This window comes from Ictidomys tridecemlineatus, chromosome 9 (assembly GCF_052094955.1).
Source record: "Ictidomys tridecemlineatus isolate mIctTri1 chromosome 9, mIctTri1.hap1, whole genome shotgun sequence".
In the NCBI taxonomy this organism is placed as follows: Eukaryota; Metazoa; Chordata; class Mammalia; order Rodentia; family Sciuridae; genus Ictidomys; species Ictidomys tridecemlineatus.
In genome coordinates, this window is record NC_135485.1 from 120751635 (window position 1) to 120891566 (window position 139932).

General features: G+C 38.0%; 2 protein-coding genes and 1 long non-coding RNA gene across 16 annotated transcripts; 2 read left to right on the forward strand and 1 right to left on the reverse strand.

The window, feature by feature from the left end:
- Positions 1-15825: 15825 nt before the first annotated feature.
- On the reverse strand, positions 15826-111245 carry LOC144366914 (uncharacterized). 13 transcript variants are annotated; one of them, XR_013426094.1, is made up of 8 exons: positions 110805-111243; positions 103358-103456; positions 93988-94057; positions 90766-90854; positions 87448-88384; positions 86584-86690; positions 17855-17934; positions 15826-16874 (listed from the first exon to the last, which is right to left on the reverse strand). It is a non-coding gene; the product is annotated as an uncharacterized LOC144366914 (long non-coding RNA). The 13 variants fall into 13 exon arrangements; XR_013426093.1 differs by lacking the exon at positions 15826-16874 and adding an exon at positions 16891-17098; XR_013426097.1 differs by lacking the exons at positions 15826-16874; positions 17855-17934 and adding exons at positions 52858-56592; positions 70058-70295 and having other exon boundaries at positions 110805-111245.
- On the forward strand, positions 52787-105649 carry LOC144366913 (uncharacterized). The gene is made up of 4 exons (XM_078021988.1): positions 52787-53174; positions 85973-86084; positions 91638-91768; positions 104720-105649. Exons 1-4 carry the CDS (start codon positions 53138-53140, stop codon positions 104884-104886), a joined length of 447 nt encoding a protein of 148 aa, XP_077878114.1. The 5' UTR covers positions 52787-53137; the 3' UTR covers positions 104887-105649.
- Positions 111246-127254: 16009 nt separating the features above from the next.
- Fgg (fibrinogen gamma chain) lies at positions 127255-136709 on the forward strand. Of its 2 annotated transcripts, XM_005330911.4 has the most exons (10): positions 127255-127408; positions 127509-127553; positions 127739-127922; positions 128037-128130; positions 129819-129949; positions 130546-130679; positions 131510-131694; positions 133120-133397; positions 134818-134987; positions 135538-136709. In XM_005330911.4, the coding sequence occupies exons 1-10, from the start codon at positions 127331-127333 to the stop codon at positions 135550-135552; spliced, it is 1314 nt and encodes a 437-aa protein (XP_005330968.1). In that variant the 5' UTR covers positions 127255-127330; the 3' UTR covers positions 135553-136709. The 2 variants fall into 2 exon arrangements, with proteins under 2 accessions (XP_005330968.1, XP_013216452.1); XM_013360998.4 differs by lacking the exon at positions 135538-136709 and having other exon boundaries at positions 134818-135041.
- The last annotated feature ends 3223 nt before the right edge of the window (positions 136710-139932 follow it).

Consider the following 139932-nt stretch of genomic DNA (forward strand, 5'->3'; position numbering starts at 1 on the left):
CCTTCCAGGGAAAGGTATGACAGGAAAAACATAAAGTCCTTTAGGAGTGGAAAGAAAGATAAAATGCTGGCAGAGGTGGATGCATGTTAGGTAAAGTTGAATTGCTTTAAGTATATCCATGCTAGATCAGGGTTAAGTCCCAAACATACGTGTACCATCCATCCTATTTAAACCCTGGAAACATCAGTGTCCAACTTGCAATAAATAAATAAATAAATAAATTGTGCGCGCAAGAAAGACACAGAGAGAGAGAGAGAGAGAGAGAGAGAGAGAGAGAGAGAGAGAGAGTTATTTAGCTGTAGAGAGAGGAACTGAGTACGGATAATAATTTATTTACAAAAACTCACAACCAAACATCAGACCAGGAAGAATTAAAACACTGAAATTAATACTTAAAAATCATAAAAATATTTTACCAGAGGCTTGACTAACACAATTCCAATATTCTGTTCAACTAGCATCAAACTAAGCTATGATATTTTCACTATTAAAATTTGTAACCCTTTATACTGATCAGTGCTAGATCACAGCAAGCCCCAAACCCATACATAAGACTCATACCATCAATGACTTAAAAGAATTAACATAATACTTTACAAAAGAAATAACACAAGGGGGAGAGCATCACCTACTTGCAGGGAAGGAGATGGTGACAACTATTCCCTTGTTGAGGAAAGGTGATGTAGTGTAGATTTGAGACCATTGACATTGGAGCTGGAGTATCTGGGTTGGAATCCCAGATCAACCACTATAATTGTAGGCAATTATTTCATTGTTGTGTACTGTACTTCCCACCCAGGATCATAAGTATGTTGTGAGGAGGAACCAGTGGATTGTGGGTATATATTTTGTATCTGGTAAGTGGAGTCTCTCTCTGCTTTCTGATCATCATGCCATACTCTTCTGCCATGATGTCCCCTCACCTTAAGGCCTAAGGAATGGAGCCAGCCTCTTAGGGACTGAGACCTCTGAAACCATGAGTCCCTAAATAAATCTTTCCTCTTCCACAGTTGTTCTGGCTGGGTCTTTCAGTTGCAGTGATAAAAAGCTGACTAAAACAATTAACAAGTGAAAAAACAAAACTGAGTCAAATATACCTTCAAAAAATGATATCAGTGGGATGAATTGACGTGTTCAGTATATGCTAAGGTCCTTCTACATGCTGGACATTGTACTTGGGCTTAGATATTACTATCCACAAAGCTCTTTAATAAGGCTGATGTGAAATTACCTGGTAAGTTTTAATAAACTCTGATTCAATGTCTATTTTATTTCCCAATGAACTTATGTCTTATGTGTTCAATTTCACTATTTAATCAATAGTAAATGGAAGTATATTCTCCTGCTATATCCAGTGCTGGTAATACAAGGTGTGAGACTTGACCTGAGGAGATTAAATTGTAGTAGAGGAGATAGGACATAACATATGATGCAAAAGGGTACATGGGTCAAGTAATAATGGCAGGGATAGCAAGTATATTTCTATAGGTGTTGATAAACAAATGAACAATTATTGTTTGTGTCATTCTTTTTTTAGTTAAACATGACTGACAATTATTTTTCCCTGAACTTCTATTGGGTTTTATATTGCTTCTTAATGCTTGGTGTTTAATTGATCCACTCTAGTTCTAATCATAAGTTCAATTTCTCTTATGATTTTGTTTTTTTCATCAGTGTTTTATCTTCCTGCAAAGCTTCAAAGCAACTTGAGTTATGGATTTTTAAAATTTTTTTCTATCTCCATTTCTCTTGCATAATACGTTACATGTATTTAATAAATATGTAGAAAACAAAAGTTAATCTGCATAACAAAGTCTGAAATAGATAAGTCTCTTTCCATTTAAAATATAGTCTATTTAAAGTTCAGTTTACATAGCCACATTGAAAGAAGATGTACACAACTGGTAGAAGGAAAAGAAGAAAGCAGGTAAGAGTGATGAAAGGTTTACAAAATAGATTCTGCGGAAAGCTAAAAAAGGGCTGTGCATGTCTCTTAGTGGTAGAATTCTTGCCTGGCTTGCCAGAAGTCTTGGGTTTGGTCCCCAGCACGGTGGGGGTGGGGAGGGATATTACCTCGATGTTATTTAGCCATAAACAAAGAGTTTAATGAGTGAAATGAGTAAATGTTATTGAAGGGAGATGTCTACAAGGTTATGTCCACTGAAAGGATATAGATCATTGCCCTTGAACTGCAACTAGAATTACTTAAACCAGAGATTAGGAAAATGGAAAAAAAATGTAAAGTGGTGCTACTCAAACAGGGGTCAGTGGGCAGGTGGATCTGTAGAGCTGAGAGCCAGTTTCGACTGCAAATTCACAATCCCCACCATAGAAACACAGAATCAGACTCTCTGGTGGCATTTAATGAGTCCTCCAGGTGACTCTGATGGAAGCTCAAGCTCTTGCACCACTGCCCTAAAGGCTTTTGCCTGCGAAGGAAGAGTGGATGGTCAGTACTTATCAGGGAAGGTTAGGCCTTTATTTCTCCAAGATTAATAACCTGAACAGCAACATAAATGATCAAGTGGTTTTTCTCAGAACCCAAACTAGAGCCATGTGCATATTCCTTGTAAGGAAGTGTTGTTCATTCAACCCACCCACCTTGCACTCATACTACTCACCCCGAGAGTCCACTGCTCTGCAAAGACCATCAGCATTAGGAGAAGTACAACTACTAGAAATATAACGATAGGAAGGAAACAAAAACAAGGACAAAAATGGGGGAACAGATCAGAAAAAAATAAGTATAAGAAGCATGAAAAATGAATATAGAAAAAGAAAGGTACTGTGAGCTTACTTAGTCAAAGTTGGATGGGTACAGCTCATTGGCTCAGCATAAGCTTAGCATGTACCTGCACCGCCTAAATAAATAAAGTCGGAATTGGGTTAAATGAGAAGCAAGGGAAAGAAAGCAAAGAGAATTTGGCATATGTGAGGGGGTGATGGGAGACCTGTTAGTTTATCTCTGTTGGAAGTTAAGTGAGTCACTATGCATAAACTGCAACCATAGGTGGCAGATGAAACGCAGGCGAGTGACTCATCTGAAATGGAAATTCAACCAAGAGAGTTTATTGTGTGTGTGTGGGGGTGCCCGAAGGGGAAGAAAAGGTGAAGAAGAGCAGCAACAGCATGAGCCTGCAAGCTTCAGCTTAAGAAGGGTGGCTTTGGTAATGGGGCGGGTGCTGATTGTCAGGGTGACTCAGGAATGGGTGAGCAGACACTGTGTCCCTCGGGGATTGGTTGAGAAAACTTTTGACCTTGGCACCCTTTGGCGAGGGGTAAGGGATTACCGGATGTTATTCTCAAGAGACAGAAACTTAACTTTGGCTGGGGAGAAACCCGATGGGGGATATAAAACCAAAAGGCAAGGTCTCCCACACACCCAACATTCCTCTCCTTTTGTTCTTGTGTTGGAAGCAGGGCATCAAGATTGTCTGGCTACTTCCTGCTGGAGAGGGATGACCAGTGTGAAGGGAGGGAGGAATGGTCAAGGCAGGAGGACCAGAGAAGCATAGCTATTAAGGCCAGGATGCTGAAGATGGGGATTTCCTTGGGGCTGAAATCGATGAAAGCTCCTCCAAGCTGCAGGTCATGGACAGTCTCCATCCAATCCTTGTCCTTGCAGATGGGGGGAGTCAGCCAGCTGACCTGTTGGAGGGTCTCCACAAACTCCACAAACCAGATGTGCCACATGATGAACCTAAAACCACCAAAGACACCTGAAGGCAAGGAGAAGAAGAGGGAGGAGGAGACATCACATTAGCTTCTGGCCAGAGGTCCCGTGAGAGGGACTGGCTGAGAAGAGACCAGCGGTCAGGAGGAGGCACACGAAAGCGAATGGGCCTAGAAACCCTGGGTGACAGGCTCGTCAAGCTCCCCAGTCCTGTTTCCGTTTTGTAACTCCATATCCATGAGGGTGAAGTTCCTTCAGCCGTCGGTGAGGCCTTCCTGTAAGGGACAGGTGTCCTCCGAGGTAGCAAGGAGCTGGTCATCCCTGAGGAGAAGCTGGTTAAAGATCTGATTAGACATTTTGCCCAGTTGATTCTGAAGGAATTTTATGATTCATGGTAGAAAGGCACAAGAGGAGAAAATTCTAATTCTGGGGGAAATCTGGGATGTCTGAGGAAGCAGACGAAGTCAGTATGAGGGAAGTGGACGCCAGGAGGATGACAGAGGGTGGAACTAGAGTGAGGCCTGTTGGTGTGAGGGTTTCTCGGGTTGAGGAAGGTCCTCCTCGGAGAGGGGGGAAGGAACCCGCAGACGTGAGATGTGGAGCTTTAAGGGATCCTCAGGAGTGGTGGGGCAGACATGTTTGTGGGAGGACGACAGTGGGCAGTCAGCCTGGGCTCCCTGGGTCAGAGGTGGGGCCAGTTTCAGCCTGGCAATGTGAATCCATGAAGTCAGTTTGTCTGGGGATTCCTGTAGGCGGGCAGTGGTGGGAGTGCACAAGGTCACCCTGAGGGGCCCTTCCATTTAGGTGTCAGGGTAGACGTGTCACCAGAAGGAGGAGAGGTAATAGAGTTTCCTGGTGTTTCCAAATCTGGGTTTGGATAAAACTAAGAAGGGGATGACTGAGATGTTCTGGAAGCATGCAGCGAAAAGAAATCACCTCAGGTGGTAGGGGTGGGCGTCCATACATCACCTCAAAAGGAGATGTTTGAGTTGGCCTTTGGGGAGCGCCCGAAGGCGAAACAGGGCGACTGGGAGAAGTTTGACCCAGTTGGGATGAAGTTCAAGGGAGAGCTTGGTGAGGGTCTCCTTCAGGGTGTGGTTAAGGCGTTCTACCTTGCCTGAAGAGGTGGGATGATAGGGGGTGTGTAGATTCCAGGGAATGTGGAAAGCCCCAGCAAGGCACTGTGTGATTTGAGAGGTAAATTCAGGGCCATTGTCTGATGGCAAGGAGGTAGGGACCGGGAATCTTGGGATGATATCCGAGCACAAAACAGAGGTGACCGTGGATGCCCTTTTGTTGGTGGTAGGAAAATCCAAAACCCAAGAAGGTGTCTACAAGGACGAGGAGGTAGAGATACCTCTTGACCCTGGGCATGTGTGTGAAATCCAATTGCCAGTCAGCTCCTGGGAATTGTCCTCAAGCTTGGTGGGTGGGAAAGGAGCCTGGCTTGAGAGGGGTCTTAGGATTGGTTCTTTGACAAATGGTGCTTTCAGTGGTGAGGCCGTGGATGAACCTAGCATCATCTGAGGTGAGTGGGAAGAATGTCTATAAGAAGAGTTTGAGGATCTGAGGGCTAGTGTGGAACAGGGACTGTAAATAGAAGAGGTCCTGTTTAGGCAGGGATGGGGTTAGGACAGCAGTAATGGGGCATGGTAACATGGCTGCCTGCCAAGCAGCTTAGTCTGCTGTAGAATTACCCATAGTATGGGTGAGGAGTCAGACTGATGGGATCAGCAATGAATCCTAATCTCTGAAGGAAGCGTAGATGCCCTGAAAAGATCAGTGATGAATCTTGTATTAGTTATGGAGGCGACTTTGGTGGTCAATAGTCCCCTCTCTTTCCATATGGCTGAATGCGAGAGGAGAATGTGAAGGACACACTTGGAATCAGTATATAGGGTGAGGGAACAACCTGCGGAGAGTTGAAAGGCATGGGTGACCGCCATGAGTTCCGCCTGCTGGTGAGTCCTGTGAGATGGTAGAGGTTTGGCTTCTGTGACTTCTGAGACGGAGACGATGGCACATCCTGCCTGTCTGCCATTCTCTGTCAGGAAAGAACTTATACCTGGTGAACCAGGTGTGGGTGGGGTTTGTTAATGGTCCCTCCTTAATGTGGGAGGGACATGGGAGAAGGTTCTCTATGGATTCAGTCCACTGATGGAATGGCGGGTCCAGCAGAGACAGGGAGGAGAGACACGGGGTGTAAAGAGGAGCAAGCCTGGAAAGAAATGGTAGGTCGTGAATAAAAGATACAAAGAGAGAGAACATGGCAAGGGGAAGAGTTTTTAAGCCCTTATAGATCAGTAATTCCTTCAAGTGGTGGGGTGAAGAGATGGTGATTTCCTCTCTGAAAGTAAGTTTTTTGGCCTCCTGGACTGGGACACAAGTGGCTGCCAGAGCTCTGAGACAGGGAGCCCATCCCCAGACCATAGGGTCCAGTTGTTCGGATGGACAGGCTACTGGAGCAAATGTCAGTCCCTGCTGGTGGCCTAGCACTCCAAGGCTAGGCCCTTGTTTTCATGGACTTGTAGAACAAAGGGTCTATGCATATCAGGTAAGTGGAGTGCAAGCCCCCAGGAGGAGGGCCTGCCGAAGTTTGTGGACTGGGACTCGGATGGCCTTGGGAGTGGTCGTCAGTGATTTTTCTTTGGCTATATTGTATAGTGGGGCAGCTAAAAGGGAAAAATTGGGGATCCAGGCTCAGAAGTATCCCGCCAGCCCCAGGAAAGAGAGAATATCTTCCTTGGTGAGTGGAGTGGGCAGATTTCAAATTAACTGTTTCTGGTCCAGGGTGATGGCCTTTTTTCCCTGGGACACCTGGACTCCTAAGTAGGTAACTACTGGTAGAGAGAGCTACCTTATCAGCTCCTGGAAGACGGATGTTAAAACGCTAGACCTGTTTATTCCCAGGGGGCTGAAAATAAAGCTCCTTTCCTGCCTTCACCAATGCTTGTCTCTTCTTCTGGCTTTTTGGGCCAAGTGGCTAAACCTGGTGTGTTGGGCTTTCATCAGTTTATATTTGTAACTAAGTATTTAGTAATAAAGAGGGGTGTCTTTTCTCAGTAAGAAAATATCTTTGGTCAAGGAAATCATTAAATATAGCCATTTTGGGAGAGAATTTTTGTTCAGGAGCATTTAAAAGTACTTTCAGTTATTAAATTAGATGATGTATGGTCCATTTTCTTTGCATGGAATTAGAATGAATATTAATGGAAAGTACAAGTTTTTGAGGAAAGGTTAGAACCTTTTATTTTTGTGGGAATTACAAGGATTATATTAAGATGTCTTAGTTCCTAAAGGTTTGCTTGTTAAATTATATTTTATGTGGGTGTAAAAATACATTCAACCATTTATAAAGCTAGAATTGTAAGGTAGATATAAGTATTTCATTGTGAAAAGACAGATGGGAAGAAGGGGGAGTTTTTTTGAAATAAATAGATCAGAGACATGGAGTTAGGGAAATTATAATCTGAGAGTAGTAAAGTAGTGTAAAGTCCAGGCTCTAATTTGGCAAACAGGCCTTCCATGTTCTGACCAAGGCACGCTTTCTCAGTCTCATCTGTTCCTATTTTCCCATTTACAAATTATCTGTGTGTCCCCTGACCTTGAGATGCTCTTTCATCCCCTCCTCTCTGAAACATCTTCGTACCTCTGTTGCAGCAAAATGACACCTATTTTTAAAGATTCAATTTAGTATCTCCCACCTTTCCTTCCATCTGCTCCATGATTCCCCTTCTCTCACACATACAGCCAGGTTTGGTATCAAGGTGGCCCTCATCACTCTGTAATAAAGCTGACTGTTCATTATCTATTTCTCTTCCTGGCTTGATTAGTTGTTTTTTCCTAGTCTCATCACAATGCCTAATATATAGTAGGTAAACAATGTCTATTTGTTTAACAGTTAGTAGTACTGTTTGACAAATATTATAAGATATAATTGTATTTCCTGACTCTCTTATGATGGGATGGAGTCATATGATTAGTTCTAAACTGTTTTGAGCAGAAGTGACATGTGTGTGTGCTAGTCCAGTTTCCCACTATGACAAAATACCTGAGATAATCAATTTCTAAGGAAAAAAGATTTACTCCAGCTCATGGTTTCAGTCTAGGGTTAGATAGTCTACTGCTTTGGGAACTGTGGCAGCACAGTACATCATGGCAGAGTATGTGGCAAAGGAAGCTCTTCATTGCATAGAAGCTAGTAAGTGAAAGAGAGAGAGGAAGAGGAGGGACCACAGTCATAATATCCTTTCACAGACATGCCCCCAGTGACCTCGCTTCCTCCTACTAAGTCTTAAAGGTTCCACCATCTCCTGTCAGTTTTATGGTCTTGGGACCAGGCTTTATTTAACACATGTGTCACTTCCTATTAAACATATTTAACTGTCAGTGCAAGATATTCTAGAACTTTCTCTTCAGTCTGGGACGACTCTATTAGCTTGAGTCATTTAATATGAGCAGAGTCTCCCTGCTGACATTTGATGGAACATAATATGAGCAAGAAATAGATACTTGAGGCTCAATTCACTGAGATTTGTAAGTTGTTTGCTAATGCGTCCTTATGTATTGCACCATGCTAAAAAGAATAGACATTTGGAAAGTAAGTTGCTAAAAAATGATTAAAGATTTTCTTTTGCTGGGAGCTGGCAAAGGAATACAAATATAACAGAGCTGAATTTAAGGAAAACAGATTAAGCATTCTTATTAATGACAGATTTAGGGGGGAAAAAAAAGGTTGCTGAAGCTAGGGCAAACAACTCACATGCTATTATAGAGACTAGCTCTAAAATTTCCCAAACTTGATTTCTATGGAACTTTCCTTCAGGATATGTTAACTGATGTAGCATTCCATTGTAAAATAAATTTGGAAAACCTTACATATTATATCTCCTTTTAAAATGACACCTTACAATATATTTTAACTGAAGGTTTGCAGAGGATACTCAGTAAAAGAACTGACCTTAATCTGATTCAGTTTACATGTCTTAATCTTATTTCTCCTGGAGAGGTCTTTATTTTATTTATTTTTTTCTTTAAATATCTTCTTTGAATCTCTGGTGAATTTTTAGTGGGAAGACTTAGTGATGTAAATGAAAATACATATTAGCATGGTCATAGTGAAAATGAAATAGAAGGGGAATATTTAAAGTCTGTGAGGTAGACTTAATAGACACAGAGATTCATTGATTTTTGTGTCCAGGGAAGAATTGGAGAAGAACCAGGTTTGCAACCTGGGTTATTACAAAAATGGTAGTACCACTGACAGTAATAGGGACAAAAACAAGATGCTAGTTTCGAAAGAAAAGAAGACAGATTCACTCAAGAAATACTTGCTGATTGATGCCTATGGTTTGGCCAAGCACTGTGGTAGGCACTGGGCCTCAGTTATGAAAGGCACAGTCTATTTACAAAAGGAATTTCAAATCTTCACTCATTCTCATTTATCCTTCAAGTAACATTTTTAAAGCACTAGGCTAGATGCCAGAGTCAAAAGAATACATAAGAAACCATCCATGTTTTTAAGGAGTTCTCAGCCAGATAGTGGAGACAGTCATGTACAAAAGTGTTCACCAAACTTAAAGTGCTATTAAAAAATATGCCAGGACTCGGGGTGGTGGTGCTTAGTGATAGGGCATGTACTTGCCTGGTAGGCACAAAGCCCTCAGTTCAATTCCCAGTATGGCAAAAGCAAAAAGGAAGAAGGAAAAATACACCAAAAGGCTTTGGATTTCATTTTGTTGAATCAAAGAAATGGCAGCAGGCCATCCAGATGGAAAAATCTGTCATGCAGTTGGCAGTCTGGCTTGAAGTTCAAGACAGGGGTTACGGCTAGCCCAGTTTGTAGATTTGACAAACATTCACTTAGTTGAAATGAAGGCTAAGGCTGGTCAGTGAAGGTCAGCCAACTCCCATATCCAGTACATGGGAAGAGGATGAGAAAAAGGAACTCCATCAATGGAATAACCAGAATGTGGGTATATTCAAATAGGGAAATACTAAACTAGAGGTAGCTAAATGAAGGAGCTTATCCCGAGTAAAATAAAGCAAAGGGACGAGGAATGATGTTTAATGAGGGGGTTAGCAAGGATCTAATTTTGCAGAGAAATTCAAGGAATCTGAAGAGTGACAAAGACTAAGTACTTCTGGTGACTGGTCATTGAAAAGAGCAGAAATAGGGGGTGGAAACCAGATTAGAAGGAATTTGGGGGCTAGTGGATGATGAAAAAACAAATGTTGAGTCCTACGCTGAAGAAATTACAGGGAACATTAATTTGACAGGGTAAGTAGCTGATTTAAGAGGTTTTTTTTTTTTTTTTTGCTTTTATATTTGGGACAGGAGTACTCAAACACTGGCAAAGCATTAAAGATGTGAGAGAGCTGGCGATGGAATGCCATGGTATGATGTGCTAGTCAGCATTCTATTGCTGTGACCAAATACGTGAGATAACAGCTTAAAATAAGGAAAGGATTATTTTGCTTCATGCTTTGGGCCTGTGCTAAAGCTGAACATCAATGACAGAGCACATGGAAGATTAGTTTGCAAAGCAAAGAGAGAGAATGTGGCTGGAATCCCAGCATCCCCTTCAAGAGCACCCCCCACCTCTACAGACTTCCTCCCACTGGTTCTACCTCCTAAAGATTCCACCATTTCTCAGTAGTGCCAGAAGCTGGAAACCTACTTTCACACATAAGACTTGGGGGACGCTGAAGATGCAGAATACAACACATGGGATGGGATGGGATGGGATGAGATGGGATGAGATGGGATGGGATGGATGGGATGGGGTGGAATAGAACTAAAGACTTGGGTGGAGCTGTTGTTATCTTTAGAAAGAAGATGAAGGACTCCTTTTAAAGGGCAGGAAGGAAAATGGTATAGGCAAAAATAAAGATAGTAAGGGAGAGAAGGAGGGAATTTGTTTTTGCTGACTAACATGAAGAATCAGAGGAAGCAAGGATATGATTTGTAGTAACAGTGAATTTGAGAAGAACAGAAACAAGTTTGGCACAGTTACTAATGGAATTACAACTGGGATGTCAAAAACAGATCACCACATGTATTGTCAATCATTCTAGTTCTGGGGGAATCCTGTGAAATTTGGTTGTGCAAGGATCTTGTCCTGTGTATTGTAGGAAGTTCAGCGTCACTGGCTCTTGTCCATTCAATACCAATATTGCTCCTCTGCCACTGTAATAGCCCAAAAGCAAAAGCAAAAACACCTCTCACTAATTTCCAAATTTCCAGGTTGAGAATCACTTAGCTGACATTAGATAGCCTGATAATACAGCAGAATTAAATTACACTTGTATATGGCTTACCCTAGGAATGCTTAGGAACCTAAGATTAGATTTCAGCAGTTTAAAAATCTTTGATAAGGACACAGTAAATGAAATGTTTCTGGATATTTTCCCCAGTGATTGAGAATGTTTATATCAACACCAATCTACCTCCATAGATCTATTTCCAGTAAGAGCAATTCCTAAACACACATTGCATTTTAGAGCCAAATACAATTGCTGATTCTGAGACACCTTTAAAGGCAATGTGCATCTAAACTCTGATAAGAAGTCTGGTATCATAAACCTGACCCTTTGTACAGGATGTTGGGGATAGGGTGGGGCTAGAAGAAAAGTACCACTAAGGAGACTAAAAGGAAATCAGAGCACTTGGCCTCCAAGAGAGTCCCTGCTAAGGTCCCAAGGCTTAACATCTTTATCCAACACAAGAATTAGGGCTTAGGAGTTTGAAAATACAGCTACTGATCTGTCTTAGCAAACACAGTCCTGGAAGTATTGACATAGCAACAGAGCTGTCTAAGGAAAATGTGGAAGACTTAACCTGGCCACCTGTGGGAGGCCAACCTTACGGGTGACTGAGTTACACTCCCCAGCTGGGTGCTGAGGCGCTCAGTCACAGAAATGGGTGTGTCTTGCTACAGCCCTTGGGTGAAGCTATGCTCACCTGTTTCTTTGTAATATAACCCCTTGCCCTGTTTAGGATAGAATCTTCCATGAAAGTGCCTTGTGTGTGTCCCCTCCTCTTACTGTGCCCTTGGGTGTGGCCTACCCAGGTGTCAGTCAACCTGCTGACAGTGGACATCATGAAGATAGACTCAGCCCCCTGAAACCTGACCCCTTGCCTCATCTGAATAGCTTCTCCTCAATAAAAAGGGTCAGCGCGTGCTCTCTCTTTCTGCAGACTCTTAAGGTCAGAGGAGCCGTCACAGCGACCCCAAAGAAAAAGGTATTTGTGTCTCTTGTGTGGTTATTTCGTGCAGCCCAGTTAGCCCAGTTTAACTAGAGTGACTCCTAGTTAAACTGAGTGACTCCTGAGCCTTTGAGAACAGAAACCCGGCAGCCACCCAGAGGAAAGGTCTAAGGTAAACATTGCCTTTTATCAAAATAACTCATGTGGACTGATGCTTGGTACTATTCAGAGCTCGACTTTGTTTTCTGCTTATCTGGTTGTGTTATTTTCCCCAAGAATGTTTCAGTATGCCTTGCTAACTATGTTCTTAGCATTCCCTGAGTCTGTCCTCAGGGAAGGCTAAGCCAATGAACTTCACCCTGTCAATAACTCTGCCCTTTTCAACTCTAGTCTCTTGGATTATGGCCCTCAATTAAGCTTCACCAGTGAATCTTCAGCTGAAATCTCAGCTGACTTCAGACACTTCTTCCACTTAAAACACAGGTGGAATCTGTGTGGTTTTGGACCCTGCCTGTCTTCCCCCAAACTCTTGCACAAACCTAAATACAATGCTCTGTCTTATAACTCTTGTTTATCAAAGTGTAATAGCACTTTTTAGCTCCAATAGCTATTTTAGCGTTGTCTGATATTTCCAAATGTCTAAAGTAGCCAAGGTGTTTCATAAGACCTAGCTTAGTGTGAATATGAGGCTTTCAGTGATTTTATTTTGGAGTGAAAGAGTGCCAAGGATTATGTATAGGCTCACTGTTGCTTTCAGTCAAGCAGAAAACACAAATGAACTAAAAGAAAACTTGGAATGTGTTTAAGTATTCCAAGAGCAAAGACTATAGAAAAGACTGTTTATATAGAAGCAGTAGCATCTATTATATCAACTTGAGCTTTAAATGTTCTTTTGATTCTAGACTGTGAATAAATAATCTAATTTATTTTAATTCTTTGGTCTTAAGTGAAACTGTTGGAATGAACAAATTTCTAAATTTGCCTCTCACAAAAGGAAGTTAGATAATAATGAAATAACAAACCAATTAAAAGAAAAAAATGTGGTGTGTCATTGCAAGTATTAGTGACTGTCTCATAATGTGGGCAAGAGGTGAAAATCCTAGAATTGGAATAAAAATTGTTGATCTGCTAATTCAAAATCAATGCCCACAACTGTCATGATCCATCCATGGGTTACGTGTGGGTCCCCACACATCGAAACCTAGTGGATAGAAACATCTGGTGTCTGGGAATGACCAGTGAACATTTTCTCTGGTCAATTGCCAGTGTGAATTTCTATTGCTCTCTGCTGTGTCCCACCCAGCCCCAGAGATGGGTGTGACCTGCCAAGATGTCAATTAACCTGCTGACTGCAAGACATCATGAAGCAAGACTCTATCCCTGAAACCTTATCCCTGCGTTTGATGTACCCCCTCAAATAAACCACCAGAGCTATCTTTCCTTTGTCTAGTTAAACACCCATGTGGACTAGATCTGCTTTTTGCAAATATATTCCTGGCTCTTTGTGTTTTGAATACCATTCTCCTTGCCTTGACAGTGTCTAGACATTCTCAATTTAGGGTGGCCAAATTTAAGTATGTCTAATTTAAGATAAATCTAAATATTTCTTATGATATCGTTAAAAGTTATTCATTCGCTGGGAAGAAGCTTTTTGGTTTGAATCCATCCCACTTATTGATTCTTGATTTTACTTCTTGTGCTTTAGGAGTCTTCTTAAGGAAGTCAGATCCTAAGCTGACACTGAAGATTTGGGCTTAGTTTTTCTTCTGTTAGGCACAGGGTCTCTGTTCTCATGCCTAAGTCTTTGACCCATTTTGAGATGAATTTCATGCAGGGTGAGAGATAGGGGTTTGATTTCATTTTGTTAACCCAGCACCATTTGTTGAAGAGGCTGTCTTTTCTCCAGTGAATGTTTTTGGCATCTTTGTCTTAGTATGAGATAACTGTATTTCTGTGGGTTTGTCTCTGTGTCTTCTATTCTGTTCCATTGGTCTATGTGTCTTTTTTAGTGCCAGTACTGTGCCATTTTTGTTATTATGTCTCTGTTGTATAGTTTAAGGTCTGGTTTTGTGATGCCTCCTTCTTCACTCTTCTTGCTAAGGATGGCTTTGGCTATTCTAGGTCTGTTATTTTTCCAAATGAATCAATAAATGGGATGGATTCAAGCTAAAAAGCTTCTTCTCAGCAAAGGAAATAATCAATAATGTGCAGAGAGAGCCTACAGAATGGAAGAAATTCTTTACCACATGTTTCTAAGACAGAGCATCAATCTCCAGGATATAAAGAACTCAAAAAACTTAACACTAAAAACTAAATAACCCAATCAATAAATGGGCTAAGAAACTGAACAGACACTTCACAGAAGAAAAAATACAATTGGTCAGCAAAAATATGAAAGAATTTTCAACTTCTCTAGTAATTAGAGAAATGCAAATCAAAACTACTCTAAGATTTTAGCTCACCCCAGTCAGAATGGCAATTATCAAGAATACAAGCAAAAATAAATGTTGTCGAGGATGTGGGGGAAAAGGTACACTCATACATTGCTGGTGGGGCTGCAAATTGGTACAACCATTATGGAAAGCAGTGTGGAGATTCATCAAAAAACATGAAATGGAATCACCATTTGACCTAGCAATCCCACTCCTCGGTTTTTACCCAAAGGACTTAAAGTTAGCAAACTACAATGACGAAGACACATCAGTGTTTATATCAGCTCAACTCACAGTAGCTAAACTATGGAACCAATTTAGTGTCCTTCAACAGATGAATGGATAAAGAAAATGTGGTATGTATACACAATGGAATATTACTCAATCTTAAAGAAGAATGAAATGATGGCATTTGCAGATAAACGGATGAAGCTGGAAATATCATGCTAAGTGAAACAAGCCAATCCCCAAAAAAACCCAAAGGGTGAACATTTTCTCTGATATGCAGATGCTAATTGACAATAAGGTGGGGAGCTAGGGAATAATAGAATTACTTTAGATTGGGTAAAGAGGAGTGAAGGCAAAGGAGGGGGGCTTGAGGGTAGGAAGGATAGTAGAATGAATTAGACATTATTACCCTATGTACATATATGACTACATGACAGGTAGGATTCTACATCATGTACAACCAGAAGAATGGGAAATTGTATTCCATTTATGTATGATGTGTCAAAATGCATTCTACTGTCATGTAAAACTAATTAGAACAAGTAAAAAAAAAAGTTATTTGTTATTTACCTAAAATTTAACTTTATTTATTTACTTATTATTTTACTTAAATTATTTGATTTTAGTTGTAGATGGATATGAGACCTTTATTTTATTTATTTATTTTTATGTGGTGCTGAGGATTGATCAAACCCAGTGCCTCACACCTACTAGGCAAATGCTCTACCACTTAGCTACAATCCCCAGCCCTGAAATTTAAATTTAACAGAAAATTCTATATTTTATCTGGCAACCCTACTCTAATTATCTCAAGGGGTCTTACGAGATTCTAAGAACATTCATTTTCATTCCTTTAGTTTTGAAACTAATTATATACCATGTGACACAAAGAAAGGATACAGACTGACAGAAAATCAAATGAAAAATGTTAGGATATTAACTTCAAAACACTGTAAGTTTCATGAGGACAAGGAGCTTAACTATCATACTCACTGCTGTACCCCCCCAACCCTGACTGGTGTTCTAGAGAATGGGAGGGGCTAGATTTTTTGTTTTGTTTGTTTTGGGGACAGGGTGGTGCCCAGTCTGGTCTTGAATTCTTGACACAAGCCATCCTCCTGCTTCACCCTCCCTAAAGTGTTTTTCATAGTTGTTGTTTTGCTTTTTAGTTAAAAAAAAACAGAATAATTAATAATTATAATTTTTTTGAAAATGCAAATTATTTTATTTTAATAAAAGTGTTGGAAAAATCAATTTCTTTTTTAAAAATTTTTATTGTTGGTTGTTCAAAACATTACATAGTTCTTGACATATCATATTTCACACTTTGATTCAAGTGGGTTATGAACTCCCATTTTTACCCCGTATACAGATTGCAGAATCACATCGGTTACACATGCACTGTTTTACATATTGCCATACCAGTGTCTGTTGTATTCTGCTGCCTTTCCTATCCTCTACTATCCCCCCTCCCCTCCCCTCCCTCCCATCTTCTCTCTCTACCCCATCTACTGTAATTCATTCCTCTCCTTTGTTTTTTTTTCCCTTTTCCCTCTCTTCCTCTTGTATAACAATGAGGGTCTCCTTCCATTTCCATGCAATTTCCCTTCTGTCTCCCTTTCCCTCCCACCTCTCATCCCTGTTTAATGTTAATCTTCTTCTCATGCTCTTCGTCCCTACTCTGTTCTTAGTTACTCTCCTTATATCAAAGAAGACATTTGGCATTTGTTTTTTAGGGATTGGCTAGCTTCACTTAGCATAATCTGCTCTAATGCCATCCATTTCCCTGCAAATTCCATGATTTTGTCATTTTTTAATGCAGAGTAATACTCCATTGTGTATAAATGCCACATTTTTTTTTAATCCATTCGTCTATTGAAGGCCATCTGGGATGGTTCCACAGTCTAGCTATTGTGAATTGTGCTGCTATGAACATCGATGTAGCAGAGTCCCTGTAGTATGCTCTTTTTAGGTCTTTAGGGAATAGACGGAGAAGGGGAATAGCTAGGTCAAATGGTGGTTCCATTCCCAGCTTTCCAAGAAATCTCCATACTGCTTTCCAAATTGGCTGCACCAATTTGCAGTCCCACCAACAATGAACAAGTGTGCCCTTTTCCCCACATCCTCACCAGCACTTGTTGTAAAAATCAATTTCTTCTGGTGAGCTCAGCTCAAGTCACTTGATAGCAAGCAGCTCCTGGTGAAGCTGAAATACACAAACTGCCTGTGGCCATAATCCAGATGGTTAGCCAGACACAGTCAATTGTTTGTAAAAGCCCGAGATGAATGGAGCACACATTTTCATCTCTCTGCATTCTGCTGTCATATAGGCCTAATCAGGAAAAAAAAAAAATCCCAGAGATAGGCACCTTCAAGTAAAAGTCTATACTTACTTTCTTTTCAGTTTGTACTCACCAGAAAATATTTCCGTCCTTTCTGATTGTATATACTATTTTTACTAAAGGACAATGGCTTTTACATTTCACTTAAAGGCATTTGTTAAGAGTTTGATTATTCTTTGGATTTCAGTGAAGAAATGAGTGGCATTCTGAGAGGCTGAAAAGGAGAAAGAACCAAGGAAGTTATTTTAGGGCGTAAGGAAAAGATCTGACAACTTCTGGAAAGGAAAAGGAGAGGAAGGATATTGAGAGTGAGGAGATGTTCTTTAAAAGCACTTAAGCAAGCGCTATGTTGAGGTTGGACCCTGTAATTCCAGGAGGCTGAGGCAAGCAGATGGCAGATTCTGAGCCAGCCTCAGTAATTTAGTGAGGCCCTAAGCAACTTAGAGAGGCCCTGTCTCAAAATAAAACATCAAAAGGGCTAGGGATGTGGCTCAGTGGTCAAGCACTCCTGGGTTCAATCCCTGGTAGCAAAAAAAATAAATAAGTAGTATATAAGTAAAGTACATATTTACGAGTAAGGAAAACTAGAAATGTGGTCATAATAAGGAAATATTATGAACATATTTAGACATATGACCATATGACTATTTAGACAAAAGATTAAAAGGAGACTCTTGACAAAAGGCCAATTCATAAAATAAATTAATTAAACACCACAGAAAAAGGATTTACTGACCCCAAGTATATTTAAAATATTCCCTTTTTTGTCAAAATAATTTATTACATCTACAGCCATGGCTTATTAGAGGTACATATTTCTTCCTTATTTGTTAGGAAGTATTGAACTACTTAATACAGCTAAACCAATAATGAAACAAACATTTTATTTGTTTGAATACAATAAAAACTATTAAATGACTGAAATAAATCTTAGAGATGTAAAAAACGTTCTTAATAAGCAAAAACATACCTATGTTTGCAAAGTTGTCTTTGTTCCTCTTGTAAAGTCCAGACCTTGTAGGTAGCACGTCAGTGAGCTCTTTGGAAAATCTGCAAGTGAAAGAAAATCAAAGAGATAGACACAAAAAATTATATGGTGTTGAGGGCCACAGCCAAGTCGGGATGACACATGGCATTTTTGCCAGAAGTAGTGATTGAGAGGTGACGCTAGCGAGCCATTAAGATGATGACTTTTGAGTTCTGGTGGAGTTCCCATTGAGTTCCGCTTGAGCTCTTGCGGGGATTCCCATTGGTTGGGGAAGTGCTGGAGGAGGGATATTTCTGGTTGCTGGTTCCTGGAGGAGCCGCATGGGATTCGGGGAAGTTCCCTAGAGCATGTGTGGAGTGTGCTAGTGGAGTTCAGAAATAAAGTTTGTTCCTGCTTCAGTGGCTCGTGATTTGTGCCCAGCCAGACTGCGGCAATATGGTAGTCATAGGAATTGGGTATTATAATGTCAAAGTGACAGAGGAATTAGGTTGGTCAAAATTAAATAATCCTTTTTGGAGGAAATCTTTCAGGATAGTAGGTAGAACACATGCTTTTTTTAGACTTTCAAGAACACTTAATATTTCTGAAGCATAAAATATATGTTTGTTCAAGAAAAATGTCCAATTTTTTGTGTAAAACCAATAATAATTTGAGAGTAGGTAAAATGTTAGCTAGGCATTTGTATGATCCTGAGTGATCCTACATAATTGCTAGAAAGAAAAAGACTTCCCTATAACAAAGGGGAAGCAGAAAATTTCAGACATTTTTTTGTGTGAGGACTTTGTGGGAATAAGAAACTTTTGCCTAGATTCCGAATCCAAGTCTTACTTTCATGGTGGCCAAACCTTTCTAGATAATTACTGAGATTAATTTACTTTAATGCAGGGAACCATGCAACACACACTAGCTCACCAAGATAAAGAGTATGTAAGGCCAGCAATTCTTCTTCATTTTGAATTAATAATAAAATCATTCCAAACAAATGGAAACAAAACCCCTCAATTGTAAAAGAGACTCAAAGCAAATTTCACAAGCATACAAAAACTTAAACTAGGCCAAGGAGCACATGGACAGTACCACTATAAGTTCTTTGCATATACAAGCAATCTTCCCTTTGCACAGTTGTGATGTGCATGGATTTCGGTTACTACGATTTATCTGAATAACAATCACCAGGTTTCAGTTTTAGTTACCAGGACATATTAACCAGGTATAAACTGCATAATTATTACTCAGTTCACACACACACACAGCAAAGAGTGCAGCTGTGCTGCTTCCTTGTCTCCTAATGAAAAACTCATATAATTCGGACGCAGTGGTGCTCACTTGTAAGCCCAGTGACTCAGGAGGCTGAGGCAGGAGGATCTTGAGTTCAAAGCCAGCCTCAGAAATTTAGCAAAGCAGTTAGCAATTCATTGAGACTCTGTCTCTATAAAATACAAAAAAGGACTGGGGATGCCCCAGAGTTCAATTCCAAGTTACAAAAAAAAAAAAAAAAAAAAAGAAAAAAAAAGAAAGAAAGAAAAAGAAATACCCACGTGACATTTCACAAAAATGGATCACTGAAAGAGAGAATGACCCAAGAAAAATGACAGTGCAGCAAAGAGACAAAAATTAAAATCCACTGAAAATGAAATAACAAAGGAAAAGAAAGTGGGACTGTGAACACTGACGATGCTCGAGAGACCCCAGAGGTAATGCATGTTTATCCACATCAATCAGGAAAGTGACTGGGATACAAGGATGAAGGTGTCCCAAAGGAAGTGATGCCAGCCCCAAACTAAAACCTCACATTAAAGGAATTCTCAGCAGCATTTCACAAACATAAAGAATAAAATGTTGGGAACTAATCCAGATGTAGAAGAGAGTAGACCTGTGGATTTATCTTAGTTTCTTGAAGTTGACTCCCTAAAAGACTTAGAGCTTTCCAGATCTCTCCCTCTCTTTCTGATTAAAATTTCCTGCTTGTGACTCTTTTCCATAATGACAGTTTCCTTCTGTGTACCCTTCTTACCTTTACCAGACTGGCAGGTCTCCCCCAGCTAGGATAAGATCATTTTACTGAAAGTCTTGACCCTAAATCTAGCCTAAAATCTTACACCTCCACTTGTGTTGGCCTCTCATTGATTTATGCCAGTGTAACTTTTATATGTGCATTTGTCAAGAAGAATTGTAGGCTCATGGTTTTTCTCCATGATTCTTCATTTAGTCACTATCTTTCACTGACTCGACACCCAGCTTGCTCATGTATGCCACACCCAGGCTCTCTCTGTGCCTCGGCCTCTGATAAACCACATTAGTGCTTCTGACAAAGCTGTGTGCATATTTGTCATATCATCTTTATGGGTACCAAAGATGAGCTGGAAGGAAGAATAAGTAAACTCCCTTTTTTTTTTTTTTTGCAGAAAATAGCAGGTAGAGAAGATTCACATCCACTTAAGTCATCATCTATTCTAGGTAATTTTGATAAAACCAATGTCTCCAGTGTGAGACAGTGTGTTGAGGTGAGATCTGTTATTTTTATTCTCTTTTGTTTTTTGAAGGTGAAATCTTTGTGAAAGGTTTCAAGATGCTCTCCATTAATGTGGATATCAAATCAATCAGAAAGAAAACTTTTTTTTTTTAAAGCCAGGAAATAAGGATGAAAGATTTTATGAAAAAGAAGTCTGAACTTTTGTAATTTAGTTTAACTGGAATACTAATCCATCAGTGCTTCACCCCCCCCACTTAGAAGTGATGTTTTTGAAGGTTTATAAAACTACACGGGCAATACTGCTTTGTCATTCACTTGGTGCAATAAAAAAAAATGAAATAAAAAAACATGATTTATTTCCCACTTCTCTACTGCTTCTGGGAAAGCACTCTTCAGGAGTTCCTGTCTCTGCATGCATGCTTGCTGATGGTGAGAAGAGGTGACCTGAACTTTATCTGCTAATCAGGGCAAACTAAGTCAAAGAAGCTCTAGCAAGTGTGGCCTCAAGGCTGGTCTGAAATCAAAGACTCTTTGTTTCTTGTGGATCAGTGACTGTCTGCCTCATCAGTCCAATCCCCTAGAAAAGCGTTTCCAACTTCCTCGCCCTGTCTTCTGAGAATTGGATCAGGTCTGAGGCACACCTTCTCTCCGGAGCCAGGAGCTCATAATGGAGCTTTCTGTGACATAAGCAATTGCAGCTTCATCTTTTTATCAGGGTGTGGTGAACCTGACTCACACACCAACTCCACTTGCATGTACAGTCGAGTCACATGTGACGTGCAATGTACAATAGCATTCTTTGAAAGTGATTTATTCAACTGCACTGGTTTATAGAATTCGACGAAGGTAGAGTCACGTCTTTCTTTTGTGTGTCCTAATACTTAAGACAACCAGTGGCTGCAACGAGTAAAATGTTTTAGTAAATGTTTCACTAAATGTTTCAGTAAATTAGGTGACTTTTATTTGTTATTTTCTTAGACTAGCCCTTGCAATAAACTTTTTTTCCCAGTAGTAAAAAAGAATGAGAGCTTTCTAGAGCTCTCTCCCTCTCTTTCTGTTTAAAATATCCTGTTTGTGACTATTGTCCTTAAAGACAATTTCCTTTTGTGTACCCTTCTTACTTTTACTAGAGTGGCAGGTCTCCCCCAGCTAGGATAAGATAACTGCAGTACCACTGAGCTATAACCACAGTTCCTAGATTTTTCATTTTTTCCAGTACTAGAAATTGAACCCAGGAGCACTCTACTACTGAGCTACATCCCCAGCCCTTTTTATTTTTTATTTTAAGACAGGGTCTGGCTAAGTTGCCCATATTGACTTGAACTTGCCATCCTCCTGCCTCAGTTTCCTGAGTAGCTGGGATGTGAGATGAAGTTAACTTTGATTTTCATGACCAATGCAAGTGCTGTGAGAACTGGAACCACTTTGCACAAAGAAGGCAGACAATAAATACTGGTTCTGATGATTGATTCATTCCTTTTGCTATTCTGTGTATATGCCAGGAGTATTTTTTTTTTATCTCTAAGCTATTCCATTTTCACAAATGGTATCCTCACTACTCTCCTTCCATACTGTCTAACCTTCTTAAAAACTACTGCTTAGTTTTTCTTGCTTATGGTTATTATGGCAAAAGCAGTTGAGCGAACTGTATTGCTGTCATTTTAATATAGAGAGAGTTCACAGCTTGCCCACATTTCTTACCATTGCAAGTTCCGGGAAACCTGACATTCTTGGCATAATAGGTTTCACTCATTTTACAAGGTGACCTGGCAAAAATAGAGGCAGCCATCCAGAAATCTAATACCAGCCACCTATTCACAAGGTCTCATTCAAGATATGCTGTTTCCTATTTGGCCCCAATAGCTTAGGAAATAAAAGCAGAAATTGACAAATAGGATTATATCAAATTAAAAAGCTTCTGAACATTAAAAGAAACAATCATCAGAGGAAAGAGACAATCTATAATATGTGAGAAAATCTTTGCCAGCTATTTATCTGACAGAGGGCTAATATCCAGAAGGCATAAAGAACTAAAAAAAATTTACCAAAAAAATTCATTCAATAAATAGGCAAATGATCTGAACAGACACTTCTCAAAAGAAGTACAAGTGATAAATGTATGAAAAAATTCACATCTTCTTTTATTTGGGGGTGGGGTACTAGGGATTGAATTCAGGGGCACTCAACCACTGAGCCACATCCTCAGCCCTATTTTGTATTTTATTTAGAGACAAAGTTTCACTGAGTAGCTTAGTGCCTCGATATTGCTGAGGCTGGCTTTGAACCCACGATCCTCCTGCCTCAGCCTCCCAAGCTGCTGGGATTACAGGCATGTGCCACCTCCTCACCCAGCCAAAAAAAATTCATATCTTTAGCTATCAGAGAAATGCAGATCAAAATATCACTGAGATTCTATCTCACCCTAGTCATAATGGCTATTATAAAAATAATAATAATAACAAATGCTGGAGAGAATATATATATAAAGGAATTGTACACAGTTGGAATGTAAATTAGTATAGCTACTATGGAAAGCAATATGGAGGGTCATCAAATTACTAAAAGTATCTATCCTGTATGACCCAGCTATACTACTCCTGGGTATATAACCAAAGGAAATGAAGTCAGCATACAAAAAAGATGCCTGCAAACCCGTGCTTATTGCAGCGCTATTCACAATGTCCAAGGTATGAAATCAGCTTTAGTGTCTGTTAACAGATGAATGGATTAAAAAACTGTGGCATTTTATTCAGTCACAAAGAATGAAATCATGTCATCTGAGGGAAAATGGATGGAAATGATCATGTTAAGGAAATTATGAACTTTATCATGTAAAGCAAAATTAGCGAGACACGAAAATGTATTACGTGTTTTCTTTCACATGTGTAAACAAACAAACGAACCAAAAGACTGGAACCAAGAGGATGAACTATTAGGGAAAAGATGGGGGTGAGGGCAGGAGGGGATGGTAGAGACGCTGCTATATGCAAGTATGGGAAGAAAAAGCATGATATAGACATGTATGGAAACATCAAAGCAAAACCCATTAATCTATACAATTAATATGACTGAGTAAAAAAAATACTGTAGAAGAGGCATTCAAATTTTTGCCTGGAGAAATTATCTTTCAAGTATATGCAGATGGAGACACTCAGAAGGTGTGAATATGCCTCTCATTCATTTCCTGTTGTTTGTGATTTCACAGCAGCCTTTGAGGAACACATTAACGTTTCTTGACATAAGTGGGTAAAAAGAAGGCTTTTAAAAGTCAAGTGTTAAAGTTGAGTTGTAAGTCCCTTTAAAAAATTAGCTTTACACCCATGCCATACATTGGTACTCCTAGAAATTGCTTATATTGTAACGGCCTGAATTTCAAGTCACTATATGAAAATGCAGTTGGCATTAATCAGTGGCGTTATCCAATTATTTTCTGTCATGGAACATGAAACATTTTTACAATTTTCCAAGACCAAAGAGATGGAATCCTCTCAAGTTTCAATGGTATTAGCTGCTAGGCACAGTGGCACATGCCTGTAATCTTGGGAATGTGAGGCAGGAGGATTGCACGTTTGAGGCAAGACTGGGTAATTTAGTGAGAAACTGTTTCAAAATAAAATAAAAAGGGCTGGAGATGTAGCTCAGTAGTAAAGCACTTATCTAGGATGCAGGAACTCCTGGATTCAATATCTAATACCACACAATAAACAAACAAACAAATAAATAAATAAATAAAGTTTCAATGATATCACAGATACCCCAAACTTAGCATCCATATTGCTCAGAACCCACTTGACATTAATATCATCAAATAACTCATCAACGTAAAACCTTATATTTTGTTCTTGTATTCTCTTAACTTCAAGAGAATACAAGAACCCAGAAGATACTTCAAGAATATCAGCATTCAGGTGGGTCTTAAGTGAAAAAAATCCCCAAATTCTAATATGAGATGTATTTTCCACAGCTTTTGACAAAGATGTAGTAACACTTGGAAGCTTATTTTTGAAAAGTGTGTCTCAAAAACAGAGAAGAAACAGCTACATGTTTAATCTAGTGATACTGGGGGTGGTACAGTTTTGGGTTTACAGAAAAATAAACAGAAAGTATGAACAGTTTCACTGACCTTTTCTCAACTAAATGTGCAACCTCCCCAAGTATCAATATCTAGCAGTGGTACATTTCTTAAAATTGATGAGCTTATGTTACACATCACTGTCACCCAGAATTCACAGTCTACATTAGACTCAAGTCTTGGTGTTGTACGTTCTCTAGACGAGGAAAAACATGACATATATCAGGCACTGTAGTATCATAAGAGCAGTTTCACTGCCCTAAATATCTTCTGTGTTCTACCTAGTGAACTTTCTTTTCCCTTTGAAACCCTGGCTACTGCTGATCTTTTACTTTCTCTGAGGTTTTTCTTTTTTCAGAATGTCATAGAGTTGCAATTATATGGTATGTAGCCTTTTCAGATTGACTTCTTTGATTAGCAAGTTGAATTTAAATTTCCTCCCTGTCTTTTCATGGCTTGATGACGCATTTCTTTTCAATGCTGAGGATTATTCTGCTGCCTTTATGTCCTACAGTTTACTTATCCATTTACTCACTGAAGCTTCTTGGTTGCTTCCAATTTGGGCAATTATGAATGAAGCCACCATAAACATACATATGCAAGGTTTTTGTGTGGACATAAGTTTTCAACTTCTTTGGGTAAATAGCAAGGAGCATAACTGCTGGATCCTAGGTTAAGAGTATATTTAGTTTTGGAAATAACTGCCAAACTGTCTTTTAAAACTGGCCGTACATTTTTCATTCCCATCATCAGTGACCAAGAGTTCTTGTTCCTCACATTCTCAACGGCACTTGGTATTGCCAGTGTTCTAGATCTGGACTATTCTCATAGATATATAGTGCTATCTTGTTGTTTTAACTAGCATTTTTTCTGAAAACACACCATGTGGAACATTTGCTATTTTCCATCTATATATCTTTTTGGTGACATGTCTCTTAGTTGTTTGGCCCATTTTTAAATTGGGTCGTTAGTTTTCTTTTGTTGGGTTTTAAAAGTTCTTTGTATATTTTGACAGTCCTTTTTCAAGTATTCCTTTGCTCACATTCTATGCCTTGTCTTCTTATTCTTTTGTTATTATTTTTTCCCAAAGTAAAAGTTTTTAGTTGTAATAAAGTCCAGCTTATAAGTTATTTCTTTCATGGGCTTTGCTTTTAGCATCATAGCTAAAACAATCATCACCCAAGATCATCGAGGTTTACTGCTGTGCTATCTTATAGCAATTTTATACTTTTGCATTTAATACTTAGATTTGTGATCTCCTTTATTTTTTATAAACAGCATAATGTTTCTCTAGATTCACTTTGTGTATGTGTCTGTGTGCGTGCACACACGTGGGTAATTGTCCAGTAGTTCTAGCAGCATTTGTTGAAAAGACTATTTTTTTAGTCCGTTGTTACTTCTTCTGCTTTGTCGAAGATTACTTGACTATGTTTGTGTGACTTTATTTCTGGGTTCTGTATTCTGTTTCATTGATATGTATTTTTTGCTAATACTATGCTGTCTTGATCACTCTAGCTTTATGGTAAGTTTTGTAGTAGGTTGCTATTAGCTCTCTGACTTTATCCTTCTCTTTCAATATTGTGTTGGCTAGTCTCGGGCTTTTGTCCTGCATATATACAGACTGTAAATCAGTTTGTTAATGTTCACAAAATAACTTGCTTGAATTTTAATTGGAATTACATTAAATCGATCGATAAAATTGAGAACTGACATCATGACAGTGTTGAATTTTCCTGTCTAACAACATGAAATATTCTTTTCTTTAGCTCTTTTTTGACTTTTTTCATTGAAGGTTTTTAGTTTTTTTTTTCATATAAATCCTGTGCACATTCTTTTAGAGTTACACCTAAGTCTTTCATTTTTACAGTGCTAATGTCAATGGTATTGTGTTTTCAATTTCAAATTCCACTTGTTCTCTGCTGGTGTACGGGGAAGCAATTGACTATTTTGTATTAACCTCCACTACAGCGACTTTGCTGTCATCATTTATTAGTTCCAGGAGTTTTTTGTTGTTTCTGATTCTCTTGGATTTTCTATATTAGACAATTATATCATCTGCAAATGCCAATAGTTTTATTTCTTCCAGATCTCTGTACCTTGTATTTCCCTTTCATGTTTTGTTGCATTGGCTAGTTCTTCTAGTAGGATGTTTAAAGGACATCCATCCATACATGTTCCCATGTATACATTTTGGCAGGAAACTAGTTTCTCATAAACTTACTTTTTGAAAGACAAAAACAGACTGCCATCCACAGACTTTCACCAAAGAAATGTTTTTAAAATGAAAGTTGTCTATTTTCAAAATGAAAGAAATGATAAATTTTTATTTGACATACATCTTTGTTAGGTTTTACTTATCTAACTTTCTTACTAAAATTAATGGTGGGAGCTGAAATACTCCACTATTATTGGTTGCTCACTATGTTCTTCAATTAAAAAAACCAGTACTTTATTGGGGCATAATTTACATGTAAAATGCACAAATACTAAGTATAGTTTAATGACTATACTAATACAATAACATAATTTAAGTAATGCATATAGGTTAATATTGACAAAATATATTTAAGGGTATAAATAATAACAAATTTTTGTTGGGCTAAAATAACTTTGTGACCCAAACCAAGAAAAATTATAGGTCAATCTCCCTAATGAACAGATAAAAATTTTTAAAAAATATTCACAAACTAAATTGCAAAATGTACATTATACTCAAGTTGACTTTATTTCAGGAATGCAAGTTGATTAAGTGTTCTCAAGTTCAGTTCTCTAATAGTACCTTAACAAACTATAAAGAAATACAACATGCAATTGTCTCAATATGTAAGCAATTGTGGAAAAAAATCATAAAATTTTATTGGAAATACATTACAGAATTTCAGGTTGGGCTAAGGACTTAAATGTGAGAGGCAAAACTTTAAAACTTTTAAAAGAAAATCAAGGAGAATAAATAACATCAGAATAAATAAGTATTTCTCTTAAAAAAGGTCTAAAGCAAATCATTTGTAAAAGTTTGATATATTGAACTACATCAAAATTAATATAATAATTCTGTTCATCAATAAACCCAGTAAAATCATATGCTGAGAGGAATTTATTTTTAACATATATATACTTAATAAAGAATTTGTTTCCATAATACCCAGAATTCCAAAGATAATTTTTAAAAATACTAAGAAAAAAAACCCAGATAATCTAATAGAAAAAAAAAATGGGCAAAAGATATAAATGGGCAGGACTGGCAGCAAACATGTAGGAAATTTAAAAAAAACACATATCAATCATACCAACAATAATTAAAAAGTTATATAATACTAAGTGTTGAAGAGATTCTCAAGCACTCTCAGACAGCAAGTGTGATTATCCATTAGAACTCTTGAAAAATAGTTGCCATTTTCTCAAAGTAAAAGATGTGCATGTCTAATGACCCAACAATTCTATTTCAAGGCTAATAATTTTAGGTAAAGAATATATACAAGAACGATGAAGGGAGCCGTGTTTTAAGAGTTAAGCAGACAAACAAATAAATAAAAAACTGTAAAAAGTTTTGTGTTTATCCAAAACAAAAATAAGTTTGTAAATTATAGCATATCCAGAAGATGGTGTAGTTTCTAGTGACAAAAAATGAATATACTATTGTTACATGCCTCAAAACTAAATCTCAAAAGACAATTTTTTAAAATAAATTTTATATATTTTAAGGTATATAAAATGATATTATGGGAGATATATATATATATATATATATATATATATATATATATATATATATATATACACGATGGTAAAATGGTTACTATTGGGAAGCAAACTTACATATTACTTATCTAAAATAGTGAACCGTTTCTTTGTTTTTCTGGCAAAAGCAGCTAAAATCTACCCATTTAGAAGGAATTCCAAAAATAGCAAGCTTTTATTACCCGTACATTCCTCATGTTGTATTAGATCTCTAGACTTGTTCATCCTGTGTATCTGCTACTTTATACCCTTTGACCTACATCTCCTTGCTCCCCAACCCCCGCCCCCCATCCAGTCATCTGTTCTCTCACATGCAAATTGATTCTGTACCTAGGCTATTGTGACTAATACAGTGGTGAACCTGAGAATACAGACACCCTTAAGAGGTGATGATTTCATTTTCTTTGGTTATATGCCCAGAAGAGGGATGGCTGAGTCATATGGTCATTCTATTTTTAATTTCTCTAAAGAATTCTATGCTGTATTCTATAGTGGCTGTCCCAGTCAACATTCCCACCAACAATATGCTAAGGTTCCCTTTTCTCCAAGCTCTTACCAACATTTGTTACCTTTTGACTTTTTGATAACACCTCCTCATCGGTGTGAAGTGATATCCCATAGTGGTTTCACTTTGCCTTTCCCTGATAATTAATGATGTGGAGCACCTTTATATAAACCTGTCAGCAATTTTGGGGATGGGTTCTGGAGACTGAACCCAAGCCTTTGTGCATAATAAGCACCCCCTGTAAGTAATTTTTATGTACTATTTAGATTCTTTGTCCATTTTTATATCAGTTTGATTTTTTTACTGTTAAGTTGTAAATGTTCTTTATAAATTTTGGATATTAATCCCTTGCCAGATGCATGGTCTGCAAATATTTTTCCTCAGCCTATAAGTGACTGTTTTATTTGGTTGTTATCTTTGCTGGGCAGAATAGCTTGACATAGTCCTACTTATTTTTAAATTTTTTGCTTTCATAGCCTGAGCTTTTAATGTCACATGTAAAAATAAAAATTAAAAAAAAAAAACAATTGACACATTGGCACGTTCCAGGTTCGGGAGTTTCCCCCATGTTCTTTTATTCTCCTCTAGAAATTTCATAGTTTCAGTCATACATTTAGGTCTTTTATCTATTTAGAGTTGATTTTCACCTCTGGTGTGATAGGGATCCAATTTCATTCTTTCCAATGTGGAAGCTAGGTTTTCCCAGCACTATTATTGAAAAGACTATCCTTCCCCTATGGGTGCCTTGTCAAAAATTATTTAACTGGATGTGTTTGGATTTATTTCCAACTCTGTTCCACTGGTATATGCGTCAGGTTTTGTGCCAACACCATACTGTTGTTCTCCTTTGTAACAAAATTTAAAACCAGGAAATGTATGGTTCCCACATTTGTTTCCCCAGTAGATAATTTTGAATGTAAGAAATTAGTTAAAAAAGAAAACAACATTATTCCATGTATATAAAGTTCAAAATTACATAAAACTAGTCAGTAGATGTTTAGGGTTACATGGATTAGTGGCGAAACCATACTGAAGAGTAAGAGAACAATAAACTTAAAATTCAGGCACATTTTTAGCAACTTGAGGAGGAAGACACAACTCAGATTTGTTTCTGCCCCCGGCCCCCCACCACCACTACCCTATAGTGTTGCAGGGGCAAGGAACCTTGCAAATTAGATATAGTATTAGAGAAACTGGTTTGTGTCAAATTTCACTGCTTTTTCTTCTATTTCACTCCATGACTTCACAAAACACTTTTTCCTCAGAGAGAGGTGTACTAGAAAGAAAAGATACTCTTTCTTGCTAACAATCCACTTATTTCTTTCTGCCCTAAGGCAGGTCTACAAGCCTTCTAGTTATTCTAGAAACCAAAGGGGCATTAAGAACAGGGCCTTGTAGAAAATTTCAGATGGAAAAAGAGATCATTTGTTTTTCCAAATGACTTGAGACACTACATCTGACAAATCCAGCTCTTAAATTGGATTAAACTGTCTTTGATCATATTCATGATAACTATCAACTTTTGCCAGTGTGCTTCATTCGGTGGATGCGTTTTGAAGTAATACCTGAGTCACGTTTTGAAAAAACCTGTTTTATATGTACCAGAGTTCTTAACTGTGAGTCTGAGATGAAGACTTCTGATTGTAGGTCCTGGTACAGATGACAATCACACTGTAAATTTCCTTTTAGGAAAGGTCATATTTTCCTCATATTTAATCTTCATAGAAACCCACTTTTCATGAACAGTAGGTCTGTAAGAAGAGGAAGCTGATTTTTCAGTAAGAACTGAGGGAATGGCTTTAAAATCCTAAGAAAATAAACAAAACTTAAAATGAGCAAAGCGGAATGGGCTTCTTGTTTGGAACATACTCTTAGTGTTTTCTGCTGATTCGTGTCTGGCAGGTAACAAAATGAAAAAAGAGAAACAGAAACAAGTTCCTCTGAAGCACAGCTCAGTTGGTTTGCCATAAAGTTTAGTAATGCCTAAGAAAACCCCAAACCACGTGTTATTCAAAATTACATAGTTTAGTTTCTTTTTTTGCCACTTTTTCTGTAGAGAGCAGTATTTATCAGCCCTCTGAAACATGCAAATTAATTCCTTTATGTAACCGAATACTTACAGTTAATAATTAATGTAACCATTTATTTTCAAAGCACACCACACCCATTTTTAAATGACCTGGGACAGTTTACCTAGTAACACACACTTCAAAGGCACTCTGTTGTGTTGAAGCACTAAATGAAATGACTCTGGAAAAACAAAAAAGAGTTGATGTTATTAAAGGACCAACTAGATCTGATGTTTTCTTTTTTTTTTTTTAGTTTGTTTCCACATTTTTAAATTGGTGCATTATAGTTATACATCATGATGGGATTTGTTGTTACAAATTCATAAATGCACACAAATATAACAATATAATTTGGTCAATATCACTTTCCAGCACTCCCCTCTCCGTTGCTATTTCCCACCCACTAGTCCTTTTCCTCTATTGTTCTTTTCTATTTTTCCTTCTTAGCTTCCACATATAAGAGAAAACAGAGGCCCCTCAAACTTCTGAGTTTGGCTTATTTTGCTTAATATAATTTTCTCAAGTTCCATCCATTTTCCTGCAAATAACATCACTTCATTTTTCTTTATGGCTGAATAAAACTCCATTGTGTACATTTACTCCATTCTTTATCTAATCATTCAATAATGGACATCTAGGCTGGTTCTACCATTTCTGTGGCTATTGGGAATTGGGCTGCTATAAACATGGGTATGCGTGCATTTCTAAAGTGTGATGACTTTAATTCTTTAGGATAAATGCCGAGGGGTGGTATAGCTGGGTCGAATGGTGGTTGCATGCCTGGTGTTTTGAAGAAGCTCCATACTGATTTCCACTGTGGTTGTAGTCATTTACAGTCCCACCAAAAATGTGAAGTGTTACTTTTTCAATCTATACTTTTCAGCATTTATTATTGTTTGTTTGTTTTTGGTACCAGAGATAGAACCCAGGGGCACTAAACCACTGAGCCACATCCCCAGCTTTTTTTATATTTTATTTAGAGACAAGTTCTTGCTGAGCTGCTTAGTGCCTTGCTAAGTTGCCGAGGCTGGCTTTGAACTCACAATTCTCCTGCCTCAGCCTCCTGAGCCACGCAGGCATGCGCCACCGTGCCCAGCATTTATTATTGTTTGTATTCTTGATGACTGTCATTCAGAATGGAGTGAGATGAAATCTCAGTGTAGTTTTGATTTGCAGTCCTCTAATTGCTAATGATGTTGAACATTTTTTTATATATCTGTTGAGCATTTGTATTTCCTTTTTTTGAGAAGTCTGTTTAATTCATTTTCCCATTTATTAATAGAGTTAGTTTTTTTTTTGGTGTAAAGTTTTTTGAGTTCTTTATATATTTAGATATTAATCCTCTGCCAGAAGATTAGCTAGCAAAGATTTTCTTCCATTTTAGGTTCTCTGATCACATTCCTAGTCATTTTCTTTGCTTACTAACTCTTGGCATTATTCCCTAAACTTTTCGGAGCCTATGGAGAAAGTCATTGCCTTTGGCTATATGCTGGAGTGTTGACCCTATGTTTCTTCTAGGAGTTACATAGTTTCTGGTCTAATAACAAAGTCTTTGATTCATTTTTGAGTTGACTTTTGTGCAGGGTGAGAGATAAATGTCTAGTTTCATTCTTCTACATGCGGCATAACCAGTTTACCCAGCATTGTTTGTTTAAAATGCTATATTTTCTCCAGTGCATGTTTTTAACACCTTTGTCAAGGATTAGATGACTGTAGATGTGTGGATTTTTCTCTGTGTCTTCAATTCTGTACCATTGGTCTGTTTTTATGCCACTACCATGCAGTTTTTGTTACATAGCTCTGTAGTATAATTTAAAGTCAGGTTTGGTAATGCCTCCAGCATTGCTCTTTTGGTTTAGAATTGCTTGACTATTATGGGTCCTTTATTTTGCATTGAGTGAAGACAGGTCCATTTTTGTTTCTTCTTTTGAGCAATATCTGTTTAGAACTTTTGACCATTTGTTGATTGGGTGAGTTTGGGGGTTTTTTTGGGGGGGGCAGGTGGGGATGGGTTAAGGTTTTTGAGTTCTTCATATATTCTGGATATTAATTCCCTGTCAAAAGAATAGTTGGCAAAGATTCTCTCCCATCCTTAGGCTTTCTTTTCATGCTTTTAATTGTTTCCTTTGCTATGCAGAAGCTTTTCAATTTTATGCCATCCCACTTATTGATCCTGAATTTTATTTCTTGAGCTTTAAGAGTCTTATGAAAAAAGTCAGTGCCTGTGTTGACTATGTTTTTTTTTTCTAGAAGTTGTAAGTGTTTTGGGTCTAATTCTGAGGTTTTTGATCCACTTTAAATTGACTTTTGCACATGGTGAGAGTTAGGGTTCTGGTTTCAAGACAAGGATGTCCACTCTCATCACTCCTATTCAATATAGTGCTAGAAATTCGACCCAGAGTAGTAGGTTACAATAAATTCTAGGAAATGTAGTAGGTTACAAAATCAATATATAAAAATCAATAGCTTTCCTATATATCAACAATGAATCTGCTGAGAAAGAAATTGGGGAAACAATTCTATTAACAGTAACTTCAAAAAAAAAAAAAAGAAAAAGAAAAGAAAAGAAAGAAACAAACAAAGAAAAAAGAAAAAAAAATCAACTAAGGTGGTCTTTTTGCTCTTCTCCTGGCAGAAAAAATGGCTTCAGCATCACATTCTGTATACACCAACACTGTAGAATCAGAGAAAGTTTGTTTCTCCCTGTATTTTTTTGTTAAAGAGGCAAAACAAAAAGGTGTGTGTGTGTGTGTGTGTTTTCTAAAACTTTGCTCCCATACCCAACCAGAATTCTCCTCCTCCAATCTCTCAGGCATAGGGGATGGGGCGTTACTTTGTCTTAGATCACTGATGATGTACCTGAGTCACTTGAGGGCAAAGGATACTAAAACAAAAGTAGGGCTCTGTCATGGAGAATGAGGAAGGAAATGACTATTGAGTCCTCCTTTCTCAAACCATTGTCGAAACACTGGAGGCCATGCTTCAAACCAAATAACTCTGATCCCTTTGTGGCACATAGAAACCAAGACCATGGGGACAGCATGAATGTGGTTGGTAAGAGAAAAGAAAATGTGTATATATACACACACACACACACACACACACACACACACACACACACACACAAGATTCCCCTTTATCATTTCCTTTGTTCTTCCAAGTTACCTTTAAAATTGGATTAGGATGATTGTAATTCCCATTTATCTCAGGGGTCCACATGGATTTCTGGAGAAAAACTTCTCCCAGATAACATAGATCATGCCAAGTTATTTTTCTTTTGTTGACACTAAAAATTTTAGTAAAGTGTTGTACTTCTCCTGTGGAAAATCTGCACTTGGAAACTAAGGCTTCTCATATAATTTTATACTAGAGGAAATCCTGGGTCCACAGTTTTGCACCCGGGTCCATCATGACTTCCTGCATCACTAGCTCAAATTTGCTCTTCCTGATCATGTTGATTCTAACAGACTACTGTGTTTCATAACTGATCATTTGCTTTTCTTCTCACAGTCAGGATTCTTTTTCTTGGCTTGCTGTCCACAGTCTCTATCATAATCACTGGGAAAAAAAAAAAAACCCTGATTATCAAATATACATCTACAAGTGCAGTCTATGTGGAAAGGAAAATTTGAAATAATAGGTTAATTCATTTGGCCTCAGAATCAGAGAGGACCTTAAATACGATGATATGTTGAGATAAACTTCTATTATGCAGTGTGTTATTATGCAAAACGTCTTTTTCATATTGTAAATATAATCACTGAAGTGTGATCAAAGGGGGTAATGTGATTTCAGGCCACAAATTTTCCTGTACAAACATGCATATTCTTTTACCTGGAAGTAATCTCCACATAATCATATTAAAGAGAATTATATCAAGTAACTTTGAATAACAAAGCAAATATATGCACGAGGTGAAGCGTGGAGCTCAGGCTTTTGTCCTCTAGTGATCTTCCTGGAAAAGTGCAGGCCTTAGGTAGCCCCTGCCCATGGAGCTAGGGTAAAAAATATGGAGGCCACCTGAACCCAACCCAAAATTTAGAGGCAAGCCCAGCCAACTCACAACTTAGAGCAGAACTGCCCAGCCCAGCTGAAGTCAACCGAGTATGAGAAAAAGTGCTTTTGTTGTGAGCCAAAGTTGTGGGGAATTTTGCCAAGATGGCGGCAATAATTGCTTTTATAGCTATCTTAAGTATAAAGGTCAGATCATTATCAGTCCTATTAACAGTACTGAACTTGCTCCATTTACCTCATTCTGCATTTGTTTTATGAAACCCAAGAATCAAATTTCAAGACATTTTTAGAGCAAATTCTGAATACTCAGGCAACCCTTATCAGATCCCTCTAGTTGAAGAAAGGGAAGGGTAGGAGGTGGAGATTGATATCCGTGGGGCTAGTCGAGAGAAGTGGGGATCAGTCCAGTGTTTCTTGGGCGAAAGCTACACTTGGAAAAATGGCAGAAGAGACTACACCTGCCTTTGAGTCAGCAGGTGTGCTGTTCTGAGTTTACACAGAAAGAGGAGATACTGTACAGGGGAGGAAGTTATACACAGAATTTGGGCAAAGTTATGTTTTTAACAGCCAACTGGTGACGTCAGGAAGGCTATAACCTAGGACAAATGTAAATTTAAAAGGTAAAACATGCATATGTATGGAGAAATGGTAAATTTCATATACTGTTGGTGTAAGTGAAAATTAGTCTAAACACCAGGGTGAACTTTGGAGCAACTGGGGGTTATTTTGAAGAACAAGTACATATCCAGTACAGTTGAAGATGCTCATAACTTAAGACCCAATAGTTTTGCTGCTGGGTATACAACAGGTCATGGGTCTCCACAGGACCATCACTGTAACCGACGGGGCACTTGTGCTTATAATAGTGATGCGGTGGGGAAGGTGCTACTGCCATTTAGTAGATAAGGGTCAGGTGTCCTGTATGTTCTGAAATTTAGAGGATGGTCTCATTAAAGAAAGAATTGTCCTGTATCCTTTGTGACTTTAGAAGTTCTAGTAGAACATTCATGTGGGTGACAAACCTATTTATAATTATCTAAGAGTGTACCAAGTACTTTTAGTTTTCATTGTATCCCAAATACTTCAGGGATGTAACGACTGGAAAATACTGAATTTTGTTTTGTTCAAAGCCTTTTTAAGAGTTGCTCACATCACCAATAGCAACATCCTTTGTCATGTTTGAGATAGCAGTGTCACAAACTTTTATCAGTCTGTATTTGTAAACCACTTCATCATGTCTTATAATGTATGTTGTATATCTATGGTCACCGATATATTGAAATGCCCATATTTTGTTAAAATCGCTTTTCTTATATTTCTACTTAATTTTATAGTAACAGCATCATAGAGATTTTTTTTTACAATGTGTGCAGATAAGTTATTTGTGAATTGAATTTCAAGATAGTAAATAGGAAGATACAAATTATTGGTTATAAAAAGTGTATACCAGCTCAGACGAGTCTGCCCAAGATAAAGTCACACATACACCCAAAGACAAACATTGTTTAGAATTGCACTCTCCAATACACTAACCACATTAGTTCTGATGAGACAAATTAAAATTTCAAGCTTTCAGTTGAACAACACATTTCAAATGCTCAGGAGTTATATGTGACTGGTGCTTTGCAGAGTGCAGGTATAAACACTGACATCATTGTGGAAAGTTCCATTGGGCAGCCTTTTCAATAATATTCATAACACCAAAAAACTGGAAACAACCTATATGTCCAGGGAATGGACAAGTGGCATATTATACTGCAGTGAAAATGTTTATGTATATCCATGCAGATGAATCTCACAAATAATATCTAAAGAATAAAGCAAAAAGTGGAATTTGACACCACTTAAGTAAGTAAAATAATACTATTTGTGCTTTAGGGGTCCATATGCAGCAAATTTTAAAAATGTATGAGAATGATAAACACCAAGCTAGGTGAGTAGATGCAAATGAATGTACCTGCATTAAATAATGCTTTATTTCCTCAGGTCTAAGAAAGCATACAAGAATTCATTATTCCTTATATGTTAATACAAGTCTTTTTGTTGTTGTGGGTTTGTTGTTGTTGTTTTTGGTACTGGAGATTGATCCCAGGGGCAGTTAACTACTGAGTCATATCCTCAGGCCTTTTTATATTTTATTTAGCAACATGGTCTAGCTAAGTTGCTTAGGGCCTTGCTAAGTTGCTGAAGCTGAATTTGAACTCATGGTCCTCCTGCCTCAACCTCTCCAGCCACTGGGATTATAGGCATGCACCATCATGTCCAGCTATAATGAACAATAAAAATTTAAATGGAAAGAGTTCCATGAGCTTCTAAAAGTGCAGTGATATGGTTTGCACACCTCTCGATTCTTAGTGTCAAGCAAAGTGCCTGGCTCTGAGTAGATGCTCAGTTATAGTTTGCTAAATAGTCAACCAAACATACAAAAGTTCACGAGACTAGTTTTGACTCCTAGACAAGTATAGAATGCTCCTTCGTACACCTTGGGATGTCCAGAAATGCAAACATTTTAAAAACCATGCATTCATTTTACAAATATCTACGAAGAGCTAACTATGTAGCAGGACCTCTTCCAGTGTTCAGGGTTACAAAAACAAATGTGAGAAAAAGTTTTCTGCCCTCAAGGTACTACATCTGAGTGTATGTGTGTGTGTATGGGGGAGGTCAGATAATAAAGAAAATTTAAAAGTGTAATAATTAGTAGGTCATGTGAGGATAAATACAGAAATTCAAGCAGGGTAGGGTTTGGAAGCATTGGAAGATATTAGTCAATATTAAATAAAGTAGTCAAGTTGTTCTTTTTAAGGAAGTGACCTTTAAGACCTGTCGTGAGAGCACAACATGCATGTGAGTCAGAGGGAAGAACATTCCTAAGGCCCTGGAGGTAGTAGCATAGAGGGTTGAGACATACTGGGCACCTGGAGAGGAGGTCAGTGTTAGGGAGGAGCTGCTAGACCATTTTAAGGATGCTGGCTTTCCCTCCAGCTGAGGTGGAGGATTTGGAACAAAGAAGTAACATCATCTGGTTTATGTGTTTAAACAATAGTTCCCTTCTTCCTCTTTTCCTCCCTACTACTAGGGATTGACCCCCAAGGGTCCTTAACCATGTGCTACAGCCCATCCCTTTTTATTTTTTTATTTTTTGACACAGAATCTAAGTTTCCATACTGTCCTGGAACTTGCAATCCTCCTGCCTCAGCCTCCCCATAGTTTTGGATTATAGGCACGCACCACCACAACCGGGCCTCATTGGAGAACAGAAGATAGTGGGGAAGTAGAAACAGGGATGCCAGTTAGTTTTATCTGACTTGCAATATTTTGGCTCAGAGATGCTGGCAGTTGGAAGCTGAATGGCAGCAGTACAGGTGATAAGATGTGGCCAGACCTTTGACCTATTTTGAAGATACTAGCACAGCTCACTCATATGGATTGGATATGGGGCATGAAACAAAGAAAACAGCCAGGGATGACAGGAAAGTTTTTATTTGGAGTTGCCATTCACTGAGAAGAGGGGGAGCCAGTGGGTTAGGGTTGGGTGGGGTCATGTTAAGTTTGAGATGCTCACTGGGCATTCCAATGGAGTGGTTCCGCAGATCTTGTGGGGTTAAAGGGAAACATGGAAGCTGGAGAAATAAATTGAAGAGCCTCTGACATACAAATGGTGTTTCAAGGCAAAAGATGAACCGAGAACATGGAGGAAGTAAATGTAACGATAAAAGAAGAGAGCTCCAAGGGCCATGTATTGAGACATGGCCATGCTTAGAAGTCAGGAAGGGAGAGGAGACCCAGCAGAGGAGAGGGAGGAGGATCAGGCAGTGAGGTAGAAGACATCTGTGCTTCCGCCAGGTTAAGAAACTATTTAAAGGAGGGACAAGGTGACTAAACATGTGAAGTTGTGCTCAGGATCCAAGTAAGATGATAATGGACCACGGTATTAAGCAAGATGAAGGTCATGGGAGACCTTATCAAGGGCAGTTCCTAGGAGAGGTGGGGGTGAAACCTTTGTACAAGGCTCAGGAGATAAAAGAATAACCAGGACAGAAAGCTCTTTCGAGGCCCTTTCTGTTTTATCTGACTTAAACAGAAAAAAGAGTCCATGCATTCCTGATTAACTGACACCATTACATACTGGCATCCGGAAATCTAAACATACCGTTATGTTATCTCAACCCAAAAGAATAGGACACAAGGCAGCTAAAAAATCCCACTAAAGTACAAGAATGTGTTCTACTTTCTACGAATGGAAAGATCTATCCAGTGAAACTGTGCAAACAAGGGATCCTGGTAGAAGTACTCACCTGCACAAGGTGGCCAACTTCCTCTAATTTGTTATGCGACACCCAAAAAGTCCCCTTTGTCGATGAATTGAGTTTTCTCCTTTGTAAATTATTGGTTGGAAAAATTGACTTGCTCCTCCCTACTATGCTCTTTGCTGGAACAGTCGCTTATCACATCAGAACTTTACCCTCAATTCACCCACCAGTTCACCCAGGATCAGCTCAGGTGATTCTCCGATAAGGCAAGCTTACTGGTAAGAAATACTGGTAAAGCTCCCAGTGACGCGCAGGAGAGAGTGAGTGAGAGGTCCAAGGAGGATAGGCCTCTGCTCTCTCTCTGTTTCTCTGTGTTCACCCTTATCCAGCACACAATGCTGAGAGAAACAATATATAAAAGAATGACTTTAGCTTATCACAAAACACAGTTTTGGACGCCCTCCAACCATTGTGTTTAGACCAGGTACTCAAGAAAAACAAAGATATAAAACGATTTCTTCTTACCATAAAAGAGTTTGTTAAATTATTATAACTCCAGGGTGGTGCATTACAATGGATTACTTTTTTAGTATAAGACACTCTTAGCTCTTCAGAAAACACTCGTTAATACATTTTCCATGGTTAATAAGAAGGCAAAGGAAGGGATAATTTGACAGTAAAAATTCTCATGGAAAGGGGCAAATTATTTTACAACTGAGAAAGCTAAAGAGCTGAGAAGGCAATTCTTGTCATATTTACAGATTCAAATAATATTTGGTAAATTCTTTCTAATAAAATATTCTATTTGTAGAATTAACTATTTTGAGAGTAAACAGAAACCAAAAAAAGAACAGATCATACTTTTTTTTTAGTTGTAATCAGACACAATACTTTTATTTTTATTTATTTATTTTTTATGTGGTGCTGAGGATTGAACCCAGTGCCTTGCACGTGCTAGGCAAGTGCTCTACCACTGAGCCACAGCCCCAGCCCCCAGAATGTACTTTTTTGATTATTATTCTTTGATGTGAATTTCCTCTTTCCCCCAAGTCAAAAATATAATCAGAAATGTTAAGTCTTCTTAAACAGAACCTTCTTACTTGAGCTATAGAGTAGAAAATGAACTAAGTTTTCTTTCTCTCTGTCCATTCACACCCTCTAGTGGATTCTATGGTTTAATTAAGAAAAGAAGAATGACCTATATGATCTAATAACTCAGATGACAAACTCTGGATTAAAAAAAAAGAATGCTTTATAAGGGTAGAGTGCAGTGGTAGAGTGCTTACCTAGCATGCATGAGAACCCTAGGTTCAACACTCAGGAACACACACACAGAGGGCAAGGAAACAACCACAAGAAAACAATTAGGGTTTGATATTCAAATATTTGATTTCCAATATTCCATTTATATATTAGGGAATAATCATGCAATTGATGTCTTAAGTCTCAAAAACTGCTTCTTCCACCCTAGACTAATAAGCAGTGCTATATGGAGTAGATATTATCTAAAATCCAGACAAGTAAATATATGATTTAATTTTCTTATGACAGAGTCTTTCTTATGACAGAGACAAGGGAACCTAATTGGAGTTTTCTCTGCAGAAGTCACTGATGAAGAAAGGCTTCATTTACACTGATGTGTAAAGAAAATAAGCATATTTGCAGCAGGAAGAAGATTAAACAAAGGTGTGTATACTTTCTCACTGCTTAGGAGAAAAAGAGAAACTGGAAGTGGGGCTGGAGTTGGGGGACAAAAGCATAGGCCCCAAATGTTCTGGGCAGACACAGGCCAGCCTAGACACAGGGTTGTGTAAGCATGGACTGGATTTTAAACTACATGCAAAGAAATGTACAGAGGATGCAGAGGGGACGTAGGTCCATATTTTGACTCTTTAAAAGAATTTTTTTCTCCAGCATTTGTAAATGACATATACATAACAAATTCAATAAAAGACTTTATGTTAAGCCAGACACAGTGGTGCATGCCTGTCATCCCAGATGTTCAGGAGACTGAAGCAGGCAGATCATCTGAACCCAGGAGTGTGAGGCCCAACTAGGCAACACAGTGAGACCCATCTCAAAATAAAACATAAAAAAAACCAACAATAAAAGAGTAGACATTAAGAGTATCCATTCTGCCCCATCCTACCACCACCCAGTTCTCTATCTCAGACCAAGAAATGTAGATCTCCATGAGTAGGGAACTGGTGCACCCACATGTAACATTCTCTGAAGAATATTCAAATATTTGATTTCAAATATACCATTTATATATTAGGGAATAATCATGCAATTGATGTCTTAAGTCTCAAAAACTGCACCTGAGAGGAATGATGTCTTTGACCTACTCAGTTACGAAGCCAAGGTGTAGGCTTGCAGGCCACGTGGGTGAAAATGAGGCATTGTAGAGAATGCTACTGTTGGTGTAAAACAGGGAAGGGTTGTATAAAAGGCTTGTTCATGCCAGAGTATCTCTGGAAGGATTTATAAGAAAGTATTGTTGACGTTCTGGAGGGGTGCTGGGGACTGGGATTTGGGGTGGGAAGCTGACCTTACTGTCATTCAATTTTCTCTTACAGTGTTTGAACTCTGTACCATGCACACACACACACACACATACACACACACACTAGAAAATCAGAAAGTCAATGAGGAAAACCATTCATCTCAGCTTGTTCCACATATGCCGCCGCCCTCCTCTTCTCACACCTGCCTGCTCAAAACTAGTGTCACTTGTTCTCTGCTGTGCAGCCCCCAGCCTCAGATCTGCACCCCACTCCTTGACTGCATGACCCTAGCCAACCTCTGCTTTTCTGAATTAATTCTTCTCTAATTGATGCTAATGCCTTTCAGAAATGTTACAAGCCTCATGGGAAAAGCTTCTGCTTGAACTCTGTCCTGCTGATAACCTTACTTTATTCCGCCTAATAACAAACTATATCATTCTGACTTTTGTTTATCACTGTAGCTTCCTATCCTTAAGACGCAGCTATCCCAAGTTTCCTTTGTCCACTCACTGAAAAGGGCACAAAGGACTCAAAAAGAACTCGCTTATAATGTTTATGGTGAAAAGTCACTTTCAAAAATAAAGCTGAGATCATTTTAAAGAATCCAGGCTTGATGGTAGCTATGCCTTTTGCAGTACTGTGAGCCCAGGGTGCAGGAGACTCACCTTGCCCGGACATGTTCTGCTGTAGAAGGGGAAGTGGCAAAAACCCATGTTAGTGACGCACTTTCTATATAACTATTACTCCTGAGATGGCAGGAGTTTAATTTGGAGAAGTATCTGTCACATCACCAAACTACAGTAATCTAAATCTTAGGGTTGTGCACCAAGTGGCAATTTACATTCACAATTCAATCTTGGGTCTCTTAAGTTCAACTACATGTTTTTAATTATTCTATTTCCTATAAAAATCCAGAAGATAAAAACATTTTTTTTTTGCATGTGATATTTCCCTTCAACCAAAAGGGGAGAATGTAGCAAACTGTTAAACCAAGGACCTTTCTTAAACCGTCTTCCAACACACTTATGAGATCAGTCATAATATTTATATGTACTCAAGCACTTTGAAATCTCAAGCTGTTTTAACCAGCTGTCATTTTGGTGTCAAACTCCGGTCATTTTAATGTGAAACAAAGGTCAACAGAGGGTTTGTCTTATTCTTTTCCTATTAGTGAAATCATTTGTAGCCATTGAACTCTACTTAAACCCCCAATAGTAAATCTCCATTGCATATTCCTGTTATCTAGATTACCTGGAATTATACAATTTTTAACAAAAAAAAATTAGTAGAAGTGTCAAATTAATATTCAAAGCATTATCAACAACCAAATATATACACAATCTAGTACTGTCTATACATGTTTGGCATTATTGAGGCACATTTATTTCTAAGACTGATCTCTAATATGTACATAATACTATTTCAATTCTCTCTACATAACTGAATTAAGATGACAGCTTTTTTCTATTATTCATTCTAGAAATGATATAGTAAAGCTTGTTTAAATGTTTTGCTAAATTGCACTTTAAAGTAAGGCTAGATTATTTATTTTTAAAGTGAACTCTCAGTTTACTTTATTTATTTATTTGTTTATTTTGGTACCAGGGACTGAACAAAGGGGCCCTTAACCATTCAGTCATATCTCCAGCCCCCTGCTTTTGAACTTTTTTTAAATTTTGAGACAAGGTCTCTCCAAGTTGCTGAGCCTGGCTTTGAGCTCTTCATCCTCCTGCCTCAGCCTCCAGAGCTGCTTGGGTTATAGGCAATGCTACCATATTCAGCTCTCAGCTTATTTGACTTATTTATTTATTTTAATTTTTTTTTAGGTTGTTGATAGACCTTTACTTTATTTGTTATTTATTTATATGTGGTGCTGAGCATCAAACCCAGAGCCTCACATATGCCAGGCAAGTGCGCTAATGCTGAGCCCCAGCCCCAGCCCTCTTGGTTTATTTTTAACCTGTAAATAATAATTGTTTTCTTTCAATATGTATCTCTGGCTTCCTTGAGATCCTTTCCATAACTTTTGGTTATTAACTTGAGAAAAATTTACACACCTGAAAATCAGGATACTGAATTGAACAGAATTACTTTATAATAAGAGTTAGCCAATGTATTAAAGAGTAAGGGCTTAGAATTATGTATACAAATCATGACAAATGAGGAACAGTATTCAAAGTCCATTAAGTTCCCTTTAAAGTGAACTTTAGCCCTTCTGTATGATACATTCTCAGTTAATATTTTTTCTGTCATTGGCATCTGGTTCATTCATCTAACCCTGAAATATCAATGTACTGAGTACCTACTGGTACTATTAGTGCTGGGGAATTGGTAGCAATGGAAACAAAAATTCCTGCACTCAGAGATCTTATATTTTAGAAGGCAGAGACAGACAATAAGCATAAGAATATATAAATAATATCACATGGTTTTATGACTAAAAGAAGAGGGCTAACAGGCTAGAGAGTGAGTGGAGAGGATCATTTTAGTTGTAACATTGGAAGCAGGTCTCTCTTTCCATTTGAGCTGATGCCCAAATCATGAGCTGATACCAAAGCTGCCAGGGAGAAGAAACCACCAGTATAAGAAGCCTAGCCTTGGCATGTTCAAAGGCCAGAAGAATGTCTATAACTGAGGGGTGAGAGGTAGGAGGGGAGTCCAGTGAGATGGGCAGGTCTCTCAGGTGAGACTCTAACCATGGAAGGAGTTTGCAAAACTCTGCTCTAATGCAGTGGGAAACCACCAACAGACCACCCGAAGCTGTATTGAGACAAGTGACAGGTATTGTCAAAGTACTGACTCTAGAAGCTAAAAGGCTTTGCAACTATCCAGGCAAGAGAGGAGAGTGGATTAAATCTGAGTTTAGCGTAGCTATAGAAAGAAGTGATTGGTGCTGAAGCTAGCACAGGTAGGGCTCTCCTGAAAACCCAAGACAAAGGGCTTAATATTTTTTATACGTTAGCAATTTTCTGTACTTTAGCAAAATGATGTCATAAGAACTAACAAAGAACTACACACTGCTTATTATAAATGTAAACAATCCTGTTTTTCCAAATCACATTGATCACTGACACCATTTAATCACAGAATATTAGAAATGACAGGACCATCGAGTGACAGTCTAATTATCTGCTTTCCCTCTAGTGCGAATGGGTGGAATCACAGCAAACCTGAAATAAAAAGAATATCAATGCCTCCTGCTATGATTTTAGTAAAAATACTAGTACGTCAAAATAACAAATGAGTTTTAGGTTTACAAAAAAAAATTGACAATGAATGTAATCTTCGAGCAGCCTAGACTTCTAAAATAACAACAGAATGACTGTATCTATACTTTTTCCTTCAATTTTAAGCTTTTAGAGGATATTCTGAACTTGAAATTTGATTATCTTATCAGGATGCCAGTATTAATTTACTCAGTGTTCTAAAACTTTTCATAATGAGACTCAAAACAAGGTCCTGTATAAGAGCTTTAATCATTAGAAAAATAGTTGGTATGAAAAAATAAATATTGGATATGGAAATGCTATACTGAATATAGAGTTTAGTAAGATATAGCTTCTAAAGTATGTTTGCACTTACAATTTATTTCTCTAAAAAAGACATTCCAATTTTCATCTCCTAAAGATATTAAAAAAATCTGTGAGGAATAGAATAAATTATTCACTCAAAAGGTATTTATTGGCACTCAAGGTACCAGGCATTGAAGATACAGCAGTGATCTAAAGAGACAAAAAAAAAAAAAAAAATATATATATATATATATATATATATACACACACATACATACATATGTACAGAATTATGTCTTCCAGGAAAATGAAATTACATTCATTGTAATTTTGTTGTAAATCTAAAAAATGATTTGATATTTTGGCATATTAGTATTTATACTATAATCATAATAGGAAGCAATCCCACTTACTTTTAAAAAATATATTTTAGTTGTAGATGAACACAATATCTTTATTTTATTTATTTATATTTATGTGGTGCTGAGGATCAAACCCAGTGCCTCACGTATGCTAGGCAAGCACTCTACCATGAGCCACAACCCCAGCCCCACTACTCACTTTTGATATGTCCACATGTCTGTGGATGGATACATGTATGCATATATAAGTATATATATGCTTTCAGAAGATGTTTCTCTCCCCTTCCCCTTCTCTTTCTCTCTCCTGAAGGGAACTTACATGCTAATGGTGGAGAGGGGCAATAAAATGTAATTAATTAGCCAAATGTCAAGTTGTGATAAGTGCAATGGGGAAAAGGCATGGAGAAGGTGATGAGTACCGTGGAAGGGTGGAAAGTGCATAAGGGCGCAAGCTTCTTAGAAAAAGAGCAATCTATCCAGAAGAGGGAACAGCAAGGACAAAGCCCTTGAGATGTGACCATGCTTCATGGATGAGAGGAAGAGCAGGAAAGAGTTGGGGTGGAACAAGGGCCATGTCATGATCCTTCAGTCATAGAAATGCATAGGGGACAAATCATGGAGGCTTATGGGCCTTGGAAAGACTCTTGGCCTTTACTCTGATTTGGGAAGCTACTGGAAAGTTCAAGGAGAATAACATTAACGTATATTTTTTATCAGGATCACTCTGGCTGTTGTTTTGATAAGTGTGTGTGTATGTGTTTTGGGGGTGAGATGGGAAGTGGTAGAAGCAGTGAGACAATCACAAAATTGAGCCTGGATGAATGGTGTGCAACTGGTGAGAAGAGGTCAGATCCTACACATGGAAGATGGAGTCAAGGAATCACCACTAGATCAGAGGTGGCTTATGAAAACATCAGGGAGAAAATTCTCTTCCGTTGCTTCCATTTTCTCAGTGAAGCAGGAAGTAAAACCACTAATTGTGAATGAGTGGACTGGGGACAGAGGGAAAGTAAATGGGCCTGAAAGCCACAGCCAGACCTATCAGGCCCTCAGGCCATTGATCATGAATTAAGTAAGGCCCCATAAAAGAGTCATGATTTTCTTCAGCCAGGTTTGGCTCCTCAGGTGCAGGCCTCAGTTGGCAGACAGCTTAGAATCCACTGGGAGTTAATGTGAGTGCATCTATCAGCAAAGGGAGATGAGACACCCCCCCCTTTTTTTTTCAGTGTAGTTTTACGTCTGTAATGTTTCTAATTAGAAATAATTCAAACACTGAAACCAATCACTCCACTTGGACAACTGGAGCTCAGTGTCGTGACTGGGGCCATCTTGGTGAAATTGTGCATCTTGGGTCCCTGCAGCTGATGCTGTCAAGAATAGGTATAATTAGAGAAATTTCAGTTTTAAACCTGGGAAGCTGCAGGAGCCCAAGGTTGTGCCAGTCCACTACAACACACCAGACAGCAGTGCTTTCGCAAGAATAAACAGCACAGCATCTGACAACCATGTACTTTCGTATGATTGTGAAAATGCTCATAAAATTATTAAAATCGCTGGGCAGGGAGGTGCATGCTTGTAACCAGTGGCTCAGGAGGCTGAGACAGGAGGATACTGAATTCAAAGCCAGCCTCAGCAAAAGCGAGGTGCTAAACAAGTCAGTGAGACCCTGTCTCTAAATAAAGGCTGGGGATGTGGCTCAGTGGTCGAATGCCTCTGAGTTCAATCCCTGGTACCAAAAAAAAAAAAAAAATTATTAAAATCACAATCACCCTATTTTTTTATTAGCAGATTAAATCAGTTTGAAAATTAAAGGAGGCAATATAATCTTCAAGAAACTTGCTCCTGTTCGAATAGTCTTAATCCTAGTCCTGCATTTGGCAAATAACCTCATTGTGCATCTGTTTCTTTATCTGGTCTTGTATTTACATGTCCCTTTTCAGTGTTGTTTTAGAATTCCAGCTCCTTGATAAGGGGTTATGTTTGTATTTAGGACACCCAGTGTTTCCTACAGTATCCTCCATCCAGGACACATTAATCACTAACATTTTTAACTCATCTAAACTTCATTTCTTTATGAAATACCTTCAACTCAATTGCTGGGTTATATTTTATTATTAAACAATTACAATATACCCATAAAATAGCTACTTTATTTACTTGGGCAAATATTGTCACATTTATGATTTAAACAATGAAAGTAATAGCTTATTTTAAAAATTCAAATATAGACTTTAACTGGTTTGTTGAATAGATAATGTAGATAACCATATATCTACCGCACGATACTCATTCATAGTCAAAAACCTTCCCAGGATGAAAAGGTTGATTCTCAACTTGGGAAAGATGAGTATGTAGCTAAAGATAAAGGCCAATGCAAATACACACACACACACACACACACACATACATATAAGATACTATACATTGTTGTTCACATCTAAAACAAAAATCCAGAAAAACGGGAAAAGCCCTGATGAAGGGCAAATTTCAACCTATTGCTAAGGGCATTGGGTAATCTGTAAAATTAATTTAAAAAAATAAATTGTTTTCAAGTAATTTCCTCAGACTCTTGGATTGAAAGATGGGAGATAAATGAAAAACTTTAAACATGCTAAACATTAGAAATGATGTCAATTCTTTGAAGTACAATTATGGTGTTATGATTACATGGGATAATGCTTCCATTTGTAGGAGTTGCATCCTGAAATATTTAGGGCAGGAGTATGTTACTGTCTACACCTTAAAGTTTTAGATGGTTAGGAAAAAAAGTCTTTGTGGAGTGTGTGTGTGTATGTGTGTGTGTGTGTATGTCGGTATTGTGTAAAATAGACAACACAGAGACTCAGAGAGAGGAGACAGAGAAAAAAGGCAAAAAATAGGAAAGTGTGAATGTAAGTTAATAGCATGGGGGTATTCATTGTATTTTTTTTTTTAGTTTTTCTATAAATTTGAATTTTTTCCAAATACAAGCTATGGGAAAATCTATATAAAAATATGTATAAATTTCCCACAACTTCAGAATGTAAATCTCTAAGAGACATACCTAGAAAATGAGTAATGATTATTTTAGCAAAAACAAAAAATTTTAAAGAATAACATAAATTTCATTTAAGCAGAATTGAAAGTCAAAAGCATTAAATAGGAAATGACTTTATAGTCATAAAAAGTATAATGTAAATTGAAGAATAAGATTGTTACTGCCCAATGGTTACTCTTTGAGAATTCACATAAACCTGTATGCATGTGCCCTATTCATTTCTTATTTTTTATTTAATCTAACTGTTGAAATCAGTTTTATCAGTTCCCAGTTTTTCAAATTCTCAAATTCCTATTTTACCACTCTCAATTGTTCTGTGCCTCATTTCACATATGATCTCCTTTCTAATGTCAGAGAAAACAAAATCTCCAATAGGAAATTGGAGGCTATAAACTTAGATATTACTATCTGCCTTTGCAAAGAGACAGATGCTACCATTTAAGTGATCTAATTGCATTCCCAGGACTTGTCTCCTTTGACTTCTTCCACCATGAGGATGAAAATGCTTTTCCAGTCTCCCTTAAAGTCAGGGTTGTCTATATGATACAGAACTGGGCCAATGAGGTGCAAGCAGAAGTCTCCTGGAGGAGCCAAGCACGTGGTGGCACACACCTGAAACCCCAGGGACTCAGGAGGATTCCAAGTTTGAAACTAGTGCTCAGCAACTAAGTAAGACCCTGTCTCAAAAAAAAAAAAAAAAAAAAAAAAAGAAAGAAAAAAGAAAAAAAAAGAAAGAAAAGAAAAAGGGTTGGGGATATAACTCAGTAGCAGAGCACCCCTGATTTTCCCCAATATCACAAAAGAAAAACGAGTCTACTGGAGTACTCTGAACACATTTTCCTGATTTCCTGATCAAAGCACCAAGGTTCGACAGCAACATCGCATCCCCTTTCTTGCCTTGATCCCAGCCCAAGAAGGAAAGGCCAAGATAAATGCAGAGACGTCAACCCTTGCACTGACAGAATTAACCTGCAGAAGCAATGCCTGCAACTGTCCAAGTTAATTTCTTATGCTGTGAGAAAAATGAGAGTCTGCTTGAATGAGGCACTCTTAGTAGCTGGGTTTCTGTCATTTGCAATTGAAAGCACTCCTGTCTCCCTTTGCTCTCCCCTAGTTATTTCACATCATCAGTGTTATATACACTCAAGCCTTTCCCTTGGTAAAGAACACAAGGAACTGTCCCTCAACTGCCCATCTTTGTCCAGCTACTCCCTTATCATTATCCTTCCTATTACTAACATTTTTTTCTTAAAAGAACTGTCCACATTCACTATCTCCAATTCCTTATTTCCTATTTATTCCTCAACCCACTGTATCTGGATTCAGCCCTGATCACTTGACTGGAAGCATTTTTTTTTTTCCCTGCAAGGTCACCAGCAACATCCTTATTGCAAAATTCAATGGGAAGTCTTCTGTTTTTATCTTATTTGACTTCTTTGTAGCATTTGACACCACGACCATTCAATCCTCTGAAATTCTTTCCTTGCATTTTTAAAAGCATTCTGTCCTATTTTTTCTTCTCCTTTCTGACAAATCTTTGAAGGGTCTTTTTCTTTTGCAAATCTTTTGCAAGCTGGTATGAAATGAGTATCTATATATTGGATGTATCAACATTTTAAATTATTGACATTTAAACATCTCTAGTGCTTTATTTTTACATTTTCATCTCCAAAGCAGCTCTCTACTGGACATCTGGAAATGTCCCCCCAGTCCCCTCACCCCTGCTCCTTCTCCCACATTGTCTTTGTCCATGGGTGGCACCACATCTACCAAGGTGTCCAAGACTCCCAGAATGATCCTTGATGCCTCTTTCTCCCTTGTTTCCCAAATCCAACTACTCAGAAAGACCTGTGAATTTTACCTCTTCAATGTCTCTTAAATCTGCCCCTTTTGCTTCATCTCACTAATCTTTTCCTCGGTTGACCTCTTCTGACATTAGCTGCCTAACATTTCTCCCTCAAATTAACTCCATCTATCTGCAGCAACTAAAGGGAATCTCTTTCCAAAGCTACTAGCCTCTCTCTAACCTCTGGGCATTTATGCATACTATTTCCTCTAACTAGAATTAGTGTCTACCTGTTGAATACATCAACATTTTTACTTCTTTATATTGAAGCATCTCTAGCTTTTTATCTTTATATACTTATAGCCACAGCAGCTTTCTACTGGACATCTTGAAATGTCCCACGACCTCCTCCAACCCTGTTTTCTCATGTTTTCACAAGACTAAGTATCACTGTAATTTTTCTATTCTTTGTTTAGGTGGGAATGGAACCCTGAGGCCAGGCTGGGTGTTCTCTCTGTGTGTTGCTACAATATCCTCTATCCCCACTATCAGTGCCTTTGTTTTATTGGGTACATGAGGACATATTTCACCTCCAACAATTGGTTTGTCTGAACAGATTTCTCAGTTATATTATAATGTCAGAGTTTTAATTTTATTTGCACCGAGCCAGCAATTTTCCATAAAGCTGAACTTTTATGAAAGGCATTTATGAAAGGTTGTGGATCAAATCTCTGGAATATGAAATATTTTCATTTAGCTTTAATAACCATAGAAAAAGAACATGAATGCTGGATAGAATGGTACTTAAAATACCTTTGGTCCTATTAAAAGGTAAGACCAAAGTGAATACTTATATTCCACTTATTGGAATTAATAAATCCTACTGTTAAAAACAAAGAGTGATCCTCTATTATCCATGAAGTATAAATATTGGTTATTGTCTATTGCAACAGAAATTCTTAGAATAATTGGACAGAATATGTATAAAATGCTAATTAGATCTACAGGTATGTTCAAATGGAAAGGATACAGAATGCACTGGTTAGAGTCTTGACATGACATGTAAGTATAACATCTAATTAAATTATATGATTATTAGTAATTATCAGAGAAACAGAGGCCAAAAAATCTTTAAAAAATCTAAAATAAAACTCTTATGTAACAGTGTTACAAGAAAATTCAGAAATAACAATGTGACATTATTGAAACATTCAGATTATTGCCAGGATTTATTGCAATTAGTTTTCTCTACTTAAAATGCATGTGCTTCAGATTATAAAACCAAAAAGCACATTTGTATGATGAACCAAAAGCTGAAACATTGATCGGCTGAAACTTCTCACACATTTTCAACAACCTAATCACCTAGAAAATATGATTTCATATGCAAAATGCTATCTACAGTCCAGATAAATTTTAGAGTGAGCTATGTGTTTTTGATTCCAAGGAGAAAACAGATATTTTTTTCCTGTTGTACAAGCTGTGTTCATAAAACATGAGACCAAAGGACCTTTTGTTATATTTATTGCCTTGGGCAAAATATATTTCAATACAATAATGTAACCTTCCAAAGGAAAAGGCTGTCTAAATATCAACCTAGTCAACATACAGAAAAAGAAAAAAGTATGTGCTCACACATATCAGCAAAAAGTTCAAGCAAATCAGATCAGCTTTACATATTACCAATGATCTTTCAAACCAAATATGATTTGTCTTGGGAATATGCTTTGGAGGGAAATGTACAGTAAACACTGTTAAGACAATCTATTTCTTCAAGTTCCATTTTCTACTGCTTTGGGATTCTGATCTTTCCCCCAAGACTATTCTATAGTTTGGTTTCACCTGAGACTTGATACTTCTGTAATTGCTTATATCTCTAGAAATAAATTTCAAGCTCCCCACATCAAAGGTCATCACAATGTTTTTGTCTCCCACTACATACAGCACAATCAAAGTCTGAAAAACACATGACTAAATCCCACATCACAAACTGGCATGCTAGATTTTAGATCTGCTTTTGTCACAGATTGGGGTGGCCGACTACCTCAAAACTATTCCCTGGTAGCCTGTGTGTGTGTGACACCCTTTCTCTGGTTAGAGATTACTCCCCTGTCATGGAAGTAACCAAGCCTGGCTGATAAGAGTCCTTCTGGGCCTTCGAAACTGATTCTGAGAAGAAGGAGCTCTTCTCTCCTAAGATCAGAGCTCTCTGGACATGATACTTGGTGTTATAAGGGGCTGCTTCCTGGTCTGAGGGAGCAGCTGCTTTCTATAGTTAATATAGAGAGAAAGCAGAGTGGGGAGACAGTGAGAGACCAGATGAGCCAGCCACCTCTTCAAGCCTGCTTCACCCCTGCTCCTCCCACAGTTAGCCTATGAAAGCTGATAAATTCCATCTACTTCCTCTCACAAGTTCATGTAAGGATTCCACCACCAGAAGCCAGAATTGTTAACTAGCACAGACACATAATTGTTTGACTGTAAGGACTCTTAGTATTCATAGGGCCCAAAATCCTCATGTTAGGTATTAGGAATATGGATTAGTTAAGGAGGTTAAGAATCTAGCCCAATTTTCCTCCATGAATTTGGAAGCAGAATGCCGTGGCAGAGTCTGTAGGCTGGCTTACCCTGCACTCATTCTAATTCCTCTCTTGCTTGTCTTACTGTACTACCACGACTGGAAACTAAAAATATTTCCCAGCTTCCTGCAGCTAGGGTGCAGGCATGTGGCCTAAATTCCTGGCAAGCAGAAGCGTCTTCCTGGGACTTGGATGGAAAATAAGCAAGGAGAAGGAGTTTGCATCTTCTGGGAGCGTGCGGTGTTACCATGTGGTTCCTCTGAGACAAATGAGGTGACCTCTCTGGTGTCCCTGCTGTCAAAGGCAGGCAGAGGCTCTCCCACTGATTTTTGTTTGTTTCTTTTGTTTTAACTGATTAATGTACAAAACCGATTCGATGATGCTCCCCAAATTCTGTGAGTTACATATCAATTGTCAAAAAATTATTTTATGCTTAAACTAAAGTGCTGTTTTAGACCAAGAACTTTCATTTATATAGGATTTGGTACCTATAAGTGTGTTTATATGAAGCATGATTCTTTATTAATTGAATTCTGCCTCTATTTTCTATTTGAGATTTCTCTGTGTTAATGAATTATTTGTTTCTGATGTTGTCTGAAAATTTGTTACAGTTTACTTCTTCATAAAAGAATAGCTATTGGTTTCATCTGGAAATATAGAAAAAAATAATTTCATCTTGGACTGTCATTATAATTGTATGTGCTTCATTGTCCAGTAGATTCCTAACAGGAGAGGACTTCTTATTTTGATTAGTTTACAATAAGAATTGAAACTTCTGTTGACATGCCCAAATAACGTTATCACTTAATGAATTTTACATGCCTAATGATTGGGAGAATTTTCCAGATTGCTGACTCTGGCCCCGTACCTTTGAAACTTCATTTCTCCTCTGCTGCCCACATTTCTAGCTCTGGGAGCTAAGGATCATTCATGGAGGAACTAAACCTCTGGATCCAGTTTCAGTGTCATGGAGAGTGAGTAAATTGGGGTACCTGGGGATAGGGATAACTCTGTGAGAGCAGAGGCTACACTGCGAACATATACATAATACCCTGGAGCAGGGAGAAGTTTGACAAAAGGGTAGTCACACTGGAAAGTAAGAGTCGTCTTAAGAAACTGCAGATAAAATATCTTATTCTTAAAAATAGTCAATATGTTTACAAAACCACAAGCACAATTGGAGAGTCCTGGAGGAGACCTGTGTGACAGAGGGGCCCTGGAGCTTATGCTTCATGGGTTTGCAGTGAACATGTCTCTGGTCTTCCCTGACATGGTCCCTGTTCCCTCTTCATTTTTAATTGTTGGTAGAGGAAGTGGGAAGAAGAAGAAATAGAACAGAAAATTTCTCCCTCATATTAATACTTCCGAAAATTTCTACTTCTCTTCCTGGACACCAATGAAGAATTTAGAAGAGAATGGATCAATTCTCCCATTTTCCCACTTCACCTCTGTAAGCCTCAATTTCTCCATATGTAAATGTGGAAACTCAAAGTACACCAAATGGCTTAGTGGAAAACAGATAGTCCATAAGATTAGCTAACGTGAAATTTTGAGAAGCCTGGTACTTCAGTGATTGGATCCTGCAGGTCCACTTCAGTTGTGGGGTTAAAGCAAAAGCACTGTAGGAAGGGCCTCATGTGCTTGGGAGCTGCACGGGGCAGGACATCATGAAACTTTTTTAGAAGGTACAAAGAAGGAAGAGACTTTGTCACCTCAAATCCCCTATTTGGCATACATAGAATATGCAAATGTATACTACCATATTACTGCATATTATTACCCATTTGGTAAACTTGAAATAAACATTATGAAGAGTGTTATATTCTTAACAAATGTTTAAAGGTATTAAAATGCTCAAAGGCAGAGTATTTTGAACAGTGCACGACCCCTGTAGCTTATCAAACATTACCAAGGTCAGAAGGACTAACTAATGAATATTATAATTGTTAATAATGATAAGAAAATAGGGATTTTTTTAGGGTTGTAACTATAAAAACGTGTATAGGGCTGGGGATGTGGCTCAAGTGGTAGCACGCTCGCCTGGCATGTGTGCGGCCCGGGTTCGATCCTCAGCACCACATACAAACAAAGATGTGGTGTCCGTCAAAAAATAAAAAATAAATATTAAAAAAATTCTCTCTCTCTTAAAAAAAAAGTATATAGTTATCCATTATAGTAACTATATTAAAGGAACTAGTATAATTTCTCTAGGAAAAAAAACAAAACCCTCCATTGCTGCCTTCTGTTTAAGATGGACTGAAAGCCAAAGTTGAATTCTCAAGGACTCTATTCACAAAGCATAGAAGTTAACAAGTACACACCTCAGAATAAGGATCAGCTCTGTATTTGCATATTTTGAAAGAACATTAAATTCTAGGTCTTCTAAATATCTCTGGTTTGCATGATTACTACAAGAAGGTTTTTATTATAAATTTTCTAATTTTGTCATCTATATACAAACAAAATAAAAAACTTATTAGAAATAGATGATAACCCTTTTAGTTCCACAAAAATTAACAATTTTATCTTAGGAATATAATATGACACATAGTTATGAAAGCATGGGAAGATTGCTGAAATTATATTGGTCAAATTCCTTTTTCCTCCATTTTTTTTCTGTTTTATACAATTATTACCCATTGTTTTGTTTCCTATGGCTGTGATTTTAAATTTTATGTGTATAATTGAGGGGGCTCAATTTCTTCTCAAGAAAATCTCTAATATAGATAGTATGTAGTCAATGAAGAATTTAGAAGAGAATGAATCAATTCTTCTAATTTGAAACAATTGTAACCATGCAAATTAAAATGTAATATTTGGAGATAATAAGAATTCCTCACCTTTGAAACATGTGGCCACTAGAAAGGAGAGGAAGTCTAAGGTGTATTCACTTATTCTGAATACCTGCTTGTCCTTAATTAACTCAGCCCATTTCTTCATAACTTAATTTTCCTTTTCAGTAAAGTACAGATGATATCAGCTTCCTAAATGCTTTTTAGAGTTATTATGATGAAAAAAAAATGTGGCATCAGATGTGAAAGACTTCTTCAAGTACAAATATGAGACATAATTATTTTAATAAGTCCAATAATTAAAGTCAATTTCTACCTTTCCCATCATGTTTACTGTCGGTCTCTCTCAAAAGTCAACTTAATGAATCTAATTGACAATTTAATTATGTGACTAAATTGGAGTTCATGGTCACCCTATGAAAAACAGGCAGAGGTACGGTTTTCAAGCATCTTTTAAGAAATAACACCTTCTAAAAAACAGATTATAAATTGCTTTTGCCAAAACCTTTCATTTGAAGTTCCACATGCACTAATTGCAATTCAGTGAGTTAAAATATTGCAATTATACCACCTGGCAACTAACAGAGAGCATGTTTCTATGGGTAGTGAAATATCTGCACTTTGACACCTGGTTCCTGTTTCTGGGTTTCATCAAGCATCTAAAATTTTCCATATAATTCTGAATAGCTCCTAAGTTATATAACTTGACCTCACACACACTGGTCTACAAAATAAAACAAAAAGTTCTTGTCACTTTCAAAGTTTTATAAAATTAAATAAATAGCAGACTGCAAAAATAATGAAAGCAAGAATTCTTTCTCCAAAAAGTGTTTCAAAATACAGTATTTAACAAATACCTAGTTGAGCTTATGCTTTTACATAGAAGAGAAAATTTACTTTGTAGAAAAGAGTCTTCCTTTTCAGCCGGGTACAGTAGCACACACATCTGATTTCAGCAACTGGGGATATAGAGGCAGAAGGATCACAAGTTCAAGGCCAGTCTGGGCAACATAGTGGGACCCTGTTTCAAAAAAAAAAAAAAAGGGCTGGGGGTTGGCTCAGTGGTAGAGTGTTCCCTATCATGCGCAAGGCCCTGGGTTCAATCCTCAGCACCACATAAAAGTAAATAAGCAAAATAAATGCATTGTGTACAAATAAAAAATAAATATTAAAAAAAAAGTGGGAGGTAGCTAGAGGTGTAGCTCAGAGTATCCCTGGGCTCAGTCCTGAGTACCAGAAAAAAAGAATCATGAAAAGTAGAAATGTTGAAACTAGACTGAAGGGGATTGAAAATCTGGCCCTGCCCCTCATTAGCTGTGCAGCCTAGGAAAACTACTCAACCTCTCTATGCCTCACTTTCATTGTCTTTAAAATAACCTTCTAGAGGGTCATCATGACCACTAAATGACTTAACAGAAGCAAAGCACTTAGCAATTCCTGCCACATATTAATCCCTCAATTACTGTTGTTGCTACTATTGTCACCATTATTTTCCAACTTAGACTAAAACTTACTGAGTGAAAGAATCACTATTGACCAAAATATCTACAAATAACTCAAAATAAATAAAATGGCAAATATTTGTGAATAAAATTACTGGGGCTAAAAATAATCTAAAAAGTATTCAAAAAGATTAAAAATGTGAATAGAATGCTTATAAACAACACTAGACATACCTGCAATAATGCTTCTAAGAATAAATTAATGCATAAAGAAAAATACTACCTAGACAAATTGAATGAATTATCCATCATTTAATAAGACATTGGTCATACTTTATTAAGTTTCACCATTCATATTTTCAAAAAAAAAATCTAAAATACCTTGGACTTAATTAAATTAATTAAATTATTTTTAAATGGATAGTCACAAAGGATTTAGACATGCTTTGTTGAATTTTTAAAAAAAGTACGTGAAAATCTTCATTCTGAATTTATGATCCTTTTTCTAGTGATTAACTGGGCAGCTTTCAGCAAGAATAGAGAAATATTACTTCTGTTTTTACTGTTGAAGAATAATACATAGGGCTGGGATGGAGCTCAGTGATGGAGAAATGTAGTTAACATGAACAAAGCTGTGGATTCAATTCTTAGTACCCTCCCCCAAATTATTAACATATGTAACTACTTCTCAGTAACAGTAAAGTTGAAAATTTCTTTTTTTAATATTTATTTTTTGTAGTTGTAGTTGGACACAATAACTTCATTGTACTTATTTATTTATTTTTATGTGGTGCTGAGGATTGAACCCAGGGACTTGCACGTGTGAGGCGAGCACTCTACCTCTGAGCCATAACCCTGGCCCCAAAGTTGAAAATTTAAATATTCACTACTATCTAAGAACTTTTTTAAAAAATATATACTTCTTAGAATCAAAATTAATCAAATATTGAAATTGGGTAAGAAAATTAGGGGTATTTTGGAACATGGAAAAAGAAATTCAAACTGAATAATAAACCTGTCACAGAACTGTGTTTTTGGAAAATACATATTGTAAAATAGGAATCCAAAATTCATTACTCACTATAATCTTCCAAATAAGTTTTTTCTAACATAAGACCAGTTATGTAGCAAAGTATACGTAATAAAATATCTTCATGGAATTGGATATAACTTTCCTATGTTCATATATGAATATATGACCAGTGTAACTCCACTTCATGTACAACCATAAGAATGGGAAGTTATACTCCATTTATGTATAATATGTCAAAATACATTCTACTGTCATGTATAATTAAAAAGACCAAATGAAAAATTTTAAAAAATATATCTTCATGGATTTATGGTATATCAGTTTTAACATTCCCTTAGGTTTAACCATATTGGATCTGAATCAGTTAAATCAACAGGACAAGTCTAGGTTCATTAAGGACATTAAGTCACTCCTGAATCCAGGTTCAGCCTCAAACCACTTTTGGATGGTTATAGTCTTGATGTTCTTATTTTGTAATTGATCTAAACTTGCACATTTCCCTTTTGATCCAATAATGACATTTGCAACTCTTCATATTTCTAAGGGGAAAAAGATAATTTTTAGAGAGTGGTTATTGTTATTGTTGTTTAGTTCTATTATTAATCTGTCATACTGTATATGGTCAAAGAAAGTGGTCTATAAAATCTCTACTTTCTGAAATTAATTAAAGAAGTTTTAAGAACACTTGGAAACAAAGCACATGCTTGACTTGAAGAGTAAAAGTCTCCATCTCCAGCTACTAATTTAATACTATTATATTATTCTAACATACTGTGTCCTTTTAAAACAACTTGATAAGAAATAAGACCTGTAAAGTCTTCCACAGTAATTGTATTTCTCTCTATTTCTCTTTGGGTAGCTAATATTCTGACCCAAACAAATGTCTCAATGCTGTGATATTTAGCACATGAAAGTATAGGAACACATTATCTTTACTGTCAATGATCTATTTTACGCTACTTGACTACCGCTTTGCTATCAATACAACCTTCATCTCCCCCTATTTTTTTCCCTCTCGGCCTCTCCTTCCTCCTCTTTCCCCTTATCTACCTTTTTCTTCTTTATTGTGGTATTTCTGATTTTCCTGCATTGTTGTTTCAGTGTGAATCACAGGGCTTAGTTGGTCTTTGATTTTAATCCATTCCAAGAGAGTTTATCTTTCAACTAGGCAGTTACTGACATTTGTGTTATTTACACAATTGTGTTTTTATTTAATTTGAGAGATCTTGTTATAGGCTGTTTTAATGTTTGCATTGCCCCTCCCCCATCTCTCTTACTTTGGTACAAGGGACCTCACACCTGCTAAGTAGTCATTCACTCATTCCATCACTGAGCTAAACCCTAGACTGTTTTCTCACATTTTGGAATTGCATATTATTTCATTCATTCAACAATATTTACTAAAGGAAGTGCATCAGTTATTAGAACATATGACTATATTTTCATTGCTTTTATTTTACTTAAGTGCTTTAGAAGGTGACTCATACTCATCTTTCAGTCCTTTTATTAAAAAAAATCACATCCATAAAGCCTTCTCCAACTGCTAAATTTATGGTCCTCTATCATTCTTTTTTATAAAATCCTTTAACTTTTTCTTTCAAAATATTTTTGCAATAGTTTACTTGTACAGTTATTAATATGATGTCTATTTACTCACTAACCTCCAAGAAGATAGATACCTCTGTGTCCTGCTCACAGCTATAAACTCAGGCCCAGAAGTGATTGCCATGTTGTAAGGGACTCAGTTATTAGTTGGCAGAATAAATGACAGAAAGTAAAAATATGTAATGGAAATCATATTAAAAATTCAACTTATGGTTACCTTTAACTTTAAGGCACCTTCATTTATACTGAGTGATGAGATCATAGACTATCTTCATGTTTATATATTTTGTCTTTTTAAATGTCTTTATCATCATTGTCATTTTTGAGAAGGAATGAAATGTTTTGATACGAGTTTTCCCTCTATTAAGGAAAAACAGCATTAATTAATTTTTTTGAATCTATCATGAACACTTATTAATTAGGCTAGAATTTTTAAATCCAAATTTCCTTGATTCACTCAATAACATAAATAAAACACAACATAGTAGGGAGTCTTACTACTGAGGATGGGATAGAAGTGACTTGGTTTGAGCATCAGAGATTTTATACAAGTTGTTCAAATAATTCAATTTGGTTACAGAATATTATGAAATTTTTTGAGTAAGTTATTTTTATGAAAAAAAAAAAAAAGGATTTTCCAGGACAAATGAAGTGCTCTCCAGACACCAAACAGTTAAAATATACCATATAACCTACCAAAAGCTCTGTTCTGGTTCTACTGCCTATGTATATTATGTGGCCTTTCTGAACATAATCTTTAGGCCAAGAGAAAAAAAATGCACAGGTTTGCAATAGAATTTAATATCATAAATTTTTTTTCAATTCTTACTTGTTTCTAAGTGTCTGTGCATTATTAAACTGTAAAACTGTTGGTAGAGGGTTCACTTGAATTACCAACACTCTTGCTTAATATAATTTGCTGAGTGAATATATAAATACCTTGAGAGAAAATGTTAAGTAAGTGTAATAATGATTTTCATTAAATAATTTGATCACCAACATGTGTTAAATTTAGACTGGAAAACCTATCTTTTTGTTTTTATATGCAAATTTTTTTAAAATATATTTTTAGTGGTAGATGGAAACAATACCTTTATTTTATTTCTTTTTATGTGGTGCTGAGGATCGAACCCAGTGCGTCACACATTCCAGGCAAGCGCTTTACCACTGAGCCACAACCCCAGCCCCTGCAAAACTTTTAAAAGCACTTTCAGCTGCTCTTAGCTGTCTAGTTGTTCTGGGCCCTCTTTTCAGGCAGACTTCTCTTGCTCTGAAACCATAATGGCAAAAATTGATCTGATGACACAAAGTTACAAATATAAACACTGCGATTCCATGGGAAAGCATGTCTTAGAATGACTTGCATGACTACAGATTAGAATCTTAAAAAAAAAAAAAACACTTATTCTTAATACATAAAGTTATTTTTCTTAAATAACAAAATAATAATGATTTTATAAGGATTAAATAGAGGCTTTAAAAAATAAATTGGAGGGCCAGGTGGTGGTACAAGCCTGTAATTTCAGCTAATTCCAGAGGAGGTTTGTGAGTTTCATAAGAACTTGGGTAACTTAGAGAGACCTTGTCTCAGATAAAATTTTTAAAAAAGGGGTGGGATATAGTTCAGTGCACATACAAGTCCCTGGGTTTAAGCACTGGTAATAATAATAACAATATAAATTAAAGGGAGATTGTAATAGAAACATAATCCCATTGTAGAAAATTGAAAGAACAAATAAAAATAAAAGTTGTTTTAGTCCCAGGTGTGGTTTTATTTTTCAATAGACATATGGTAGAGAATAGGCCAATCACACAGTTACAGTAGCTGAAGGCTCCAAAAGTTCTGGTGTGCACCGAAGGATAGCTGTAGTTTACAACCATCTATGATATATTTCCAAACAAATAGAAAGGAAGACTCCAAAGTTTCCAAGAACCAGAAATGGTTAACGTTTGAAGAGTTAGAAATGCTAATTACTCAGATTTGATCAATATATCAAATTATTACACTATATCCTATAAATATATACAAATACTAAGCTACAATAAAAAGGTTTTTTTTAAGCGTAATTTTAGTGTTGTTCTTATGAGTAGTGGTTTAAAATATAGGCAGAAATTTTGGCAAGGATTGTTCAATTGCAAACTGACAAAAGCCAGAACCAAACAAACAAAAGATCAGCAACTCAAAAGTAAACTGAGACTTAAAGATTATTATAAGAAATGTGTTCTTGAAAAACTATTTTTGGGTAGATACTGAATTTTATAAACAAAACTTTTCAACAGCTAAATAAGTAAATAACTAATTCCACCAACATTTGACCTTATTTCTGAAATTAGAGGAAAATTTTGTGTCTTTAAATTTCAGTGCTGATTGTGTTGCCAATCAAACCTTTTCTTTTACTTGAGCAGAAGTGGAATGATTAAATATATTAGTATATATTAGGTAATGAATGCCCTTGTATGAAGTACTTTTAAAAAAAAGTTGAAGAGATTTAATAATGAAGATTCACCAAATGTTAAAATTTTTAAAGATGCAAAAATACGATCAAATATAGGTGTTCATGTTTGCATGCAACTATTATCCTTGTGTTTATTTTGGTTTAAGTTAGTATTATTGGAAACCAAGAAAGTCCTAAGTGATATACTTGTAGATTATTAATGGGAAATTAATTTTTTAAAATCTATGTTAAAATTATTTTAACAGTTTGGCTTTTTTGACTAACACTTTATTATTAGAAACTGTATCTCTTTGAAACCTTCATAAGTCTCCATTAAAGCAATAAGACCAAACAAACAAACAAACAAAAAAAAAACCAACAACATAAACTTGTACAATAGCATTAAAAAAACGCAAAGGCCTAAATTTAATGTTTTTTTAAAAAACCATTTCTGTATTATGTCTGAAAAAATTCATTATTTTTAAGTACAGTATAGAGATATTTCAAAATCCATCCTATAATTCTATGATGTTTACAAGTTGTGGTGTCAAGAAAACATACTTGTAGTTCAAGATAAAAAATGATTACCTCACATTTATGGAATTGCCATCTTGTAAATGTAAGAATGGAATTTATATATGCCAAATTAATCTTAATTAATGTCAAGAAATCAAAGATGGTCTGTAGGCTTATCCCCTCCCACCAAGGTTTTTGCCTACTTTCTACAGGAAATTAATGCTTTACCCCCTAGTAAATTCCCCTGTCTACTGTATGAAGGGAAGTTTACATGGTATTCCTACCCTGGCCTTGAACTCTAAACAGGTAACAAAATTACACCAGATTATAGACCTTATAAAAGGAAAAGGGGAGAGAACTCTGATCCTTGAAGCTCCCCTACCTTCAATACTTGAACAGTAGAGAGAAAAATAGCATGACTAATTTTAATATGAATTCTTTTCCTTGATTTAAATCAAAAAGAAAAAAAAAACTTCTTAAAAACTGTCTTAAGGGGCTAGGATTGTGGTTCAGCGGTAGAGCACTCCTCTAGCACATGCGAGGCCCTGGGTTCAATCCTCAGCACCACATAAAAATAAAATAAAGATATTGCATCCAACCATAACTAAAAGATAAATATTTTTTTTAAAAAAAAACCGTCTTAAGGAAGGATGTAGGTGTGGCTCAGTGGTATGGCACTTGTTTGGTCTCCCCAAGACCCAAAGTTCGATCCCTAGCGTCACAAACAAAACAAAACAAAAACTTAAGGGCAAGAGCTGTGAGTATACCTCTGTCATAGAGCACTTGCTTAACATACACAAAACCCTGGGCTTGATCTAGCACCAGGTAAATAAAATAATAAATATGAACTTAAATGTTAAAGAATAGACATTATTAGAAAGGCCCTTAAAACAAGTTACTTAATTTACCTCCATTTAAACGACATCACTGACAAGATCACAACAGGTCTTTTAAGCTTCTGAGCACACCCTTGTGTAATGGAAAGATCTCCATCTGCCTCACCAATGACATTGTTATTACTACGTCAAATGTCAGGAAACCTGGACTAATTACAGCTTAACACAGCTCACGGTCTGATCTTAAAAACGCAGTTGTGTGCCATTTCACACTTGTCTATATCCATTAAGTATAATCTCTGCCTCAACTAAATAACATCCAAACCATTACTCAGAATGAATAAATTACGGTCTGAGAATAAAGTGGGTGTTAAGAATTGATTCTAAAGAAGCAGATTCGTATCAGTAGATAAGCAGGATACATGGCCACATTATTTGGTAAGTGTAATAAATGTGTAGTTTTCTTTTTTTTCTTTGCAAACAACATGAAATTGTCAAGAGAAGCAGACATCTTAGTTACATCTTCATATCACTGAGAACTTTCTGAAATAATTTTTCCAATCTAAGTAATTTGATGACATTGTACAAAAAAATACAAAGAAATAAAGTTTTCGGGGGTCAGAGGTGCTAAACATCAAACCCGGGGCCTCATGTGTGCTAAGCACATGCTGTACTACTGAGCTAAACCCCCAGTCCCAGAAATAAACTCCTTACATTCTCCAGATTACAAAAGTACTATAGTTCTATCACATTTTGATCTTTAACAGTAATTTGACTGAAACAATTTTTTTGGGTCTGTTTTTGTTTCTGGGAGCATGAATTTGTTGAAAGAGACAGGCTTTGTGAATCTGGGAGACCTAGATTTGAATCTCAGGCTAGCTGTATCTTCTTGGGAAAATTGCTAAATCTCTGTCTCTCTCTCCACTTCTGTAAAATGAGCGTGAGAACCACATTGGAAGAGAGCTGTAAAGATGAAATAATTCTATGGAGCCTGTCTTCCACCACAACATAGTTGTATGATAGCTCCTGCACAGTTAGCTTTCCTCTTCCTTTCCCAGTTGACCTTGAAGAAACCACATGTCTTTGACTAGATCCCTAGCTGCAAACTACACAAAGCAATAGCCAATTCCTATTCCAAAACCTGAAAAGAATCTTTTTAAAAAAAAAAAAAAAAAAAACCTCCAGTATTTAAATAATTTTAAACAATATTATTTCAAGAGGTCCAATGAAGTTCTCTTAGAATTTGTTCTATTTTATGGCCCAATTAGTTTAGTTTTAAGTGCCTATACAAGAACTGGTTTAAAAGAAAGATCCTGGTTGAACAAAAATATAGCCAAATCTCTATGCCTGCATAGAATGTAATGAAACGGCCATCAGTACAATAAAGACACAAAGTAAACATTGGGGAGAGATAGCTGGCCTTGTTGTCTCTGTTGAACATGTCAAAGTACTGCATCGAGAAATATTTGAAAAATCTGCCTATTTTCCATCTGTTATATTTCTCACCACATAACTGTAAGTTCATGTGAAAGTTCATTGTAAGTTCAAATGTGTCATATCAGGTCATTTACAGGGTAAAAGTTCACTGGGAGTTTATTATTATTTTTTTAAAGGCTGAAGTGGAAAAAGAATAAATATACTAATTGAAGCTATTTTACATTATTACCACCACATTTTTAAGCATCATAAATAAAATTTATAAATTTAAAGGGCCATCTGCAATGCATAATGGTAACAATAATTATTTTAGGAAGATGCCTAAGATACTGCTCCTTGGGATTGTCCTTAGAGAGGACACAGATAGATCTTGGTTGTTCTAGCTATTATTTAAAATCAAACAGTTGTCATATTTTATGCTGTATCCTATATTTTCTCTAAACTACTTATTTAAAAATTGTCATACAGAGGCTTAGGGAAAAGTAAGAACATCAGAAATAGCAAATGAATGTCATTTTATTACTTAACTGTATGAAATGACTTTTAATTTATGATTGCCAAAAATGCAATTTTTAAGTATGCTCTTTGTGGGAAGCTATAGCAAAAGGAGGAACTTGAAGCAAAAAAACCTAAATCAGATAGCACAAAAAACCTAAATCAGATAGCACTAGCTAATATTACTTGAATCACAGAGGCAAAAATTAAATTAAATTCTTTTGAGTAAAACCTCCATATTAAAAAAAATATTTAAATATTTTTAAAAAAAATATTTAAAAAAATATTTATATTAAAAAAAATATTTAAATAATTTCCAAGGAATATAATGGAAAACACATATCTCAGTCTGTTTGGTATTGCTATAACAGAATACCTGATGCTCATTAACATATAAATTAAAGAGGTTAATTTGGCTCACAGTACTGAGGGGTGGAAGTTCTCAACAGCACATCAGTATCCTTCTAAGAGTCTCCTGGATATATCACAACAGGGCAGAGAAGCCAAAACGTGTGCAAGAATCTGGGGTTCTTGAAGACAGAAATGTTGTACAATTAATTTTTATGTTTTTTTTATCATTTTAGCACAGCACTTTGCAAATATACATACTTAATAAACATTTATGGAGTGAATGAATACATAAATGTTACAGTTTATTGAAGTCAACTGGTAGTATATCATGAAAAGAATATAGAAATGCTACAGAGAAACAAATATGATTTTCAATTCAAGGATCAAATTCAATCATCAGAACCAAAAAAGAAAAAAGAATCCTAATTCTGCTGCAGAAACATGAACTAACAATAATATAAGAACAAATAAATAACACAAAGTCAAAATCATTTAGTGCCAGGTTAGAGATACAGGTAAAATGATATGGAAGTTTATAAGAGGAAACATGATTCCCAGCTAGCAACCATTCTTGGAGTTAATTATTAGTTGAATACATAATTAAGATGCCATTTTTCTTTTTCCCCCCAAATTGTTAAATATGAATTAGAAATGTGAGGAAACCTCTTTGGCACTTATTTCAACAACCCATCATATGTCATTGATCACATCACAACTCCCACATTTTACTTAGAAAAGATAGTATTACCGATGGAAAAATATTGCAATTTTATATGTTAACAACTGAAGTTTGTGTGCGTATGTGTGCGTGTGTAAATGTAGCAGGTAAAAATAAAAACGTGTTGGTCACTGACCTGGAATCTAAGTCAGAGAGAATTGATAAAAGTCACAAGTTATTAGCTAAGAGGATATACTGAGGATCAGCAATTTCATATAAAACCTGTCCAGTTGCTGTGCCAAAGGGGACCCATTTCCCTACACCATGGTCAAAGATAATGAACTGTCCATCAGGAGTCCAGTATGGGAAATCACATGTTGTGCCTGGGTGAAAAACAAGGAAAACTGGTTGAGAACAGCCAGGAGGAAAACCCAAGGAAAAGAGGTCACATCAAACCAAACAATAAATATGGTCAATAACAAACTTCCAGAACTGTATACTTTTCATATTTTACTTACATATTTAATATTATATCTTTTAAAAATCACATGATTCCACCAGACACAGAGGCACACACCCAAAATCCTAGTGACTCCAGAGGCTGAAGCAGGTTTGAAACGAGCCTTAGCAACTTAGTGAGGCTGATCTGTCTCAAATAAATAAATAAATAAATAAAAAGGGCTGAGGATGTAGCTTTGTGGTAAAGTACCCCTGGGTTCAATCCCTAGTACCTAGAAAGAAAAAAAAAATCACATGATAACATATCAATGTGTGATAGGCACTCAATAGAGATGATGCCTGGGAGATAAAGAGCCATATTGAAAGATATGGATGAATAGTTAGTGGAGAAATACAGATACTGATTTTCAAAAGGTTTGGAAATGTTCTCTAGCTCCTCTTGATAGAAGAGTGATGAGAATCCCAGGTGGATAGAGCAGTAATTCAATGAAAGAGATCAGGAGGACTGAGAATATAGGAGCTGTAAGGCTAGTGGGGGCTACACATCCTCAGGTGCTGGTCCAGTCAGATTTCGTCTGGACGCTGGTGTCCCTGGAGTGAGTCCATGGCTTACTGCAGTGGTTGCCCAGCTTGATTCCCCACTGCTTGCAGTAGTAACCTAAGCTGCTGAAACTTTCAAGGAACCTAAACTTATAAAGTCGTTCTTTGGTTCACTAAGAAATATGGTAGTTCACAAATTGAATAAAAATAGAAATATAGAATAATTTGGAGATGTAGCCAGTGATTCCACTTTGGTCCTGAAATGGTCATATAACAATATTTAAACTAAACAGAACCATTTTGAATATTGAAGAAAAGACTCCTTTGATTCTGGTTGAAGTGAACCGTCCAGTTCCTCATGACTAAAGCACTCAGGGTCACTCCAGGTGAACTGGGCTGCGCGAAATAATCACACAAGAGTCAGAGATACCTTTCCCTTTGGGATCCTGTGACAGCTCCTCTGACCTTATGGGACCCCAGAAAGAGGGAGAGAGCACCATGCTTAACCCTTTTATTGAGGCGAAGCCATTCAAATGAGGCAAGGGGTCAGGTTTCAGGGGGTTGAGTCTAGCTTGGGATGTCTGCTGTCAGCAGGTTGACTGACAACTAGGAAGGCCATGTCCAAAAGCAGAGCAAGAGAAGGGGATACACAAAGGGCGTTTCCATGGAACATTCTATCCCAAACAGCACAAAGGGATAGTGTTACAAGGGAATAGGTGAGTGTAGCTCAACCCCATGGGAGACACGCCTATGTCTGAAGACACACCCTCAACTTCCAGATCCAGGACAACGCCCAAGTCACCTCAAAATATAGTGATTGGTCAGAGCCTTTCCCTTCAGGACGGAAGCTGTGGGTCATTCAGAGCGGCTCCCCAAAGAGAAAATTTCATTTTGGTAGAACATAATATAACTTTAAAAGTCAAAGTGACAAGGTCAAAGACTTTTTAAAAAGCTAATATATTTATTTCAGTATTTTGAAAATATATTAAAGGATAATAAAACAAGACCTTTAAAAATAGAATGAGAAACCATTTTTTCTTACATGGAAAACATTATAATAAAGAAATCAATTCTACAAAATTGAGTATACAAACAAATCAAACAAATCCAATTAGAATTCTCTCCTTTAGAAAAAAAAATGATCATATAGCCCATGGAGAAGAATCAATGCAAGAACAGAATACATAAGTATGTGTTTGAAATAGTTCCCTACATAGTCTAAAGTACAATTCAGGATTACTACATGGACTTAAATAGAAAAAAAATCATATGGAGGAAAACAGTAGGAACAGAACTACCATATGACCCCGCTATCCCAATTCTTGGTATTTATCCCAAAGAACTAAAATCAGCATATGACAGTGATACAAAGTCACGTCAATGTTTATAGCAGCACAACCCAAACTAGCCAGGACATGGAACTAGCCCAGGTGCATATCAATAGACGAATGGAGATATCACTACATACACAATGGAGTTTTATTCAGCCATAAAGAATAAAATTGTGACATTTGCCAGTAAATGTATGGAACTGGAGAATTCATGCTAAGTAAAATAAGACAGACTCAGAAAATCAAGGGTTGAATTTTCCCTCTCATATAGAAAATCAGGAGGATAATGAGGTCAAAGCCAGCCTCAGCAACTTAGCAAGTCCCTAAGCAACTCAGTGAAGCCCCTAGGTTCAATCCCCCTTCACATATATATATTAATGTGTATATAAATATATATATATATACACACACATACATATACATATATAAAAATATATATGGAAGGTACACCAATAGAGTAGAAGAAAAGGAATAGGGGGAGGGAGGAGAGAAGGAAAAATGGGTCATTGGGAACTGAAATGGTATAAATTAAATTCCATTTATGTATGATCATATCAAAATGAACCCAACTGTTAATTATGACTATAACGCCCAAATAAAAGTGAAAAAAAAAAAGAAAAAAAGAAAGAAAAGGAACAAAGAAAGAAGAGGAGAAACTAATGAAAACCTCTTACAGGAACTTAAAAGTAGAAACTTCATTCTGGAAAAGATGGAATAACATGGCCAAATTTATACTTCTGATTAAAACAACAGTTTTCAAGACAGTGGACATCAGGCAAATAAAAACAATGATCCCTTGGAGATATAAAACAAATAACGTGAGCTTACAATTGGGTTTCTGTATCAGGAGTGGGGAGGGGAACTCGGAGAGAACTTGGAAGCCTCCCTAATTTGGGAATCTCAGAGTGCAGGAGGATCAAAGGCAGATTTCCCCGGAGCCCAGGGAATCCACAGTACAGATCACCATACAGAAGAGAGCTGTGCACACACAACACTGGAGATCTGCAGAGGGTCCCTCTTAAGACCTCAGCAGAGAACTAGGCAGCATGCAGGTGTGAAGCAGCTACTCAAGACTGACAGTAGTACCTGTCTCAATTGCTAAACTAAGATGGGAAATTATCATAATTCATAGGGAAATGGATAGAGTGCTTAGAAGGCCCTTGCTTTAATAGTTTAAAAAATAGGAAAATATCCAGCAACCAACAGAGTAATTGTGATGATTAATCTGAATTGCCCACTTGATGGGAATAAGAGATGCCTAGGATTCAGAGGCTTCTGGGTGTGTCAATGAGGGTGTTCCTAGGAATGATTGGCTTGTGGGACAACAAACTGAGGGGGGGAGACTCACCTTAAATGTGGGCAGCACAGTCCGGTAAGTTGAGAGCCTGGCTAGAAGAAAAAGATGGAAGAGCAAGGAAGCTTTAATGCAGATGTAGCCCCATTCTTCTGGAGCAGTGCTTCAGTTGCTGCTGCAATCACCAGAGGACCTCGGGCTCCTGCTCCTTCACTTTGCAGGGAGTTTCCAGGACTTCTATCCTGGCCTGGGGAGGCATCTTTGGTCCTTCTTTCTCAGAAGTTCCAAATTCCTGGAGTGAGCATTCCAGATTTCTGGAGTGAGCAACTATTGGTTCCTTCAGCTCTCTCATCTGCAGACAATCATTGTGGACTATCCAGTTTCTGGTTGTGTAAGCCATCTAATAAATTATTTATAATCATATACATATGGTTCTGTTTTCTAGAGAATGCTAATACAATAATATTCACAACATATGGCATCCAATCCAAAATTATCAGAAATGCACAAGGGCAGAACATTATGACATTTTTTTGAGGAAAAACAAATATGTCAATTGAAACACACTCATATCTGACATAAATGTTAGAATTAATAGATGAAGACATTAAAGCCATTTTCATACTTGTGCTCCTTATGTTGACAAAAATAATAAACAGATTCAAAACAAAACCAAAAAAATTAAAGGCTTCCAAATTTGAACTTCTAAAGATGAAGATTATAAGTCTGAAATGAAAAAACACTGATTGTGGTAATACCAAATTAGACCTTGAAGGAAAAAGTATCAGTTAGCTTGAATACAGTAATAAAAAAAAATAACCAAAAGCAAACATGGAAAAAAATAATAATTGAAAAAAAATAAAGAGAACCTATCAGTGAGTCCTTGGACAATTTTATTTTATTTTTTATTTTATGTTAAGAGAGAGAGACAGAGAGAAAGAGACAGAGAGAGAGAGAGAGAATTTTTTTTTAAAGAGAGAGTGAGAGAGGAGAGAGAGGAGAGAGAGAATTTTTTTAATATTTTATTTTTTAGCGGACATAACATCTTTGTTGGTATGTGGTGCTGAGGATCGAACCCAGGCCTCACGCATGCCAGGCGAGCGCGCTACCGCTTGAGCCACATCCCCAGCCCCAGAGAGAGAATTTTTTAATATTTATTTTTTAGTTTTCAGCAGACACAACATCTTTGTTTGTATGTGGTGCTGAGGATCGAACCCAGGCCGCATGCATGCCAGGCGAGCATGCTACTACTTGAGCCACATCCCCAGTCCCCTTGGACAATTTTAAACGATTAATATATGTGTAATCAGAGTCCCAGAAAAGGGAAAGGGACAGAAAAAATATGAAGAAATAAAGGCTAATATTTTTTCAAATTTGATGACAACCATAAATTCACAGGTCCAAAGAGATTCATAAACACCAAGAAGCAGAAACATAAAGAAAAGGCAAACGTAATAAGATTGTCAAAATCAGTGATAAGGAGAAAATCCTAAAAAGAAGCCTCCCCCCACATGAATTTTACATATAGAGGTACAAAGATAAGGGTGATAGCAGATATTTTCATCAGAGGCAATGCTGGTAAGGAGACAGGAGACTACAATTAAAAACAAAACAAAACATAAAACCATGCCAACTGTCAATCTAGAATTCTATACCTGAGTGAAATTCTTTCAAAAACAACTATGAAATAAAGACTTTTCCAGACATACAAAAGCCAAAATAATTCACCATCCGCAGACTTGTACTATAAAACTATAAATTTTAAAAGAAGTTCTTCAGGCAGAAAGGGAAAATGAATGAATGGCAATACTGATTTACACAAAAGATCGAAGAACATGGGAAACGTCAACCACCAGTAAATGTACAAGATATTTTCCTTAGCATTTAAGTCATTTTTAAAAGATCATTCATTATCTTCTAATATAAATAAAATATAATAATAATTAACAAATATAAAATAATAAATAATAATTAAAATAAATAGAATAATAAATATAAATAATAATAGCAACAACAAAATTAACATATTGTTGGGTTTATAATATACATAGAAATTAAATGTGTGAAAACAAAAGTTTAAAAGATAAGAAAGGAGAAATATAAGTGTATGATTATAAAATTCTTATACTGTATGTGAAAGCAGTATAATATCCCTCGACTGTTAAGCTCGAGATATATATATATATAAAACAAATTCCAAAGCTACCACTAAATTAACAAAGAGTTACAGTTAATAAGCCAACAATGGAGACAAAATGGAACCATTAAAAAAAATTCTCAAACAAGGCAGAGAACAAGTCAAGGGGAACAAAGAATAGATGAGACAAATAAGAAATAAAGAGCAGGAGGAGAGATTTAAATCTAACTACACATAAGCCACAGTCGAGTCAATAGTCTTAAATTCCCCAATTAAAAGGCTGAGATTTTCAGATTAGATAAAAAAGCAAAACTAGGAGAAAGTTGGCTTCACTACATTAATATCAGACAAAGGAGATTTCAGAGCAAAGACAAGAAATAAAAAAGGTAATTTCATAATGAGAAAGAGGTTATCTCATTGGAGAGAAGATAATTGTAAACCTAATTACAAGGAAAGACTGACAAACCTAAAACTATAATCAGAGATTTTAACACTCTCTTTCCCAAAAAACAATAAAGTAGACAGAAAAATCAGTAAGGATATAGAAAATAAAAATAATGTAATTCAATCAACTTGACCTAATTGACAAGTGTAGAATAGTCCACTCAAAAATACCAAAATATACATTCTTTTCAAGTGTATTTGTTACTTACCCCAAATAAATTATAGTCTGGGCTATAAAACAAATCTTGATAAACTTAAAAAGATTCAAATCATACAAATTTGTTCCCTGACCACAATGGAATGGTCTAGTAATCAATAACAGAAATCTGTCTGAAAACATCCAGCATTTGTTTTTTGGGGATTGGCTGACTTCACTTAGCATTATCTTCTCCATATCCATCCATTTACCTGCAAATGCCATGATTTTATTCTCTTTTATTGATGAGTAATATTCCATTGTGTATATATGCCACATTTTTTTAATCCATTCATCTACTGAAGGTCATCTAGGTTGGGTCCACAGTTTAGCTACTGTGAATTTTGCTGCTATAAATATTAATGTGGCTGTGTTCCTGTAGTATGCTCTTTTTAAGTCCTTTGGCTCCATTCCCAGTTTTCCAAGAAATCTCCATACAGCTTTCCATATTGGCTGCACCAATTTGCAGTCCCACCAGCAGTGTATGAGTGTGCCTTTTCCCAACATCCTTGCCAACACTGTGAAGTTAGTCAATTCCAAAAAACAAATGCTGAATGTTATCTCTGATATAAGGAGGCTGATTCATAGTGGGGTAGGGAGGTGGAGCATAGGAGAAATAGACAACTCTAGATAGGGCAGAGGAGTGGGAGGGGGAAGGAAGGGGGCATGAGGTTAGAAATGATGGTGGAATGTGATGGACATCATTATCCAAAGTACATGTATGAAGATATGAGTTGGTGGGAATATTTGTATACAACCGGAGATATGAAAATTGTGCTCTATATGTATAATATGAATTGTAATGAATTCCGCTGTCATATATAAAAAAATAATAAAATCAAAAACAAGAAATATGTCAGGAAAATGCAAATCCTTCAAACAACATACTTCTAAATAATCAGTGGGTGACAGATGAAAGCAAGAAACTAAAGTACTTTGAACTCACTGAAAATGAAAATATTATGTAGCAGAATTTATAAGATGCTACTTGTATTAGTTTCCTATTGCTGCTGTAACAAATTACCACAAATTTAGTGGTTTAAAACCACATAAATTTATTATCTTACATTTCTAGACCTCAGAAGTCTCGCTGAGCTGAAATCAGTGTCAAACAGAGCTTTGCTCCTTCCAGAAACCAGGGAAGAATCTTCTCCTTGTCTTTTCCAGCTTTTAGAGGTTGCTCACATCTTGGCTTGGGGCCTTCTTCCGCCTTCAATGCCAGCATCTGCATTATTCCAACCTCTGCTTCCCTTGTTATGTCTCCTGTAAGTTTTGACTATTCTGCCTCCCTCTTACAAGAAGCCTTCTGATTATATTGGGTCTACCCAGATAATCCAGGCTACTCTCTCCACTTTAAAATTCTCTACTGGAATAAAGGTCTTTGTTGTGAGTGTGCTATGTTGTTAACATAGACCAAATAGGTTTGTCTTTCCACAGAGTCATAATTTATTGAATAACAATGAATTCACAAGCCTCACCACTTTCATCAGTGGCAGTTCACGGAATACTTGTGGGTCACCTGGCAGTCGTAGCCAGGCAATCACAGATTCTTTTATTCCAATCTTAATTTCTAATATCTGTTACCCTCAAGTCACACATCACACAATTACGTACATAGGTTACAGAAAAGCTAGAAAAGGGTAAGGCAGCCATAGGGGCTCAGGAGGCAGAACTGAGAGCAAAGGCAGAGAGCAGATATGAATTCAAAGAGTCACTGTAGGTGGTCAGATAAGATTATGAACTGGCAAAGAACTTGCTCAGGATGCAGAACAGCCAGAACATGGGAACTTATTCTAGGCCAAGGTCCAGATGGGCAGTGTCAGCTTGGAGTGTCAGCTTGAAATGTCAGCTTGGGGTAGGACTTGCATGGTCATCAGGACAGAGATTTAGAAGTTTATAGCTATGGCAATTTTCCTGGGCAAGGCCTATGAAGAATGACCAGGTAACGGGGTTAGGGTGCTGCTGTGTTCAGTCTCAGGGTGCTCCTCCTTTGATGGGTCTTCAGTGAGGGAGTTGCATCATTTGGTGGTCTAGTGTGTTTGATAAGCTCACAGGTCAGGTTTTTCTGATATGAGTTTGATACACTGCTGGAACCATGTGCTACTGATTAATCTGACAAGATCATAGGTGGCCATGCTTATCGACAAAATTAATTTATGTAGCAGTTTATGCCTTATGATTGTGCCAGAAAGATGGTGGTTGTTTGCTTGTACAAATGAGGTGTGGAGTCATTCCACCTTAGCACATAAACTCAAAACGGGAAACTACTGCTTTACAAAATGGAGGGACTCAGGTTTAGGTGCAGCCTGAAAACTGTTGGTCCATACATGATGGAGTAACTCAGAGCAGGTCACAGTCTGCTCTCAGTCCTCCTTTTCATAAATTGACAAAGTTGGTCGAATTCTGTCCTGTCCTAGGACTTTTTGGATGGCTGAACTCCAGAGTGATGAATTAGGATATCCGAGAGAAAAAAAAACAGCAAAACACCCAGGCTGCTTTGGGCAACTTTCCATGAGATGTGAGAGCAAAGAAAAGATTTAAAAATTAGAATTTGTAATGATATGAAAAGCATAACAGCAAGATTTGGAAAATTGGCAGCCTGGACATGTAAAGAATTAAAAAAAAAAAAAAGCTTGCAAGGGTGTGGCCAAGTGACCATGTACTAAACAGATTAGTATGCACAGTATACCAGGTTCTGGTTGTCCAGGGAATGGAAGAACAGCCCCCAAAGCATTTCTGGGATTTTTCAAGCTGCCTCTCCCGTTATATTCCCAGAGGCCTAGGAAGGCAGAATGAATTCAGAGGACAGGCCCAGGGACAGCTGGATCCCTCTCTCCAGAAGGTGCAAGCTATACTGTGGCAGCAAAATGCAGTGGCTTAAGGGAGCCCACTTGTTCTGCCCCGACAGTGCAAGCAGTAAGCCTTGGTGGTGTCCATGTGGTATTATTTCTGAAGGTGTGCAGGATGCATTGAAAATTCTGTTCCCTGCCCCCCCCAAACTTGTTTATAGGGGTGGTTCACTGTAGAGAACCCCACAGGGAAATGCCTAGTGGACATAGGAGTGGGGGTGCCCTGGAAACCCCAATACTGCCAAATCATCAGGAGTGCGCAACCCCAGCCTGGGAGAACCTCAGGTACAAGAATCCAACCAGGGACCAGAAGCATGGGTTAAGCCAGCAAAGCCAAGGTGGTGGGGCTGCCCCAGGGTGCCCAGGGGAGGCATGTGGAGTAAAAGGTGAGTCTGGAGTCTTTTGTGATTTAATGTCTGCCCTGTAGAGTTTCGGACTTGTTTAGGGGCTTACACTGATTTCTTCTTGACTATTCCTCCCTTTAGGAATAGGAATGTCTGCCCTGTGCCTGTCCCACCACTGTGTTTTAAAAGTAGGTAGCTTGCTTTGGCTTCACAGTCTCAGCCTGGGGAACTTTGTCTTGGAATGAGTTGTGCCTTGAGTCTCGCCCATATCTGATTCAGATGAGGCTCTGGGCTTTTGAGTTGGTGACGGAACAAGTTAAGACTGTTGGGATAGGGCTCCTGGAATGCTATGAGTGCATTTTGAATTGTGAGAAGGTCATGAATTTGGGGGACCAAGGCCAGAATACTATGGCTTGAATATGTGCCCTAGAAGTTCATGTGTTGGAAACTTAATTCCCACTGTGTCAGTGTTAGGAAGTCAGTCGGGCCTGATAAGTGGTTTTTGGGTAGTGAGGGTTCCACCTCACTAATCGGTCCATGCTGTTCTCAGGGGAGTGGGTCTCTTCTCACCAGAGTGAGTTGTTCTTCTTCTTCAGCTTTCTCTCACGCCCACTTCCCCTTCTGCCCTTCCTCTATGTTATAAGGCATCATGAGGCCCTCATCAGAAGCCAAGCAGATGCCGGCACACTGTGTTTTGGAATTCCCAGCCTCTGGAACTATGAGAGAAACTACTTTTCTTTATAAATTACCCAGTCCATGGTATTGTGTTATAACAAGAGAAAATGAACTAAGAGAATCCATTTATTACACCATTAAAACAAACAAAATGGTTTCTAAGTTTAACTCTAACCCGTGAAACTATTAAACTTCCAGAAGAAAATATAGTATAAACTCTGTGATTTTTTAATTAGGTAATGTATTTTTTTTTAAGGTACAATACTAAAAGCATGATCCTTAAGAGAATAAAAACTGATAAAATGGACCTCACCAAAATTTAAAACATTTTTGAAAGACAGTTGAGGACACAAGATAGGAGAAAATATTTGCATAGTTATATAGTTAATAAGGGACTTCATAAAGAAAATATAGACGCATCGGGGAAGGTAAGAGAAAGAGGAATTGGAAGAAAGGATGACAGAGTGACACCAGGACAATTCTGGGGGTGACAGGCATGTCCTTTATTTTCGCTGGCAGTGATTTCATGGGTTTATTCATAGTCCACACTTACCAAACTATTTATTTTAATACGTATAGTTCACGGTTAATTAGATCTCAAAAACCATATTTTACCACATAATCATCAGATTTTATGTCAAATTGTTTTTGCAAAAAAAGTGGGATGTTTCCAACATATTGAGCTTTTTATTTTAATGTACTTATTACTTAAATATTACTTAAAATCATTTATTACTGATCTTTGGTGGAAGATTAGGATGCACAGAATACTCATAAATATATCTTAATATGGTGGCAATGACTATGTGGTAAAATACAGAATGTTGTTATTAAAAAAGACAATCATGTAATCCTAGCAGCTCCAGAGGCTGAGGCAAGAGATCACGAGTTCAAAGCCAGCCTCAGCAACTTAGCAAGGCCCTAAGCAACTCAGTGAGACCCTGTGTCTAAATAAAATACAAAAGGACTGGGGATGTGGCTCAGTGGTTGAGTGACCCTGAGGTCAATCCCTGGTACCAAAACCAAAACAAACAAACAAACAAAAAACAATGATGTAAAACCAATTCTACATGTAATCATACCATATCATCTCTCTAACATGACATCTATTAGTGTATTTCATTAAATTAGAGCAAAATGAGCTTCTTCTTGGTGTATTTCCTTTTTACAATCAAGGAAATCTTAAAGTAAAAATAAATAGTGATTAGCAAATTCAGATCTAAAGATACTTAAAATTAATCCTTGACTAATAAAACATCTAGATTAAAAACTACTTCAGAAAGATTTTTTTCTTCCAAATGGAGTAAAGGAATACTTTAGAATCCAATTCTATTTCAAGAAATTATGTGCCTATGTAGGATATCGCTGATTTCATTTAAAAAAAACATTTAAACAAATTTAAGATAGTTTAAATATTAATTTATAAAATGGCACAAACAACTTGTGTTAATCAGCTTTCCATCACTATAACCAAATGCTGAGATAATTAACTTACAAAAAGAAGAGTTTTGTTTGGGCTCACAGAGTTGATGCTTTCAGTCCATAATTGGTTGAACCCATTATTTGGGGCCAGTGGCAAGGAAGTACATTATGGTAGAAGCAAGTGGCAAAATAAAACTGCTTATCTCACCATTAAGAAGCAAAAAAGAAAATGAGGAAGTAGTTGGGGTCCCTGAGCCACCTTCAAAGCTCACGCCTTTCCTCTAGTAACCTAAGTTCCTTCACAAGGCCTGCAAAATGGTTCTACCATCTCCTAACAGCACCCCTCTAGAGACCAAGCCTTCAACACAAAAGCCTTTAGGAGGTCTTGAGATCTGGACAGTAGCACAACTCTTTATGATAATTACTTAGAATGATTTTTGCAAGTGACAGCTGTAAAGGAGGGCATTTAAGCTTTATTCCAATCAGACACACTGGAGAGAGAAAACACAGCCTTTTCAAGGGGAGCTCCTAAAAACAATGCCTGTGGAGGAGGGACAGAAGGCCCCCAGGGCATGTCAGAAGGTTTACCCAAAGGAGCAGGAGTAAAGGACAAAGTGTTCTTTAGTGAATGGACTATTGAGGATCCCTAATTTAAAGAAATATAAATGCTGAAACTTCAGTTGGACACAAGGTGAGAAAGTAAACCCAAATCTTTAAAGTGGTTATTTCATCTTCATATGTCCATACACTTGCATTCATATACACACAGCACATTACTTTAAATGATTTTGGTTTTTAAAAATGCAAATCACTTATCAAGACTCTGTGGTGATGAAAGCATATGTAACATTTGAATTCTTAAAGAAAAGACCTATCTTGTAGTTTTTAAAAATGTAGTCTAATTTTTAAAATGTCAAACTAAACCTATGTTTCCAGTTTTGACTCACTAAAAAAACACAATAAACCAGCAGAAAAGAACTGCTCATTAACATGTCACAAGTAAACAGAAACATATTAGTGCCACCCTGTGGTAAACCTCACACCTTTTAACATTTTCTTTACAGACACAAAGGGTACATTTATTGGTTATAGCTGTCTGCATTAAAAAAGAAAGATCACAGTTGTTAACTTGCAAATATTCTTCTGGATCTCTTATTTTATTGGAACCTCTCTGCAAGCAAGTTTGGTGTCTTTTGTACTTAGGATCCCCAATAACTGAGCATGGCAGGAACTTTATAAATGTTTAGTGAATGTGCCCATCATGAATTAATACCTAAACCAGGAGAATTTCTCAAAGATATAATCAGGAATTAACACAAATATATACATAGAAGGTTGTCCACTGTAGCTTATTTAAAATAACTTATATTAGCTGGGTGCAGCAGTGCACGCCTGTAATCCCAGTGGTTCACGAGGCTGAGACAGAGAGATCTCTAGTTCAAAGCCAGCCTCAGCAACGGGTGAGGCACTAAGCAACTCAGTGAGACCCTGTCTCTAGATAAAATACAAAATAGGTCTGGGGATGTGGCTCAGTGGTCAAGTGCCCCTGAGTTCAATCCCCAGTGCCAAAAAATAAATTAAAATAACATATATTGAAACTAACATACACATACACAAGAACACACACACACTAATAAATTGGCTAGATCACTTGTACCATACACTGGTATAATAAACTGCAGTTAAATATAGTGTTATGAATGACATTTAGTGTGTTTAAAAATATATTAATAAAAATCAGGTTATTAGAGAATATGCACAGTATCATTTCCTTCTTGAGCAATCACCTCGTGGTTAAGCTATTCATGGCTATAATTTGTATTTGCAGTTACCGCAAGGAGATATCATATATTCTCCTCCATCCTGAACCATGTGAATTTGACTCAGAGGTAAATATTGATGATGATGATGCCACATGCTTTCCAAGAAAATAAGGCAAGATTTATTTCACACATAATGAGGTTTTCTGGGGAGGGCAGGGAGAACTCCCAAGCAGGTCCCAAGATGGCTTGAGAGAGTCAAGAGACTGGCTTAGATTTTATTTCTATTAAGAGGTGAGGTGGGATGGTGGCTCTCACACTTGGATCAAGATTTGCATGTGTTGTGCTTCTCACTAGAGCCAAAGGAGGAAACAACAGGAATTTCTTATCAGCTTGTCCAAATGTAGAAGGAAAAGGCAAGGTGGAACAGAGGACCTTAAAAATTGTCAGCAAACATCAAAATGCATGTACATATATCCATAAATAAGATGAATGAAAGAATATATGCCAAAATACTAACTGTAGCTATGTGTGATAGTACTAAGTATTGCATTTCTCTCCTTCTTTTTGATTAACCATATGTTATGGTTTAGATATTAAAGCTCACATGTGAGACAATGTAAGAAAGTTTAGAGATGAACTTAATTGGGTTATGCCAGTCTTAACCTGATCACAGCATTGATTCCCTGACAGAGATAGGGGTGTGTTTGGAAGAGGTGGATCCATGGGGCAAGCTCTTGGCATTTACATTGTGTTCCTGAAGTGAGCTGTCTCTGTTTCCTGGTGCCATATCCCTAGCTGCTTTTCTCTGCCACACACTTCTGTCATGATGTTCTGCCTCACCTCAGGCCCCAAGGAATGGAGTTGGCTGTTCATGGACCAAAACCTCTGAAACAATGAGCACCAAATAAACTTTAGCTCCCTAAACTTGTTCTTGTCTCATCTTTTATTACAGCAGCAAAAAAAAAAAAAAAAAAAAAAAAGCGACTAAAAAAGTGACTAAAACAATATTCTTAAAAATAAACCTGCATTATTTTTAAGAAGAAAACTCAAAATATGTTTATTTGAAAAATGAAACAAACCCAGAAATTCAGAACGAGGTAATTTCTTACCCCACACACACAAAAAATTTAATCTTAGGAAAATAAAGATGCCTTATAGTGCTAATTAAGGTATGATTTCATAAACAAAATTCTACTTTTAGCAGGAGCGATTATGGTTCAAGTCTTCTACAAAATAATTTGGTAATGTGCATAAGACAGAGAAGATAGGAATAGACATTATTTTTAAAAAAATTTTTTTAGTTGTAGATGGACAGAATATCTTTATATTATTTATTTATTTTTTATGTGGTGCCCAGGATCAAACCCAGTGCCTCACACGTGTGAGGCAAGTGCTCTACCACTGAGCTATAGCCCTAGCCCCCAAACTTCTTCTTTTATCATGAGCCGACTCTTGTGATAATGACACTAATCTACTTGTGAGGGCTCTGACTTATGACCTAATCACCTCTTGAAGACTATACCTCTTAATGCAGTCACAATGGCAATTAAATTCCAGCATGAGGTTTGGAGGGGACATTGAAACTATGGCAGACAGCTGCTCCTCAGATAGGGGATTAAAATTCAGAATATATAAGGAACTCAAAAAACTTAACACCAAAAAATTTTTTAAAAACTCAATTAATAAATGGGCAAAAGAATGAGACAATTCTCAAAAGAAGACATACACATAGCCAACAAATATATGAAAAAAATTTTCAACGTTGTTAAGCAATCAGGGAAACGTAAATCAAAACTACATTGAGATTTCATCTCATACCAGTCAGAATGGCAATCATCAAGAATACAAATAATAATCAGGGCTTGGGATTGTGGCTCAGTGGTAGAGCACTGGTCTAGCACATGCGAGGCCCTGGGTTCAACCCTCAGCACCACATAAAAAAATAAATAAATAAATAAAGGTATTGTTTCCAACCACTTCCAAAAAATTTTTTAAAAACATTTTTTAAAAAGAATACAAATAATAAATGTTGGTGAGGATGTAGGGGAAAAGGTACATTCATATATTGTTGTAAGGATTACAAATTAGTATAAACACTCTGGAAAGCAGTGTGGTGGTTCCTCAAAAAAAAAAAAAAAAATCTATGAATGGAACCACCAAATGACCCAACTATTCCACTCTTTGGTATATATCCAACAGACCTAAAATCATCATACTAGAGGGTCTAGCCACATCAGTGTTTATAGCAGCACGATTCACAATAGCCAAGCTACAGAACCAGCTCAGATAACCTGTCAAGACAAACAGATAAAGAAAATGTGGTATATACACACAACAGAGTTTTACTCAGCCATAACGAAGAAGGAAATGATGGCATTTACTGATAAATGACTGGAACTGGAGAATCTAATATAATGCTATGTGAAATGAGTCAGACCCAGAAAGTCAGGGGTCAAATGTTTCTTTCCTATGTGGAAGTTAGACCAAAATAAAGGTAGAAAAAGTAGGGGGGAATCCTATGAAAATAGAAGCAAGATCAGTGGAGTTCAGGAAGAGAAAGGAGGGGGTGAGAGGAAGGAGGGGGAAAGAGAGGGAGGGGGAATGAATCTGACCAAACTTTCCTGTGTGCATTTATGAACATACCACAGGGAATTTCACCCTTATGTGTATCAATAATGCACTAATTTAAAAAAGAACTATAAAGAGAGAAAGACCAGTACAGTAAAGGGGAGGGGGGAAGGGGAAGTACTGGGAGTGAATTAGAACAAACTATATTCCATGCTTATATAATTATGTCAAAATGAACCCCGAAATTATACACTAATAAAATAAAAAAAGACTATGGCAGAATTCTTTCCCTAAGGAAACATCTATGCGGCCTGGTCTCATTTCCAAATGCTGCAAATAAAATCTTAGATTTCTAAAATAAGAAAGTACAAATGACAAATGAACTTTCTTTAAAGTAGCTACTTTTACCCATACTATTTTACTATATATTTTGTTACTATAAAGATAATATTTGATTATTGAAGAAATTTTGAGAAGTCAAAAAAAGTAGACAATAAATTACTCATTAAGCCAGTATCAACTATAGCAGACTATAAATTCTGTCAAATCCTTTCTATGTGTAAGATTTTAATACCTTTATTTTCTGAATATATTTTAAATCAGACTCCTGGTATATTTTTTCATCATGAGTCTGTTATTTATCTCAATCTAATTCATAATGCCTTTCCTATATTTTGTAGTTGTTATTAATAAAGTAATGACATTATTATTTTTTAGGGGGTACTGGGGAATGAACACAGGGGCACTCCACCACTGAGCCACATCCCCAGTCCTATTTTGTATTTTATTTAGAGACAGGATCTCACTGAGTTGCTTAGTACCCTGCCATTGCTGAGGCTGGCTTTGAATTCTCGATCCTCCTGCCTTAGCCTCCTGAGCCACTGGGATTACAGGCCTGCACCACCCCACCGGGCCATGACATTGTTTTTAAAGCAAAGAGATTTCTTAAGCATTTCCTTCATGTTAGACATTCTAAACTGTTTATGGTTTTTGTTTCTTCTGTTTTGCTTCTTCTTATTTTTTCAGCATAATAAACCTGGTGCCATGTCCTAGTCTCAGACTTATTTTTATTGGACCTCTACTATCAAGTCTTTCCCATTCTACCTCCTAAAACTTTCTTTAGTTAATGTTCTATTCTCGATTCCTTCCCTTGTCCAAGCCATGAGCTCTCAATTGCCCTTCACAATGGTCTCTTTCTCTTTCTCACTTGCCTTCAATCACTTTGTAGCCAAAATGATCCTTCTCAGAACTCACATCTGATCCTATTCATTTCTCTAGTTTTAGTTTCCTTAATGGTTTCTGATTTGTGTTCAGGAGAGAGTACAAAACCCTAACCACGACTTTTAGGGCCTTCTGCCCTCTCGTTCCTGTCTCTCTCTTTAGGTCACCTCACCATTCTTCCAGCTTTTTCTCTCCATTTCACTATTCTGGACTTTGCAGTTCTGCATCCTTCTTTCTAGCTCATGATTCCAGGGCCTAGAACATGGCAGTAGTTTCTTCTACTTGAAACCGTTTTTTTTCTAGTACCAATTATATTCACCCTGAAGATCTCAACTTAAATGTCACTTCCCCTTTAGGATCTCCCTTTTTCCCTTCCTACAGGTTAGAGTCCCTATTTATAAATCCCCAGGCTCCTTGAACATGCCATTTCATATTATCCAGCGATGTTCTAGTATCACGATTTGGATATGTGTGTGGTGTTCCCCAAAAGCTTAAGTGTGTGACAATCAAAGAATTTTCAGAGATGAAACGATTAGATTATTAGATCTGTGACTAATCAGAGGCTTAATCCACTGACATGGATTAATTGGACGGTAAATGTAGGCAGGTAGAGTGTGACTAGAGGAAGTAGGTCACTGTGGATGTGCCTTTGGGGTTTATATTTTGTCCCTGGGTAGCAGAGCGCTCTCTCTCTTTCTGCTTCCTGGTACCATGTCTTCAGCTGCTTTCCTTTATCACATCTGCTTTCCTCCGGAAATCAGACCTTCCACCATGATGTTCTGCTTCAACTGGGGCCCAGAACTTTTCAGCCATCTATGGACTAAGATCTCTGAAACCATGAGCCCAAATAAACTTTTCCTCCTCTAATTGTTATTGTCAGGTCTTTTGTTAACAGCAATTGTAAAGACTTTTTAAATTGCCTTCTGATTCTGACCAGTTTCAAGTTATTGATATAAAGCCTAAGGTATGGAATCTAAAGGTGCTGAAATTGTTACATTAACCACTTTACATCACTTTAAAAACTAGATTTGAATGGTCACCTCTGAATCGTTTGGTTGAAGAACAAAACCAAAAATGTTCTGCCATTTTTTAATGAAACTTCATTGTTCTATAAAATCCAATTTGAAACTCATGTGTGACTTTTGGTACACTAAACTTATTATGCCTTAAATATGATACAATTTATTGTGGAAAAATACATTTGGTAATAGCTAAAGAAATTAACTGTGTGTTAGTAAGTAAAACAAAGATGATAAGCTTAAGATGATAAATATGTTCTTCCCCCAAACTTAAAGCATGCACCAGGGGGCCCAGCACCATGGAACTGTTATTGCAATGCACCTTCAGAACAATGTTGGCATCAGGGTCTAGAGCCCTGCTTATGGGTTCTGTTATTTAGGAAAAAGAGCACCATTGTTCATTGTTTATAACTTAGGGTACTTTGATGCTTTTGATTAAAACAATCAAAATTTCCACTGTAACACTTTGTTAAATGATTCAAATACCCTTCAAGTAATTCCGGGCACAAAGAGATATGGGTAAAAACACTGTTACTGTTTTTGTTTGTTTTTTAAATATCAGCAGTTTCTCTAGAACTGTTTATTAATTATTTTTTTATTATTATTCTCATTCTATAATGCTGGTCTGTCAGGACATACAATTCTAGAATGGCAATCATCTTACGTGGATATAATTTGGCAATCTTTTGGCACCTATTTTTACTGAGGAGAGTTTTTTTAATCAGTCTAATCTTTGAAGAGTATGTTTCTTTCCTCCTGTTAACACATTTATGGTAGTTTTATACAGTTCCTGTGTGGTATACCTGGTATTTCTTTTTGCTTAATGGGTTAGGGATTGTTTTTCCTTCCTTTCTGAATGTATATAATCCTCCACCCTGAAAATTTCTCAGCTGCTCTTCTTAGCATAACTTCTTCTCTATATGCTTTTCATTCTTTAGAACTCCAAGTGGGTGAGTAAGACCTCACAGTTTATTGCATGTATCTCTAACTTCTCTTTCATTTTCCATCTCTTTGCAGTTGGTTGCTTTCTGAACAGTTTTCTTAGATCCACTTTCCAATTCACAAATTGTTTATTATTTGTATTGAAACTTTTGTTCAATCTATCCATTGAGCTAGTTCAATTATTATACGTTTAGCTAATTGGAGTTTATCTGGCTTCTATTCAAACCTAGGCCTTCCTAGAAAGCTTCTTGTCTTGTTCAGGTTTTCATTCTATCTTTATTTCTTTAGAGATTTTTAACATGCTATTTCATTCTGCATCAAATAATTCCAATTTCTAAATACCATGTCCATTTATTTGTGTTTTAAAATTTTGAATCATGAACCATTAGGTTTGGGAGTTTTCTTCTGGGGAGCAACCTCCTTTGAAAATCCTGGATTTGCAACTGTATCAGCTGCTGTGGGGATCCTAGCAGCCAAGAACTTCTTAAAAAAAATTGTCAAGTAAGTTACTTGGATTGTGTTCTTCCCAATCCTGAGAGTAGTATACCATAACTGTATGAAGGAAGAATCCCCAAAATGAATCCCAGGTCAAGACAGACAAGTTTCTTTTTTATTTCCTCTCTCCCCTCCATCCTTTCCTTTTTAAATTTTTCATTTTTCTTCCATCCTTTTTTTTTTTTTTTTTGGTACTGGGGATTGAACTCAGGGGCATTCAACCACTGAGCCACATCCCCGGCCCTTTTTTTATATTTTATATTTTATTTACAGACAGGGTCTCACTGAGTTGCTTAGCACCTTGCTAAATTGCTGAGGCTGACTTTGAACCATGATCCTCCTGCCTCAGTCTTTCGAGCCACTGGGATTACAGGCATGTGCTACCATGCCCGGACCTTTTTCTTTTTTTCTTTTTAATTTATATATGACAGTGGAATGTATTATAATGTATATATAGGTATTTGGTCACCTAACTGTGACTAAATATCTGAGAAAATCAACTTACAGTAGAAAAGATTTATTTGGCTCTCAGTTTCAGAGGTTCCAGTCCATGATTGGTTGGCTTCCTTGCTTTGAGCCTGAGATAAGGCAGTATATCACCTTTTTCCTATTCTTAAAATTAAAACAAAATTTAAAGGGTCTGTTTTTGAGAAATAGCATGCACACTTATTGAAGGAGCCATCTTACTTACCAGCTCATCACCATTGCTCTGGGGGAACTCTTCTATCTAAAATTTAGTAGGCGGCTGCCCTCAAAAACACCTGCTGGTCTCCTCTCAGCTCAACCCTATTTCTGCCTTACTGCATTTCCACAGCCTTTCATGGTATCATATCCCCAACAGTCCACCCACCATTTCTTTATAAGACTGATTGTCTACTGAGTACCAACAAGGCACAAAGATGCTAGGACATCAGCCAGGGACATGGACACAGAGATTAGAGGGATTGTATCTGGACATGCCACCTGGCTGGGGAACCATATGCCTCATAAGTGAACTTAAATGATGCATGAGCTCAGAAAAATAAAAGGATGCAAAATTTACACTAGAATTTGCTAGAGAGGAACAAGGAGGGACTTTTTGTTAGGTTGTATTAAATTGAATGGCATTGAAGAAAGCCTTCAGACTCTCTACAAGACAAATCCTTGTTGCTCCAAAAACTATTCTTGACTGTTCAGTCTACATGGCTACAGTTAGTTTAGATCAGCATCATTTACTGAGATACTTCTGTGGGTAGGACCTGTCGTAGACACTAAGCATTCAGAAATAAGAATTAGTATCCCAGGTTTGCCATAAACTCACAATGCAGTGGAGAGCTATGTTAGTCAGCTTTCCCTAACTGTGACAAAATACCTGTGAAAATCAACTTACAGTAGAAAAGATTTATTTGGCTCTCAGTTTCAGAGGTTCTAGTCCATGGTCGGTTGGCTTCTTTGCTTTGGGCCTGAGATGAGGCAGCACATCACGGTGGTAGGATCATGTAGTAGAGGAGGCCACTCATCACATGTCAACCAGGAAACAGAAAGATAGAGAGGCAGGAGTCAGTTACACGACATATTCTTTGAGGGAACAACCCACTGACCAATTTCCTCCAGCTAGGTACCAGCTCCTAAAGTTTCCACCACCTTCCAATAATCCATTCACTTATGAATCAGTCAATGGACTCATCCATTGATGAGATGAGAGCCCTCATGATCTACTTGCTACAATTTCTACCTCTGAACATTGCTACATGGAGAACACATGAGCCTGTGGGGGACATGCTACACCCAAACTATAACAGGGGGTAAAGAATCCTAGCACATTGCTCTTCTAGCTACATTATCAGTGGGGCTTTTACTCACCAACGCATCCCCAGCTAACAGCATACCACCTGAGCCTCTAAGTGCTGAATATGTTGAATCATTTGAAAGCAAAATGTTGAAGCCCAGGGCCCCCTAAGTCTGTGAAGCACACACCCTTCCAAACTCTTACAACCAAAAAGCTTTAACCCTAAAGCTTTTAACCTAAAAGGTTAAAAATGAATTTCTTTTCTTCTTCTTCTCTCTTTTTTTTTTTTTTGTTCCCTTTAATACACCCAAGAGTTTTTGCTACTGCCTGGACACCTTGAGATTTTTAAATTAGAACTCTCTGCTGAAATCCCAAACATCCATCTGTACTTGGAATGAGGAAAGGAGGGATGGTAGAAGAATAAAAAAAAAAGGACATACAAGGTCAAACCTTACCCAAGGTATGTATTCATGCTTCTAATGATGTCTGGAAATTTCCTTCTCTCCAAATCTGTGATGACTGATCCTTGCTGAGTTTCCTTCCATAAGCAATGGATAAAAACATTTGTAAGTTTTGTCATAGAACATTTATTTTTTTACTTATTTATTTAGAACAATAAAAATGTAACATACAAGTAAAATTCTATAAATTTCATTATTGGAATAAAGAAATAAATCAATGTACATTGAAAAAGGTTAATCTATTTCAGTCACTTTTTAAACAAAGTTTTTATTTGCTTTTCAACAATCTTCTAAGGTAAGCATTAGGGCTTTCATTTTATAGTGAAATTAAAGAGTGACATAGTGAAGTCTGATGATTGAAAGTGTAAGCTCTGGACCCTCGGTAGCCCTCAAAGCTGCTCTGAGCCTGAATTTTGTCTTTAAGGTAAGATTGTATGGAGTGGGGGGTCAGTTATCACAGATTTGGAGAGGAGAAGGAAATTTGCAGACACCATTAAAAGCATGAACTTTTGTACCTGGAATAAGGTTTTTGTCTCCTACAATTATTTTGTTTGTTTTCTTCTTCCTTCCCTCCTTTCCCAATCCAAAATCTGAAGTTCAAAATACTCCAATATCTGAAATATTCTGAGCACCAACATGATTCTACAAGTGGTAAATTCCATACCCAACTTCATGTGACAGGTTGCAGTAAAACAAAACAAACATTGTACTAAAAATATAGTATTGTGTTCTATAAAATTACCTTTAGGCCATGTATATAATATGCATATGAAAAAATGAATTTCACATTTAGATTTGAGTCTCATCTCTTAACGTATTTCCTTATGCATCTGCAAATATTTTTTAAAAAAATCCAAGATCTAAAACATGTTTTGGGGCTAGGGCTGTGGCTCAGTGATAGAGTACTTGCCTAGCATGCATAAGGCACTGGGGTTGATCCTCAGCACCACATAAAAATAAACAAATAAAATAAAGGCATTCTGTCCATCTACAACTACAAAGTAATTAATTAATTAAAAAATAAATAAAGCATGTTTTGATCCTGAGCACTTTGAATAAGGGATGCTCAACCTGCTTATATACACAGTCTCTTCTCACTCTGTACCATATTTAGAAGGTCCTAATTCAACTTTTCTACAGTAAAGAAATAACATCCTTCCTACCAAGCCAATGTTAAGAATGTTTTCTAAGGCTAAGTGCTAAAGGGTTGGAGAAGAACTTATTAAACAGTGATTGACCACCATGCCCTTCAAAAAAAAGAGAGGTTCCAAGCCCAAGTTATGGCCAAAGCACCTGAAAATATATAAACCTTGTGGCATCAACTAACACTGCTTTAATATAGTCATTTATAAGAGGAGAATATTGCTGCCTGGAGGTATGGAAGCTTCTGAGGACATTGTACCTTTAAAGCCTGACTTAGTACCCAAAGTCAAAAAATAACTTCCCACCAAACAAGTGGGAACTTCTCCCTCCTTAAATCAGCAATGCAGAATTTAAAAGTGGGTGATTTTAAACAATAAAAAAGTGTGTGTGTGTGTGTGTGTGTGTGTGTGTGTGTGTGTGTGTGTATATATATATATATATATATATATAGTAAAGTAATAAATAAAAATGTTACCTATTACTTTACAGTGTGCTCAGTTACCATCACAAGGATTAGATAGCTTTTAAGCTATTAAGCATCAAATTTTGCTATTCCCAGGCAGGAACCTACTTTTCTCCTTTGTAGAAGTCACTACTTGTTTCCATATTTGCTTCCAAATTAAAATCGCAGAAGGCTATTTCCTTTCCAAAACGCAAAAATGAATCTATAGTGTAATTCCTGTGGATAAGACTTAGTGTCTTTGTCACCACTTTGTCTCTTGTTTGCATTTTGTGGTGCTGGGGATCAAACCTAAGGCTTTAAGCATGATAGGCAAGCACCCTACTACTGAGCCATATTACAGCCCCGTCACCACACTGTGGTCATGAGAGTAGAAGACTGCCACATGGTAATGCAAGGCCATATTTAAAATAAATCAATGATCCACTCATCGATGTTACCTTGTAGGTTGTGAAAATACAAGAACCTTTTCTAGAAGGATAAAGGTAAACTCACAATATACTATCTACACAGCAAGAGGACAGCTCTGAAGAAAGGTCATTTCCAGAGCAGTTTCACAAATCATAAATCGAAACCTTCTGTACAGACAGTGTTTTTAGCAGGCTTATGTGAAGGAAACCAATTGCTTTAGGGAAATAAAGCTAATTAGCAAATCTGTTTATACTCCAATAAGTGAGTTAATCGATTGTGTTGTGTTCTTGACAGTTAGTACCAATTATTTCCAGTACCTAATAACCTACAAAAAAACACTGTGTTTGTATTTCACAGGTGGAATTTTCCACAACTCTTGCATTTCACAGGGAGCCAAGCTCAGATGCTAAGAAAAAAGTTCCAATGGAAAAGCGCAATACTTGCCTTCAATATTTAGCTTTTCAAATTGAAGTATTATAAATGTCATTTTCCTTCCTGTTGTAACACACAGGATGTATTACCTGCAGTAAAACCTGTTACATGGAACCGAAATAATGGTAAGATTAGAAAGGTAGAGAATTGATCCTGCTAAATAACTTCATGCTATATAAGAAGCACATTTCAGTTTAATTTTCCATGTGACCCAAAAGTGCCTAAAGTCACTTTAAACATTGTCTCAATGAAACAATACATCTCTATAGCATATCCATAGTGGTTTATAAATATAAATGCTGCTATAGTTTTGATGCTGAATGTCTCCCGAAGGCTCATTTATTAAAGGGTTGGTCTCCAGGGTGGCACTAAGGGGAGTAGTAGAACCTTTAGGCTGTGGGAACTAGTGGGAGGTCTTTAAGTCAGTAAGGGTGTGCTCCTGTAGGGGATTATGAAACCCTGGTCACTTCTTCGTTCCCGGGTCATGATATAAGAATCTGTTGTACCACATGCTCCCACCATGATGTGTTGTCTTACCAAGGGCCCAAAGCCGTGGAGCTGATTGGTCATAGACTGAAACTTCCAAAACTGGGAGACAAAAATAACCCTTTTTCCTTTGTAGGTTAATTATCTTGGATATTTCATTATAGTGAGAGAAAGCTAATTAACACAAATGGTTAACCAATCTAGGAAACTGACATACCAGGTTTTATAAAGAGGTCAATTGATCAAAAAGGGATTTCCAGGGCTCAGTCCTAAGAGTTACCCAATAATTATACCAAATTAACTTATCATGATTACATGTCAACTGACACAATGGTTTCTTGCTTTGGAGCATATATAAATGTTAATAACCTCTTGCATGGTGTCATCTCCTTTGACAGCTGCCATTTCCAAATCTACACCAGACTTCCTGGCCCTATGGTGAAGGTCAGTGGCACAAACCCGAGGAGTGGTATCCCCAGCTCTGCTGCCACATCTTCCAAAAGAGGATCACCAGATGAACACACTAAAGGTAATGGCATCTACAATATATATTTAAGAGGCTTCAGTCACTTCTGGTATTTATGATCATCAGATGCATGGTTAGTAACTACTGAATAAAGATATATAGGTTGGGTCTTCATAAAACATCTGTGGGCTATTAAAGAAATGGCTAATCTTAACTTTTAAAATCCCCTGAATTTTCTCAACAATTCTCCAGGGGGGACTGATCCAGTCAATTACATATCAAAAACTCTAATCTCTAATTCATTCTCTGACAGTGATTTGCTGAGACAAACCATGTGAAATAGAATAGCTAAAGCTAGAGGTTTAAAATTTTGGAATTCTAAAATAGACGGGACTTTAATGATCATCTAATTCAACAAACCTTAGCTTTTGAGGAATCTGATAAAAGCCACAGATCTTCTCCCTCAAGTGAAAAACATTTCTTGCTTATAATTTCAGAGGCAACTCAGCTTCCCTGAAGCTGGTCCTGGAATACCAAACTTAACACTTTATAATAAAAATAATTTAATACACCAATTTAATACTTCACATAATCCAACCATCTAGTTATAGATAAAGAAATCAAGGGAAAGAGAGGCTAAGTGGCCCATCCAGGATCACATAGCTTGTTAGGGACAGAGGCAAAGTGAAAATCCTGTTCTTCCCATTCTTTCTCTGCTGTCATCTGCTGTGTCAGACTCTACGTGGTCTTGTAGTTAATGACAAGGGCGACCGGATATATCCGAAAAACGTTTAAATGCTCTGCTGGGTCAATCTTATTCACTGGCCAAAGAATGATTACTCAGTGCATGGAATTAGAATTAATACCCCTAGTTCTCTTTCTAGTCAAGTACAAAATCATTTTCTCTATTGTTAATTCTCCACCTATTGGGAATCACCCCTGGCCTCTTCCTCCAGCACCATCAATATTTTCTTAAAATCCCTCCTTCCTGTATCCTGTGACATGGCACCATCCAGATTTCCCCCCAATGTCTTCAGGGGTCTCTCCTCCACCATTTTATTTCTCATTCTTTGCCACCATTCTCCTTCTTTTCCCTAAAGCTAGATTCTCCTCTGCTTTACAGCCAGTCCCATCCCTCCCAATAGGACCTCAACAGTTACTTCTATGAATGCAAATTCCTGCCCTAAACTAGTTTCCTTTCTCACCCTTTCGATGTACACACACTGGTGTCTTGGACTCTGTAGTGATGTCTATCTAGTTCTATAGTTGGAACGTACATAGCAAGAGGTATAAATATGGATGAATTGACATTTTAAGATTGTGAATGACAGATAATGTACAAATAACAAATCTACCACCAATTTCTCTGATTTAGAAAAAGTTTTTGTAAATCTGACAATATTTTGCTTTCTGTTTTTGCAGTATACTGTAATAATCTTACTCCCTCCCCAATATCCCCCCCAACATTGCTTTTTTAAAAAAGGGAATATGCCTCCCCCTAGTGGGCAATAATGAGATTAAAAACAATCCCTCCCAATTCTTGGATATATTCTGAAATCCTCACTAATGAAACTAAGTAATATATACTAACTACATCTAGACAACTAAATATTCAAAGCTCCTCATGTTTATATTCCATTTTTATTTTTTATGATGATGGAGACTGAACCCAGGGCCCCCATGCATGCTAAGCACATTCTCTACCACAAAGCTACATTCCCAACCACCCTCCCTATTTTGTCTCCTGTTGAACTTGATCATTCTTAGGGATTGATGTTTCTTAAATTGAGATACATTTTAATGCTTCGAAAAGAAATATTCAGTAAAGCAACTAGAAATTACCTCAGTACTCAACTGCAAAAGACATTCTTTGTTAACCCAAAAAATCTAATGCGCTGTGATAATGAGGCCAGACTCCGGGATTTGGTTCTAGTAAAGTCAGCAAATATTTACTGGTCTCATAGTCACTTGTTTCACATTAAAAATATCTTCCCCAAGCTGCATAAAACCTGGAGTGGTTGATAGCAAACAACCAGTACAGTTCTACTTCTGACTGCAAATCACCCCCAAAATGCTGGTGGGTTAACAATAGTTTTTAAGTAGTTTTCTATAAAGTGGTAAATAGTTTCTTTTCACAGAACTATGACAAGGTGGCTAATATTGAGTTATTTACTGAATATATAAGTTTTATTAAATGTCTGGGGGGCTCACATTCTTAAAGTCTGAGACTCTGCTGAATATTGGAAATTATGATGGTCTAGATGACAAATATTTTTGATTACCTTTTTGGTGAATATCCTTTATTCAAAGAACCATGGTAGTCTTGTGCAGAATCAGGAACATGCTCAAGTTCTAAAATATAAAAATAGAATATTATTCACTGCAAAATTTATTTGGCTACCTCAGAGGCAATCGTTTGGATTAATCAACCTTTTAATTATTTGCAAGGCTACATTAAACATTAAGTAATTGCAATATTTATATTGTTTAATATGAACTAATCCCATATAAATTTCAAAATGTAATCAATAGAAAGATATGACATATCATCAAAGTGATGAAGTAAGGCTTTAAAATGAATAAACAAAGTAACAACTTCCCTTTTGTGATCTCTTAGCAGTTTTAATTCCTAAGTTTTATTTATTAATATCTAAAAGTTACCAATATTATACATTCATAACTAGATCTAATTCTCTAAACTCTAATTACTAGACTCTAATTCTCATGAGAAATCAATGATTTCACATTTAGTTGACAGACTATAGTAATAAATGCAGAAAAGTAAGAAGGTAGTTTGGAGTAAGAATTACCATAGGTGGTGAAGTTATTCAAAAGTAACCCGTTTGTGATTGAAATGCTGTTTAAAGCACAAACTAGATGGTCTACTTATGCTACTAAGGGGACAGTTTTTCAAAAATATTCTAGCCAGTAAAGAAGCTTTTTACATAGAATAAATATCACAAAGTTGATGATATAACTACATAAAAGATTTTACATATTCTCTAACAAGCTAATAATCGATTAAGCATAATTTATGTCTAATAAATCTGTGTAAATGGAATTTTTGCTGTGAAATTCCATGCCTCTGGCCAATTCCTAGACCTGACATATTAAAATAAGAAAATTTAATCCACTGAAACCAACTGACATTTATCACATGCTATATATGACAGCATGGGCTATTTTCCACATTAAGACTTTTCATAATTTTAATGACTATATAAGACGTTATTGCCAGGATCTGCCCCATTACTTAACTATTTCTATATTTGGGGTCATTTAGGTTTTTCTTTTATAAAATGTGTCATAAATAAGACTACAATATAAATACAGTTTTTGTGAACAAAGCCCTTTATTGTTAGCTGTATTATACTTCCTTAAGAAAATTCTGACTTAAGCATGGTAAATAAGCAAATGTCTTCACATTTTTTTCCTATCAATAATACCACCTAATGTTGTAGGGACAAACGAGGCAAGGTACCGAAGATAGCAGGAAACAGTTTCATTTGGCTGCAGCCAGGTTCAGGGGGTACAGCCTTTGCTGTAATCAATCCCCTGAACCCCGAGTTCAGGGAGTTTCAGAGTTTTATACCCAGCATGTAAGAGGAGGGGCTCAGAAGTTCACAGTCTGCAGAAGTTCACATAAAAGCAGCTTTTTCTTTCACTGTTCTGAGCAAGTTAACTCTTCAAGGACAACACCTGAGAAGGGGGGAGCTTCATCTCCCCTTTCTTTCCTCCCCTGCCAGCTGTTACCATGGGCCCATTTGTAACTTATCTTAAAAATGTAGACATCTCTGTGAAGCCCAGCTCAAGGCCAGAGGCCTTGTTTGCACATTTCTTCAAAGTACTATACTGGATACATTTGTGAAAACTAGTAAGGGGGTGTCCAGCACCTGGAGAGCTGGTATCTTTTTGGCCAGTGGCCAAATAAACAGGGTAACATGAAAATAGGAAGTTTATCTACATTGAACTGTTTTGCAGAGACTCTTTTGCTGACAGTCCTAAAATCAGCCATGGTGAAGATTTCTGGAGAGGCCCAGTTAAGATTTTTCAGTTGAGAAAGGGGGTGCCACTTCAATTCCCCACTTTAATGATGCTCCCCATAATTAATCCTTTAAATTTAGGAGCATCATTACTATTATCTTGGCTTAAAGCCTTATATAATGCCAAAACCTTAGTTGTTGTCATCCTTTCAACAGCAGCTTCTTTAGTGGACCCAAGAGTTTTAATGCATGGTGGAGCCAAATATGGGAGCAATGAACAGGTTAATAGCAGAATATCCATTACACTAGTTAAGCTTTTAAATCTACCAAGAGTTGAAAACCATCTCCCAAAAGCATGTTTGGGACCCAAACTTTAATGCCCTTCTAGGTATGAACTAGGACATGTGCTAGTTCTCTTGTGTTGGTGGCTATATTCTTAACTGTTTGTCTATTGTCATCCATTTGGATGCAACAATCTGAGCTGTTGAACTCTCCACATATTTCTTTTTCCTCAGCCAGTAGGTAATCTAATGCCAAGTGGTTTTGATAGTTAGCCACTCGCATCTGGTCTGTTGTGTGGCCAGGAGGTCAAAGGCTGTGGCAGTCTGATTAATAATAATTTCTAGTACAGCTTGTAAGTGAATAATTCTGTTTAACATGTCAATAGGAGTCCTGTAGCTCCAACTGCCATTTTGTGCCCAGGTATCTGGAGCATAAGTGGCAATGATCTTTTAGGGTGGCCAGTTACCTTCACCCCAAGATTGGTGACTTCCTAAATCAAGTTTCTTTCCAATGGACCTCTTTTTCCTTTCCAAACAGTCATCCATCTATAGCATTCCTCTGGTGGGACAGGTCCTAAATATATGTTTTACCACCTCTTGGTTATAGTGGATTGTCTTGACACATGGTCCACATGATCTCCATGGTTGGAATAGGAGTAGAACAGAACCTCTTAAGGTTATCAAAGGAAACCAAACTAAATAATAGACTAACATTTTGGTTAGCATAGGTTAAACAGCATAAATTAACAAAGCCAAACTAATAACACCAAACAAGTCCTAGAAAACTTATATAAGCAAGATTAAAAAATATAAGTGAAATTTTGTTACCCAGAGTCCAGTCAGTAGGAGTTACTGTTATCAAACCAGTAGCAAAAACCAAACAGAGAATTATGTATATATCTAGAAGCAAGGAGTGGCAATGCATTACAGCATAGGAACTATCTCAGAGGTTGAAAGAGTTCATTAGTCTTGGTGGGAAGTTTATCTTTCACCATGCATTGATCAGCCAGTCCCTCCTGTGTGGCTGAAACACAGGGTCGTAGCCAGTCAGCTTCCAGAGTGACTGGAGCAGGGCTGTTGTCCTTCTGATCCTCAAGCTTCTCGGGTGCTCCTTTTTCTTCGGGATGGTCAGCTTCAAGGGCGTAGCAGCATCTGGACAGCACTCCCAGTCCGCAGCTGCAGGCATGAATCTGGTGTAGTGAATCCAGGGACCTATCCCTGCAAACTTTACTGCAGTTGGGGTGGATAAAATAACATTGAAAGGGCCCCTCCAAAGAAGTTTAGGGGCTGTATGTGTTATTTTTTGACCCAGACTCAATCTCCAGGCTTGAAGGAGTGCACCTGGGTCAAATTTACTGACAATCTTTCTCAAACCCATTGGTTGAGAACCTGTAAAGTTTTCCCTAAGACCTGAAGCTGTTGTCTCAGGGTTAATTTTCCTATCTCTCTTAAGTCTCCCCGTAGTCCCCTAATAAAAGGGGGTCCTCCCATATATTATCTCAAAAGAAAAGAATCCAGTCATCCTAGTGGGAGTGGATGTAATCCACAAGAATGTAATAGGGAGAAGTTCATCACAATGTAAGTGAGTCTCCTGACACAGCTTACCCAATTGAGCCTTAAAGTCCTGTTCATCCTTTGAACTTTACCAGAACTCTGCAGCCTATAGGCAGTAGATAACTTTCAACTGATATTTAAACTCTTGGTCAGTAATCGTATCACTTCTGCCCTAAAGCTGGCCCATTGTCTGAGCCAATAATTATTGGGACACTAAATCTGGGAATAATTTCACAGAGAAGCATCCTAGTCTCTCCTTAGTCTTTTTAGTGCGGGTGGGAAAGGCTTCCACCCAGTCAGAGCATGAACACACAAAAACCCAAAAGTTATTTATAGCCCCTTGAGCATGGTAGTTCAGTGAAGTTTACTTCCAAGTCTTCAAAAGGCGCTCCTCCTATAGTTTGGATTTCTGGTGGGAGCTTTGGCTCTTGACAAGGATTGTTGTGAGCACAAACCTCATATTGTTTGCAGATCATCCAGGTGTTGCTTGTGGGCCAGGGAGCATAGAAATGTCGACTCAGAACTGTCTCAAGTGTTGTATGTCCAACATGTTTTTTGCAAAACTGTCTGTTAAAGGCTGGGGTTAGAATCTCCGGGATGGCTATTCCAGTCATCAGAAAATCTCCACTATCCACCAGGGAGAAAAAATTTTTTTTCAGTCTTAGATCACTTACTTTCATGTTGGGAGTATGTTGGTTCCCATTCTGTTAGCTAGTCGGCCAGGCAGCATTTAAACCTGGGACTGGATTTTCTTCCTGTTTCTCGCAGACAGCTAACATGGCCTCTCTGTCAGCTCTCCGGTTGCCCTGAAAAACCACAGTATTTCCCTTTCGATGACCTCGGAAATATATAATCACAACCTTCCTGGGAGCCCACAGTGCATCCAAAAGTTTAAGAATTTCTTGTCCATACATCATGTCCCCCCCCTTTTTTTTCTCTCCTGAGTTAATTAGCCTACCTAAGGCCTTATGAACATGAAGGATAGAGAACGCATATTTTGAGTCTATGTAAATATCCACACAGAGTCCTGCTGTCAACTGAGGTGCTTGAGTCAAAGCAATAAGTCTTACTTTTTGTGAAGTTCCCTGAGGCAGAGGCTCTGCCTCAACAGTAGAGTCCAGAGTGACCATTGCATATCCAGCCAAACATACCTCATCTTTTATAAAGCTGCTTCCATCTGTGAAGTACTCTGCATCAGCATCCTTGAGGGCTAGTCTGTTAGTTCTGGCCTGCTGGAGAACACTTCATCCATGACCTCAACACTTCTGTGATAGGTTTTCCAGGTCCAATGGGCAGCAAAGTTGCTAGGGTTAGTGGTTAGGGTTCTGACGACCTCAACGTGGATATATGGGTTTTCACATAACATGCCCTGATATTTGACCATTTTTTTCATTAGTCAACCAATAGTGTCCTTTATATTTTAACAATGTCAAAATTGAATGAGGAACTCTGAAAACCAGTTCTTGTCCCATGGCCAGTTTATCAGCTTCCAACACCAGAAGACCTGTGGCTGTAATAGCCCGTAAATAATGTGGAAGCCCTGGGCTACAGAGTCCAGCTGTTTGGACAAATAGGCCACTGGACGGTGCCATGTCCCAGCATCTGAGTCAAAACTCCCACAACCATTCCAGATCAATCATGGACATACAGAAAGAAGGGCTTTGTGAGGTCAGGGAGCCCTAATCCAGTGCACTGGTGAGTGCTTGTTTAATGTCCTCAAAGGCCTTTTGCTTAGATGACCCCCATATTAGAGGGTCCCATTCTTCCCCCTTTGTGGCTTCATAGAGGAGTTTTTGTCATAACTGAAAGTTGGGGACCCATATATGGCTGAACCCAGTAGCCCCAAGAATTCTCTAGTCTGATGGCAGGTTGAAGGGACTGGAATTGAGCAGATCTCCTTTCTTTTGAGGCTCAGTGGATGTTCTGTTCTGTTGCTGAGTCAGATGGTAACCAATGTATTTGACCTTTTCCTTGATAGATATGGGCTTTTAAGTCAGAGTCCAGTGCTGTCCCAAGGATGGTGTACTCCAGCCCCTGGGAGGAACTGTCATTTAGGAGGGGCGGCATACATAGAACCTCTGGATCTTAAGATGCAGGAATTTTTTTGTTATTTCCCAGTGCAGGATCTTGGCCACTGGGATTCTCCAACTCTCAAATCTAATGTAAATCTTAGCAGAGACTGATGACCTGGGACATAATTTGTATAAAAGGCACCTATGTCAATCTCACCGTGGGCTATCTGCCAAGGTTGGAGGGCAGCGATGCAGTTCCGTGAAGATCCTTGTGTGGCAGCCACATTGTGCTTACCTAGGTGTTGCTCTTTGACTGCGTGGCTTTCTCCTCTTGCCAGGTGGGGTGCCTGCTCTAATTGTATATAGAGGCTGCCCCGCTTGTGTTTTGTTCAGTATGCCTGGGTACATGGGGCTCTGTGGCCCTTCCTGCTGGTGGTTCACAGCGTGTGGCTTGGAGCCAGGGTGGCATATCCTTTTGGAGTGAGCACCCTATGGCCCACTATCCGCTGTTAACATGAATATATTCCTGGTTCATTTGAGTCTTGCAGCAGCTGAGCCCTCCTGAGGTGCTGGGTCCCGTTCATCAGATACATTTGTGTGTGTCTATGGGACCCCTGCCATATTCGTCAATCACAGACTTCCAAGCAAGTGAGAAGAAACTGAAAGGAAGGGCTGGGGCCAAAACATTCATTTCTTCTCTGTTCAAGTCTTAGCTTTTGAGCATGGCAGTGGGTACTTGTCTGCCAGGGCCATTGGAGGCTTCCCCTTTTGTCTGGCCACGCTTTTTTTTTTTTTCTTTATAAACATTTGGACCATTGTCTTTGTACTAGTGAGAACCCCCTTTGAGTGAACCCTGGGTTAGTACGAAGATCCATCCTCCTTTTTATCTTTCTGGTCTGCCTGTCTTTGAGTCTCTGGCATACTTCTCAGTAAAGCCCTCTAGGATTGTAATTTTTGGCAAATGGCTCTCTGAGTCTGTCCCACAAACGCTGCATTGATCACCTGTTGTTTGAGCCTGTGCATTTCTTCACTGACAAACTTGCATTGCGGCTGCAATGTTTGTATAGTGCCCCTCCTCCCCTGGGCACCTCTGGGCAGGGAGAGGGGTGGCAGCAGCAGTGGCCTGGAACTCAGCTCTGAGTCAGTTGGGCACATTTCTTCTGATTATTGCTGCCAGTTTCATAGGGCAGAGGGGCCTTAGGTAGATGTGGGGCCCGAGAGAAATATTCAGGCTATGGAGGGTGCGAGAGGGAGAAGCTGGAGCAGTGGGAGGCTTATCTTGCCTCCGTTTGTCTGCAGATGCACTCGGCTTAGGCTAGGGCTCAGAGCTGGCTCCGATTCCTTCTAACTCTTGGGCACAGACAGTGTGTTTTGTTCTCTTTTTTCTTTTCTTTTCTTTTTTTTTTTTTAGACTTTCTCTGAGGGCTTCTTGACATCTCTTTATCTTTAGATCTTCTTTTTTGTTGGGCCCCATCCTAGGTCTGGATAATGGGCTGCATCAGATCAGTCATGGCCCAGGGTTTCTCCATGTAGGAGGGAGTATGGTTTTTCCAGCTTATGAGCTCAATGGTATGAAAGGCTGGCACACAAAACCACCTTGTCTCCCTCAGGTGTTTCCCTCTGGTCAACATGGGCAGGTCCTTTAGTCCCTTCAGGGGCATCTGGAGAGTTCTCATCTGAGTTGTGGCTCTAGTCTTGGGATAAATCTCCCACCTTAATCTTGGGAGGTGAAAGAGTCTTTGGTCCTAGGAAGCCTTTGGCTTTGAGGACTTCAAAGAGGAAGGAGTAGCCAGTATTGGGGGCCATCATTTGTTGCCTCTAAGGACGAGGGGGCTAGGGGACAGTCTGTTGTCCCAGTGGTCTTGACAAAGTTAGGTAGAGTGGCACATAAGGTCTTGGGTCCTCTTCTGGTTGGGGGGGGGGGAGGAACTGTTTTCTTTCCTGTCTTTCCTAGTCAGGTTTTCTGTTTAGCTGCTCTCCACTGGGTCTTAGAGACCACTATGCTCCTGGCTTACATCAGCTTGGGCTGTCCATCCAGACAGGCTCTCAACCCAGGGGGCTGTTTCTGCACTATCTCTTGCCAGCAATCAATGTAAGAGAAATGGTTCAGGGGTTCCAACAACAATCAAAGGACCTCAGCAATGACTCTCTCATCCAAAGATCCTTCTGGTGGCCAGCCCATATCTTGGGTGGGCCACTCTAATTCACAGAGTATGCAACCTTTGTGGAGTGAGTCTCACCCCAGTTACCAGGAAAACCTTCCTAAAGGTATCTAACACACATTTCAGAAGGCTCGGTTTCCTTCATGTGCCTCCCATGTTCCACCCTGCATCGGTGTCGCACACTTAGAACAAAACACACTTAGGACAAGACTCGCTTCATCCATATCCAGCCACTCCCCTCGCGGGGATTTAGGGCCCTCTTAGCCTTGGGTATCAACCCCAGACCTGGAGCTTTCCCCTAGACTTTGGTTGGTGAAATTCTGCCATAGACTGTATGAGGTGCCACTGAACCGCGGATCAGGTCTCTGCACTCGCTTTGGCCCTCGGGTTGGGTCGGAACCCTTCCCTTTGTCCGTCTCATTCACACACTTTCCCACAGACATGGCCAGGACAGAATTTCTATACCACCCAGATTCCAACAATTCCAAACCAAACAGAAAAGGGAGTCACAGTGTCCCCTCTGCTCGCTGACCCCGAACAGAGACTACTCAGGCAACTCCCTGGGGCCATTTCAGCTCCAACCACTTTGGAGGGTACTGGGGACCCAACAGAGGGTGATCAAGCCTCTCCTCCACCCGCTTAGGTCTTGAAGGGGAAGTCAGGTGGGCTACAAAACCAAATGGACTGGGCCCTACCTGTTCAGATGGGCGGTGTCCAAAACCCTAATTCTGGTTCCTGCTGCCTGTGGATTCCCTTGTGCTCCCAGGTGGCAGCCCCAGGGCACTGGGTGAGTGGATCATCCTTCAGGCCAAGAGTGACCTGGGTGCACCAAGGAGACCGCAGTCTCCTATCGCCCAAGGGAAGCCAGTCCCCAGAGACAAAAGAGGCAGAATAGCCTTCCTTACCTCCTCTGTCCCATCTGGGTCGCTAAAAATGTTATAGGGCCAAAGTGGCAAGGCACTGAAGATAGCAGGAAACAGTTTTATTTGGCTGCAGCCAGGTTCAGAGGGTACAGCTTTTGCTGTAATCAATCAAACTCAGGGTTCAGGGAGTTTCAGAGTTTTATACCCAGCATGTAAGAGGAGGGGCTCAGAAGTTCACAGTCTGCATAAGTTCACATAAAAGCAGCTTTTTCTTTCACTCTTCTGAGCAAGTTAACTCTTTAAGGACAACACTGAGAAGGGGGAGCCTCTTCTCCCCTTCTTTCCTCCCCTGCCAGCTGTTACATGGGCCCATTTGTAACTTATCTTAAAAATGAAGACATCTCTGTGAAGCCCAGCTCAAGGCCAGAGGCCTTGTTTGCACATTTCTTCAAAGTACTATACTGGATACATTTGTGAAAACTAGTAAGGGGGTGTCCAGCACCTGGAGAGTTGGTATCTTTTTGGCCAGTGGCCAAGTAAACAGGGTAACATGAAAATAGGAAGTTTATCTACATTGAACTCTTTTGCAGAGACTCTTTTGCTGACAGTCCTAAAATCAGCCATGGTGAAGATTTCTGGAGAGGCCCAGTTAAGATTTTTCAGTTGAGAAAGTGGGTGCCACTTCACTAACATTTTTTAAATTTCACAAAGAGTCACTTACATAAATATTGTCTTATATAGTTTCCCTTTAAGATATGGTTACATGGTTATTAAAGTGACTACAATAGTTAACTTACAGGCAATTTTATTTTTGCAGCAGTTAGCAGGCACACAGTTCCCTCCAAAAGAAAATCAAAACTCAAATGACCATGCTTCTCTCCATAGGATCTGAAGAACTAAAAGAAAAGCACAAAATATAACTTACTTGGTAATATTTAACAGTGGTTTAACCATAATTGAAAAAACTATTAATGATAAAAATCTTATTTCCTTTACATTATTCAAATATAGAAGCTGTAGATCTGTACTGGTGTATTTTGAGGGTATGCCTCTGGCAATGCTCCATTAATGAGGCTTTTTGTCACTGTATTTTACATTTAAGCAATGCCATATGGGGGTGATAATCTACCTACTTAGTCATGCTAACTAAAAAAAAAGTAAATTATTACAAGATGCCATGGTTGGATGTGTTCCCCCAAAAGCAAGGTTTGGGGAGCTATAAACTACCCAGTCTGAGGTATTTGTACAGCACTACACAATGGACTATATTATAAAAACAGACAAGAAAGGAGAAAACTATCTATGACAATAGTAGATACCCTTATTCTCATTTATCTCCAGAAATTATTTCCTTTATATGCCAAATATCTTATAAAAATTATATATTTCTGATTCATGAGGTACATTCATTTCTGACAAACATGAGAAGTCAATAGTGACCTGAAAAGGGAAAATTTATTCTTATCAAGCCCTGACTCTCTCCTTCCATCATTCTAAATTAACTGGTTTTTATTAAAGTTACTCCATTATTAAAAACTTCATGAAAAGTCAGTTCTAAAAGTAGGGGATAACAGGCATATAAATCGAAAGCAAAAAAAATCGTAAAATATTGTTATTGTCTGAAGGTAGCAGGTCTGTCTTGACTGGTGTGTCCCTTAATTATGCCAGATGGGTCCTTACTTAGCCAGTTGGCAGAATTAATGGTTGAAAAAGGGGAAAACAGCTCTTTATCTAAAAGGTTCCTTTTCTCATCTTGTTCACTTTTCATAAGCTATCATGGCATTACCTAGGATTAAGTTTCTGATTTCTATTAATTGCCATAGAAGCCTGTATTTTTTTAAATGAAATTCCTAAAACCTGCTGTAAACATTTTATGTAAAGATTTTGTTTCCAATAGTGGAAACATATTCCACTACAGAAACCTTTACACAGCAGTCTTAAGTAAATACATAAGATAAATGCGGCATTAGGTGTGCTTCTTAATTACTGATATATACATTTACACGCTTTTCTGTATCATGTAACTACAACATCTTATGATAGATGGATAGCATTGCAATCATAAAAGAGCAAACTCAGACATGACACAATTGGAAAACCATTAAAATACAAGAAGAAAAGTTCTTCAAAGATAAATGGTCCCATCATTATTTCTCCAGGATACCGGAGCTCAGAAAGATCAACAGCAACTACTTTGAAAGGAGAAGCAGTCCCATCCAATGAAACTTTGTCCGCCAATCTCCAATTAAGGAATTCTCCAGACTGCACACAGAACAGAATCTTTTCATCACAAGACTTCACAGAAGGAAGAAAAATCACACTATGAGATTTCATGTCAAGATCTTTAATCAAAGGGATTCAAGTGCAAAATTCAAACAGGGCACAACGAGTTGTTGTGTCGGTAATCGTGGGAATATTGTGGAAAGGGAGAAAAGACAGACAAGAACAAATGGATGCCACAAAAATCAGACAAAGCCTGCTTTGTGGATGATGGATAATTCAAATGACACCACAGGCTGCTCAGGGACAATATGAAGTCCATGACAGAGACTTACACAGGCTTCAAATGAATGTCATGTATTTTTACATGTTTTCATGTTCAGATTCTTGAATCATATCTGCTGGTGTCTCAATAGTCCAGAAATAAATGAAGTGGCTCATGAAATCTGCTTTCTTCAAGAAAGGTATTTGAACCAGTCCAAGACACAGTGGAAAATTCAAAACAAATCAGCACTAGCTTTCAGTCTTCCTTCCCTTCAGTATACAGGAATTTGAAAGCAGCTCAAGCCAGGAGGTAAAGGTTCAAGGACACAGAGCATCAGACATCTAGCCCTCTCCCAGGGCTACAGTGTACTGTGAATGAAGTAAGTTACCTTCTTTTGGGGACAGAGCCCAAGGGTTGGAGGTTCATTGGACTCTGTCTCACTCTAGGGCTGAGGATCATTGAAGAATTAAATGAGCCAATGTGCTCTACGATGTGTTAATCAACGTTTTTAAAAAGTAAAGAGATGAGAAAGTAACACAAATAATCATCTTACTGTATTTCTCTGTGGTTTATGTTTACCAAATAAAGTTTTATTTTTTATTGAGATCCCTAGATTTTTGAAAGATAAAACACAAGTTGATTTTGGTATAAATACGGTGATAAAAATAAAGACAGAAGGTATACTAGGTTTGGGAAATAGGTCATAATTCTAGTTTGTATTCCCAAGACCTAGTAGAATGCTCAAGAAATATTCCAGAAAACCTAACAAATATGTATGAGACTAATTAATATGCTAGGGTAATAAATCTATGGACCATTGATAAATAACTATAATATTGTGTGCATGAGGCACAACACCAAGCAGATGAATAAATCCTGGTCCCAGTACTGGAAGGGCTTATAAGACCTTTTTATAGGAAAATGGGGGCATTTGTTTCTTCACTTATGATCTTCCTTCCTAAGGTCAAATGTGGGGTCCCAGCGTCAGGTAAACCATTCTGTTCCCTAGGTTCAGGTAACTGTAGCCTGACTGAGCCCCCAAATGTCAGTGACTTATCACTGGGGTACACTCTACTTTTTTTTTTTTTAAAGAGAGAGTGAGAGAGAGAGAATTTTAATATTTATTTATTTATTTAGCTTTCGGCGGACACAACATCTTTGTTTGTATGTGATGCTGAGGATCGAACCCGGGCCGCATGCATGCCAGGCGAGCACGCATGCCAGGCGAGCACGCTACCGCTTGAGCCACATCCCCAGCCCACACTCTACTTTTCTCCTCAAGATCACCCCTGGCTCAGGGGGACTTTCTCAGAGGCAGGACTTCTGGGAGGCTGGTGGATCTAGGGAAAGCTCCCGCAGTCTGCTTGAGTTCTTAAAGTCATTCAGAGCTTGCACTACTACTGGGGAAGAGATTGCAAACCAGAGAAAGAATACAGCACAACCAGCACTGGACTACTTGGGAACTCTCAGGGAAAATCCTGAAACTGCTCTAATTTATTTAGGAGTCCTATAGTCTGAAACCTCAATTCACTGAATCTGGATCTCACACATCCCCACCTCCAACCCTCTGAACCCTAGATGTTTCCAAGAATATTGAATAACTGTGTTTCAAGAATATGGCCTACCCTTTGCAGTTTCATGGGGAAAAAAAAAGTCTCAGAATGCTGTTTGTCTTTGAACTGCTGCAGTTGAAACTTGATGTAGCTGACCTCTTCCTGTGCTCAAATATTCTGAGTTATACACACCTTATAAAAGTGGACTAAACAGAGCAAGAGACTGTGAGCTTTCTGAAAATAAAGGGAATATATCGTATTCCCCTTTGAACAGCTGGAGCCTATCATTGTGTGCTTAACTAAAATAACTAGTTAGTACTCATCTAGCAGGACCATGCTGATAAAATGCTCACTGTAGCTTCTTACCGCCTAATACTTGGTGTTATGGTTTGGATAGGAAGTGTACCCCCAAATCGGGGTATACCCTGTTAATTGCAGGAATATTCAGAGGTGGAATGATTAGGTTATGAGAGCTATAACCCAATCAGTCCCTCCTAGTTTGAATGGACTCACTGGATGGTAACCGCAGGCAGATGGGGCATGGCTGGAGCAGGCAGGTCACTGGGGCATGTTGGAAGGGTTCCTCTTCCCCACAGCACCTTCCCCTCCCCTCTTCCCTGCCACCATGAAGGGAGAAGCCTCCCTCAGCGGTAACCTTCTGCGATGATGTGCTGCTACACCTTGGGCCCAGAGCAAGGCAGTCTGCCCATCATGGATTAAATCTCTGAAACCCTGAGCAAAATAAACTTTTATTCCTCTAAATCATTCTTATCAGGTATTTTGGTCACAGTGACCTAACGCTGACTAACGCACTTGTATTACATCACTTGGCTGAGTTTTTATGCACAGGTTTCTTGAGAGAATGAGATAATAAGAATATGCATTACCTCCTTAGGCACAGTAGGGTCACAAGATAAAAGAAATTATGCACAAAAATGGGAATTCTCTACTCCACTGGAGTCTGTAGATATGAGATATAGATGCCACCAGTTATTGGCTTTCTCAGTTTCAGTTTGCTGTGAGCACCATTCACCCTGAAACGCTTAACACAACTACATTGCATACAATAGTCCTCAGTAGCCTGAGTTCTGTATGCATGTATGCTGTTTTATAGCTTAGGAAGCACATTCACATGTGAATTATCAAAATTGGTCAATTTTTAGCCTCCTCTTAGCTATATGCTTTATGTTTTTAGTTTCACTTCATGCTCACTCCACACACTTGAAAAATAGACCTTCTGAGAAGTTTACAGTACTAGCAAGTATGTAAACAGAACTGGAAACCAGATTTGTCCAACTATAAATTTAGAATTCTTTCCAGTATAAAAACTGGCCTCATGGTATGATCTTCACTTTAGCCTTGTGCTATAAATATAATGCTATCACTTTCCAGATTCATGAATTTAATAAAGATGTGCAATAACCTTAGTGCCAAGCACCAATCTAGGCACTGAAGACACAGTTCACATCCAGGATGGAGATGGGGAGAGAGGGTTCTAACCAAACATTTGTCAGCTGGAAATTGCAGTCAGCCATGCACTGTTCAGGGTTATGCTTGGCATATTGGAGTAATAACTGGGAGGCCAACAACTGCAGTGTTGGTAAAATGACAGATGACAGACAGCAGAAACAGATGACAGAAAAAAATAAAGACTAAATCACAATCCTGCAGGTCCCTAAATGAGCTAAATCAATGAATAGTTTTGATCTATTGTGGGACACAATTAACTTGTATAATTACTCCTATAGCTGTGTAGAGTATGAAGGCAAGGGAGGGCTGGGGTTGTGGCTCAGGGGTAGAGCGCTCATCTCGCACATGCAAGGCCCTGGGTTCAATCCTCAGCACCACATAAAAATAAAAAATAAATAAATAAATAAAAGTATTGTGTCCAACTACAACTTAAAAAAAATTAAAAAAAAAAAAGAAGGCAAGGGAAAAGCTAGGGAGGTGACAGCTATAGTTCAATTAGAGAGAAGGTGGTTAGGCTAGTCTGATGGTAGAAATCAAGTTGACTGAAGGATTTTGGCTTGAGAATGGTGAGAGCCTTGGACTATTCTGTGCTTCTGTAGCAGAATACCACTGTCAGTGTAATTTATAAAGAACAGAGATTTCTCTCCTATAGTTCTGGAGGTTAGGAAGTTGAACATCAAGACATCTGGTATCTGGCAAGGGCCCTCTTGCATTATCTCCTGGCAGAAGGTGGAAGAGCAAGAGAGAGCAGGAGAGGGCCAAAGTCACTTTTTTTAATATTTATTTTTTATTTGTACACAATACAGTTATTTTGTTTATTTATTTTTATGTGGTGCTGAGGATTGAACCCAGGACCTCACACATGCTAGGCAAGTGCTCTACCGCTGAGCCACATCCCCAGTCCCTAAAGTCACTTTTATAACAACCCAACTCTCACAATAACACACCCATTCTCATGATAGGATATTAATCTATCCATGAGGACAGATCCCTCCTGACCTAACCACCTTTTAAAATGCTCCCAGTCAACACTGTTATACTAGGCACTAAGTTTCCAGCACATGAATTTTGAAGACACATTGAAACCATAACAGATAGGGTCGCTATTTACTGGGATGGACAAGACTTGAGGAAAAGCAGATTTGGGGGTGAAGATCAGGATTCACTACTTTAGACACACTACTTTTGAGATGACTATCATGGAAGATGTCAAAAAGCCATCTGGATGCCTGAGCCTGGGGTTTAGAGAAGAACAAGTTGACATTGGAAGCATACACGTGGGAATTTGTTAAGGTATTGATTTTAAATGTCATAGAGGAGAGCATGCAGGGGAGTAGAAAAGAGGCCTCTTACACCCTAAACATCAGCATTTAGAGAAGAGGAGGAAAAACCCAGTCAGGTAGACTGAGAAGAAGCAGGCAAAGAGGGAGAAATAAAACTTCATAAGACTTCAAGGAGAAAGCATTTCAAGGAGAGTGGTCAGTTTTCTTAAATATCACTGATAAGTTAAGGAAGAAAAGAATCAAGAATTGACTGAATTTAGCAGCCATTGAATAATGGGTAAAGATTATTTGTCTCAGGTTCCTGAAATGAGCAAAATGAAGATCTGAGCAATAATTGCATAACTAAACCAGATGCCATAGTGCACGCCTGTAATCCCAGTGACTGGGAAGGCTGCAACAGGAGGATCACAAGTTCAAGACCAGCCTCAGCAATTTAGCAAGACCCTGTCTCAAAATTTTAAAAAAAATAAAAAATAAAAAGAACTGGGGAGGAAGGTAGCTCACTGGTAAAGCACTTCAGGATTCCTTCCCCAGTACTGGGGGTCAGGGGAGGGGGAATGGAGGTTGAATAACAGAGGTCACATTGCCAATTAGCAGTAGAACTGTGTCCAAAACCTGAACACAAGGTTTTCTGAATTTGCCATGTTTCTTCAATTCCAGACCAGAACTTTCCTTCAATACCATTTTCTGATGTCTTCCTTTCCAAGTGGTAAACTGTGATTTATTAAGGGGACACTCAAAGAATATTGACTTTAAACAAAAAAGAATAAACTTCAATAGAAGAATCTCAGGGCATAATAACAGACAATGGTTTACATTTTACTGATAAAGTCAAGGGCCCTTCAAATTAAATGAAATAGGCAATCACTGCAAGCCGGGAGCACAGGTGTCAAAATGGACTCAGTGCTCCTCAAAAGGAATTCTCTGTTTGTTCTATTTCACAAGATGACTTCCATACAAATAAATCAACACCCATGACCATGTGTTACTACTAACTTTTAGTTAGGACTGGAATAATAGGGTGTGATTGCCCAATTTCTTTCTTTAATTTATTCATCAATTTGCCTAATAAAGGGGGAGAATCAGAATATAGTTTCACTTGTGCGTTTTTAATCAAACAAATGTTTAAGGAGCCAAAGGGACAAGGAAACAGAACAGAATTTAATAGCCCCTTCTGTCTTCAATCCATAACCAACGACAACCAAAAAGCTCCGCCATCCCAGGAGTCCACTCCAGCAAGCGTTTGCTGTATGATTTTGCAGAATAGGAAGTGATGGTTTCCAAAGGAAGGTGGAGCGGAGGTGGGAAGAAGAGCAGCCAACTAGCACCAAAACAGGGCTCAGAAAGGGACGGGAGAGAGGGACTGAGTGTCACAGGGTAGGTTAGGGCGGGAAAGCAGCCACTTTTCCACGGATGAAGAAGTTAAACAAGGAGCCTGCACCAGGCAACTTACCTTCGGAGACGCAGGTTAAGGACGCGTGGTGGAGAAGAGCTCAGCTGTGGGGCTGTAACTTTCCAACGTTAGTCAGGGTCATCGCTGGGATTTTGGTGTGTCCCTGCAAGGATGCAATGAAATCCTCCCGCCTGGTCGCTTTTTATTCCCGGAAGGAGGAGGTGGAAAGGTTCAGGGGACTCAGGTAGAGATGAGCGCGGGGCCCAAGTGGCTCCTGAGTTTTGCAATGTAGGCACGTAGCTAGGGTTCCCAGAAGGCAGAGGCGGAGGCGCCGCCGCGCAGCCTTCGAGCCCGGCTGGCCACCCGCACAGCCCCCAGCCCGGGAACTTGTGCGGTAGCAGCAGCCCGCCAGAGTCCCGAGTCGGAACATCTCAGGAACAGCGCGGTGGTCACCCATCACCGCTGCTGCGGAGAAGCGCAGTAGGAAACGCTCGCTGTCCGCCCGCTTGGGCGGGACAGCGCCCGGGGAACACGGATCCCGCACGCCCCCTACTGGCGGGGCCCGCCTCGCCTGCGCGGGGTCGGTCCAGCGCGCTCACCCGCAGGGGGCCGGAGAGGGGGGCAGTTCTGTGGATCCCCGCAAGCACCCCGGACGCTTAATGCTTTTAACAACCATCATGATAAGACCTGGTCAAAGGGTTGCTGGCTCTGTGCCTCGCCTCCGTCTTTGGAGTGTGCACCAACAATTCAAAGATCCTCTTCTAAATGCTGCGTTTGAGAAGGGAAAATCCAATAAAAGAGATATGGGATTCCCTCAACTTCTGTCCCAAGGAGCCAGGGAATTATGTCTAGGCCAGTTTTGTTTCTCCAACCAGAGCCGCAAAACACCTGGTTTCCTTATGGTTATAAATCCCTTGGGAGAGGACCACTGCAAAGATTCTTTCCAGAGACAAGAGGGATGCAAAAGAAGTTTGCTCAGAAGTTTTAATTGGGAAAGAAAGAGGAGCTAGTCCTTTTTAAAACACCATCTGAGTTGTTTTGTTTTTATGAATACATTTGTCTTTCTTTCTAGTCCTTTCTGGTCCCTTGGTCCTGTCACTTCCTGGATTGAATTTGGAGAAGCAAAAGTTTGAGTCAAAAGCCCTAAAATTTTATAATAAAAGAAGAAAACAACCAATATTTCCTTCTTTACAGGATGACTAATAAATTTATGATTTATCTGGGCAGTTATGTGACTAATAACATTATCATTTATTGAGTTCTTACTAAGGGGAAACTAAGAGCTTTATACTTATAATTAAATAAGCAGCTCTGCGATATTCTAAATATTTTACATTAACACTTTATTTATTTATTTTTTAGAGAGTGAGAGCAGGAGAGAGAGAGAGAGAGAGAGAGAGAGAGAGAGAGAGAGAGAGAGAGAGAGAATTTTTAATATTTATTTTTTTAGTTCTTGGCGGACACAACATCTTTGTTGGTATGTGGTGCTGAGGATCGAACCCGGGCCACACGCATGCCAGGCGAGCGCGCTACCACTTGAGCCACATCCCCAGCCCTAACACTTTATTTTTATATGTATTTATTTATTGGTACCAGGGACTGAACCCAGGGGTACATAACCACTGAGCCACATCCTCAGTCCTTTTTTATATATATTTTATTTAGAGACAGGGTCTCACTAAGTTGCTGAGGATGGCATTGAACTCACAATCCTCCTACCTCAGACTCCCCAACTGCTGGGATTACAGGAGTGCACCAGACCAGCTTATTAACACTTTAAATAAAACAACCTTATTAGATGGGTATCCCCATTTTACAGCTGAGGAAACTGAACTTACAGAAACAGGTGCCTTTCCCAAGTTCAGACAGGCAGCAGTAAGTCATAAGGCTGGAAGTGAAACCCAGGCAGTCTGGTTCCAGTGTCCATGTACTCAGCTATTATGCTAAGGGTTAAATAAAATTAAATAAAATAAAGTTAAATAAAATTAACTGATTTTATTTAATTGTTTCAACAAACCCAGAGGATGGGTACCATTATTGTCTCCATTTTACAAACAAGGAAATTTAAGCATAGATAAACAAAATATTAGACAGGACCACAAAGCTGGTTAGTGGTTGTCATAGTTTGAATATGAGGTGTCCCCCAGAAGCTCATGTGTGAGACATTTGAAAGAAAGTTTCAAGGTGAAATGACTGGGTTATAAGACCCTTAACCTAATTCGTGCATTAATTCACTTGAATGGATTAACTGCCTGGTAACTGTAGGCAGCAAGGGTGTGGCTGGAGGAGGTGGGTCACTGTGCCTTTGAGTGGAGTTTCTCTCTCTCTCTCTCTCTCTCTCTTTCTCTCTCTCTCTCTCTCTCTCTCTCTCATTTCCATATGCTGAGTTGCTTTCCTCTTCTAAACCTTTCTGCCTTGATGTTCTGCCTCATCAGGCCCCAGGACAATGGCGTTGGCCATCTGTGGACTGAGATCTCTGAAACCACAAGTCCCAAAGAAAACTTTTCCTCCTCTATATTGTTCTTATTAGGTCTTTTGGTCACAGCAGCAAAAATAGCTGACTAAAACAGTGGTGCTGGCAAAATGAGATCAGTAAGTCTGAGCCTTAACCATTGAAGGGAAAGCTGTTTTCTTACATTCAACCATACAGGGGAAGGTGGACTTCACTAGAAAATGTGTGAAGCTTTTGAGTCTTTCAAATGTGGAACTCCTGGGCTTCAGGTTCCGTCTCTCAATGTCCTTTCTCAGGCCTAAATGTCCCTTCAAATTGTTCTACCCTTCATGTATTCCATTTGTGAAGTATATTAGTTAGTTTTCTGTTGTTGTAACAAAAATACCTGATAAGAACAATTAGTAAGAGGTTGAAGAGTTTATTTGGGGCTCATTGTAGACCATGGTAGGCCAACTTCATTGGTCTGGGTCCAAGGTGAGGCAGAACATCATGGCAGAAGGGCTTGGTGGAGGAAAGTTGATCAGTTCATGGTAGTCAGGGACAAAATATAGTCCCCAAGGACACACCTCCCAAAGGACACACCTCCCAGTCATGCCCCACCTGCCTATAGTTACCATCTAGTAATCCATTTAAATTATTAATCCATCAAATGAATTAATCCACTTATTAGGTTACAGTTCTCAAAATCTAACCATTTCAAATCTGAGGATTCCTGCATTGAATGTCATTTTTCCAATACTTGAGCTTTTGACCCACTTTACCTCCAACCCATAACACAATGCCACAAATGTAAAGGGCCTTTGACCAAAGTCGGGTTCAGACTAAAGTCCTGCCATCTTGCCTACAGCTTGTACAGCTTGTCCCTTAGGAGAGCATAGATAGATGCAACAGCTACACGGTGGAACACATCTCAAGGTCTCATTCCTTTTGTGACCAGGCCCCCAGCACACTCTGACAAGGGACAACCAGGGGCACCAGTGACACCAAATCCTGTTTGTCCCTATTTCGGAAATAGTGTCGCTTTCTGGAGGAGAACAACAGTAACTGAAAGAAAGGCACAGAGCATGACTATGGTCATGACCGTGTGAACAACTTGAGTTGTCTCAGTTTAAGATGGTCACGTCTTTGTCCTTGCTGAGGGGAGCCCTTTTGCATCCGATGTAGAGAGTTTTTCTGAGGGTTTGAGGGCCAATAAAGGAAAAGGACATGATGACAAAGCAGGAGTAGCAGGCAATGAGCTCTATTTGGGCGACACTTTGACTTTCGCCCGCGGCCAGCACCGGCTTCATAAATGAAGGTTCAGAACGTGAAAAATCTCTAGGGAGTTTTGAATTAAAGAGACAGACTTTAATTACCTTTAAACCAGCTCCAGGATGGCTTCTCCTAGCTCCAGCCTGCAGCCACCTATTATGGTAGTGAGGTTTACTGAAGAGGCTAGCGAGAGAGAGAGAACACACCAGGGAGTAGACTTTTATTGGGGAACAAAAAATTCTGGGGAAAATCCCATCCAATGAAGATTAAGGAGAGAAGTTTCCCAAGGTCAGGGGCAATGATTGGGTCTTTGGGTAGTGGCCAGACACGCCTCTGCACGGACAAGCCCTCGGACCTGAGAAGGGTGTGGAAAGTTCTGGACACAGAGATGTGCCTAAGCGCCTCTCGCCCAGCCAGGGAGGTAGGAGGATGGCCTCCCACACTCTGACAGGATTGTATGCACAGCCACTACCTCTAAGGTGAAGAGGGCAAGAAACTCCTGGAGTGGGGAGAGAAAACAGGATCAGAGAGGGAACTTCCATATTTAGATGATGTTCCGCAACAGCCCTGCAGGCACCTCTGTACCAATTGAGCTCCAAAGGGCAGCAGTTGGAAACAGGGTTTTTATCCATACAAAGTTGATCTTATCTATACCAAGCAGATGCAAGTGCAATTTCTCAAGGTATATAAGGTAAGCAGCTGTAATTGGTTAAAAATCTGCTTATTTGGGCTTTGTTTCAAGCACCTGGATATGTAAAAACTGACTTGGCTGTTCACAGGTTTTTGAGTGAATCTGGGAAGAAAGCAACAGCCTCCAATATAAGGAGGCATTTTGGGGTCATTTATATACATCCTGACAACCAGATTGGAAGTCTCTCCAAATGCACAGGCAATCCAGGACTCTACCAGGTCCAAATTGATGCCCAAGTCTCTGGATGCCTGCGCACACCCAAATCCTGAGCTTTGAGCTTCTGATTTGACCAACCGTTTGGAAACTTGATGACTGATACTGAATATAACACTTACCTCACCATCCCATCATCAGACAAAAGCAGAAAGATCTAATATTCAGACAAGAATTCACGCACATATGAAGAGAATGCATGGGAGGATATTTGACCTCCAAGAATTTGTGCAGCAGTGTGAGTTAATACGTGTGTTGTTTAGAAGGGCCTATTGTTGTCTAATGGTAAAATAACTCCACCAGCAGATGGCGCAATGACATTAACTATTGGAGAGGATATTCTGGTCACTAGCTCTATGTAACCAAATGAAGTCCAGTAACTATACTATCCAGCAGATTCCTCTAAACATCTCAGGAAATTCAGTACAACTATGAGATTCATCTCATAGAATGTGAAAATTAACAAAATCTACTTACTGGACAGCATACCCGCCCTGGCTCCACAGAATCTGAAACAAGTACCACTTTCTCTACATTGTCCAACATGCATATATACATGAAATATTTTTTATTATTCTAAAATTTGGAAGTGTTCCAAAGCACAGATGAAATCATGGCCAAGGGATTTCCTTTTGGATATCTGAAAGTCTTTGTATAAGTAGGTGGAGGGGGTGAAGGAGTGACAGTAAGTCTTTCCTTTACTGTCCTTTCTATTAGCTCTTTCATGAGTGTGAGCGCATGTGCTAGGGATGAGCACCTAGTGCCTGGGGGGAGTAGATATTAACATATACTCTACTACTGAGCTCCGTCTCCATCCTCTCTGTTAAATTCAGGTCTGACTTCTGTCATCAGGAGCTTTTTACACTATTTTCTCTTTAGCAGCTCTCTGCCTGCATTGACCCACCACCAGTTCTCATTCCCAAAGCTCCATTTTCAGCTTCTTATCTGTCTCATTACCACCCACACTTAACCGGACTCTTCATTTTCTTGTTCCCCCCCAGACGAATTTCTCCTCTAGTTTTCCTAGTTATGTTAGTTGTCTTCAATTTTTTGTTCCCCAGAATCCTCTTTTCTCTCCAGTGCCCACCTCCCAATTCGGTTTTACTCTTAAGTTTTTTCTATTCTGTTTCTATCAAGTGCTTGAATGGCCTCAACCAATTTTTTGAGCCCCTGCTAGATACAAGGGCTTCTGCTATAGAGGCATTAGGGCTGGTCACCAGTCTATGCTGCTGGCAGCATTGAAGCAATGCTTGTAAATAAAGTCATATATCAATTTATTGAATTTTCCCAAATCTAATTTTTAATGGAAAAAAAATGGAGCTGATAAGAGAAATTCTTTTTGCAACAAGAAATTATTTCAACCCGCCTTTAGATTTAAATATATCATGGAGGAGCTCTACAAGATAGAAAATTGCTCAACAGAAATCAGAACTCCTTGTGTAAAGCAGGTGTAGATATTCTCCAGAGCTGTGTAAGGCAGCAGTTCTCTTGCTTCACTGTACACAGTGATTATCTGCAAACGTCTGTTAATATTAGTACAGGTTCCAGGGATCCACTAGCAGCTCCTCTGATTCCACAGATCTGGAAAGAGTCTGAGATCAGTCTCTCCTCTCTCTCTCTCTCTCTCTCTCTCTCTCTCTCTCTCTCTCTCTCTCTCTCTCTCTCTCTCTCAGAGCTAGGGATCAAACCCAGGGCCTTGCACATGCAGGCAAGCACTCTACCACTGACTATGTCCCCAGCCTGACTCATATTTTATAACAAAAATAAGAGAGTAATCTAAGGAATATTTTTTTTCAGATGGGATATAATTTCTCATTTTTCTTAGTGTACAGTTTGCAGAATCACATTGGTCATGCAGTCACATGTATACACACAACAATAATAATGTCTATTTCATTCCACTATCCTTCCTTTCCCCTATTCCCTCCCCTCCCCTCCCATCACTTCTCCCTACCCAATCTAAGGTGATGCTATTTTTTCTCACATCTTCATACATGTATTCTGTATAACAATGAGGGTCTCCTTCCATCTTCCATGCAATTCCCCTTCTCCCTCCCTTTCCCTCCCACCTCTCTTCCCTATCTAGAGATAAACTTCTTCCCATGCTCTTCCTCCCTACCCCATTTTGAGTCACCCCCCTTATATCAGAGAAGCATTCGGCATTTGTTTTTTAGGGATTGACTAATTTCACTTAGCATAATCTGCTCTAATGCCATCCATTTCCCTACAAATGGCATGATCTTGTTATTTTTTAGTGCTGAGTAATATTCCATTGTGTATAAATGCCACATTTTTTAAATCCATTCATCCATTGAAGGGCATCTAAGTTGGCTCCACAGTCTAGCTATTGTGAATTGTGCTGCTATAAACATTGATTTGGCTGTGTCCCTGTAGTATGCTGTTTTTAGGTCCTTTGGGAATAGACCGAGAAGAGGGATAGCTGGGTCAAATGGTGGTTCCATTCCCAGCTTTCCAGGGAATCTCCATACTGCTTTCCAAGTAGGCTGCACCAATTTGCAGTCCCACCAGCAGTGTATGAGTGTGCCTTTCCTCCCACATCCTTGCCATCACTTATTGTTGTTTGACTTCATAATGGCTGCCTTTCTTACTGGAGTGAGATGGTATCTTAGCGTAGTTTTAATTTGCATTTCTCTGATTGCTAGAGATGGTGAGCATTTTTTTGTGTACTTGTTGATTGATTGTATGTCCTCTTCTGAGAAGTCTCTGTTCAGGTCCTTGGCCCATTTGTTGATTGGGTTATTTGGGTTTTTTTGGTGCTTAGCTGTTTGAGTTCTTTGTATACCCTAGAGATTAGAGCTCTATCTGATGTGTGAGGGGTAAAAGTTTGTTCCCAGGATACAGGCTCCCTATTCACCTCACATATTGTTTCTCTTGCTGAGAAAAAACTTTTTTTTTTGTTTGAATTCGTCCCATTTGTTGATTCTTGATTTTAATTCTTGGTGCTATAGGTGTCTGATTAAGGAAATTGGGGTCTAACCCGACATGATGGAAATGAGGGCTAAGGAACATTTTAAGAAATAGTGATGTCAAAATTTAATATAAAATAAGGATAATGTAATTATCCTTAGATCATTACATTGCGTTATAAAACCACTTTTAAATTAGTCAGCTACTTTGTATTTGATCCCATAATTCTCTCCCAAAGCTGTTTCCTAAGTCTATCTTTGGATGCTCTGTTTGACTTCTGGTTATATCTAAAGTTTACATTTTAGTCTTGGTGGAAGTAATACTTTAGGCAGATCAGTCATTCAGACCTTACCTTGTATGTTTATCCTGTCCCATGGTGGATGGGTGGGAAGTAGAGAGGGATTCCTGAACTGATAAAGGGGCCCTTTAACAAGTAGGGAGTAGTAGGGAGGGGTCCTGGTGCAGATGCTGGTCCAGCCACAGTTAGGCCCATTCCCACTTGCAAGCTCCAGGTGAGCGAGCAGTGGAGTGGGATTGTGAACCAATAACCTACAGCAGTGCTCCGTCATGGCCCACATGCCAACTTGGGCACAGCTGAGGGAACCAGGCTAAAGCATGGGCACAAGACAGACACCTGGAAAAGGACAGGTGAAGTCACCTGGTTTTCTTTATGGTCCACTCTAGCCATAGTCCTGTGTGTTACATCTTAGATTAGTACAAATGTTTAACAGAGCTCCAGAATACAGTGCTATAAACTCCCCTATTACCCCCATCTTCTAGAATTTTCATTCACCTTTTGTTAAATGTTTGGCCAAGTTCCACTGGTTCCAGACAGGCAGCAGAACTTCAGAGGCCTCTGTGTGGCCTTCTCTCCTTATACTTTCATAGAGCAAATCAGGAGAAACAATGACCAAAATTTTTCTTAATGTTGTGGCTTTCTGGGACTTAATTGGCTTATTTTATGGATATCATTCAAACTTGGTTGTTTTTAAAATGTTACATAGTTTTGCTTTTGCTTTGTAAATATTAAATACGTGTGACGTCCCCTTTGGTTGAAAAGTCATAGTGAGTGCCTCTGTCCCCTCTTGATGCCAATCAAGTGATTACCTGCCACCAATTTTGTAACTGCCTCATGCTGTGATATCTGATTGCCTTGCTACCTCTGTGGACAGATTGTACCAGGAAGAATAATTTCCAGACAGACATAATTTGTTTAGAAATTTATAAATTTGACTGATCTTAGAAACAGCTAGATGTTTATGTTCTCTGTCTCAATTTCATTTTAACATTTTATTTTAATGTTTCAGTAATACTTAGCAGTTAGTTATAATTTAGTAAAATACATTTCACTCCTTCAGCAAGTATTTACTGAATGTACTGTTTTAAGTGTTTTAGATAACAGCAAATAAAAAAATCCTTCCTGGACTGGGGAATCATTTGGTTGGTAGAGGGCTTGCCTAGCATGCATGAGGCCCTGGGTCCAATTCCCAGCAACCCCCCTGCCGACCAAATCCTTTTTTTTTTTTTCATGAGGTTTACATAAAATTTATTTTAATTAATATATAATTACATGATTATGTTAATTTAAAATTTCGTGAGCTTGTGCTACCACAATCCAGTTTAGAAGATAAGGTTATGTTATTATAACCTTATAATATATTATTATATTATAAGAAGTTATATTATTATACACACACACACACACACACACTTTCCTCTGAAAAGCTTAAATACAAAAACAAGATTGAGAAGTTTATATTTATTGCTCAGGACATAGGGAGTCTTGGAGATGTGCTTTGTTTGTGCTGGAAATTGAACCCAGGGACTTGTACATGCTGAGCAAGTGCTTTACCACCGACCTACACCACAATCTCCTTGGAGATTTTGATGGACCTTCACAGTATTTTCTGGCTAATTTTCACAAGGTGCCTCTTTTAGTATTTTTTTCTCACTCTTTCAGTTACCTAGAATGTTCATATCTCTGATAACCCCAAATATATGTGTGTGTGGCAGGGGTGGAGTGTGTAGGAGGATAAGGAGTGTTTTGGATTGCCTACCTCCAGATACAAAGTGGCCTGCAGGTGGCAGTGGTGAGCAGCACATGCAGCAAACCCAGCAAATCAGTGCTTCTCTGACCACCGTACCTGAAATAGCACCTGCTCCAGTCTCTCACTCCCTTACTCCCTTTTTTCTTCATAACTATTTTGCCAATTGACATTATATAGTATTGGGATTATTGCCTCTTTCTTTCCACTAAAATGTGAACTTGGGCCTTTGTTCATTGTATTGAACAAGGCCTGACAACTAGTCCATATTCTACATATGTATCCTAATCAATAATTATATATTAATACATATTTATATATAGATCATATGTAATAAATATGTATTTCATATTCAATAAATAAATATATATATATATACAAATATACTTTTGTCTGAGCATCCAGCAGAGGAATACTATATAGGATGATATACAGTTACCTGGCAACCAAATTTTGGGGTACATATTTGATTAAGTTTTATTTTATCAGGATAATTTTATGTAGTTTTTGTTCAGAGCTAAAGGTACCTTACCATATCAAAAGGTTATAAAGAGAGGTGTGATGAAGGAGACTTTCAATACCCATAATGAGATAAAATAGTGTTAAACGACATACTAATGGAGAAATTAACCTAATGAAACATAGTAGGTGAGATCCACAGGAAGTGCTGATATGCTGATATCTGACCTCTAGGGATGCATGATTAAGCAATGGTTTTCCTGGATCTTACTAAACAGAATTTCCTCTGTGCTGTTTGTAAAAGATGAAACACTGTGTTCCGAATTCTGACTTGGTTTTTTCAGCGATGAGCTTGTCCTTAGTCTGTCTGCAGTCAGGCTATTCTTCTGCAAACTACAGCCACAGCAGTTATCAACCAAGTATGGTTAACACTCTAGTCTCTCTTGCAAAACACTGAGTAAATATTTGGGCTCTGGACCTATCTGTTTTTGCAAAACATATCTCTATTTACCCGAGTGGAGGTCACAGGGCCCCACCACTCAGGGTAAAGCATACACAGCATCTCAGTTTGAAGAAGGCTAAAATATGTCACTTTTCAAGGATGAAGCAAGATTCTTCAAGATGCCAATAAAAAGTTGGCCTTCATACACCGCCCATTCTGTATGGATATAACTTTGAAAGAACTATAGTGCAAATCACGTTAAGGTAATAAACTGAAAACATAGATCCAAATCTTATAAATGTTTTGTTGATCCTCATTCAAGATTGCAGGGTAAAGCAAATATGGCCAGTAAATAAGAAAAGATGAATTGTTTTGTGGATGTGGTAAAATTTTCCATTCTACTTACCTGCTCTTCTTTAGGAATATCTACTTTCTTTTTATTTTTCTTTCTGCAAAGATAGTTCATGACAAACTCATGAGACTTTTCCACAAATAGAGGGCAGTCCATTTTTTCTGTAGGCCTGTATCTTTCCTCAGAGGCCTACATGATTCTTTTCTTTCTAGAGCACATTCTTGTGAATGTAACTTGGCCCTTTCAGCTGCTGCCTTAGCCGCAGAGAGGGAGTCCATGCTCCTTGTGCTCCATGTGTTTTTTGGTCTTTGACTTATATAGTGAAACTAAAAGCACATTGTTCATAGACTCCAAACAAAACATCTTCAATTTCACTTTCCATGTGCTATTTTTATACACATAGCAAATATTCTCACTGACCACTTCGTTGCCCTAGATGGGATATTTTTACCATTAGGGTGGACTGGTTTTCAACAGGCCAACAGACTGTTTTCTTTCTGTCTAGTTGAAGAAAAATCAATTCTAAGGCATAAAGCTATAAATTTAGGTTAGATCTATACATTATTTGCTTATTAGCTAAATAAATGTTTTGTTGTCAGGATTGATTTGAGCTTTTTTGGACTATCCAAAATATGTGTCTTCCCTTAGTCTACTGAGAGAAGATAATACTTAGAGTCCTACTCTATTTGAACCATGAGTTGGCATTGAAAACCACTCTAAAACTGAACTGAAAACACAAACTAATCATAAAGCAATAAAAATGTACATTTGTGAAGGACTGTAAAAGATCATGGTGAACTTTAACTCACAGAAAGAGACAGACAATAGATAAATGTAAATATATGTTCATGTAATCACACACACACACACACACACACACACACACACACACACACACACTACTTTTTAAGATCTATAAATGCTCCTAAAACTTATCCCATCAGTGAATACTTCCATTCTTATAATACTCTGTATCTCTGTACCAATTTAAATTAAGTGCTTTATGATTGAAGCTGAGCTGAAGGCTCAGGTGTTGGGTCACATGATCCTGGGCCCCTTGGGATTAAATTCCTGTTCTGGCACAGTGACCTTGCCTATGTCATATAGCCTCTGTATGACTCTCTTTTCTCCTTCATAAGATCATATTTACCTCCAAAGCTCACTGTAAGGAGTAAACGAATGGATGCACAAAACACAAAGAACTAAATTGCAGTATGACACATCTAGCATGAAGAATACGCTCCAAATCAGTGACTCTATCAGTCCTGAAGGTCTATATCATTTATCACTGGGTAAACGAGTCATCTTCACAGATGAACTTACTCTCCATAATCAAATTCAAATTCAGCAAATATTCTGGATCAGAGGTAAGCAAAACAGGCAAGGGACTCCGAGAGGGAATTATCAATTTACGGGAAGACCATTAGTAGTAGATGTATCTTCAACTCAGTACACAGTTGGATGATAAGGAATTTCAAAAATTATTACTTTGATAAATAAACCCACTGACTTGTGAAACAAATCAAATTATTGTGTTGGCTTAAATAATACGTATGCTATTTTCTCAGGAAAAAAAACTACAAGTGGAGTAAATTGGATTTAAGAAATATTCTTCTTTCCTGGAATTCATTAATCATTTAACAAAGAAAAAGTTGGTTCAAACATGGAGGAGAATAACTAGTTAAAATTTAATAAACCTAAGTGATACTAGACAATGCAGAACCAAAGTAGGTCACTAAATAACTCCTGGCCACTTTTTTTTTCTCAAAAATCATCTTGTTGAGTATTTTCTAATTTAGAACTTGAGATTGTGGTTCAAAAAATAAATCTATTTCCTAAAATTCCGACCATGCACCTCAAATTCCAATCCAAGTCAGTAAAAAGGAAAGAATGCAAGTATTCCAAATCTAAAATGATATAAGGATTTTTTATTTCCTCTACCTACAAACCTTAGGCATATTATATACATTGATGCTTCTAAAGAAATTGTATGAAGTCAAAAAGTTCAAAACCCAACCTGTGGCTGAATAAATCATAACCTCAGATTCAATACATCAGATTCAATTATGTTCTTCAGTAAGAAGATCCATAATGACAACATGCTCTATCTGAACAAACTTTGCTTAAACACTGTTACTGATAAGAGTATGACTTCTCTTAAGGCACGCAATCTATTTCTATCTTCATTTGATCTGTGATTGGTGGAGTGAATGTTTAAGTAATCTCCATCTAAATTAGACAATCAAGTTTTCCTTTTCTAGGTGGCGTCATAGATTATAGTTGGTTGCCACAGATGATTTATTAAAAAGAACTTCTACAACTTGAACAACTCATTTCCCATGAAACAAATATACCAATAATGATCAGTCTTACAATGGTATGAAATGATATTACTATTTATAAAAATTATATATATAAACCATTCAGTAATTGATAAACCTTATAAACATTCACCTAATATTCTTTGTGAATCAGACAATGCATTCAGTGTATTTATCCCATTGAAATCTGGGAACAGTCCAAGTAAGTAAATAATAGCACTATTTTTTAATTATAATTTGTTATATATGACATCAGAATGCATTCCAATTCATATTACACATTAGAGCACATTTTTTTCATATCTCTGGATGTATACAAAGTATATTCACACCAATTTGTGTCTTTAAACATGTACTTAGGGTATCAATGTCCATCTCATTCCACTGTGTTTCCTACCTCATGCCCACTTTACTCCCCTCTTACCCCTAAAATCACTATTTCTATTCTACTAACATGGACTATAAAACCAAGAGAGGTTTAGTAACTTGTACTGAGTGGCACAGCTAGTAAGGTGTGGAGATGAGATTCAAAGCCCAGCAGATGGACTCCAACTAATGTCTATACTCTCCAATTGGATTATATTCTCCTTAAAATCAAAGGCAAAAAACTAAGTCATCTTTTATATTCAAATCAAAAAATAATCAGAGGAATTGTGTGGGGTTTTGCTCAGTGTAGAGTATGTGCCTAGCATGCACACACTAAGCCCTGGGTTCAATCACCAGCACCCATCATCATCATGTAATCACTAGCACAGAAAACGAATCATTGTGAGTTATCAATCATTGCAGATTTTCATTACAATTTTAGAGTAGATAATATGTGACTATGTTCAAAATTCTAAAGATACTAAGTATACAGAGAAATGAAAAATTTCTCCCAACCCTGTCCATTATCATCTCACCCCATACCTTTCCATAGAGATAAACACTGGCAAAAATTGACCTGCACTCTTGAAAAATCCATCCAACGGAAGTGCTCACATGCATATTGATACATTCTATTGTCTTTAAAAATCACAAATGGTAGAATGCTTTTTCCTTTTTCCTAACAATATGTTATATATTGCTCCATGTGACTAAATTAGAGTTTCCTCATTCACTTAAAAGATAGTTTCACATTCATTCATATGGATAGTCAATCATTTCTTTAATCATTACCTTTGTTGCTTATTTTTGTGGCTTAGGAGTTCTGAGAGGTATTAGAAATTTAAACTTCAAAGGATGACTTTCAGCCCAATTGAAGTCATCAGATAAATATTTTTATATGAGTTGCTGTGGGCCATAAAAACGAGTTTAAATCTAGTGAGATCAATATGACATGTATGTGTATAACACAAAGTCACTACCAAAGCTGTGAAAGAGGTAGAGCTTGCTCCCAAGGTCTTGGCATGGGTGAGGTGGGGAGGGAGGAATCATAAAACAAATTTTAAGGACATGTACAATTCTGACAGCCAGAGAGCTAGGGGTCTTTCTGAAGCCCAAACGGGCAGAAGGAGCTACAATGAAAAATGAAAACCTTGATCACAGATAGGACCATATAGTGCACAATAAGGAGATGTTATGTGATTCAATTTGGTTAGACTAGAAGGTATAGGAAATACGATCCAGAGAGAAAAAACAGCAAGGATAGGAGGATACATTTATGATATTTACATTCACTGTGATGGGAAGTAGGGAGTCACTGAAAGCTTTTGAGCAGATGAGTGTCATAATTGGAGCTACATAATAGGAAGATTAGCAAATGGTTGGAGCCGGGTGTGGTGGCACATGCCTATAATGCCACAGCTGGGGAGGCTGAGGCACCAGGATCACGAGTTCAAAGCCAGCTTCAGCAAGTGTGAACCGCTAAGCAACTCACTGAGACCCTCTCTCTAAATGAAATATAAAGAAGGGCTGGGAATGTGACTCAGTGCTTGAAGGCCCCTGAGTTCAATCCCTGGTACCAAAAAACAAAACAAAAAACAAAACAAAAAACACAACACCAAATGGTTTGGAGGAATGACTGGACTGAAGGAAGGGAGATCAGTTAGCAGACTTTTAATTGGTTACGTGATATGAGGATGTGATTGCATTAACTGAATAGTAAGAGGGAAATATTAAGGAACAAAGAAAGGTAAATCTGATTTTGGTAGATACACTTTATTTTGATAATTATTGATTAGCTATAGAACGTGAACATTTATCTGTTTTCAAATTAAAACATAAGCAATCCTTTGTAAAGACTTAGATTTGAACATTAAAATGTTAGTGTTTCTTTCATGCTAAACATATTTCTCCCACTTTTATGGTTCATCAAAATTTAGCCAGACAATGGTGAAGCATGCCTATAACTCCAGTAACTCAGGAGGATCAAGGCCAGCCTCAGCAACTTATTTCTCAAAAAAAAAAAAAAAAAAAATGTGGCTCGGTGGTTAAGCACCTCTGTGTTCAATCCCTGGTATAATAATAATAATAATAATAATAATAATAATTGGTGTCAGAGGAGGGAATGAGGGATAACCCAAAATAGGGACATCAATAATAGCGATAATGCACGATTGTAAATTATCAATAGTTGATGGTGGATGTTGTTTCCCAATACACAAAGAAGCTCTAGCGACAGGGCGGAGATGATGGCCCTTTTCTAATATCTCATTTTGCCTCCTTTCCTTCAGCTTTGCTTCTAGTCAGGGAGAAAGATTTTCCTAGCCCCTGCCTCTGCATCCAGAGGTAACTAGACGGAACCTCAGGAAAAACAAACGGGCTCTTTGCTCATTTTCCCTTGGTGGCAGCCAGTTCTACCAGTCAAAGAGACAAGTCGAGCTCAAAAGCTCATTGAGAATGGAGGGCAGAAGGTCACAGCCAACCCAGAGGGACAAGAAGGCCTTTTCCAGGGTCATTCATTCCTGGGACTACTGAATTGGGTCATGGTGGGAGGCAAAGTCCTGCCACAGCCGTAGGTTAGAGAGAATGTTGACACCTCATCCCTGGGCTAAGAAAGGTCTGTGGGTCATTTAGGTTATGGTGGCAGGCCCCATCTTAAGGACAGGCAGGGTTTGCTGGGGTGGACTTGGGATCTGTGTTTGCTCTCTCTGCTGCCTCCGGGAAGAGGTTGCAACATGCAGCTTCCCCTCCCTCCCCAAAACAGTGGCTAAAGCTTCACCTACTCTGGGAGGTTTTTGGATCACAGGGAGACGTTTGAGCTGGGCCAAAAAAAGGAGGAGCTTAAATCGGGGTGCAAAATCTGGGAACCTGCTGAGCACAGGTTGGGACCAGGAGGAGGAAAAAGAGACGGGAAAGAGGTGCCCACCCTTCCGGTAAGGAGACCCCGTGATCAGCTCCCTCCAGTAGCCATCGCGGCCAGCCCTGGACCTTGTATAAAGGCACAGGGGCAGCCCAGGAGTTCACAGCGCTGACAGCACAGGGCTTGAAGTGCCAGGCGCCCCAGGCATCATGGGTTTGTCCCTACAACCCCGGAGTTTAATTCTGTACCTGTCCAGCCTTCTCCTGTTCTCTCCAGCATGCCTGGCAGTAAGTGTGCTGTTCATAAAACACCTTTCTTTTAAACACAAAGCCGAAACATAAGAAAGCAAATGGTGACTAGTGACATTTCGTGCTTTTCTCCTTTTAGTATGTGGCTACCAGAGACAACTGCTGCATCTTAGACGAAAGATTTGTAAGTAGCGTTTATGTTTCTGGCGTTCTGTTGGGAGAGGGGAGGACCACAGAAGCAATTCTTCCACAAATACCGTTTAATGTTTTTAAAATATCGTTGACCTATTACTTTTTTTTTTTTTTATGGATAGGTTTTAAGTGTTGCTCTTGTCCAAATGTCTGGTCACTTGCTGCTTCTGTTTGCAGGGTAGTTATTGTCCAACTACCTGTGGCATCGACGATTTCCTGGCTACTTACCAAAGCAATGTACACAAGGACCTGCAGAGTTTGGAAGACATCTTAAATCAAGTTGAAAACAGAACAACAGAAGCCAAAGAACTCATCAAAGCCATCCAGATCAGCTATAATCCAGATCAGCCAAAAAAGCCAAGTGAGAAACTAAGGACTGGGGGCCAACTGAGAAAATCGTTCAAGAAGTTCTTTTGTCGTTGTTTTAGTTGTTTGGTTTGTTTATTTTCTGGTTTTGGTCTCCTCTAACAAACAGATATGATAGAGACTGCCACCCAGAATTCCAAGAGGATGGTAGAAGAGATCATGAAATACGAAGCATTGATTCTAACACATGACTCTAGTATCCGGTAAGCATTTTGGCTTTCCTTTGCTCTCCAAGACAGATTTAGTTTTGATTACTATAACATGTTTCAGTGAAAGTCTTTTTAATTTTTTTTTTCATTTAAAATGTCCAGTTGACATATGTCTGTCTTTGACCCAATGAGGTGGGAGGTTTTTTGTTGTTTTTTTGTTTGTTTGTTTGTTTGTTTGTTTGTTTTTATGTGTGTTTATGCAATATGAATTTTATTGGATTGTAATTGCATTTATTTATGGCATTGGGGATCAAACTCAGGGCTTCGTGCATGCTAGGCAAGTAACCAAGCACTGAGCTACATCCCCAGCCCCAGGAATTGCTTTCTAATAATTACATTGGAGAAAGATGTTCTAAGTATCTTTAAATGTTTGAAATCTAAATATCCCTCACCTTCCACTGGTCTTACAATGTAAAAATCATACACATGGGCATTTGGGTGTTGAAAGTAAAATTCTCTTTATAAAAATGTCAACAAGTCAGTGGTAAGAAATTATCAAGCAGAGTCATAAGAAGGATCATGACTACTAAGGTAAATTATATTGAAGGTGAGTCAGAAATGAAATATCTTAAGAGACTTAAACAAACATTGTAATTGTAAACATTGTAAACAAACACATAGTATTTTCCTCCTATCATGTGGAAATAAAATACCTGTTCCTGGCTTCCTAGAGTCACATAAACTTTCTAACCATGGAATCTCAGAAAAAGTTGTAGTTTCTTCACCATTTAAAAAAAATTGATCTCAAAACTGTGAGAAACTGAGTGTATGGGAAGAAGTGGCCCAGGAGAGATTTGCCTCTTTTTGATAACAGAAGTCTGTTGTTGTATTTATTTCACCAATATAATTTACATTATGACTGCCCATCATTGAAGTTAAGGAGACCATTGTGCAGAAATCGTCTAAGAGTAGAGAAAGAGGGTGGTCCAATAGTTTTTTGTCCCTTCTGTTCTTCAAAGTTAGAAACAGAAGTTTATGCACAGTAGATATTTTTCTATCATTTCTGAATATTTATAAGCAATCCTGTGAGAAACTGCAAAAGCAGGGTTTTTACTTCCCCCAAGCTTTTTCCAGACCTGTGTAACTAGAAACACTAAGATAGGGAAGTGTCTAGTTGTTTATTTTATGTATGGTAATACCTAAGATACCTTTTGCAAGTAACTTAGAGATGAAAGCCCATTAATAGGTCCTTGGTAGATCACCAAGTTTAAATGGATGACGCTTCAACAACACATGGGAATTACTGAGCAGAACTGTCCCTGCTTCCAAATGGCCAGGAGGTGTCTCCCTTAACCAGGCCCATCTCACTTTGGCTGTTACCTGCTCTCCTTTAAGCATAAACTGAAAATCAGAATGACCACTTAGTGATGACCTTTGTATATTGACATGGACTTTGTTATTTGTGTTCAGAGTTGAGACTTTATGTCTGTTTCTGGATAAAAAGATTCTGGCAAAAAAAAAATTGTATTCCTGTTTTAATTATTTAGGGAGGGGGGTGTGGAGTTGATTTCCTTGCCCCCAAAACTTAGCATTTTAATTCATTTCAATTTATTAACATAATTTTGCAAATTTCCCCAAAAGGGAAATCTTAAGAAAAGAAGATAGTAGTTCTAAGAGAAAATACAAAGTTACTCCAATGAAAGGAATGCTTATCTTTTATTATCTCATTGTTTAATTTGTAGATTTTTGCAGGAAATATATAATTCAAATAATCAGAAGATCCTTAACCTGAAACAGAAGGTAGCCCAGCTTGAAGCCAAGTGCCAGGAGCCTTGCAAAGACACAGTAAAAATCTATGATACAACTGGGAAAGGTAAATGAGAGGTTTATATTGGGATCATGTTCATCAAAGCAAATAGACAAAGTAAAAGGGAATGTATAGGAATAATGTAGACAGTGTCTAGCTTTCCCCACCACTCTTCCCTGCCTTACTTTTTTTTTTTTTTTCTGGAAGTACTGGGAATTAAACCCAGGGGCACTTTACCACTGAGCCACATCTCCAACCCTTCTAGCTCCTTTTCTTTCCCTTTTTCCTCTTTTTTTTCGTCCTTCATTTCTCCCTTTCTCTCTCTCTCTCTTTCTTTCAACAGGGTCTTGTTATGTTGCTGAGGCTAGTCTAGATCTGCAATCCTCCTGCCTCAGTCTCCTGAGTCTCTAGAATTATAGGCATGCTGCTCCTTGCCTAGTGAGTGTCTAGCTCTTAAGTGTCTAAGGATTCCAATAGTATATTCTTGAGTAGCAAACAATAGTTTGGAAGGACTGATGATGTAAGAATGTACATAATGTAAATTATATTCCTCTTGGGAAATGAAGAGTTGAAAACAGGTTCATTTCATCTCATTTTTGAGGTTAGCACAGTCTTACCTGGATTTAAAACCACAGTAAATGTTTCTTATTTTCCTTTTTCAGATTGTCAAGACATTGCCAATAAGGGAGCCAAAGAGAGTGGCCTTTACTTCATCAAGCCTCTGAAAGCGAAGCAGCAGTTCTTGGTCTACTGTGAAATTGATGGCTCTGGAAACGGATGGACTGTGCTACAGAAGGTAGTTTTCCCTTTTCATCTGTGTTTAATAAATGTCCACATTGGTGCTGCCATATGGCAGATGCTTATCAGGGTACCTTGTGAACATTAAATTACTTAACCCTCAGGAGGGAACTGAGGATGACAGGTAGAGTAACTTGCCCCAAATCACATAAGTAATAAGTAACAGAGTGAGGATTTGAATCCAGGCAGTGTGGTTTCAGTGTCTTGGCTTTCACTCAATATGGCTGGTGTCACTGCTGCAGATTTATGATGGCACATAAGCAAAGTCCTTTGGTCACACAAAAATAGAAGAGACCTCTTTCATCAGATATATTAAAACCAAGGACCGCCATCACAAGAAGAAAGCCCCCCACCCCAGAAGATACAGGTGGGCTACTCCAAGGCCTCTTGTGGCCTCTGCCAGTCACTGGGAGCCACTGAGGATCCTGGCTCCTTTGCCTTAATTTCTTCCTGCCACTGTTAAACTACTTGTTCAGGGGGCACTCAGAGGGCTGCATTCCACCATCAGCACATGGAATCAATAATGTCTTGCTAGAGTTCTAAAGTCCTCCAGGGGTATTTAAAAAAAAAAAACAAAACCTACCACTAGTTCAGAATTCACCATGTACTGAGCACTCTTTAAAATGTTTTATTAATATCTATCATGAAATCCTCACAGCAACCCTAAAAAGCCTGATTTGATAGATAAGGAAACCAAGGCATCTTGCCCATGTCACTTCATTGCTAGTCAATAGATTTATAACCTCCATATTTTTGACAGGATGTTGATGATATTTTCTTGACATGCACTAATATCTGCTCTCTCCCCTTGTGCCATTCTGTAATTAGAGACTGGACGGCAGTGTGGATTTCAAGAAAAACTGGATTCAGTATAAAGAAGGATTTGGCCATCTCTCTCCTACTGGCACCACTGAGTTTTGGCTGGGAAATGAGAAAATTCACTTGATAAGCACACAGTCTCAAATCCCATATGCACTCAGAGTGCAATTGGAAGACTGGAATGGCAAAACCAGGTACTGTGCAGAAAGAACGTTAAGGAATTTTTTTTGTAGAGGTCGTCCATACATGTGCCCTTTCCAACTCTCAATAGATGGATAGCAAAAAACAGCCTGGTATATGTGAGGAACAGTTTGGTTCTTGGGCAGTCCAAAGAGGAAGGTTCTCTCTGTAATGGATCTGAATGCTTTGGTATAATTTACTTACCCTGGAAACATTCATAGCAATAGCTAGTTGCTGAGATTTTAATAGGTTCCAGAAAATGAGCATGATATTAAATCTAATTTAATCAAAATAACCATCCCCAAAGCAGGTATCATTATTAATCTCACTTTATCAACTAACATTGCTGGTAAATGGTAGAGGTGGGGTATGAATTCAGGAAGTTTGACTTCATGAGTCTCCTGAATGAAAGTGAATTCAGCCTCTTTAGATTTCCCATTTATTTAATAACCACTCATTCTGTCAGCTCCTTGGTTATCATAAAATAAAATCAGCTGGCTCCCTTGGTGATCTACAGCCCTCTCTAGACTTAGAGGTACCTGAGAATTTTGAGTTTGTAGACCTAATTCAAGTGAATAAAAACATTCAACCATCTTACTATGTTACATATTACATATTCTGTCTCTGAACACAAAGATTTGTTATTGTTGTTTTTTTTTTAACTCTTCAGGTGGTATGAAAGTACTATAGTCAGTAGACTCTTTCCTATAAGATCATCTCCCATTTTCCTAGTACTGTAGATTAGGGAAGAAGGTAAAATATTTTCTGGAAATCTCTGTTCATTCCCGAGACTCATTATTCTCTCCACTCCATGGAATTTTATTTCTTTTACAATTTTTCCCAGTGGAGAATCTCTCTCTCATTCCTATAGCTCATTTTTGTGTGTGTGTTTGTGGACTACACAGGTACTGTTTAGTATGTCCTTATGATATCCTAGATAGCCCTCCTTCTTGCCTCTGCCCTACTGCCTTGGGAAAGAAGACTCTTTTTAGACCTCACCCCTCAGGTGGTATGAATGGGTAAGGGAACTAGCTGTATCTCCTTCATGAGCATTAACTCATGCTGACTCATCATCTGATCATCAGGGTTAGCATTGAATGCAAGGCTAAAAACTTAAATAGAAAGGGTAAATATGAAATTAGTCAAATTTTGGTTTTATTAGGAACCTATCTATAAGTAAAAAAGCATTCAAACAGGTGAAGTGTTTACTTTTCACTGGGACTCCTTGAAGTCTTCTAGACCCTTCCTGAGCAGAGTTGATGAACTCTGAACTGGTTCACACATTTATTATCTCATGCCACATTTGTAGAAAATGCTTCTTGATGTTCCTATTTCAGTCTTAAGAAGCGAAGTGACAAAGCAGCTGCCTGAGGGAAACGGGACCTTCTGAACTTCCTGAGGAGGCTTAGGATGTGACGTCTCTATTTCCTTCTTCACAGTACTGCAGATTATGCCATGTTCAAGGTGGGACCTGAAGCTGACAAATACCGCCTGACCTATGCCTACTTCGTCGGTGGAGATGCTGGGGATGCCTTCGATGGCTTTGATTTTGGTGATGATCCTAGTGACAAGTTTTTCACATCCCACAATGGCATGCAGTTTAGTACCTGGGACAATGACAATGATAAATTTGAAGGCAACTGTGCGGAACAGGATGGATCTGGTTGGTGGATGAACAAGTGTCATGCTGGCCACCTCAATGGAATTTATTACCAAGGTACGGCTTTCTTTCTTAGGTTCCAAGTGAGCGTAGGGTATGTACATTTTACAAAGTGTAATAAATAGATACAAAGTAAAGAGGAATAATTGTAAGGCTAGTAGGTCTTTTATCATTTAGGTCTTTAGTTGAAACCAAGACTGTGCATAAAATAGGACAACCACCTACTGCAAAATACCCAGTGGTTTGTCATCATACCTAAAGCTATCACCATCAGACTTGGAACTCTGGGTTACAGTATCTCCTTTAGACATACCATATATGTGATCTGGATGGGATAACATTACATATTTGTACTTATTAACACATTATCCTGGCTCAGCTTCCCGTGAGTTATATGTATCAGATACAACCAGTGAACAGTGGGTAAGTGTCTAAAGAAGTGGAATGAAGGCAAGGAAAGTACTATTAAGGGAAAGGGTTCATGAATGCATGAGAAAAGTCATGCTTAGGGTGTATAGACACTTATTTTAGGATGGGGGAGGCTATGTTTTCTATAAGGGTGGAATGATTTGGACCACTAATTTGACTTACTGCCCAGCAGTTATGTCTGTGGAGGCCCTACAGGTGGATCCTAAAGGGTTCATTAGCAAACATAGAATATGGCTACTCATCTCATCTGCTTATAAGCAGCCTTATCTCTAGTAGCCATTGTCCTACAGCCAACTTTAAATCTTCTCAAAGATTCTTTAAAGTAACTTGGTTTCTCCCAACATTTTTATTTTTATTTTCATTTTCACTTGGAGAAACCAATATATCTTTGCACCAGGAGGAACTATGTTTAGAAGAAACTCTCTAGGAAGGTGCTTGATCCAGATGACCCAGGGTAGCCATGTAGATAGACTTTAGTCCACTCCAGTATTAGACTCAGCCATCCCCTTACAAAATCATGAATTCTGGTACCTAGGAACAAGAAGGCAAATTAATCTAGTCCCTATAGAGATTATAATAAAGATTAAAATAACATTCCAGAACCAAAGAGGTTTTCTAAAACCTCTTTTCAATGAACCAGTAGAATCGCGTTGTCCCATAACCACAGACTACCTGATCTGGAATCTTGGGGCTCCTGCATTCTAACCTGTCTGAGGAAAGACTGTCCATAATAGCTGAGTCCAGGATGGTGAAGCTTAGGGAAAGAGAGAAACCAAGTAGGGAACTTTGTTCTGGCTCTATTAGCAGTGAATGAATTTAGAGAATTGCTGTGACCATGAAGCATGCTTCAGATAGACAGCATTGTCAAATATTAAATTTAATTATAAATTGAGATTTTTAGGAATCTTTAGAGACACTTTTAGTTAATAGATAACACTTGCAAACTTGATGAAACTGGCTATGCACCTCATAGTAGACATTTCTTCTTAGACTGTCTGAGGGAAGCAAATGCAAGAGTAATGATTTGTGTGTCCACTACTCTTTTTAGGTGGCACTTACTCAAAAGCATCTACCCTGAATGGTTATGATAATGGAATTATTTGGGCCACTTGGAAAAGCCGCTGGTATTCCATGAAGAAAACCACCATGAAGATAATCCCATTCAACAGACTCTCCATTACAGATGGACAACAACACCACCTGGGGGGAGCCAAACAGGTCAGGCCAGAACATGAGGTTGAAATAGAAGACAAATAAATCATTTTTCTCAGAGATGGTAGAGTGATAACTGTTAATTTCTATGGACTCACACAATATGTTTCAGACACATTCTGAAAGTCTTTTCCTATCTTCCTTTACTGTATTTTTAAATTTTAATTATTCTTAAAAGGATATTTGGGCTTCAATGAAAAAATAAAAATCCACATCAGACTGTATTCCCAAATTAGTGAAATCAGAGTTATTTTAAAAATTGCTTATTTGAGGAGACAACATTTGGACTTATTTCCTAAATATATAAAAATAAAACTATGGCTTTTTTTTGCCTTATTATGATTATTTGTCATTTTATTTTGTTACTTTTTGGGGTTTTAGTATTTCATAAATATTTTTGTATGTACTAATAAAATAGGAGAAAATTTTAGAGTTTCAAATGCCTGAGTATGTTTTTCATGTATGCTATCCCCAAATCAGTCATATTTAATTCTTCTTTTTTAAACAGAATTATATCTTTTTTAATATATTCTTTTGTTTTGTTATATATTCATAGGCTGGAGACGTTTAAAAGACCATTCAAAAGTGATTTGATTTTTTTAAAGGACTTTATCTGAACAGAAAAATATAATATTTTTCCTATGGGACAATGGACTTTCAAAGCCTCACTTCATATTAAGAGTAAAACGAACTCATGTTGAAAACTCCATTAACAGTTTTGTGCTGGTGGTAATTTATCTACATGCATTTCAATAAACATTTTGTTTCCTAAGACTAGACACATGGTATCTTTTATTGAACATTAAAAACCATCACTTTTCATCCACTTAGTCATTACAATTGGACAGTCATCAGTTTTTGCTGAGCTCACCTTTGATGCTAGACATTGTACCTGACTGGGGGAAATTACAGAGGAAATAAAGTCATGGCTTTTCTCTTCAAAGAATATGAGACACTTGAAGTGCCTGTAACCCAAAGTGAAAAAAATTGACAAAGAGCAGCTGGTGACAGAAATCTGCTGAGGGATTCTTCCAGCAGCAGCGTTGAACTTCAAATATCGGCCACCACACATGTTCACTCAGAGAGGCCTACAGTTCAGAGCAAAGCACTGTGAGGAACCATCTGCTCAGTCTCTCACTGATGAACCAGGAGGGGAGGGGAGTGGAACCATCTCCTCATTCCAAATCAGAGATAATGAGACTTTAGCAGCTTGAATTCAGAAGCTGCTGACTTTCTAAGGAAGTTCGTAAATCTGTGAAACTTGACATTAGGTTGACTGCGTAAAGCACTAAACTGATTTTATGAAGGAAATATCTAATTGATCTGAAGTCCTGAGCTTTGGCTTTGAATTGTCTTCCTTCCCACAATTTCTTTCCTAATTCCCTCATTTTCTGGTTCTCACAAGTCCTGATTTTAAAATAATCTTAGAGGAAGTAAAAACAAAACAAAACAATAAATCAACTTCTAGCTATGCAAACAAATGCTGGTGACTCTTTGGAAAATCGGAACGTTGATGGGCGGAAGGGGGGATGGGAATGGGAAAGACAGTAGAAAGAATTGAACATCACCTTCCTATGTTCATATATGAATAGAAGACCAGTGTAACCTCCACTTTATGTACAACCACAAGAATGGAAAGTTAGATTGCATGTGTGTATGATATGTCAAAATACATCCTACTGTCATGTATAACTAAAAAGAACAAATTAAAAATGAAATAAGAACTTAGATTCATTGTTTGCAGTATTCATTTGTCTATGCATGCACAGTGTTCCTTCAGCTCCCATTTATTGAGTACCTTCAATGCACTAGCTCCTGTGCTAGACATTACGGGTGTGGCACAAAATGTGCTCGACATCTTCCTCTCTCAAGCCTATTCTTTTCCATCAGTTCTTATGTTCCAAAAAGACAAGGACATCTTCCAGGCTTCCTCATTCCCTCCTCCTTCATGTCCACTGACTGATCTAGTCTGTAAAGTCCTAAATATTTAGTAGAATCCTTTCCTTCTCTATAGTTCTTGCCTCTAGTCAACACACACATCTCATGCCAGAAGAATTGCAATAACCTGCTTCCTGTTCCTTCTTGCCGATTCCACCTGGTCATGCTCCACACTATTTCTAAAATCTGAATGCAGAGTCTATCTACACTTCCTGCAATTACAAAATCTTTTAGAGTTTCAGTTTGGTCATGAATAGAAATAGTTATATATTTCAAAGTTTTAGTGCAATAATATCAGTCCTGTGATTTATCCTAAGAACAGTTAAAAACATTTTTTATTTGTTCTAATTAGTTACACATAACAACAAAATGCATTTTGACACATCATAAATTAATGGAGTATAGCTTCTCATTCTTCTGGTTGTACATGAGTTACACTGGATGAGTAATCATATGTGCACATAGGGTAATAATGTTCAGTTCATTCCACTATCATTCCTTCTCCCATACCCCCTCCCCTCCCTTGGCTCCCTTCTGTCTAATCCAAAATACTTCCATTCTCTCCCCACCTCATTTTGAATTAGCACCACATATCACAGAAAATATTCAGCTTTGTTTTTTTTGGTATTGGCTTATTTCTTTAGCATAATATTCTCCAATTCCATTCACTTACCAGAAAATGCCATAATTTCATTCTTCTTTAAGGCTGAGTAATATTTTATTGAGAATATATATATATATATATATATTTATTTTTTTTTTTAAAGAAACCTGAGGATGTAACTCAGTGGAGAGGAGGTGCTTAATATGCACAAAGCCCAGGGTTCAATCCCAGAGCCCCAACCCTCACAAAGAAAAGAAAGAAGAAAAGGAAAAGAAACCGAAAAAGGAGAAAAAAATAAGAAAATATTATATACAGCAATATAATAATATTTAATGACAATGGGAAATTTAGAAAATATTTAACAGTGGAAGAATGAACAAGCAAGACATTTTGTTAGTACAATGGAATAGACTACAATAACCACATAATAAGAATAATATCTCTATATCAACATGGAAACATTTACAAAATAATAAACAAACTTTAAAGATGACAAAATAATTCTACAATGACAATTATGTAAAAACTGTACATTTTTTTAATAAAATATAATCTTGACATATGCACATTATTTGTACATATTTGTTCTTCCCAATCTATTATATAAAATGTAATGAAATAATAAATAAATTTCCAACATTTCTGATTTTTTATAATCACCTATCTGATGCTTCTTCTGATATATTAATTATAACAGTCTTTCAAAATCATTTTGAAGTCCCCCATATTTGTGAATGTCCAAAGTACATATTTGCTCTACATATTGGATAATCTATCACTGATAGAAAGGGAACAGTAATTTTTTCTTTAGACTTCCCCATATTGTTTGGATTATTATAATGAATATAAATTTTAATTTTGCAGTTAATTTTAAAACTCAGCAAGGTAGAGAAAAATAGATTAAATTTATGTTTAGATATCAATATATAATGGTGAGCACTGAAAGGCTATAATTTAAGGAAGAAAGCATGAGACATACTTCCAGACTCAATTGGACCAGGTCTTCACAAATGAAGTAGGAATTGAAAGGCTTATCTTGATAAGAGAACTTTTAAAAATCTACTTTCAAGGGGGCTGGGATTGTGACTCAGCGGTAGAGTGCTCATCTAGCACATGCGAGGCCCTGGGTTCTATCCTCAGCACCACATAAAAATAAATAAACAAAGATATTGTGTCCAACTACTTCTAAAATATAAATATTTTAAAAAATCTACTTTCAAGCATAAAAAAAGAGTTTGGGAGATTACAGATTCTTTTTCTTCACAATTTCTCAAATCTCAGAAAACTATTGCTCATCTCTCCCCTTGACTTTCTCAAGCATACAAAAACTTGAGTCACTGAAAAATAGAGAAACTAAATGCAAACCGGATGTACAAGGTCCAACACTTTCATAAACCTGCAGGGGGAAATTTCTGAAGGAAAAATTCTGATGCATAGACATTAAGTCATGCAGCAACAGGGCAAAGATTTTATATCAAAAGACGGAATCAATTGGGCAAGTATCAATTTTTTAAAAATATACCTCTGAAGTGCTGTAGCTTTTTCCAAATTTTGTTATGTTTAATAGTTATATTTTATAGATTATGTTTCGGATGTGTGGGTGGGTGAAAAATGAATAGGGAATGAAGAAATGTAAGTGTTCATGGCATATTTGAGATCTTTCCCAGATCCTGCATTCTTTCACTATAAGATTGTTATAAACCAGACAAAGAATGTATGGTAGATATATTTGGTTTATTCCAATGGTAAGAGAGAATATTTAGCTGTGGGAAAATGTGTCTACCTGTTAGTTTCTTATCAGTTTGATTTAGCTCAAAAAAGAGCCAAGGATAAAAGTTAAAAATAGTAAATGAATAGAGGAGCAACAATAAATTCTTGAAAGAGGCCATGCGTGAGAGAAAGACTATATTTCCTTTACCTCTTTGGGGTGTGGCAGGGAGGGACATATGCACACCCTCAGAAGCACCCTCCTTATACACAATTCTCATTAAATCTGTGCTGAATTAGTCTCTTGATTGATTAATCCTAATCTATTTAAATTTCCTTCCTTTCCCCTTCTCCTCTGAATAATCAACGATTCTAATAGATTTGACATGCATTTCTTTATCTGTTGGCATTTTATTAATCATGGATATATATGTGCATATTCTTAAACTATATAAATGTCATTGTACTATATATAAATCAGTGTTATTCAGAATGCTGACCCCCAATTTTTTGTTACTGCATTAAAAACAAAAATCAAGATTAGCATGTAGAAACTTTGTTCAATGTTATGTTTGTTCTGATTATGTCTATTGAAACTGCATCATTGTTTTTTGAACCAAATAACAAAAATTGCAGCCTGTGTTTTACATATTCTTGCTTTGCTAAATTTCATTTTTCTAGTAATTATTTTTATTGTGTTTT

Coding starts and splice junctions, on each gene's coding strand:
- LOC144366913 (XM_078021988.1), top strand. CDS start 53,138: ATGTACAAAACCGATTCGATGATGCTCCCCAAATTCT. Junction 53,175..85,972: donor GATGATGCTCCCCAAATTCT/GTGAGTTACATA, acceptor ATGAACCATTAG/GTTTGGGAGTTTTCTTCTGG. Junction 91,769..104,719: donor ACCAGATGAACACACTAAAG/GTAATGGCATCT, acceptor TTATTTCTCCAG/GATACCGGAGCTCAGAAAGA.
- Fgg (XM_013360998.4), top strand. CDS start 127,331: ATGGGTTTGTCCCTACAACCCCGGAGTTTAATTCTGTACCTGTCCAGC. Junction 127,409..127,508: donor TCTCTCCAGCATGCCTGGCA/GTAAGTGTGCTG, acceptor TTCTCCTTTTAG/TATGTGGCTACCAGAGACAA. Junction 127,554..127,738: donor GCATCTTAGACGAAAGATTT/GTAAGTAGCGTT, acceptor TTCTGTTTGCAG/GGTAGTTATTGTCCAACTAC.